This window comes from Lygodium microphyllum, chromosome 2 (genome assembly GCF_053477565.2).
Source record: "Lygodium microphyllum isolate KBCC chromosome 2, Lygodium_microphyllum_v1.1.10, whole genome shotgun sequence".
Taxonomy (NCBI): domain Eukaryota; kingdom Viridiplantae; phylum Streptophyta; class Polypodiopsida; order Schizaeales; family Lygodiaceae; genus Lygodium; species Lygodium microphyllum.
The window spans coordinates 77,775,371-77,919,549 of NC_141136.1; the positions used below are offsets into that span (position 1 = coordinate 77,775,371).

The window sequence follows — 144,179 nt, forward strand, 5'->3', positions numbered from 1 at the left end:
TGCTTTGCTGGTCGATCCAGTAGATCCCAAGTGTCATTCTTCATTATGCTGTCATACTCCGCCTGCATAGCAGCCTTCCATGATGGATTTGCAAGTGCTTCTTCTAAGTCAGTTGGCTCCTTTACTTCTCTCATAATCTCAACCATCAAGGCCATATTGACTATGTGAGCAGAAGCCCTCCTTTGCTCCTCTATTCTCTAAGACCTCCTTGGTCCATCTGCCTTCTCCTCAATAGATGCAGGCATAGGATTATTGTGGTCATAGAGCTGCTTCACCCAGCGCGGCAATGGCTTTTCCGATGGGGTGATGTCAGGTTGGTGAACTTTTTCCTCATCATCTGAAGATGATGCTTCCTCCTCCTTAAGGATAGGGATAGCTGTCGGGACAGGTTCATAGTGGACTACTTCTTCGCTTGATGATAAAGTGGATGAACTTGCCTTCTCCTCCTCCACTATATGCGGCTCCTCCTTGAACACCACATCACGGCTCGCGATGATCTTCTTTGCCTCTTAGTCATATAATTTGTAAGCCTTCTGCTCATCGCTATAACCCAAGAAGATACATTTTTTGCTTTTTGGTTTTAACTTGTTTCTCTTCTCATCTACAATATGTGCATAACATTCACATCCAAAAATTCTGAAATGTGAGACAGATGGTTTCTTACTAGTGTAAGCCTCATGAGGTGTTTTTCCCTTGAGAGCCTTTGTGTAGCTCCAATTTAGAATGTAGACTGCAGTATTAACAGCTTCAGCCCAAAAATGGTTAGGCAATCCCACGCCCTTTAGCATGCATCTTGCCATCTCCACAATGGTGGGATTCTTGCGTTTCACAACACCGTTCTGCTGAGGTGTGTGAGGTGTCGTCAATTGACTCTTGATCCCTTTGCTCTTGCAAAAGCTTTCAAACTCCTTTGAGTTGAACTCACCACCACCATCTACTCTAAATTTCTTCACACTTTTCCCTGTTTCATTCTCAACAAGTTTTAGCTATTCTTTAAACTTACCAAAAGCTTGAGCCTTATCACGAAGGAAGTACACCCACATCTTCCTACTGTAGTCGTCGACAATCATCATAAAATAAGAAGATTCCCCCAAGGCTTGTGTAGGCATCTTACCACACAAGTCAGCATGCACCAACTCTAGAGGAGCATGTGCTCTATTCTTGCTTTCTTATGGAAATGCCTTTCTCTGTTGCTTGCCCATCATACAAGCTTCACATGGTTCCTTCAATTCAGTTATTGTAGGTAGGTGAGCAACCATACCTTGCTTGTGCATCTCCTTCAACACTGCAAATCCGATGTGTCCAAACCTTTCATGCCAAAGCTTACTTGTGCCCACTCCAGCGGTGGCTGTAAGAGCACTTAGCTCATACAGGTTGTTCCTTATTTCTCCTTTGCCAACAATTGTGCCAGCACTATCAAGAATTTCTGCACTTGTCTTCTTGAACCTCACTTCATGACCAAGATCAGTTATGGCAGCAACTGATAAGAGATTTCTCCTGATTTCGGGAACATACAACACATTTGAAAGTTTTTTTACTTCACCATTTGCAGCAACAAAAGAAATAGTACATGTGCCCACAGTAGGGCATTTAGCATCATTTCCAACCGTCACAATGATGGATTCTTGTAGACGCTGCATAGAACTGTATAGACCTTTCTTGTTGGTCATGTGACAGGAGGCCCCACTATCCAACACCCATGAGTCAGTGGTAGATTCTTCTTGCGTCGAGGAGCACACTTCCTCAATGGTCGCCATGAATAATTCTAGCTCTGCTTCAGCTGTATTGGCTGTCTCTTTCCCTTTACTTTTAAGGGTACCATTCTTTTCATCTGCCTTCTTGACACGACAATCTGCAATTGCATGTCCTTTCTTCTTGCAGTAGAAGCACTCTCCTTGAAACTTCTTCTTTCCGCCCTTCTGCTTTTTGTCACCATCATTTTTGGTGGAGGAACCACCTTTGCCTTTTGCATTGGCAGAGAATGCAACATCTCCATTGTTGCTTCCTTCTCGGGCTTTCAGCCTCAACTCCTCCTCCATTAATAATGCACAAAACTCCTCAAAAGTCAAAGCTTGAGGTCTCACCTGAGTATTAAGGGCAGTTACTAGTCCATCAAACTTTTGTGGACAAATCCGAAGACACCTCCGAGCTAGCTCTTCGCTAGTCTTTTGTATCCCAGCGCCAGCCATCTGGTCGCGCAGATTCTTAATCCGAGTGATGAATGCTTCAACCGTCTCTCCTTCAGCAAACTTCTCCGTTGCTAGCTAATTCTCCAAGTTTTGAATCCTTGTTTGGTTTCGTGTTTCATACTGACTCCTTAGTACATTCCAAGCCTCTGACGCTTTGGTTGTATGCTGAATCAAAGTTAGAACACTATCAGAACAGCTTGTAACTAAGGCACACAATGCATTTGCATTCCTTCGTTTCCAAGCTCGTAGAAGATCTGCATTCGGAGGAATCATCACAATAGGATTTGATGGGTTGGGGGTAGGCTGTGGTTCTGCGTCAGTCCCCAGCACAGTCTCCAGAAGCTCATAAGAATCAAGGATAGTTGTAATTTTGAACTTCCACAAGGTGTAGTTTGTACCATCTAACTTGCCTTCGCTGAAGGTTGGTGGACGAATCCTTAGTGTTTGAATAGCCGGTACAGCAACACCACCTCCTGCACCGCTTCCCAATGCGCCAGAACCGCTTCCGAAAGTCGACATAGTTTCTCTTTGCTGTTGAAGCCTTTGCCTCTTGCACACTCTCCGATCTCTAGAGCCCCCTGGGCTCTAATACCATGTAAAATATTATACGGCGCAACGGACAGAATCTGAGAAAGAGATAGAGAGTACACAACAGATAAGAGGAGAATCAGTAAATTCTTTAACTCCAAACAACTGATACAAAGATGGCTCTGTCCACCCGTGTGCTTCCACTGTGTGAAGCTTAGATGGGGATCTAGACAGAAGATAGGTGAAGAGCTTAAGGCTAGCTGGAACAACAACTCTGACTGGGTGAAAGATGAGTAATGGATGGCTGTGAAGGGGGTTAGCTTTTATAGCCCACGAAGGCTGTTAGGTCGGCCTGACCGACCTACCATATGAGCCTCCACTAGTCGGCCAGGGAATATTCCAGGGAATATTTCCTTTACCATCGGGACTCGATGCAATGCGCCTCGAGTTGCTACCAGCTTAACCACTCCGTCTAACCCAAAGATTAGACCCACAACTGTCACCTTTTTGCCATCCGGTCACATAGACCTCATCTGATATACAAGTCAGGACTCAACCAATGTCCGGGCTGACATTTGGCTTCTCCTCGTAATGGGGGCCTTACAACTTTGAGCACCATGGATCATTGGTAGCACCTAATGAGGGTGGGGCATTGATCATATCTAACATTTTCCATGTTTCCTTGCTCGAGCCACACCATAGCTCACCACTGAGGGGGGAGAGATCTAATCTCCCACCACCTGTCCAGATGATCACACTTGGGAACCTGTTGGATATCTCCATAGAGCATCTCTCAAAGTTAAAGAATTTCACAAGAGGAATCCAATGAAACTTGGACCAAACCACCAAGCTTCTCCTCGTGGAACTCATCGCTAAAGGAGGGGTGATGTCATGGACATGCCATGATCAAGTGTACGGATTAATTATTGCTCATGCCATATGAATCCACACCCCATGCGAATGTACCCTTAGTAGGACATCCTCAAGCCAACCATGCAAACCCACGCTTACCATATCATAATAGAACCTTTGAGAAGATATGCCATGTCATCACTTGCATAATTGATGATGCCATCATGAAACATTCTAGAAGATCTTTAGCCACCCTCCAACACCTATAAAAGAAGGGGCTCGCCACTCAAGGAGTCGAGATCTCCAAGTAAGTAACTTCGAGTTTTAGTTCTAGTTCTTGTCTAGTCACGGTATCTAGTCTTGTCTTGTCTTCCATTATACTCTTGCTATCTTGTCACCTTGTAATCTCATAGTGCGAGATCTTGTTTGGTACTATCTTGTATCTTGTTCATCCCCGCTATCGAGGGAGATCTTATAATTCTAATATCTTGTATCCATACATACGTTCTTGGATTGTGGGATTTTTTGTATGTTGTTATCATTGTACCTTGTGCCCCTACATGGAATTATCTCGAAATCAGAATTCTTGTAACAAATCTTGCATCTGGTCTAGTCTCTTGAGCACAGTCTAATGCTCCCAATAGCATTGATAGTTAATGTGGGTGAATTTGATCATCACGGATAGATCGTGGATGTTGGTTGGCAATAAAGCCACATTGAACAGCTATTGGAAAGGATGCTAATGATTGTGTTGCTTTTGGTGGGATGGTTTTGTCAATGATCTAATAGGGACCCTGGTGGTGTCACAGTTCTAACAATATGCCATTTAGGCCTATATGGTGCTAGTGTTTACATTGTTTAACAACACAATCGTATTCAAAAAGTATTTGTGTTGTACCAACTATTCAATGATGAATTATTGGCAATCTAGGAAACTCAACATGTTCAGCATCTAGTCTCTCAACATTCACATTCATGACTGTTTGATGTGGAAGCAATGGCTCATCTACATCAATATGAGTAGGCCCCTTGAATAGTACCATGTTGATCTCAACTTTGCATATCCTTGAATAACATCGTGCTTGTTGCCTTTGCACTCATTGGTATAGCCAAATATGCTAATTGCAATATTATTAGATGCAATATGCACACAAGAAAGAAGCTACATATGTAGGTTGTTTGGTCATTCACATTACAAACTTAAGAGTTTTAGCCTATGCAAACCCTTATTAACATGTTCATTCAAGGCCTAATTAAAAGACCCCACATTTGTGATTTTTTCATGAAGAAAACATACCCTTTCTCTATCCAACTTGTAAACACTTATCCTTCTATAGTAAAATTTGTATTGAAAAGGGTTTTTAAGAATCCCATCTACTAAATCCACATTATACACTTAACATATTTGTGAGTGATCCCCCTCCCCAAGCAAGATTGCAAATAATATTGGAAGCTCATTACCTTTGAACCTCGATGTTTTACACCAAAGTTCACTCGCTTGCATAATAACATCCTCCAAACTGGACTTCATCTTAACAAGCACCATGGTCACATCCATAAGATAACAAGACAATGAGGGTAGATGCTCATTTCGTGTTGCTAGGTTTGATCTCTTTTGGAGAGAGAGAGAGAGAGAGAGAGAGAGAGAGAGAGAGAGAGAGAGAGGTCTCGAAAGGCTAAGAGCCAGGCCACATGTAGATAAATCCTACTTGCACAAGTCCATGGAGTAGAGGTTACAACATGTGTGGCTAGCACACTTTTAACTACCACAACCTGTGTGTTAGCACTTTGAGAGTCAATGATGTACCCTCTAAAAAATGAGCATACTCCATGGATTTGCTAGAGTATACAATAGTTGTCAATTGTAGATTGGTCCATGAGACCTTCTTTATCCTCGTTTATGTGTTCTCTCTCATCCTTTTTACATTATCTCTATGACTTGGACTTGCATGTCATTGTGCAGACTTGAAGTCCTCATAGCACACAAGTTGATAAACTTGGGCATGGCATGGCTCTAACGACCGTATTTGATCTTTATCAAAAAGTTGTAAATTGCTTTTTTAATGAATTTGAAGCTTGGGAATCACTCTCCATGGGCCATATAGGATCGGGGGTAGGTTTAGGAGATCCTCCAATCGTAACATAGTATAGGATATAGAATATAGATTTTATGAGTGTCCATCATACGAGAGATGTGAATGATAGTGGATGTCACAGGAGTATACATGCCCTTTCACCCTAAGTTCAAGAAAATTATGAATGGTAATTATACGCTTCTTTAATTGCGTATAGTGAGTCTGCATAAAGTCTTTGCATGTCTTTACTCGCAATTCTTCGCTGCAGCAAAGATGGAGGGGAGGAAATAAATGTCCATGTCCATTCCAGCTGCTGTCTTGTAAGTGCTCTACTGCCATGGACTCAGGATACCAAAAGAATATCTGATAATAAGCGTCATAGATATTACGGATACTGTGACGAGCAACTGTAAGGTATCTGAGATACCAAACATATCCGATAATAATTACCATAGAAAAGAAAGATACGCAGATTGCTTTTGTAAGGCAAAAACGTTGAAAGGGAGACGGACAATCCAGAGGACATTCCAGGGTTTTTGCTTCAATTGCAGCACTCCGCTTGTTCCTTCAGGGCCTTGATTGCAGTGCTCTCTGACAGCACTTAAGCTTCAGTGGACTAGGCTGACATGCTTTCTCAGGTTGTCCTCTTGGTAATACTCCGTACGAAAAGCGCTTAAGCTTCAGTTTGGGAGTAAACATTTCAGTGGTCGTAGACATTTTCCTATGTTTGTCAGAAATGTATAGCTAGGCTGACCTGAAATTATAGACATAGCACCTCATTTTCTTTTCCCTGATGAACAGTGACTAAAGCAACAGGTGGCAAATTGAAGCTTGAAATCATAAAAGGCCAGAAACATGGAACTTTTGCCTCCCCAGCCAGCTCAGGGATTCAAATCCCTTAAATTACTCCAGATCCACCCTCAAGACCTGCTTCCTGAAGATCCTGTGGGTGTTGACTACGGAGTCCTGAAGAATGGTATCCACTACTACGTTCGTTGCAACCCGAAGCCTCGCCATCGTGCTGCTCTAGCTCTTGGGGTCAGAGTTGGGTATGTGTGTTGATTTACCTTTTAGTATAATGAACCTTGTTTAATCAGTACTAGTTATTTCCAGTCCATTGGTATCGTATGCTCATTGTTTTGCTAAAAGCTTAAGTGTCTGCTAGTGAAGGGAAATCTGAACATATTCTTTTAAATGTAAGTATCAATAGTGGCCTTTGATAGTTTTTTAGTTGGTGGTGGCCTTAAAACCAATTGTTCCGGTCCCAGATTGTGTTTTAGGAATTTTGCAAATTGGTTTTGGTACTGAAAAGACTTGCTTTTCTTGAGAGTGCTGCACAAACCTTGCAAATAGGGGTTTGGTGTCAAAAAGTAAAAAGACTTTCTCCCCTCAGAAACTGCAGGAGGATCATAACTGAACTGAAACTCACACAAAGGTCATATCATCTTAAGTTCGGTGCTAATAAACTACACATTGATGAATGGATATGAAGACAAAGTTGGTGGGGTGAGTGGCTTCCCAAAGTTCTTGACTTTTAGAGCTAATGGCAAGGCTTAGTCTTAGAGTCTATGGAGTAGACACAAGAGGAAAAGGAGACCATAGAAGTTCCTCACCTTTGTGGCATTGTCAAGTATCCTTGTTTGAAGCTAGCTTGTCCAAATGCTTTGTGCCCATGGCTCATGGCCCATCTTCTCAGCTCATGCTCAGGAATAGAAGCAAAAATCTCGGGTAGTGTATGACCAATCACGATTGTCTTGTAGGTGTTGAGCTTGTGGGGTCCTAGGCCATGTCATCTCAATAGCCCCCCTCATCATGCTAGCGTGAGAAGAGCATGAATGAGTTAAGGATCTTGGGGGGTGAGGGGGTTTGGGGTGCTGATAAGGTACATGGTAGTGGAAATGGGCATATGTATAATAAACATTAAGTGATGGTAATGGAAATCACATGTTGGAGCTCTTGGAATCTCTCCCAACCCATCTTTTGTAAGAGTGCAATGAAAGAGATGAATACACATGCACCCACACACATACACACACCAAGAAAGAAAGAAATATTTACATCTCCAAAAAGCCAAAATGATCTATGAGTCAAAGAAACGAGTACATTTGACCATGTCATCTCGATTGGAGGACAACAATGAAATTGAAAATGACTAACTATGACTATTGCAAGTATAAACTATCGTCATGTACAAAATGCTCTCTCCATGATCCTTAATCTTACTTGTAGGATCTCACCTTGATCAATTAGACTCTCTAGGAACAATATATCTTCGAGGAAGAACTATTTGCCATGGGGTGGTCCAAGTCATCCAGTCCACTAAGGGAAAGTACTCGTCTCTGATGGCAAGGGATAATGGCTCAAATTTGTTGGAGTAAGGATGTCGGGCATGGCGATGGGTTGGTGGGCACTATGCTCTACAGAGTGTGGCTACTTGGTCTATTGTGACTTTTTGACACATGGATGGAGTGGTGATGTTGCTATAGTGTTAGCATTCGTAATAGTAGCATGTAGTGAGCTAGCTCTAGAGCTAGCATTCGTAATAGTAGCATGTAGTGAGCTAGCTAGAGAGAGAGAGAGAGAGAGAGAGAGAGAGAGAGAGAGAGAGAGAGAGAGAGAGAGAGAGAGAGAGAGAGAGAGAGAGAGAGAGAGAGAGTACTATAGTCTATACCTTGTGTAGCCTAGCTTACCTTGGTGGACAATCCTTCGGAACGAGATTCACTTGGACAAAGATATTGCTGAGTCACCTTGTAGGCAGTCATGGCCCTGTAGGCTGTTGCGACTTGGATATAGGCTTGGCATGTGGACGTATAGTCAACTGTCAAAACTCTCACATAGACATGTAGTCTAATAGCCTTTCTATCACTGTGCAGAATAAGCCTCGCAGTTACTTTGACAAGTAGGTATATAGTTTATACAGATACGCTTTTGTACAGATAGGTGTAGGTACCATAGATAGGTAGACGCGCAGTCAAGTGCCCAAACATTGGTAACAATGAAAAAGAAAGAGTAGGTTGCGGTGTCTCTATAGTTTGAAATGCAGATTTGGGCTCAACCAAGGTGAGATGCAGGTGTCTTGTGGTAGAGATGTGGATAACCCTGATCAGCAAATTCGAGATGGGGAAGAGAAAGAATAGGTGGATTCGGATCTCGAATTGTTGATCAAGGTTTACACTCCTCCAACGAGTGCTACTACTTTGTTTGGACCAATTGGTGAGAGTGACCACCTCTCTAATCTTGGAGGGACCACTATTCGGCGCATTTGGTGATCCATCTCGTTTATCTCAGCCAAGCCTTATGTTAGGTTTGTACAACCTTTTTGAGTTGTACGAGCTAAAGCCCTCTCCTGTTTCTTCTTTTGTTGTGTAAGATCCGGATGATTTTCAATATGCTAACTTTAATAGTGAGGCTCTCAAAGTAGATACCCCTCATTAGCTATACATTTACCATTTGTTTCATTTGAGCAAGTAAACCACACTTCTCAACTCCCTCCCATTCCACCACTATCTTCTTCACATTTCGATCTACCAATATCTTCCTTCCAAAATCTTGGATTACACTCTACTTTTGCTCAAAGCACACTAGGGATTGGATCTTCCATCTATACCCCTAGCACTTTCTCATTCTCTGTACCACCATCTACCTACCCTCCATTCACTCCACCTCTTGGTGCATCGTTAGGGGGAATGCCTACCTTTCACATACCCCCACTTTACCACATCCTTCCTCTTTGGGACAACTATGGTGTGTATCCCCCTCACTACCCCAAGCCACTCACATCCCCCCACACTACCTTTGTGACACAAGTATCCCTATCCCTCCACATTGGGCTCCTCATGCAGTTACCATGTCCATACCCACTCCACCCTTGCCTACATTTGGATCCACTGTGCACACTTCTCGTATGCAGGGACTAACCAAATCATTTCTTATTCTCATTAAGATGAACATTGGGGCTATGTATTGCTGGGGCTAACCAAACCTATGAGGCTGTATGGGTCTGTTTCTAATAATCATTTAGTTCTTGCCCTTTTCTCTTAACTCAAAAAAACAATTTAAATGTAATTGAAAAGCTAATAAAAGGACTAACTAAACCGTTTCTTATTCTCATTAAGATGAATATTGGGGCTAATGAAAGGACTAACCAAACATGTGAGGCTAGCTGACTGGATTAACCTGAAACTCTTAATCTTAACGTTGCTAATTCAACTTTTGGCTTTCCAAGGAACTTCATGCAACAAGTGCTTGAACCTCAAGGACTTTGGGACCTCATCGTTGGTAGCAAGCCTATGTCGGGACCCTTGATTAGCTCACCCTGATCATATTTGTTAATGGAGAGCCTGCAATGCCACAACCAATGTTGAGTTAATGCAAGGGTTGCTTCTTGAGTTTCACTCTCAATTATAGCATTTTCCCCTCGCATCTGAGTGTTGGAGTTGTCTCATTGACTGCTATTATCTTGATATTGCACTCAACGTATTAATCTCGATTTTGAGCTTCAAGAGTTTTCCATTAATAAAGGGGATAATTAGAAAGCCAAGTTGACTGAATATGGGCGGTTACTCACCGAGTTTGCCACTACTGGCTTTTGAAGTCAGACGATGGTCAAGTCACATTCTTCTTGAACGAGTTACCTGACAAATACTTCCATTTTATCCAACACATTATCTCACTACCTAGATTGCCGACCTATGAGTTTGAGTAACAATTCTTGCGTTACTCTAGGCTATAGATCAAGTCCACAAGTTCTCCACACCCATCCATTCAGAGGAGTGAGGGTTGGTTGCCTCTTCTTTGGAAGGAAAAATCAACAACGGTAAGAACTCACAAGAAGTGAAGGCCAACCAAAACAAGGGTGACACCACTTTCTCCTATAGAACCAAAGAATCATGACCCCTTTGGCAGCAAATTGCTAAGCAAAATAGGTTTTGCACACACTCTTAGAGATCGGGCCATGTGGACGAGGAGTGCTGTATCAAGGCCCAAGGTCTTCCTCCTGGAAAACTACAACAGATTGTTGCGATTACCTCCACTTTGGTTGGCCAGTCCAGTGGGCTGCATCTACCGATGCTGTCCCATCTGCTCCATCCACCCTATCGGCTACTGGATATGTGGCAGGTGGACAGCCTCAACATCCTATATCCTTTGCTACTCCTGAAGGATTAGCTGATTGATCTTCTAGTGACTCACCTATTGCACTTTACGCATCCATTCTTAGGGCATGCATTGCACCTTTTGGGACCCCTTCCCTGCCTTATTGTACGCGATGGTGGCCACACACTTATAAGGCCTTTCTCTTTTTAGACTTTTGCTGCATACTTACATACTCACTGCATTACAATTAGCTTTGCTTTCCTTTATTTTTAGTTTTGCTTTTTGGAGCATCTCATTACTGACCTTTGTGCTTGTAGATTTTGATCTCTTTTGTAGGGTTATCTATTTTAGTGCAGGGCTAGGCACCATGTATAAATCTTTGCAAAGGTATTGGCAAATTGTCTTCATGAGCAGCTACTTGGTTTGGTGCATCCACATCAATATGGCTTCATTAAGGGTAGGAACATTTTGAATAATATTCTCAATAACCAAAAGCCATTGATTATGTGCAATATACACAACAAGAGTGTCAGAAGTGGGTGTAGCAATGGAAGTGTATATGTATGCTGAAATAAAGTGCTAAACGCAAGATAGAAGAGAAGGGAAAGAGAGAACAAAAGAACATTGCAAAAGAAGAGAACTTAGAATGCTCCGGAAATGGAATCCATATATAAAGACGAGATAGTATAGAGCCAATGTGAATTATTGGCCGTGAAGGCATTGGCACAGGATCCTCTCTCTACAAGAACCTGTTAGATGATGTATGAATGATGAGGAGGAGAGATTGACAATAAATAGGTCAAATATTGGCCATAAATGTGGGCTAGATTGGCATAAAATGCCATTAAACACATAAAGAAAAGGCTAAATAAAATGCCTAAAGTATCAAGGTGCCTAGCCTCTTGAATCACATGCACAGACTCAGCCATGAACTAACATATTTGCTAACACTCTCTCTTTGATTATGGGTGATTTGATACAATGCAACGTGATAATTATGATAACCCATCAAAGTCCATACAACAAGAAACGTGAAAAGAACCATGGATAGCCAAGTAGTGGGTGGCCAACCCACCACCAAGATGCCTCAGAGAGAATCTAATGCCGATGTTAATCATACCAGCTCTTGAAAACAGAGAAGAATCATTGCAGCTCTCAATGCCTGTCAATAATGTCACGTAGTAGCATATAAGACCATCTTGTCAGCAATGACTTTGAACATATGTGACTATGAATTCCCCGCCTGTGACCAGATTGCCAAAGTGTCCCCTCATTTGAGCTCAAACTAAGAGCCAATCCCACTCTTTTGCAAAGTACTAGCTCATCATGAACCTGGATGTCAATCCCAGCTCCAAGATTTGAACTTGCTAGACTTCAGTCAATGCATCAGGGACGTCCCTCTTTGGAACTTGTGCACTTGTATACTTGAATAGATGAGGCTAGGCTGCCCCATATCACCACCCTCTCACACTCCCTCTCATGGCACTAGAGAGTTGTGAGGGATGTTTGCATCACATGTACTAGAAAGTAATAGAGGAAGGGGTTGTCAAGCCCTTCCTCTTTGCTTTGTCTTCTCCTTCTTCTTCTTCCGTGAGGTTGTGAAGTCCTTGCAATCCTTCCACAAGTATCCCTTCTTACCACAGTGATAACTTTGGGTCTTCGATGACTTTTTCCTATCACCCCTCTCTAAAGCTGTAAAAGCCTCACCTGATCCTCCATAATGAGACGGAAGCCTTCCTTGTAAAGGCAAATATTCCTCATGCCCAAGCAGCATTGAGGACATATGTGTGAAGCCCGCAGGTATAGATGATGTCTGTGCCCTAAAAGCATTGGCTACTCCATCAAACTTTGGGGGGAGCTTGTAGAGTACTATTCCCACGAGATGTGCCTTTGGAAGGGTAGACTGTATGTGTTGAAGTTGGTCTTGTACCTATGTAACACGGAGCAAAAATGACTGAATGTCATCCTTAGGCTCAAACTTCACCTGTGTTGAAGCTTCCATAATGAACCTTTGACCATACTTCGGGAGATGTCTTGCAGGAGGTAACCACTGGTAGAACCTCTTTAGAAATACATTGAATAGCAGAATAGGCACGAGCATCATCTGTATCCCATGTAATCATAGCTTTCTCATGGTTGCCCTCAGCAAAATTTTCGGGAAGTGGAAAAGGATGTTGAAGACGGATAACAACACTCCATGTTAGATAGTCAAGTCTATGTAACTTATCATCAATAGAAGTGCATGGAGGAGCCATTTGGAGAGGATAGGAAGAGAAGATAGAGAATAGAAAGTATGTAGAGAGAGAATACAGCCAAACCAATACCAAAGAATTCATAAAGTGAGAGTTCACATGCAGTGTAACCAAAAATCTGGTTAGAAAAGAAGGGTGACTATTGCAAAATGATGAAAACTCAGTCAAAAACTGCCAGAAACAGCAAAAAAGGGCATGTAGAAACAGTCATCTGACCACAGTTAAGTTCAGAAAACCAAAAACGCACGCTGTTTGAGCAATCATTGCAGCAACTAATGATTATAGGACTGACAGCTTTTTCAGTCTGAAAATGCAGGGTGCTGGGCACAAGATGCAGGCTGGAGTGGATGACAATTGGCTGGAATCAAGCAGCAGCAGATGGCTTGATCAAAAGAGAGAAATTGGACCTGTAATCAGTAGAAAAAGAAAACAGCAGTGGGAACCTATATCTTGCAATTTGATACCATGTCAGAAGTGGATGCAGCAATGGAAGAGTACACATATGCTGAAATAAACTGCTGAATGCAAGACAGAAGAGAAAGATAAGAGAGAAGAGAAGAACACTGCAAAAGAATAGAACTCAAAATGCTCGGGAAATGGAATCCATATACCAAGACATGAGATAGTACAGAACCAATGTGAGTCACTAGCTGTGAAGGCATTTGCACTGGCTCCTCTCTCCACAAGAACCTAGTAGATGATGAATGAATGAGGAGGAGAGACTGACAATAAATAGGCTGGTCGGCCATCATTAAATGTTCAGCTCTTTACATTTGCTTTGGTACTTCTCACTCACTTGGTATATTCTTGGAAAATGGTGCTTTGCAAGGTACAATGGCACCCGGCCGAGGATAGATTGGTTGCCAATTCTTTCCAAATGGGCAGTCTCTTTAGTGAACCTAACCTGATTTTGTACTCCTTGGTGTTCCTTTCACATGTTGCTTGTAAAAGAGAGTCGAGTTTATGCACGATGGCCTAGAGTCATCTTGCATCCTCCAATGATGTAATCGTGATTAATACAACTACCTATTACAAAAAAAAAGAGAGGGAATCTTGATAGAGTATGTACAAGGGGCCGGTGTCAGAGTATGTAATGAGCTAAGACCTCACTCTCATTAACAGATACAAACTACATAACTATGCAAGCTGTCACCTTTACATTTGCGCATGCCCTCTCTTTGACCGTTGACCCCTCTTTGACTGTTTAAACTTTGACTCTTCTCTCGTCTACAAAAGGTTCTTCTCTCCTCCATGCTTCCACACCTATTCAACAAGCACTTACCATTCTCATATTTCTCTCTTGGATCTTGATTCTTGAATGGACTTGTGATTTGTCATTCTCGAATCTCATCTCCCATTCCCTCTTTCCGGCACCCTATCGAAGCATTTGCCATTCTCAAATCTCATCTCCCATCCCCTCTGTTCCACATCCTATCAAAGCATTTGCCATTCTCATCTTCCATCCCCTCTCTCACTCTTACTCTTTCAACTTTACCCCAACCCTCAGGTCTCTTGAGTCTCCCTCCCTTTCAACTTTCAAGACTCAAGTTTCATGAGTTGAGACTCAAGCATCTCTCTTTCTCTTTCTCTCTCTCTCTCTTTTTCGGGCCTCTTTTTCCGTCATCGGCACCATGACTCGTGAGAAGCACGAGGCCGTCAATTTACATGCGATCCATGTGGAGAGGGACACTAAGCAGTCCAACTCCCACCATTGGACATGTAAGTATTTTTGCGAAGCGCTATACAAGTGGTGTAACTCAGCTTCTCTAACATCTTTCCAAGACGGGGAGGCAAGTTACTCCATCCAAGGAGATCCCTCAAAACATCGCAGAGGAGATTCTCGCCAAGATGAGAGGGGAATCCACAAGAGGAGGAAGTGGCTTATCGGCACCAACTCTTATGCCTACCAACAAGGAAGTATTAAATGTGGACGTATCTTCAACCGATGTGGGAGAGGCCTCTACCATTGGTAGTGGAGGCTCCACATCCGCATTTGGCTCCGGTAAAAGACAAAGAGTGGAGGCTCATGCGGTGCTAGAGAGACAATCCTCTCTCTCTCTCAAGCTCCTAATCATATGCCATGTGCGTGGATCGGTTGCCTTTCTTAGAGAAAGGCAACAACTTGTAGACATTGAAATTGCACGCACAGTGATTAAGTGCAATCTTGCATTTAATGTCCTAAAGCAAGAGCAATTGAAGATGGTAAAAGCCATTGCCAATGTGGGTCTATGTGAAGGATGGACCGGTGTCACATACGACATGAGGACGAAAAAGATTGATGAAGAGGAGAGGATTGATAGAGCCTTGATTCTATTTGGGCCACATGGATAAAAAATGGTTGCTCCATTCTCACCAATGGATGGAGTGATTGTAAGAAATGGGGCATCATCAATATACCCATCTCATGTCCACTCGGCACTTACTTTTTGCGGGTCGTAGATACCGGTAAGAGGGGAAGGAAAACGACGGGCGCATTCATCTACCGCCACATTCGACAAGCTATCATTGAGGTATACATTGCCTTTTAAATTTGTTTCACTTTCTTTCATTATGATAATTGATTTATACATAACTATATATCTCCCTATTCTAATTTCTCTCTAGTATTTATCTCGATTTTGTCTTTCCCCTTGGGCCGCAAGGCCCCCAACCCCCATCTCGCTTCATTCTTAAATCTTGAAAGTTAAAAGTTGAAAGGCTTAACTCTCTCTTTCTCTCTCTAATCTTCAAGTATTGCTAGTATACTTGTAATTTGTAAACTGTGGTTGTAGATGGGCCCCTCAAATATGGTGCAAGTTGTTACCGACAATGCATCGAATTGTTGGTACATGGGCCATTTGCTTGAGGCCGAGTTTCCTATGATTGTGTAGACTCCATGTGTAAGTCATTGTTTGGACTTACTCATGGAGGACATTAAGAAGCTTAAGTGGGTGAAGAGGGTGGTCTGCAAAGCTACATTAGTTGTCACATTCTTCACGGTAAAGGTAAACGTGCTTGCGATGTATCGTGAACATAGCATAGTGGAGTTGAAGAAGCCTTCTTCAACTCGCTTTGCTTACATGTGGTTATTGCTGAAGCGTCTTTATGAGGTGCGGTCCCCCTTGCAGTAGACAGTGGTGTCCACTCTATGGAATGAGATCTGATGAGCATGAGACAGAGGAGGCCAAAGCCATGCAATGCTTGTGCCTTAATGAGCAGTTTTGGCAAAAAGTCTGTGCTATTGTCATTGTCATGACTCCCTTTTATAGGGTGTTACGTATGAGTGATTGCGAGGGGTTTACCATGGGTCCTCTCGTTCACTTCTTTAGAGCAGCATTGGTGGAGGCACGTGCTTGTATAGTGATTACAGAGACATAGTGTGCACATGTTTTAGAGATAGCAGAGAGGAGATGGGCATGGATGCATAAGCCCATCCATGGTTTTGCCGCATTGGTACATCCGGCCTACAAGTCCCTGGCGGTTATGGATGATAGAGAGTTCTATTCAGACCAGCTTGCTTATTTGACTCGTGTGGTCCCTGTGGATGACCACAATGCAGTGCTGGAGGAGCTAGGATGCTATTTAGATCAGAGAGGGCATATGGCTTTTGTTGCTTCTACTTGTTGGAGTAGAGAGTCACTTGTGAAGCCTTTATTTTGGTGGCAAAACTTTGGATATGCATTGGAGACCCTTCATTCCTTAGCCATGAGGGTCCTTGCCTAGGATTGCTCTTCGGGTGCATGTGAGAGAAACTAGAGTATCTATTCTCTCATTCACACAAAGATTTGCGCTCGGCTTAGCATACAATAGTTAGAGTGGCTAGTCTATTTGGCCCACACTAACTTACGCATGATGAGGGCTATGATGAGTATGGGTAGTCCGAAGCAGATAAAGTTTAAACACTTAACCATAACATTAAAAATTTGTTGTTTTAAACTTTGAACATTGAAGTTTATACTTTACAATTTAGACTTTAGCATTTACAATGATCAATCTTATGTGCATCACTACATTGTATAGGTGAATGTTGATGCATTCAAGTTGACGGGCGACACTCTTTCGAGCATACATCAGGAGGTGAACGAGGAGGAGGGGATGATTTTTGTAGAGCTCTATAGAGAGCTTATAGCAGCAGATACTTATGACACTCGTAGTCAGCGTGCTCGTGGGCGAGGAGTTCGAGTAGGTGGTAGTAGGGGCATGGTCATTCGACGCCCTCCATCATTGAGGAGGGGTGGTTCGAGTTGCTTGCAAACATGTAAGGCGGGGCTCTAGTAGCTCACATCTTGTGCCTCATGATGACATCCTCCCCTTGCCTACACAGCCGCCACCTAGAGAGCCATCATTTGATGATGATAGTAATCTCATCAGTGAGGATGAGTATGAGTGTGTAACCCCTCTATTCATGCAAAGTGTTTGCACTTTCACGTTAGTTTTAGCCTCAAGCTTTGCAACAAGATGTTTAAAATGCTTGAATACATTAGATTTTGCCTTCAGCCCATACACCCATGTATATCGAGAGTAGTCATCAATAAATATGACAAAGTAAAGATGATCCCCAAGTGCACGTGTCCTCATGGGACCATAAACATCAAAGTGAATAAGTTGCATTTTTCGGACAACATGCATTGCACCATTCTTTTTGAAAGCAAACCTGTGTATTTTGTCCAAAATACATCCCTCGCATGCATAAGGAGATGGACTCTCCACTGTAGGCAATACATCTACCATGTGATAGATACCTTTGATCAAACTTCCAAAACTTATATGTCCATGACGGGCATGCCATAGCTCTCTATTTTGCATTGCGGGTGCGAGAGTATCATGAGACTGTTTATCTTAGGTATTCAACAAAAAAAGATCCTTATATAGGATGGCGGACAGCCTAAGTGCATAATCCATCTCTCTGTCTTTGACAATTCATTTGTCATTTTCAAAGATGACTTGAAAGCCATGCTTATTAAAAGCAAAGATAGACAACAAGTTCTTTGTAATACCAGGCATAAATAAGATATCTAGAAGCATGGCATGAGAACCATTTGCAGTAGTCATAATGATTTTACTAATGCCACATACATCATAACTATTGCTATTTGCACATGTAACACACTTCCTAGCAGTAGGGGCTGAATGCAAAGAGGTAAACTGACATTTCTTGAAAGTGATATGCTTTGAGTCCCCATGATCGAAATACCATGTGTGTTATGTTTTAGTAGCATTAAATGCTGAATCAGCCATCTAACAATCAAAACTGCATGTGAGAAATTCATAGTCCTCCACAAAGTTGGCTAAAGCATCACCATGAGTAGACTGGTTGGCTGATGTCTCTTGGATAGTGAAACTAGAGTCCTTACTCTTTTCTTTGGTCAATCTCTTCTTGCATTCATCAATATAGTGATTGGGTTTCTTGCAATAATGACATTTTCCCTTTTTCTTTGACTTTTTTGTGTCTTGGGCAGTCTTATTTGATGACCGTTCCCCATCCCCTTGGCTATCTCTCTATGGAGATAAGATATCCTTACCTCATTGTGTAGTGCAAACTTGCACTCAAGTACATCCAAGCAGATTTTGAGGTCCTACAAGATCGAACGTGTGGAATAATTGCCTTTTTCATTGACAAGGCAATCAAAGAAAGTGCTTGTGCATCCTTCGAGTCCCACTTCTTCTGATCCTTAGTAGGAGGAGGAGGGGTAGCAGCAGCAATAACTTGTCCTCCAGCGTTACTCTGAGGTGTCTACGGTGCAAGACCTCCTAGTTGTTGCAAATCACCTTTGACATATTCCACAAGTCCTTCATCACAAGAAGGTTGGGGACCATAAAACTACACAATGGTAGTTTGTGCCATCAAGTTTGTCCTCTTGAGCAAGGATACCAAGGATGCTGCTTTGATCATTATGCCTTTGACGTGCTATGCTGTCAATAATGGACAAAAAAATTTGAAGTATAGAGTGTACTCCTCAAAGTACCAAAAATCCCCATGGAATTAAGATACTAAGTACCAAATTGTCACAAAAATGCCAAACTGTGCCCAATGTTACACAAATCAGCACTCAGCCTGCAAATAACAGCAATGGGTTGTTGTACCACACGTGCCTCAAAATGCGTGTTCACAAAAGTACGATTTACAGCAACTTAATATTGAGTCTCACCAAAATTTACTAAATTTTCTACTCAATACAGCAATTAAATGCTGATGTACCACTTGTTTCTTGCCTTGGAATGCTTGTTGAGCAAAAAGGCCAAATTTCTTCACAAAATTTCAAAGAAATTGAAGAAATTTATATCTTATAACTTGAATTTTTGCAGAAACGCCACCTCAAGTTGTGTGCCAATAGCGAACAGCAGTTGGAATCCACCTCATGATGTGTCTCAGAGCCTTGAGAACAAAAAGCCCCAAATTTCTTACTCAAATCGAGATGAAATTGCACAATGTCAAGTTGCTGGGTGTCAATCTGCAGGTTGGAGGTCAAATAGATGAAAAGCCCTGATTTCAAACACCTTGAGAAACGTGTATAGGGTACGGGACTTGGTGGCGGCTCAGTTGGTGTGGGAGTGCAATAGTTAGGAGTTGATGGCGTAGTTGAGTGGTTGGTAGGTAGAGCATTAGTGGGAGGCCAAAGGCAGAAAAGCCCCAATTTCAAACACCTTGAGAAACGTGTATAGGGTACGGGACTTGGTGGCGGCTTAGTTGGTGTGGGAGTGCAATAGTTAGGAGTTGATGGCGTAGTTGAGTGGTTGGTAGACAGAGCATTAGTGGGAGGCCAAAGGCAGTAGGCATCAGCATCTTGTAGGAAACTGCTAGGGTTTGCAATGAGGACACACAGAGTGTACGACCACGATAGAAACACAAAGAGACAGACATAGACACAGAGGACAAAACTCAAACCCTAAACGCAAAACTCAAAACTCAAACACAAACAGAAGAAGGGAGAGAGAGAACACAACTTTGAAGTAAATGAATGCTGTAAATGAATGTAAGAGTGTACAATGTGCTCAAGGGCAGAGCAATGTCGGAGTGTGACGTCCACCGAAGACGGATCCCAAGTCAGTGACCACCGGTTGAAGTGTAGGAGTGCTGAATAGTGAATGGCATTAGGCTGGTTACCAAAATGCAGTAGTCTGGAGGCTGGAAACTGGTAAATGCAGCAGTGTACCACCGATCGGAGGCTGGAAACTGTGCACAGTCTGCTGTAAACAGCATGTTGAAACAGTGTCTGAGAGTGTCAGGGCCTGCAATGCTGAAAACGTAGGCTGGCTGACCTTGGAGATGATGGACAGCAGGCTGAACAGCAGTCTAGGACAATCTGGAGCAGTCGCCATTAGCTGAGAGCTGTCGCCTACAGCAATGGACAGGCTGAAGATAATGTGGCTGCAGTCGATGATGGTTGGACAGCAGATGGAGTGGGCGCTAACAACAACAGAGGGTGTATTAGGGTTTCCACTAAACTCTCTCGAACCGCTCCCTGTTTTAGGGTTTCCACTGAACTCTCTCGAACCGCTTCCCGTTTTAGGGTTTTACTCTAAAAGAGCATTTTTAGTGTGTTTTGGGGCTGTTTAAGAGGCTAATCAACAAGTCTTGCATATTTTAGCTCAACACAGCTGATGGTGTTGAAGGTGGACAATGGGCATGGTAGGTAATTGGTTGGGTGCGGATACTATGGTGCAAGTGATAGGGAAGCAGGTGGTGGTGTTGGTGAGGCAAGTGCATCGTTGGTGCTACAGCAGGTGGTGCAACGTTATAGGTGGAATCCCTGGGGGTGGAGCAATGCTTGGCTAGTAACATTTGATTAATTTAATAATCAAATGTGCAAGGTTGTAAAGGGCATGTGATGCACATGGCAGTTATTTCATGGTTGATGGCCAAGGACCTCAAGGAGTTGGTGGATGTCAAATGCTAAAGTTGTGACAAGTTATGCTAGCTGGGCTTTGGTTGTCAATTGGTGTCATGCCCATAATTAAATGTGCCCATCCATAATTAAATTGGCAAGGCCATTTGCAACCTTGAGTGGTTCCCGACCTTAATTGACCCTTAGACTTGCATTAATTAATTTAATTAATACTAGTTCCTAGTGTCACCACTCACACTTAATCGTCAAATAACTATCCTAGGGTTAAAACTGACACCAATCGACAACCAAAGGCCAGCTGACATAACTTCTCACAACTTTTGCATTTGACATCAATTGACTCCTCGAGGTCCTTGGCCATCAACCATGAAATAATTGCCATGTGCATCACATGTGCTTTATAACCTTGCACATTTGATTATTAAATTAATCAAATGTTACTAGCAAGATAAAAGCATTTCACAAATTTCACGTTCTTGTGACACTTGCAAATTACAAAAATGAGATTAAGGCTGGTAGGCAGCCTGTCTATTTATAGAAGACATATCCCCCCAAATCAGGGCTTGGCTAATGGGACACAAACATTCTCTAGGATAGCATTTATTTTTAATAAAAGTTTGGTAATTTTGAGTTTTAGGGATGTAATTAAGAGCTAATTAAGGTATAATGCATTTTTAGCTCAATAGTCTTATCTTCTAGCCTAGGAATAATTTGTACAGTAAGAGCTAGGTATGATCTGATAAATGTGGTTGTGACTATTATGGCATTTGCAAGTTCACAATTTAATCTCCAATTTACATTCAACTAGTGAAAGGAACATATGGACTTTTTCTTTCCATGTGTATGATAGTTTACATTCTAAATATTCAAAGTCACTTTCAAATAGCAAAAGGAATGAATGAACCGTTTTTCCTTCCACAGGTCAGTACTGGAGGAAGAAGAAGAACGCGGTGTTGCTCACATCGTTGAGCATCTTGCATTTAGTGCAACGAAAAAATATACCAACCATGATATTGTGAAATTTTTGGAAAGCGTTGGTGCAGAGTTTGGTGCATGCCAGAATGCTTCTACATCACCCGATGAAACCATTTATGAGCTCCTTGTGCCCATTGACAAGCCTCAACTTCTGTCTGAAGCCCTTTCTGTGCTTGCAGAGTTCAGCACCGAGGTCATTTTCCTTGGAACTGAGAGTGATTTGAGGCTTACGCCTATAGAAGACTCGCTTTTAAAATCTGAATATGATTGTCCTGAGTACAGATCCGTGCATCAGAGGAAGATTTGGAAAAAGAGAGAGGTGCTGTTCTTGAAGAGTACAGAGGTGGTCGAAATGCACTAGGAAGGATGCAAGAAGCACATTGGACTCTTATGATGAGTGGCTCAAGAGTATGTGCAGTCACATGAAAATCTTTAGAACACAGCTTCTGACAAGCTAGACTTTTTTTTAATGAACCTTCTGTTTTTGCAGTATGCTGATCGACAACCTATTGGGCTAGAAAAAGTAATAAGAACAGTTTCTGCCAAACGTGTGCAAGATTTCTATCATCGATGGTATAGACCAGAGCATATGGCAGTAATTGCTGTGGGTGATTTTGCTGAAACTCAGGTAACATTCTGTTTGATTATATTGTTTGATAGTTCCTGATTTTAGAAGAGGTGTGGTGACATGTGACTTTTATTTCAGAGTGTTGTTGACCTTATACGTAAACATTTTGAGGATAAATATACTGATCTAAATGGTGAAATCCCTGCGAGCATCCCGCGATTTCCTGTCCCAGCACATGAGGAACCTAGGTTCTCTTGTTTTGCAGAAGCTGAAGCAGGAGGGGTTGGTGATTCTTTATCCTCATCTTCTTACTGCCTAGGCATGCTGTTCTTTTAAAATTTGGAAATGGGTGTTGTAGAGCTTATTTTATTCTAGCTGACAACCTTGCTTCTGCAGTCAGCAGTTGTTGTAAGCTGTAAAATTCCATCTACTGAGTTCAAGACAATTGAAGACTACCGATTTTCGTTAGTTGAGGGAATGTTTCATAATGCTTTGAACCAAAGATTTTTTAAGATTTCAAGACAAAAAGATCCCCCTTTCTTCTCCTGCTCTTCAGCAGGAGATACTTTAGTGCATCCAGTCAAGGCATACATTATGTCAGCCAGCTGCAAAGAGAGAGGAACTCTTCAAGCTCTAGAATCTGTTCTTACTGAGGTATGTTTCAGGATTGTTCTGAATATACCTCATATTCGTTAGGTTTGTCAAAAGTGTAAAGCTTCCAACCTTTCTTTGCTTTTCCTAGCTGTTCTCTTTTTGTCTCTTAAAGTGGTCTCTGTCTTTGTTGGATTATGCATTTCAGGTTGCCAGAGTACGACTGCATGGTTTCTCAGATCGTGAAATTGCAGTTGTTCGTGCTTTTTTGATGGCAGATATTGAGTCTGCCTACTTAGAGAAGGATCAAATGCAGTCAACAAGCTTACGAGATGAATATTTACAAGTACCTTTGAGACAAATCTTTGTTTTGCATCTTTTTTGTTTTTCGAATTGTGTCTTAACACTGATATAGTCAGATGTGTTTTTTAATCTTATCAATAGTCAGTCAGATCTTGCTACATGTTGCCATTGCAATGTCCTGATCCTTTCTAATGGGTTAGGTGTCCTGGTGGTGTAGGGTACAATACTGGAGTAACAAGTTGTTTAGTTTGTATGCACATGAAGTATGCACCTTTTGCCTGAAAAATGGCATGTACTTGACTTGTTTATATTAGAAATATGTATCCTACTCTATAAAGTCCTATTAAGGTTGTGCTCATGAGGCGCTCATAGCAAATCCGGTCAGCTCTCGTCCATGTGACTCTCTCATCTTTCTTGTAGCCTATATAAAGGCAGCCGTATTTGGCAGTCCTCATCTCATGATGCTACACACATTGTTCACTCACTCTTCATTGGTGCCTCATTCTTGACTCCAACTTGTTGTGAGTGTTCTTAGTGGCTCGAGTGTTCTTGGTGGCTCACTTTGGGTGACTTGTGTACCACCATCATCATTGCAAATGTGTTTACAAGATGAAGGTCACTTTTGGTTCCTCGCCAAAGTACAAAGCACGGCTTGTTGCTAAAGGGTACAAGCAGGAATATGGGATTGACTTTGATGAGATCTTTTCTCTTGTAGTCAAAATGACTTCTTTGCAAACCATATTGAGCTTGTTGCATGTGAGAATATGAAACTTATATAGATGGATGTAAAGATTGCTTTTTTACATGGTGATCTGTATGAAGACATATACATATATATGCAATAGCTTAAAGGTTTTGTGGCTAAGGGGAAAGAAAAGATGATATGCAAACTCAATAGAAGTTTGTATGAGCTGAAACAGGCACCGCATGAATGGTATCATAAGTTTGATACATTCATGCAATCTCAAGGATTTAAGAGAAGTCAAGTGGATCAGTGCTTGTATACCAAGAAGGCGGTAGATGATAGACTTATTATATTGATTTTGTATATGGATGAGATGTTAATTGGTAGTAGGGATGTTCATGTGTTAGACACATTGAAGCAGAATCTGCATAGCAACTTTGATATAAAGGATCTTGGTAAAGCAAATAATATTCTTGGCATGCGTATACTTAGGGACAGATTGAACGGTCTTCTTTATTTGTCATAGTAGGAGTATGTATCTAAGATTTTGCAGCATTTCAATATGGAGGGGGATGGGGAAGTTGTGGGTAGCTTGATGTATGCTATGGTTGCTACATATCTTGACATAGCATTTGCAGTGGGAGTGGTTAGTAGGTACATGGCACATCGCGGTAGAAAGCATTGGGAAGTAGTGAAAGGTATCATGAGATATCTTAAGGGCACAAAGGATTTGTGCATCTGCTTTGAAAAGTAGAAGGTATTTGTCCTTGGCTTGACCAGTGCAGACTATATTGGTCATACTGATTGCAGGAAGTCTACTTCAAGGTATGTATTCATCTTCACAGGGGGAGCAATTTCTTGGATTTCCAAGCTATAGAAGTGTGTTACATTGACTACTATAGTGGAAAAGTGTATGGCTGGCATTGAGGCATGTCTACTATAGAGGCAAAGTGTATGGTTGGCATTGAGGCATGCAAGGAGGCTTTCTGGCTTTCATGTTTGGTGGAGAGAGCTTGGCATTACTGAGACTCCTGTCCTCCATTGTGATAGTTAGAGTGCTATCATGTTAGCATGGAATCCCATCTTTAATGCAAAGACGAAGCACATACAAGTGAAATATCACTTTATTAAGGATGTACTTGATAGCAAAAGCATTGAGCTTGTCAAGGTACATATAGATGATAATCTTGTAGATTATCTTATGAAGGGTCTATCAATATAGCGGTTTGCTCATTGCCGATAGATGATAGGAGTTGGATAGTATATGTATTTCAGCTTTGTGCATAATTAGACTTAGCCAATTCTTTTCTCAACCTTAAGGCATGTTGCCTTTAGGTGGGAGGTTGTTGGGAATAAAGGGCCATTGCGCCTTTTATATGTGCTTAGGTGTGAACATACTCTTAACACTTGTACTTGAGTGCTTTACATATAACTATCACAAAAACCTAAGAGTGTTACAACTTCTTTGTATCCATACATCGTGCATCTCACTCACTCTTACTCTCTACTGTTGCTCACTCTTTCTTTCTCTCTCTCTCTCTCTCTCTCTCTCTCTCGCTCTTTTTGTCTCTCTCCTTGGCATTGCCATTGCTGAACATCGAATCTTCACTATGCGTAGGCCACCACATCGGTAAGGATATTGATAATTGCCTTGATGTGCTTGATGATGTGTATGCTAGTTTAGAGTATTGGAGGTGGCAACGCCTAGTGGTTAGTGCACAACATGAGGATGATACTTCATGGCCAAGCACACGTCCTACAGTTCCACCTCCTCTCGTAGGTGGTAGTGCCCCAGAGAGGGGTAGATGTTGATCTAAAATATACTTTACAACTGATTAGCATTTTTAAACAGTCCCAAAACATGCTTCCTTAATGAAAAACACAAATTTGGTGCCTAGTTCTAGAGATTTTTAGTGGTTTCTCAAAGCCCTAATTTTTTGGAGGCACCCTTTAACATCTATAAATAGACAAGTTGCCCACCATTCAGCCTCATACTTTTTTGCAGGTTTCTCACTCTATCGTGCAGATTTCAGCCATCGATCATCTATCATTTGCTATTCAACCATCACTGACTATAGCCCATCACTATCTAGCCCTAGGCGATTGGTTTTCAGCCATCGTCTTGGTGTTTGGAGGTCTCCATTTTTTGCGTCATCATAGCACTTGATTAGCCTACGTTTTCAGCATCTAGTGCCACACAACAAGTTGTTGCCATCTCTCGCACGAGGCGATTGTTGCAGTACTTACGTTTTTGCTGTTTAGCAAGTCATCTACATCATCAGACACCTCTACTATTGTCGCCTCAGTTCTCGATTGGAGGCTCTGAGAAGGCATTATGGTCTCGAGGAGGAGATAGATACACACACCTTCACCTTTACCATCTTCTTCTTCTCGTTTTGGTCATCTTACAAATGAAGAGTTTGAGGAGTATTTGCACATCATGTATAGTCCAGTTTACACTTCTCCAATGAGTGGTACTACTCGGTTTGGACCAATTGGTGAGATTGGCCATCTCTTTGATCTTGGAGAGACCACAACATTTGGTGCGTCTTGCGATCCATCTCCTTTATCTCAGCCAGGCCTTATATGAGGTTCGTATAAGCTTTTTGTGTCGTGTGAGCCAAAATCCCTCTCTTGGTTCTCCTTTTGGTATGTAGAAGCGAGATGGTTTTCGGATTGTTAACTTTAATAGAGGAGGCTCTCGAAGTAGATATCCTTCATTTTGGTATGTCTTTACCATTTGTTTCATTTGAGCAAGTAAACCACACTTCTCAACTCTCTCACATTCCACCACTATCTTCTCCACATTTTGATCTACTCACATCTTCATTCCAAAATCTTGGATTACATTCCACTTCCGCTCAAAACACACTAGGAGTTGGATCTTTCATCTCCACTCCTAACACCTCATTCTTCATCCCATCATCTACCTACTCTCCATTCACTCCGCCTTGTGGTGCATCGATTGGGAAATGCTACCCTTTAACAATGTACCTTCCACCTTCCACCTACTTTACCCCATCCTTCCACTCTGGGATGGTCGTGATGGGCATCCCTCTTACTACCCTCGGACACTTACAACCCACCACACGACCTTTCAAACACATGGATATCCATCCTCTGCTTATGGACTATTGTCACACATCCCTTGGGTCACCCCTACGTAGGGATTTCTATCCATTGCTCCCTGTATCTCTATCTCTTCGCCATGGGCTCCACAAGTGGTTACCATACCCATACCCAATCTACATTTGCCCACATTTGGATTCACTGCCATGGGCTCCACAAGTGGTTACCATACCCATACCCAATCTACATTTGCCTACATTTGGATTCACTATGCACGCTTCTTGTATGCATGGCAGGCACGTTGGGATTCCTTTCCAAGTGTACTTTGCTCCCCCACCCTATCTCCCTTGTCCACCCTATCCCCATTACACACCTTCATCTCCTAGCACCACCACTCTTGTTGCAACGGCTAAGAATGCCTTCACGAATAAGACTCGTTTTAATGGGTCAAATTTCACTACTTGATTGAACTTTATGTAACAAGTGCTCGAATCTCAGGGACTTTGGGACCTCGTCATTGGTACTAAGTCTATTGTGGACCCTCAATTAGCTCACCCTCATCACATCCGTCAATGGAGAGTTAATGGACGGTTTGCTTCTTGAGTTTCACTCTCAATTACAACTTTTTCCCCTTGCATCTGAGCGTTGGAGTCATCTCATTGACCACTATGCGGCATGATATTGCACTTGATGTATCAATCTCGATTTTGAGCTTCATAAGAGTTTTCCGTTAAGGAAGGGGATGATCTGAAAGTCAAGTTGGCGGAGTATCGGGGTTCACTCTTGGAGTTTGCTGCTACTAGCTCTCCGAAGTTAGATGACAATCAGGTTACGTTTTTCTTAAACAAGTTTCCCGACAAATACTTCCATTTTATTCAACAAATTATCTCACTATCTAGATTACCAACCTTCCATGAGTTTAAGTTGTTGGGAATAAAGGGTCATCGTGCCTTTTATGGTTTTAGGGTGTGCACGGACCCTTACACATGTACTATATATATATGTGTGTGTGTGTGTGTGTGTGTGTGAGATAAAAAAATCTAAAGTGGTACTTGCAGATTAGACCCACATTGAGTCTTGTGCTCTCTCTCTCTCTCTCTCTCACGCTCTACTCTGCACCCACTCTCTCTCATTGTGCGAACCACAACATCGCGTCTCAATCCTCATGTACTTTGTTGACAAACTGGTATCAGAATTGCAACATAGGTATGCGTGCTTTTTGAGGTAGGCAATAGGTCAGTTGTGATCAAGCAAGGTAGGCGATAGGTCGTTTTTGACCAGGTTGACCAGTCGAGGCAATTGATAGGTCATTTTTTGACCAGACATATCAGGCGTGAGTAAGGCATCAGCATGCGACGACTTGAACAGGTCAGACAGGATATGCGATTGATTGCAGGTGTCAATAGGCGACCACCAGGATAGGTCAGGTGTGAGCGATGGGCTGGACAGGTCATGCATGAGCAGGCGATGGTTGGGCGGAGCTCACACCTCGTCAACGGTGTCCCGATTCGACAGTCCTTTTTTCATCTTTTTTTCAAATAATTTTAGCAATTTGTTTCCCTTCCCACTGACAGGTGTTCGCATGCGTAAGCACAATGTGAAAATCTCAGCCGAAAAATTGGGGTTTTTCTTGGATTTGGGGATTTTGATGCAAAACATGACAATTTGATTTAAAAATTGCAAATTTGGTTCTCATTTGCCCATGAAATTCGGGGCTTTTCACATTTTAGTGAAATTTTGTCAATTTCATTGAAGTTTGTGCATGCCAGACCTGAGAAAATTGGGGCTTTTGCAGAATTTCATCAAATTGTGCAAGAATTGCTTGGTATACACACTTGGGTACATGTATTGACGCAATTTGGGTGGATTTGCCTTTGAAAATTTGGGGCTTTTGCAGCAGAATTTTGGGGATTTCACATGCAATCGGTGCATTGGCCTATAAATCTGGTTGTAATTGATTGTGGAGTGCAGTAGCAGACATTCTCTAATTCTGGAAATCAATTTGCTGATCTGAAATTTCTTGATTTTCACTACTGTTTGGTACTTACAGCATACCTGGTCATTTGTGTGACATTTGGGCTTGCATTTACTGATGTTTGAGTTAATTTAGTGCTGCAAATCATGACTGGAAATAGTGACAGCAGCAACCTTTTGCACATCAAGAAGCTTGAGGGTGCATGCAACTTTGCAATATGGCAAAAATAGTGCTACAATGTCTTGGTGTAGAAGAAACATGTGAAGCCCATCAAAAGTGACGTCCACAAGTGACGTCTGCAGGGAGTAGCGACCAGGCGTTAGCATGTCGGGCAGCAGTCACGATGACCCTTGTGGCGGGTAGGTGCATGCGACGACGGGTTCGTGGCGGCGGGTAGGTGCAAGTGACGTCTAGTCGGCGACCTACATGGGGCCAACAGACCCCGTCACATTTAAAAAAATAACAGTTGTTTTTAGAATAAAAATCAACTTCTACCTCCCTTTCTTGACGGAGTTTCGCGTGCCAAGCACAAAAGGTTAGAATTGTGTAATTGTGGTCCATAAAATTTGGGGCTTTTCCCAGATTTGGGGAATGTTATGCAAGACAAACAAATTTGTCTCAGAAATTGCAGGAATTTGTGACATTTTGTCCCCGACATTTGGGGCTTTTCATGTACATGCACAAATTGGGCTGAAATTTACCCAAATTTTCGACATTGTTGTATGTTGGACCCCATGAAATTTGGGGCTTTTGCAGTTTAGGCAAAATTTGTGCAGCATTTGGTCATTTTATGTGCATGCAGGTTGAATTCCACACAATTTGGACATCAACACTTGGTAAAATTTGGGGGTTTTGCTGAAATTGCTTTATTTTGGCAAAATTGACCTGTTCTATGCATGACAGAGAAAATGCAGATGTGTGATTGATGCTTCAAGCACAAAAATTTTGGGGCTTTTGACCATGTGTCTCAAATTTTATGCCCCTGGGTACATGTACAACAGAAATTGCAACTAAAATTTGGGATTTCTCATGTAATGTGATGCATATGCCCTTGAACTAGTTGTAATCAGTTGTGGAATGCTGTAGCACATGGTTCGGTGCTTCTGAAAATTTAATTACAGATCTGAAATATGTGCCTCTATGTGGTCATTTATTGCTGGTCGGTACTTGTTTGTACCTTGGTCACTTGGATGACAGTTTTAGGCCTGCATTTGCTGTTTTTTTGGTCACATTTGGGCCGAAAATCATGGCTGGCAGTAGTGACAGCAATAATCTCATGGACATAAAGAAGCTTGAAGGAGCACATAACTTTGCAGTTTGGCAAAAGCAGTGCTACGATATCCTGTTGTAAAAGAAGCAGGCAAAGCCGATCAAAACCAAAGGGGCAAAGCCTGCGGACATGGAACAGGAAGATTGGGATGAATTAAATGAGCTTGCACGCTCAACCATTGAGCTATCAATTTCTAATGCCTTGCTGTTTAACATTGAAGGTTTGGATTTTGCATATGCTATATGGACTCGACTGGAAGAACTGTATGCACAGAAGAGTGTTGCAAGCAAAGTATATGGGCTGAAAAAGCTTATGGATTTGCGTATGAAAGAGGGTACAACAATGTCTACTCGAGTGAGTGTAACTCTATTTTCAGCCAGTTGATTGCCTTGAAGTTCATGATTGATGAGGAATTTAAGGCTACTTTCTTGCTTTGCACTCTACCAGAGAGTTGGGATATATTCAGGAGTGCTATGAGCAATTCTAATGTGATCCTTTTGTATGCTAATGTAGAGAGTGCTCTACTTATGGAAGAAATGAATCGGCAGAACAATGCATCTAGTAAGTCTTCCAGTGCTTTGCTTACTAGGGGCAGATCATAGCAGAAAGGCAAATATGATAGCAAAGGACGTAGTAAATCACGTGGCAAAGATGTTGAATGCCATCATTGTGGCAAGAAGGGCCACTTTAAACGCGATTGCTACAAATGGAAGAAAGAGAAAGGAAAGGGCAAGAAGATAGATGATAGCAAGGAAGAGAAGAAAGACAGTTAGCCTAAGAAGAGCAGTGTCAAAATTGAAGAGGTGAATGTAGTCACTCATGAGAGTGATAGTGGGAGTGACGTACTCTTTGTCTCTTCACACTTTGGTGCATATGCTTTACTTGCAGATACAGATGATGACATGCATACCTGGATTCTCGATTCAAGTGCACCGTACTTCCTTTCATGTCACCCCTCATCGAGAGTGGTTCTCTGACTATACAGGGGGTCGACATGGTGTTGTCCATCTTGGGGACAACTATGTATATGAGATTGCAGGTATTGGCAGCGTGCAGTTACGGTTTCAACATGGCTTTGTCTTCACACTTCAGCATGTACGGTATGTACCTCAGCTCAAGAAGAGCTTGATTAGCAAAGGGCAGCTAGATGATGATGGTTTTTATACCACCTTTGGTGATGGAAAATGGAAGATTTGTAAGGGATCTAGGGTTATTGCCAGAGGTTGCAAGAGTGATACTTTGTATCCACTTGATGTATCTAGTGTGCATGACCATGTTGTTGTTGTGATCAAGCAACCAAGTGTTTCTTTGTGGCACGGCCGGTTGGGACACATGAGCCAAATAGGAATGAAAGTGCTTTCTCATTTGGGTTACTTGCATTGTCTTCATTATGCTGATTTTGAGCATTGCGATCATTGTATTTATGGCATTATGCACAGACATCTCATAAAAAGTCTCTTTCGTTGAAATCTTCTCCTCTAGAGTTAGTACATTCAGATATATGTTAGATGCCAGGATTATCTTTAGGGGAAAAGAAATATTTTGTCACCTTTGTTGATGATGCTACACGGAAGGTATGGGTTTATCCTATTCGTAGCAAGGATGAAGTGCTAGACATATTTAAAAAATTCTTGGCATTGATTGAAAATCAGACTAGTAAGACACTTAAGTGTCTTCGGTTTGTATTCTTTAGTATGGCTCAAATTATATCAACTATATCGTGTAATTTTAACATTGATAGTAATAAGTAACCATTCAATCTCTTGCTCCAAGTCATAATGACATGACTATTGACATTTTGGTCTTTGAGGTAATGTCTCAAAGTCTGGTAATGTGCCGAATTGAATTGCATTCCAATTTTTTTGGCTAGCAACTTAATGTGGATATTGCTTAATGTGAGTCTTACATTCCATTTTTTTGTGTGAGATGCTTAATGTGGATATTGCTCCTTTTTGAGATTAACATGAAGCACCATATGGAGACATTTAAGGAGTTGGAGGGAAAATAAAGAGGGAGCTCACTGCCCCTTATAATCCACCCCAAAATGGAGTTGCAGAGTGTATGAATTGGACCATACAGGATAAGGTCTGTATGATGCTGTCTCATGTTGCATTACCCCATGGTTTTTGGGCAGAGGTTGTTATGACAGCCGTTCACTTAATTAATCGGTTACCAAATAAGTCTTTGGGGGGGGGGGGGGGGGAGGGAGTTCCCCAAGAAGCGTGATCGGGCAAGCCACTTTCATATGCTCATCTGAAAGTGTTTGGCTGCGAGACTTTTGTAGACATTCGTAAAGAAAAACGTAGCAAACTTGAGTCAAAGTCCTGTAAATGCATTTTCCTAGGATATGGTGACGAGGGTGAAATGGGGTATAGATTGTGGGGTCCCGAGAAAAGGAAAGTAGTACGCAGCAATGATGCTATCTTCCGGGAAGATCACATGCATAAACAACCCAAAAGACTGAGGAGGTCTGTAGGGTTGTATTCCGAGAAGAAATACCTTTTGGACATCAAAATGTGCCCGCTGTACAGTAGCAAATACTTGCTATAAATGAACTTGTAAATGTAAAAAATGATGTTGGAAATGATCAGCCAGCTATTGCCCATGATAATGAGCCACTACATGTGCAGGAACAACCAGGATAACAAGCTGTTAATGCTGATTTGCAGGCTGAAATGCCAAGACAGCAAGCTGAAAATGCTCAACAACCAGCAAACAATGATCATTGGGTTAGGAGATTGTTTAGGGCTACTAGACAACGTGACAGATTTATTCGTGGTATAAACAATGTGTCTGATTATGTCATGTTGAGAGACTGTGGTGAACCATCTTGCTTCAAGGAAGCAATGGACAGACAGGACAACAAGAAATGGCATAAAGCCATGTTGTCAGAAATGGAATCTCTTGAGAAAAATGACACTTGGGACTTAGTGCAGTTGCCTCAAGGGCAGAAAACACTTCCATGCAAATGGGTTTACAAGATGGTCACTTTTGGTTTCTCACCAAAGTATAAAGCAAGATTGGTTGCAAAGGGGTACAAGCAAGAGCATGGCATTGACTTTGATGAGATTTTCTCTGCTGTAGTCAAGATGACTACATTGAGAACCATTTTGGGCTTGGTTGCAGCTGAAGATATGGAACTCATATAGATGGATGTAAAGATTGTATTTTTACATGGTGATGTGCATGAGGACATATATATGCAGCAGCCTGAAGGGTTTGTTGAACAAGGGAAAGAAAAGATGGTATGTAAACTCAAAAGGAGTTTGTATGGACTGAAACAAGCACCAAGAGAATGATATCATAAGTTTGATACATTCATGCAGTCTCAAGGTTTTCATAGAAGTCAAGTGGATCACTGCTTGTACACCAAGAAGGCTGCAGATGGCAGCTTGATTATCTTGGTTCTGTATGTTGATGACATGCTAATTGTTGGCAGGGATACTCATGCCTTGAACTCACTGAAGCAAAGTCTTTATGGCAGCTTTGACATGAAGAATCTTGGTGATGCAAATCACATTCTTGATATGCGAATACTTAGAAATAGATCAAAAGGCTTACTCTATCTATCTCAGCAAGAGTATATCTCCAAGGTTTTGCAACATTTCAACATGGACGGGGGGAAAACAACTGGGGTTCCACTGCCTCGATATGTGAAACTCAATGCACATGACATCCCTACATTTGATGATGAGAAGGCTGAAATGGCCAAGATACCATATGCTTCAGCTGTTGGCAGTTTGATGTATGCTATGGTTGCTACATGTCCTGACATTGCCTTTGCAGTGGGAGTAGTTAGCAGATACATGGCAACCTGTGGCAAGAAGCATTGGGATGAAATGAAAGGTATTATAAGATACCTCAAAGGCACAAAGGAGTTGTGCATCTGCTTTGGAAAGCAAGAGGCATTTGTTGTTGGCTTTATGGATGCAGACTATGCTGGTCATGCGGATTGCAGAAAGTCCACTTTTGGGTATGTGTTTACTTTCATAGGAGGAGCAGTCTCTTGGATCTTTAGGCTACAAAAGTGTGTTGTACTGTCTACTACAAAGGTAGAGTATGTGGCTGCCACTGAGGCATGCAAGGAGGCTTTATGGCTTTCACGTTTGGTGGGAGAGCTTGGCATCACAGAGTTACCTGTTCTCCATTGTGATAGTTAGAGTGCTATCATGCTAGCACAGAATCCTGTCTTTCATGCAAAGACAAAGCACATACAGGTGAAGTACCACTTCATTAGAGATGTACTTGACAACAAGAGCATTGAGCTTGTGAGAGTGCATACAGATGATAATCCTGCAGACCTTCTCACGAAGGGTTTTCCAACGTAGCGATTTGCTCATTGCCGACAAATGATTGGGAGTTGGGATAGATATATGTATTTCAGCTTTGTACATACCTACACTTAGTTGATTCTTTTCTCCTCTTAAGGCACATTGCCTTTAGGTAAGAGGTTGTTGGGAATAAAGGCCCTTGTGCCTTTAAATGTGCTCGGGTGTGAACACACCCTTAGCACTTGTACTTACACATATATATCTATCTAAAGACCTAAAGGTACTCACTTGTCATAGTACTTACAAACGTGCACACTCTTTGCTCTGCTCTCTCTCACTCTCTTTGTCTCTCACTGCGCGTAACGACTGACTGTCTTGATCTTTGTGCATAACGTGTCACTATAGATAGGCATCAACCAAGTCTGTAGCTGAATAATTTTTATCCTCATGATCGTGTTGAGATCCTCTTGACCGAGCTCTAAGAAAGGGGAGTTCAAGTTGTATTTAAAGGTGGAAGGTGAACCATATGCAGCCCATGTAGCTGCAACCATGTGTCTATCTGAGCATATTGACGATTAGTGTCACCTTGGAGTGCTAGCTGTCTATAGGACTCTATGATAGGGTCGATATATAGGCTGAAGTATCCACCTACACCTTTGGCCCTTATTTAATGCTAAGTGGTGTAAAAGATGTTCACACCTAGGCACACTTTTGCACACGCTAGTGTGTGTTCACACATGGTTATAACTAATAGTACCTTCATATTTCAGCAGTGGAATTCAGGTTTTTACTGTTTTCTCAAACTCTTTGTGTGTCTAAATAACGGTACATCACTTTATTACATTATTACATGTGATTTTCAATGAATTATTGTTCCTATCAGCAATGTGATAGTTTGGAAGGGGGCTTTAACATCAACTGCCTTATGACTGTTGTTACCTGCATTACAATATCTTCAAGTGAAATTTCTCAACTGAAAGACCTAGAACAAACATCATTCTAACATGTTCACATTTTCAGCACTTCTTGCGTGCTGAACCTGTGGTGGGCATTGAATATGAAGCGCAACTGCAAAAAACACTGCTACCTCGTAAGTGTTTTAAATCTCACTTGATGTGTGTTGGTTGCTTTCATTACTTGATTGTTGATATTGCAGAGATGTCATAGACTTGTCATGTCAAAATTTCCTGTTTTCTTCGACATTGATCAATTTTGCATTTTACTCTTCATCATTTGAGACCTGACAATTGGTGTCCTCTTCACAGAAATAACAGCAGAAGAAGTTTCCAAGATTGCTTTTTGTTATCGGACTACTTGCAGCTGTGTAATAAAGACAGTGGAGCCTCGAGCTCGTGCAACTTTGGAAGATCTCAAAGCAGTTGTCAACAAGATACAAGACCTTGAAGAGTCCAGCCAAATTTCCCCTTGGGATGAAGAGCTAATACCAGAAGAAATAGTAGAGGCCAAACCCTCACCAGGGTAGGGGTTTCTTGTTCGCAGTATGATGACATTTACAGATTATTCATAATCTCTATGTTTGATGTAATACAAACATGTGTTAAATACTTGTGGCCATGTCTTAGATGTTAAAGTTATATGATCGTTTCATCTCAAAGTGTCAGAATTTTGTTTATTGTCATGTTGTTTATATCTGCAATAGGTAAGTGAATTTAAGGGAATGGCTGTGGCTTTTCAAGATGCACACATTGCAGTATGGAGTTGATTCCTAGGGATGTTAAAAGCTCTAAGTGCTATTCCATGGGCTGAGAATGGATAGAACTACTATCTCTTACATTGAAAAAGGAGGGCATTACAACGCTCAAACATAGGGCACTCTTTTTGGTTACAAGTTAAGTCATTGAGACCAGAGGAACTATTCAAGTAGGGTACTGCTTGCAGACGAAGAGTGTTGATAAATGAATGCTGGGCCTTTCACCCATAAAGTAGTTATAAGGGGAAGAAGAACTGCTAATACTGCTGTCCTAGGGTTGGAGTTAGCCAGAAAGGATGGTCCATCTACTAAAGTTTGAGAAGGAAGACGATTCCCACTGCTTGAAAAAATTGATGAAGCCTTAAGAGCTGTCAAGTTTTTTATTGTTCAGAAGACATTATGTGCTTCAACATGGTAATGTAAACAAGAAGTTCTACTTATATATGTGCAATGGAGTTCCTTGAGAAGTAGTGATTCAACCTTGTTGTTGTCCTGGCTTTTGCATACGTTGACTCTTAATACTGAAAATAGGTGAGACATGATGTGTCTGATAAGATCTTGTGTAATGACCATACTAGCCAAATCTCAAGGTGTATCTTGACTCTGCTCTCTAGAGGATTTCACTTCTAGAAATGAGTAGAGATTTATATGCAAGACACCTTATACCTCAGGCCTAGTGTTTAACTTTTAGCTGTCTTTAAGTTGACATGACAACATACATCTCAGTATTACCCACTCAACTCACACACTAATAAGTAATCATAGGGAGAGTTCAGATTTTACACAGCTGGTGCCAGGGACCTCCTTTGCTTTTTCTTTCTTGGTTTTCTAGTGGAAGACTGTAAATTTTGTCAGTGATTTAGCTTTGATAGGTTGCTAACAAAATTGTTCCAAATGCAGGCATATTGTATCACAACAAGACTTCCCAGAGTTTGGGGCTTCAGAGTTAACTCTTAGTAATGGAATACGTATCTGCTATAAATGTACAGATTTTCTTGATGATCAGGTGAGATGATTTTTTTGGTTGTCAAGGAGTTATAGGCTAAGTTTTATGAATTCAAAATAGGTATTTAATAGACTATATGAATGTGCATTGCATCTTCAGATGCACAGCTTGCCAGCATGCAAAAAGCCATCCTGCTGATCTATTGAATTAAATCAAACCCTGGCATGATGCTATTGAATGTAAAGGAAAGGGATACCTAGGTGTTGTGTTTTTGAAACAATCTGTGACTCTGGCAATTCATACACAAACACTTTGGGAGGAATACAATGTATACCGCGAACAATTATCCGTGTATAATGATGGAATCGTGCATGGTGGTAGTTCATGGAGTGAGTTTGTTATATCTCATCTGCTTGGAAGGATATGAATCAATAACTACTAGTGTTTATTTTCATAGCAATTCACAAAACACAGTGAATTCTCAGTGATGCATAATATTGTGAATAATCAGTCATGCTTGCATCTACTGCATGCTTGGTATGTTTTTTATATTTAATCTAGGTATTTGGTAATGCTTGAGCAAAGCCTGACATAGGGCTGTAATATAATTTGGGTTCAAGTGGTAGATACTTCTTGAGTTCAAAGGACCTTCTGCAGGGGGAATATGTGCTTTGATCCAGGAAATCAGTGACAATATGCTTTTGTATTAATTGAGGGTGGAACAAGCAAATAAGTCTGTTGTTACTGTTTCCTATGATGGATGACCTTGTTTATAGACTTTGTGGAGAGAAGTATTGAGGGATTATTATCAGTTGGAGTACCAAGGGATTCAAATATCAAATGGGAGGATGTGCATCAGACATGGGGTGACCAATGTTCTTGTTACCTTCCAGTGAACAGGAAATGATCTGTTTTGTTCTTGTTGTGGTGGGTACATGGATCATTCTCTGATCTATGTCAAGCTGTTGCATTATCATTCAATATGCTAGGGATTTCTGTATTGTTCGACCTGAAAGTCAAACATAAAACACAGCCTTGGATTTTCACAAGGTGCATTAAAAAATGCCACACTTGTAGGTCTTTGGAAAGTATTACAATGTTCTATAGTATCCTTGGTGTTTGGAAGTCAGTTAACAAAAGATGACCTTGTTTAAGGGCAAGAAACCCATTTTGACTCGTATTCTTCTTATGAGGTAGTCTGCTCTTGTAAAAGTAGAAATTCTACAGCCATAGTTGAGCTCATGCAAGGTCTAATGCGTGAATTCCATTCAAAGCTTAAGTACTTTGACCTTGCATCTGAGAGATGGGCACATTTAACTGACTATTATGTGGTGGGTGATTGTACCCATCGCATCAATCTTGAGCATGAGCTTTAGGAGTTCAAAATCATTGAGAGGATGACTTGACAATTGAGCTTACTTGCAGAATTTTCCACCTTTGGTCCTCGAAAGTCTGATGACAACTAAGTTACTCTGTTTTTAAACAAGCTGCCCCCTAAATATTTCAAATTTAAGAAGCAAACCATTTGCCAGCTTGAGTCACCCACCTTCTAGGAATTGAGTGCTAATTGTTGGAGTTTGAAGGTCGTTTGACAAAGTTTACAAGAAGTTTCTTTTGCCATCTTCAGAGGGGGCCTTAGTTTCCACCCTTCAAAATGGGAAGCAAGGGAGTGACTCCTCTTCCAGCTGATTTCGACGAGGACAACCACAAGGAAGCTGTGCTTACATGGGATTCCCATGATACCCATGCCTATCCTGTTTTTCCTTGTATCTCTAAAGTTCTTCTGGTGCTCACCTCCTACAAGACATCTTCAACAATATGGGTGAAGCTTCAGATGTTGTACGAGATTCCCTTGACCATGCATGAGTTATGCTCTATGAAGAGCTCCAGTAGATGAAGTTTGAGCCAAAGGATACTATCTAGTCATTCTTGTTTCATTTTACACACATACAGGATAAGCTTAGTCACATGCAGTTTACCCTTCTAGAGGCTTATCTTTTACAAGCTCCCTCCAGAGTATGATGAAGTAGTGAATGCTTTGCGGTCCCAAAGTCATCGACGCCAGTAAGCTTTATCCATATGTTCTCCATGTTGCTTGAGCTTATGGTTATAGGGGAGGCTTCCATCCTAGTATGGTGGCTCCAATGAGGCATTTGCAGGTTCAAAGAGGGGTGATAGGAAGAAGTCATTGAAGGCCCAATGTTATCACTGTGGTAAGAAGGGACATTTGCACAAGGATTACAAAGAGTTAGTGGCTTCAAGATAGAAAAAGAAGAAGAAGAAGAAGAAGAAGAAGAGGAGGAGGAAGCATATAGACTCCTCTACGGAGTTATCTACCTCCTTCGACTCTAGCTCAGATCCTCTAGCCAAGGCCACAACCAAAGTGCAAAAGGGGTCCTCTTTCTTAGATCAAGGGAAGGGCTTGGCAAACCCTCCTACTGCTTTCTAGTGTAGGTGATGCGGTCATCCCTTATGACTCTCCCGTTCTAGAGAGGGAGTGAGAGAGGTAGTGAGATGGGGCCGGTGAACCTCATCTATATAGGTATGTAGGTGCATAGGTTTTAGAGAGGAACTTCCTTAATGCATTGACCAAAGCCAGGTAAGTTTGGAAATCCTAGAGCTGTCTTAACTTCTAGGTTGATGATGGACTACTACTTGATAGAGAGTGGGATTGGCGCCTAGTTCGAGCTCACATGAGGCGACACTTTGGCGGTCTTGGCTAAAGACGAAGAATCCGTGTTCATACATGCTTAGAGGCATTTTTTGACTTGATCATGTATGCTATTGCGAGCATTGTTGACAGACATAGAAAGTTGTTATGGCTCTTCTTTATTTTCAAGAGTTGGTATGATCGTTATCAATATCACGTCTCTAAGGCACCTTGATGGTGGCTTGATCACCCATTGCTTGGATATCCATGGTCCTATTTTGGTGGTTTTTGCTATATGGCCTATGACGAGCCATTATCATCATACCATCGTATTGTATCAAATCACCCATGATCTGAGAGAGAGAGAGAGAGAGAGAGAGAGAGAGAGAGAGAGAGAGAGAGATATTGTAGATTGCATATCACAAATTAGTTAGATGATTTGGCGAACATAACCCGTGTACTTTGTTTCTATAGCAATCATGTTTGAATTGAACAACACTTTTATCGATCAAGTGGTGGAGGCTTTGGGGCTTGATTTGGATGTTGAAGAGGGGGAGGAAATGGTTTCATGTATTGAGATGGTGGTCCCTTGTTTTGAAGTTCAACCCGGTCCTTATGTGCAACCACTCCTCAAATGCAGAAAACATGCTTTTGATGCTTTTATGAAAGAGCTCGAGGAAGCTTCGCTAGATGATCACCAGCTGCACTCTTATGCACAAGTCACATCTACTATTGAGAAATCACAAGATTTAGATTGGGAACACTTGTTGGAGTTTGCTAATATGCTATTGGGAGATTATGTCATGTTAAATCATGAGACCTTCCATGCCTAGGATCAAGATGATGTTTTTGAAGCTACTGTGGATACAAAGATAGCGTTGCATTCGTTTTCGGCATTTTGTGAAAGGGGGGTTATCCTTTTCTTTACAGGTTGAATCCTAGTGCTTTCTTGGTTTTGCCATTGGTTGAACTTTTGTTGGGTCACTGTTTGAAAGAGATCTTTGTGGGATCACAGGGCTTTTCTGAAGTACTGTTAAAGTTGGCCACGCTCCGTGATAATCTCCTAGCCAAAGTGCCTTTGTTTTTTGATCACTAGCTTGTTCATGCTATGCCTTGGCGACTGTTGATTGATTTCCAATGCTTGATTCAATAGAAGTTCCCGGTGTGGGTAGAAGTGGAAGCTTGCCTTGCTGTGTACTGGCTTTTCTAAAGGAGGCTATGGTAGCTATTGGCACAATCTTGGTGCCTCCCAGCTTAAGGGCCACAAATCATAACCGCATGCATATGTTATGAGATACCTCTTGCAAGAGGCCTAACTAGCTGTGGTTAAATTGCCTTGGTATACCATCATTTCATTTTTGTTTGAAATGGGGCACTTTTGTTGGCCATTGTTTTTCTTGTGGGCAGTTGGGGCATTTTATGGCTGAATGCCTAGAATTTTGGTATAAATCCTGGGAAAAATGCTACCAAGAAGCACTCTAATGGGCCTAAAACGAAGGAAATGATATTGTTTGGAAGGAAAGAAGATAATGGAAAACATTAGGAGCTCTACAACTAAGGAGAAATTGTGGAGATTCTTGGGAAAACTTACCTTTCTATAAGAGTTTCATTCCCCAATGGAGGAAACACAATGCCATCTTGATGCAAGCCTTGTATGATCAACTATTTCCACTGACAATAGAAGGTAGAGAAAGTTGCACATTTATAATCGACTATTCAAGAAGAAATTTAAAAAACAAAAGCAAGGAGAATGTTTGGCAAGCTCCGGAGGTTTGGAGTGGCCTCGTTGTTAATGGGGATCTTATGGTTGACAGCCTTTCAGATGATAAGGCCCTTGCTATGATCAATGCAGGCAAGGGGAAAAAGCCTATGTAGTCTTTGGATCACTGGGATCAAGGTTCGGTGGATGTACGCCCTAAAAGAAGCAATAAGAGTACTGTTGACTTTTCAACTACTATGCTTGCCCTTGCCTAGGACTCTCTACATACCTATGTTTGATGAAAAGATAAGTCCCTGATGGCATGTCCAAATAATGACATAATCTTTTCTACTCGGACATCTTCTGTAATAAAACGTTTTGCTGACCATTTTAAAGATCCGCAAGCAAGAATTGCCTTTGACACACGGGGTAAGGTGATTATGCCATGGGATTGCCGTTATCCAAGGTCTGCCCCAATAAACGTAGAGGATCCCTCTACCTCAAAATCGACAAATCAGAGGATGAATTCATTCGTAGTGCTGGCTGATTTTCTTAATGAGGAAACTCTTGAATTGCTAGCACAAAAAGTGAATTTGAGGCAATATCAGCCTTGGGTTGATCTTCTTTTTTTGAATAAATATGAAAGTTGCCACTTGGAACACACATGGGATTTGCTCACGCAGTAAGCAGCATGACATGTAGCGCATTTTGCATGATAATGGGTGGGATGTTTTATGTGTTGTTGAGCATAAGAGTCACAATGATGCAGGCAAGATTGTGGACTGCCACGGGTTTCGCTTGTTTTATGCTGGGGGCTTTGCACAACATTACTTTAGTGTGCACATGGTCGTTCGTGAGAGAATTCAGCCAATCTTGATTAAGAATGATGTGTAGTCATTTTCTAGTGGTTGAAATCATGTTCCAATGGGAGATTCTATGGCTGATGGGCCTACATGCCTTGAATGATCCCTTGTCTAGACATGGTTTGTGGGACAGACTGGCAATTTGTTTGGCGCTTGGTAGACTAGGTTTGTTGATAGGAGATTTCAATATGTGTACTAATGCATCGTAGTTTGCCTGTAAGCATTCAATGATGGATGCTCGCGAGAGTTGTGTTTGGCAGGAGCTTTGCTTTGAATGTCCTTAAACAAGATCTTTGGTTGTGGCATTGCTCATTGGATCTGGGATTCACTTCTCACTCAGTGCAACATACCACTACATGGTCTAGACTGGATCATATCTATGTCATGCATGATGATGCCTTTGTGCTAGAGATCTTGGACATGCAAGTCTTGCAAAGCTATGCTTTGTCACACCATTTCCTGTGCAGTTTAAGATGCTTGCACAATTGGTGGTTCCTTTTGCACAGTTTTTGGGCAAGCTTCCATTGCACTTTAATTTGCCTTATTTGAAGCACCCTATTTTCAATGGCTATATGGGGCAATTGCTTGACTGATTCATGTTTGATTTTCCACCAGGTAGAGCTCACTCCTTTGAGTAATTGGTTGGTAATATACAAAGGGTCACCCGATAGTATGGTATCCATCATGCATCCCTTTGCAAACGGTGTCGAAATGAGGCAAAGGAACTATTAGCCTAGGTGCGTTCATTGCTTCTTTAGTCCCTAGATGATACATTCTTGTCCTCACAGGCTATGCGATTGGTTGATCTTATCTAGCAGTTTCAATTGAGATCTTATCAGCAGGCTAAACTGAAATCTTTTACCGACAATTTGCAAGATGCCTCTTGCTAGTCTCATAAGTTCTCTCGGGGTTTGCTTCCTTCCCTTATGCGTGAGAATATGGTTAGATTACAGCATGCAGATGGGCACATGGTTATAGATCTGCAATCCATTGTTCGCACGTGTCACGACTATTTTTTGGAGCTTCTTGGAATAGCCCAACACCCCTGTGAGCATATTTCTACAGCCTCTTCATCTTTTTATGATTTGGTTCAGGACCATGTTTCATTTTACATACAGGTTGCACTGGAAATTCATGAGGATGAGGTCATGGATGTCTTATTGCACTTACCCATAGATAAAAGCCCTTGTTGGGATGGCCTCACAAATGAATTTTTTGAGACCTATGCCACTCACCTAGAGAAACCTTTGGCTGTGATGTGTCAACAAGTTTGAGAGACGGGAGCTATGCTAGCATCATGGAAGGAGAGAGTTATTAAATTGATCCCGAAAGTGCCATCACCATCAATGTTGAAACTTTGGAGACCCATCTCCTTAATGGGATCAATGTATAAAATTTTCTCTAAAGCGCTAGCTAATTACCTCCATAGGCATCTCCCTACCATTGTGCACCCCTATTGGTATGGCTCCATTAAGGGTAGAAACATTTTGCATAATAGGTTGAATGTGTAGATGGGAATTGACTATGCAAAGCACTCTAACCACAAGGTGGTATTAGTGCAGTTGGATTTGGAGAAAGCTTTTGATTATTTGGATTGGTCCTTACTGGCAGAACTGATGCATACTATGGGTTTTGAGCCACGTATGTCCCAATTGATCTATACCATCAATGCTTCTAAGATATGTTAAATGGTGGTGTTAGTGACCCCTTCCCGCTTGCATGCTCTGTCTGACAAGGCTGTCCATTGAGCGCTTTGTTTTTTACCTTGGCAACGCAATCAGTGCTCATCATGTTATCACCATATGAGCACTCGACAGTTGGCAACTTGACAGGGTTATCTCTTCCTTTTGGACAACATTTTGTTGCACAGTCGCTAGCAAACAACACCTTCATGATCTTGGATGTAGAGAAGGACAATCTTTGCAAGGCATTGGATGTTTCGACACTATTTGGGTGTGCTTTTGGTCTCCATGTTAATGCTGCAAAATGATCCCTCATCAGCTGCACTGAATCGGACATTTGGTCCTTGGGATAGCAAGGGGTGGTGATGCCCCGTGGCAATGTTGTTAGACACTTGGGATATCCTTTGGGTATTGATGTTCAATCAAAATACTTGCTAGAATGGATCTCTCAAAAGATGGAGGCAAAATTTATCTATTCAAAAGCACAAGCATGGCCCTTTCATGTAGCCCAAGCCATCATGCTACCCATGCTTGCCTACTTCTTACCACTTTTGCCTTGGAACACTGCTTCTTTGAAGGCACTCACCAAACATATCCGTTTTATGTTATGGAAAAGGACGATTTGCATGCATTTATCTCTTGGATTTCTTCTAGCCATGTTTGCACCTCAAAAAGCATGGGCATTGGGGTGATTTTGGATGTACAAACCCATATTGTGGCCCTTCGTTGGTCACCCTTTTGAGCAATGTGTACTGGTTGTCATCCCTAGGTCTTTATAGTCCGCTTTTTTTTAGAAGACTGAGGTATTGTGCATGATAACACTAACATATAGTCATCATGATGATACATTTTTAATTCAGATACTCACTTTTCCACACCCTCCTCCATTTTAGTAAATCATTTGGTTTCTTCTTGGAGGTTCGTTCTTCAAAAGGCCCGCTGGTGTCTTATAGAGGATCGTCTAGAGGCAAATTCCTTTCAATTGGGATTGTTGGCGGTGTTATGGTTGCTCCCTTTGGACAAGAAAAAGGAGGACAAGCCCAAGTTCAATTGTGTGGCATGTTTGGGTTTGTCTTTTGTCGCAGATGCCACTTTGATGAGGCATGGGGGGCTGATGTGTTTCCATACAGCAAGGAGACTTTTCTGGATTTCTTATGGATACCGCAACTTATGGGGCTAGATTGAAGGGTTAATGCAGTCTATGTTGCCTTTTTCTACACTTGACTCGGATTGCCCTCGGCGAGATTGGGATCTTGCTAATCATCTTTGTCTTCAAAAGGCTTGAGCTAACCAAGTGTACATCTTTTGATTAAGGACAAGCATTGGCTGGTTACTAAAGCCAATGCGATTTGGGGCATGCATAAATCCAGGGCTTGGTGGAAAATGACATTGATGGAGGGATGGTTGAACAAGCCCCCATTCAAATGCGATGTCTTTCTTTGGAGAGTGATCATTGGTGGGCCCCTTGCTTAGGCCTTTCTAAGCACTGAATCTCAAATGGCAAGTACTTTTTTTGTACAACCAGTGTGGGATCTTCACATCCTAGATTTATGTCCTTACCTTTGATTAGGAAAAATTGAGCTCTTCTCACAGATATTTGACAAGCTATCACTACACCGTTTGATTGAGTTTTTGCCAGGGCCAAATATCCCACCCCAATGCAGCCACATATGAAGGTCTTGTTCAATTTTTTCAAAATTTGGGATTGTTGGTATAATTGGGTCACCCAAAATGCCTTTGTCTTTGACTTTGCCACAGGCGTCCAAGGACACACAACCAAACTCCAAGGGTTTTCTACATTGGCAGTTCGATCTTGTGCAGCATGTTGATCTTCTCCCTAGGGAGGATTTAGCTCCTCGGCATACGGCAATCTTTGTTGCTATTTTGTTGTGACTTTTATACTCTTTTAGTTATTTGATATTCTATAAAGAAAGTTTATGCATGATGGCCTAGAGCCATCTTGCATCTTGTAATAATGTAATCTTGTACTTTTTTCATAATTAATACAATTACCTGTTAGAAAGAGAGAGAGAGAGAGAAAGAAAGAAAGAAAGAAATATTAACGTCTACATAGGGCCAATGTGGCCTATGAGAAAATCTAGAGTACATCCATGTCTAGTGTCATCTCATCAGTAAGGTAAAGATAACATTAAAAATAAGTGGGTGGCCTATGAAACAATACTGAAAATAACTATATGATGGGACTATACTAGGGTTGAACCATGTGTAGTGTTATTCCATCAATAGAGAAGAAAAGGAAAGGAAAGGAGAACCAGATCTGATAGAACCATGTACAAAATTGTGGTGGGGACTATGGGTGTAGGTGATCTCAAGATCTGCGATCTCAGCTATGATGCGGTCCCTAGCTGCTTCACTGATATGCTTGGTGGTGAGTCTATGGTGTCTCGTGATAATGGCTCTAATCCGACTGTGGTGTGGCCTCCTCGGACGTGGTCCTGGTAGATGGGGTGTCGTGCTCGACGAAGGGAAGTGGCTCTATCCAATGTGACACCACGGTGTGGCCTGTAAGGTGTCTGGCGGGGTGGCTCTGTCTGTGCTAGGTTGGTAGTGCCAGTAGGGTCGGCTCTGTAGAAGAAGTCTGTCACTACTCTGTGTGTGTGTCCCTCTGGGTGAGCTGGCCTCCTGTCTCGTAGTAGTGCAGTTCGGCGCCTCTCGAGCTCCAGGTTGAAAAGACGTAGGCATCTCTGGTCCTCATACTCCATGACGCGACGAAGGGGTCCAAATCCATCACGGAAGAGGTAGTGGTATCGTCCTCGTATGTCATAGTATACTGTGTATCTGCATATGTAGTGCCCCTCCGTCTCAAGCTCTCGACCACAGAGCTGGCAAGTCCTATCCTCTGCTAGGGTATTTGTCCATCTGCCTGTCTCCATCTGAAGTCTATGTGAGGAGGTGCGAATCTATCCGATAGTAACCCGTACGCTATGGGAGAGATGAGTGTCCATATATGCTGGCCGAATAGTGAAGCCATCATTAGAGATTTTCCATGGGCTGGCTTCTTCTATCTGCTTCTGTGTTGTCTTTGCCACTTCTGCCCATGAGTGAACCTCCCTTTCACATGCCTTCAAAGCCTCTTTCTCTTTTTGTAATTCTTCTTGCACGTTCATTTCTTTTTTCGTAAATGTATTCAGTTCTTCCCTTCGTTCTAAGATTTCAGATTTGTAGGCATCTACAACATTCAGCATTTCAGTTTTCAGCGTGTGCGTCTCGGACAGCATTTATGCCTGTAAGTCATTCTTAATCTTTATGTGCATGCCTTGCATTTTTGCCCTCTGATTTACCATCAGTTCGGCTTTGATCTGCTCTCGTATTTCTTTCTCCAATTCTTGTCTCATAGTTCGTAGTTCAAAGCGAATCATGAGGTGAATTTCTTCGTATTTCTTTTCATTCATAGTGCGTGAGGTCTTTCTATGCCTGTCAGATGCTGGGGAGACGGTCCAATCACGTACCCTACAGCCATACGTCTTGTACCGTGTGTTCTTAGAAGGGGTGTTGAACATTGCTTCCATGGACAGTTGTGTTAGTTCTTGATCAGATTCGTCTCCTAGATATTCATTTTCCACGGTTTGATGCTTGCATTTGTCTACATTATCCATCTCTCACACAATGTGTACAAAGCCACTCAACTTGTATTTTGTACTGTCAAATCAGAGCAATTTCTGCGATTCCTGCCAATTTCCAGGGTTTCCCGAACCCCTCACTAAATTTTTGTAAGTTTAGTAATCTTTTACGAGCCCAAATGCTTTCACACTGTTTACAGTCACTGCAGAAATATAGATTGTACTCACATGCATTGAATGGTTGAAAGGCAGGGTTCAATCTCTTTAGGAAGAGGAATATGCAAAATACAAAATGTTGGCCAGAGCCGAAGTTTTACATGATAATAAATGTCAAACTCATCAATTTTTTGCTCGTTTGCATCAGAAATATGCGTGGGAAAATATTGTGCGCTTAAAAGATGAGCAAGGTGTTATGGTCATTGATCCTACCTCCATCATTCAGACGAGTGTCGACTTTTATAGGTCCTTGTTGGGTCCACATGAGATTCTTTCCGATGTTGTTCTCTTTGCCCGAAGATATATTAGTGACCTGGTTAGTAATCAGGTCAAACCAAAATGGGTGAATTTAATGGAGGCCGATATTTCAAAAGATGAAGTGGAAGAAGTGCTGTCCCACTTGCCCCATAGGAAAAGTCCTGGTTGGGATGGGCTGCCTAATGAGCTGTTTTCAGCCTATGTGAAAATGCTTAAGGACCCATTAACTCGACTGTGTCAGCAAGTATGGAAATCATGCCTTTGGATTGGAAGATTGGTATTATTAGGTTGTTACCCAAGGTTCCCTCTCTGACCTCCTTGAAACAATGGAGACTCATTTTTGTTATGGGGTTGTTACATAAAATCTTTTCCAAAATTATTGCCAACAGATTGCAGAAAGTATTTCCACACCTCATTCATCCATGTCAATACGGTTTCATTAAAGGTCGGGATATAATGCACAACATTTTGAATGTTCAACTGGGAATTGACTATGCCAAAGCTTCTAGCCAGCAGGTTGTTATGCTTCAGTTGGATATTGAGAAGGCATTTGATCATGTTAGTTGGTCGTTTTTTCGGCAATTAATGTCTACAATGGGTTTTGGGCCTTGTATGATTTCTCTAGTTGATACAATTAGTCACGGTGCTGTGGCTTGTATTTCTCTTAATGGAGGGATTACAAAGGAAATTGCTTTATCTCGGTCTCTTTAGCAAGGCTGTCCCCTCAGCCCTTTGTTGTTTGCTTTAGTAACTCACTGGATGCTCTCATTATTGGATAAGTTGGCAGCTCAAGGTGAGATAGTTGGCTTATCTCTTCCCGATAGTGACCAGCTTGTGGGTCAATCTTTGGCAAATGATTCTTTTATGTTCCTAAAGGCTGATCGCACTAATGTTATTCGGGCAATGGTGGCGTAGAATCTATTTGCTTTGGCTTCGGGTCTTCACATTAATACTCAGAAATCTACCCTTCTTTCCTGTACGGAGAATGATCTGCAGGCCTTGGGTTGGAATGGAATGGTGATCCCAAGGGGCAATATAACGAGACACTTGGGATATCCTATTGGTGTGGAGGTTGCTCCTGGTGCCTTGCTGGATTGGATGGCCTCCTGAATTCATGACAGGTTCACGTACTGGAAATCTCAGAGCTGGCCTTTACATGTCAGACTAAAAGTGGCTAAATGCATTATGATCAGTATGATTTTGTTCTTTCTACCATTGCTTCCTTGGACTAAGAAGTCACTGTTAGATTTGGTCTAGCCTATCAGATTCATGTTGTGGAAAAAGAAAGGTAATCATTTGGGTCAGGTATGGATCTTGTGGCAGCATGTGACTACTCCAGAAAGGATGGGGGGTGCAACTTTGTTGGATGTTAATCTGCATATGGCCGCTTTGAGGTTATCCCTTTTGCAGAGTCTATGTATTCAGTGTCATCCTTGGTCAGATATTGCTAAATGCTTCATAGAAAAGACTGGCATTTCTCATGGTAGCACGGTTATTCATGCTTCTTGGTGGCATGTGCTTAATTCTATGAGGCCTATTAAGGTCTCCCAATTTTTTCTCCTTTCTCATTTGATTGCATCCTGGCAGGAGATGCTTTGTTTTGCAATTTGGCGTCCTCCAGATATTTGTAAGGAGGAAAATTCGATGCAAGGAGAAATACTGGCTTCCTCAAGGTGGTTGGATTGGCCACAAAAAGTTTTGCAGCGAGACAAGTTTAATCGGATGGCTAGGTTGGGGTTGAAAATAGTCCTTGATGGTGCTATTCTTGGGCATCCCCATCTTTATTCTTTCAGGTGTATTCGTTAGTACTTTAGGATGCCTTGTGCATATAGTGACATTTGGTCGTCCATACAGACCAGTCTTCAGAGGTTCTCTCCTTTGCCTGCGTTACAACCATTGTATCCATGGCGTGACTGGATGTTTGTGCTTCCTGATGATTTTGAGAAAAGGTCAGCTAATCAGATATATCATCAAATGGTGGAGGCTAAGAGATGGGTCACGGGAAAAGTTAATAAGTTATAGCATCTTCAGGATAGCAAAAAGAAGTAGTGGGACAGATTTATCCAGCTTTGGAAGTCTAAGGTTCCGTATCAGGGTAAAGTGTTCATGTGGAGGCTGCTCATTGGGGGTCTTCCAACGGGAGATGTGCTCTGTGCCCGAAAGATCTTTGCAGGTCGTCGTGTTTTCTGCACTACATGTGATGAGACATTGCTTCACCTCTTTGTCTCTTGCCTTGTTGTGCGACAGATTTGGAATTTTATCTTCCGCATTCTAGCTCAATCGTGGATTATGGGAAATATGTCCTCTATGCCTCTTTGCATTCAGATTTTTCTTGCCTATTCCATTTCCTCTATGCCTTTATTTTTGATTCAGCATCAGGCATCCATGGGCATGTGGCCTGTGTGCGTGGATTAGTGTTACGGAAAATCTCTTCTATGATGTCAGCTGACCTGGTTCTTCCAGATATTGCTGCTCCTTGGCTGGTGATTGTTCGCTCTACTCGAGCTGTTCTTTCTATGTGATTTATTAGTACTATTCATGTAATAGGTTTCTGGTGGTTTTGATAGCCTGTAGGCCTCATGTAAATATTTCCAATGCTGTTCTTTTGTGATTTATTAGTACTATTCATGTAATAGGTTTCTGGTGGTTCTGATAGCCTGAAGGCCTCATGTAAATATTTCCAGTGAGAGAGTTAATGTATGTTACTTCTTTGCTGACTTGATGTTCTGATGTAAATATTTACTACTTAATTCAATTATCTGCACGAAAAGAAAAAGAGAGAGAGAATATGTTATGAAGCTTGGACCATCACGACTGATTCATGAAAGAGAAATGAACTAATCAAGGCTATTCACAATTGATCAAGCTATGCGAGATGGAGATCTTCAAATTTGATCTTGATTCTTGCCATGTGGAGTTGTGTTATGCCATAGAGCCCATGAAGTCCCATTGAAACTTTAAAGTTAAAGTCACTAAACTACTTAAAATGAACCGTTAGTCACTAAACTATTTAGAATGAAACATTAAGAACGTTCAGAAGACACATAAATGAGGAAACTATGAAAGGAAACATTTAGATGAAACAATGAAGTGAAACATTAAAAAAAAAATCTTAGACGACACATTAAAATGAAACATTAAAAACTAATGTGTTTAAAGCAACTCATAAATACAAAACGAAAAAAGAGAAAAACAAGCTGTTGACCTGATGTTTGGACGATTAATGGACAATGTTTCGGCTATGTGGGGAAATGGGTCAGCCAGAAACGTCTCTCCACACCGAAATGCCCTGTGGCAGCTGTTTATCCAAAGGGGAAATGTTTCGGCTGGGGAAACACGTTTTAGGTCTGCCCCTTCACGTTTTTGTGTTTCAGGTTCTCCTAAGGGGCGTTTCCCTCTTCTATGTGCTGAATGGATTTTTGATCATATTAGCAGCTCCAACAGGCAAGCAACTAGCAAGGTGGCCTGTCCTGGCAGTGAATGCAGTTGTAGCTGCTCTGAGGTGACCTCGGGCAGTAAAAATACAAACTTGGAGTGTAGGCAGCAGCTGAGGGAAACTTTCGAGGGATGGGTGGTGTGTGGAAGTAGTAAAAGCAGATGCTGAAGGTGCTGGAGGCATTAGGCAGATCACAAATCCGCTGGGCAGCAGTTGAATAGAGGTGTAGAAGCTGAGGAGCATCTGAAACCAGCAGGGCAGTAGGCTGAAGACTGAAAATCTGGCAATGGCAGCACTCATACAAGATCCATGAATTAGCGATGTCCTCCAAAAGGGGTGTGGGGAATAGTGGGCGATGAGGGCTGAAGGTGTGGTTAGCTAGAGTGAAGGGAATGAGGATGCACACAAGACCCCTATTTACAGAGGATTGGGGGTGCATTTGTCCTACAATGAAAATAAGCTGTTTATTTTTGGTAATTGTGCAATAATTGATTTTTTGGAATGTTTTAAGGAGACTAATTTAGTCGTTAATGCACCATAATTATGTTTGAGTGCAAACCCTAATATTAGTGGCTCAACATTGCTAGCCACTCTGGAGCTGCTGCCTACTGTAGGAGGAGCTGTCGTCAGCTGTCCAAGCCTGCTGCATAAGCAGGTAAGGCGAATCCAAACAGCAAACGGGAGTTTAGGTGAGTGAGCCGAGTGAAAGGACTGCCACATCATCATCATGCCTGCATTTTCACCTTGCTTACTGCATTTTTGCTGCCCTAGTGAAGGATTGGTGACGCCATCATCACACCATCTGCTGCTGTGTTTGTGGACTGCATTTTCTGCCTCTAGCCATTGCATTTGCTGTCTGGAGTCCCCACAGGCATCCTGCTGCTCAGAGGATTGTGTTTTGCTCCCTCTGCTGCTGCTGATATCTTCAACCTGTACAATGGAATGCTGCTGCTGCATTTTGGAATCTGTCCTGGTCCCCGAATCTTGTAGTTTCGAGGCCCCTGGTATCTTTTTCATCTCTATGATTCTCATCTTCGTTGAGCATTCATTGGATTGTGGTTATTGTGTTGTTTTTACATCGAGTTTCTCTGTTTTTGCCTTTGCCTGTATGATGTCTTCACATGTGCATGCAAATAGTAGTTTGAGAGTGTGGAACAATGAGGGTTGATGTCCAAATCTGCTGTACAGAATCTGGTTGTCAGAGATAGAACTGAAGTCTGGAGGTTGAAGGCTAGGGACATATTCGGAGGAATATGAAATTGCCTTGGCTAGTATAAGTGATACTTGTGGGGCAAATCAGTCTGAAACATGGAAATCAGTGCGTTAGGTTTGTTTCTATCACTTTCCCTGCTTAAGCTGCTCCTATTTCACATGCATATCATGCAGATATAAATGTGAGAAGCAGCAGAATTCTCAATCTAGCCACTCGAGAACAATACATTGAGAATGGCATTTGTTAAAATCTTATCCATATTCAACATGAGGTCTGATCATGTTGGATACTATTCAAGTCGTTAGTTATGTGAATTCATGACTTATCATGATTTTCTCTTGATCATTGAACTCTGTACTTCACATTGGTTTGTAATGTGTTTGTTATTCTGTAAAATCTCCTATTATAATTGGTATTGGTTTGCTGTGTCCATGTAACCCGAACATAAGTTTTCTACAAAGTCAATGTGACTTCTCAGTGCAAAACTTTATGATCAATCGTAAGGTTTTCAAAAATCATGGCTTGATTCTCTCTCTTGCGAAATAAGTACGACCTTGCAGATTTACCTATGACTGTAGCTTTGCTTAAGCAATGATAAATTATGCTGGTTAAGTATTTTGCTTGCAGAACCTGAAAGGTCTGTGTTTTCTGTAGGTCCTGTTCAGTGGGTATTCTTATGGTGGTTTATCAGAAGTTTCGGAGAGTGAGTTCCTTTCTTGTTCAATGGGCTCAACTATTGCGGGTGAAATAGGTGTTTTTGGGCATAGACCATCTGTGCTTTTGGATATGCTTGCTGGAAAAAGGGCAGAAGTTGGGATGAAAGTTGGAGCCTATATGCGAACATTCTCTGGAGACTGTTCCCCTTCAGATCTGGAAACCGCTCTTCAGGTTTGCCACTTATTCCATGACAGAGTTAACAGCATGCTTTATGCAATATGTTGAGATTGTGATAGGTAAATCAGTTTCACTAGATATGAAAGCTAATATAAACACTTCTCAAAATGCAGTTAGTGTACCAGCTGTTTGTCACAAGTGTCATTCCAGGAGATGAAGAAGTTAAGCTAGTGATGCAAATGACTAGGGAGGCGATACTAGCACAAGAAAGGGATCCATTTACAGCTTTTGCAAATCGCGTGCGCGAGTTAAACTATGGAAACTCCTATTATTTTAAGGTATTTCTATCTGTCTAAAAGTAGGAGTTGATTCATTGTACTGTTGGAAATTTTCTGAGCTTTGATGGGATTCTTTTGCTTCTGCTTGCAGCCTGTGACGGTAAAAGAATTGAAAAAGATTGACCCTATGAAGGCTTGCCAGTATTTTGATAGTTGTTTTAAGGATCCATCTACTTTTACTGTAGCAGTTGTGGGAAAGATTGACCCTCAGACAGCTATACCTTTGATGCTTCAATATCTGGTATGGAACATTGTCTCTTTGTCCAGGATCTTTCTCTAATGAAAAGCTTTTTTTAATGTATACTTGATATGGGTGGAAAAATAGGGAGGTATACCGAGGCCAGAGGAGCCAGTGATGTATTTCCAAAGGGATCAGCTGAGAGGTCTTCCCTTTTCTTTTCCGGATGGTGTTATACGGTAAGCTTGATAGTTGATGATATAAAAATTTTGAATAGAAATTTTTTTTCCTCTTTTGGTGGGGTGTGGGCTCCTTTGCGATTGGGGTTCTATCAACTTATAATTTGAGGTTTCATCACTGTCAGAGAGGAGGTGCGTAGGCATATGATCGAAGCACAGTCATCTGTTCAGATTACATTTCCAGTGAATCTGAAGGGTCCAAATGTGGTATGAATTTGGGTTGTGCTATTTTGTGTTGTGTTAGTTTCTCAAATTGTTGATTGTATTCACAATCTTCTTTACTGGTAATATTCATAAAGCCGTTTATTTGGCCAGTAAAAAAGATTTCTTTTACTCACTTCCGATGTAATATCATTTACAATTTGCTGCTTTCTATCTATTGTCAACTGTTAGATGGAAGAGGTTCACTTCACTGGGTTCATCTGTAAGCTGCTAGAAACCAAGTTAATGCAAGTCCTTCGTTTCAAGCATGGACAGGTTGACTGTTTTTTCATGGCTTATGTTGCAATGTGTCGCTTGGAAACTGGAATGCAAGTTTACATAATAGTGACAAAATCATTGATGAGTGGTGCAGGTTTACTCTGCTGCTGTTACAGTTTTCCTGGGAGGAAACAAACCTTCAAGGTCTGGGAATGTCCGTGGTGACATTGCCATTAGTTTTTCATGTGATCCTGAAAGCTCCTGGAAACTGGTAATATCTTCAATTCTGTATTTTATTACCACTGCAATCATTCTAAGGTTCACATTCCTGAAAACAACTCTTTGGCAGGTTGATCTCGCTCTTGATGAGGTTACTGCTCTCCAGGAGGGTGGGCTTTTGAATGAAGACATTACCACGATTTTGGAACTAGAACAGAGGACGTTTGAAAATGGTCAGCAGGTACTTTAGTCTAATCTATAGATGTCAATTTTATTTAAAAGGCCAACCAAAATACAAGTGGAGACAGTCTCTTGCAGAACTTCTGACCAAGCTACCATTGTGCTCATGTGTTTCTTTTTTTTTTTTTTCCCAACAGGAAAATAGCTACTGGTTGGATCGTCTTCTTCGTGCATATCAGTCTCGTGTTTACACGGGTGACTTGAAGGCTTCATTTCAGGTACAGCTGTACATAATGTCGTTAAGGTTCTCATTGTGTCATTTTATTGAAATCCATGGCAGGTTTCTGGAGTGATAAGTGGGAGCAGAACAATAAGACTGTTACTGCTTGATCTTTATTGGACAAAGGAGAAACGCATGTCATCTGTTTTTGTTATGTCTATTTCTATGTGGATTGGTGTACATCACAGTTTTTGATCCTGCAGTTAATAGCATGGAATCACATGGTTTAAATAGTATTTAACGGAATATTTGCAGCTAACTTTGTCTGTCTTGATGTGATTGACTAGGTGCAAGATGAATGGCGTAACTCTGTGCGAGCGAACTTGTCAGCATTAACCATGCAAGATGCACTTAAAAGAGTTTTACCTCTACCTTGCAAGAGCCAACATACATCGGTCATTTTAATGCCTCAGAATCCAAAACTACAGCGGATTCTGGAATTTGTTCTTGCCATAGAACAAAGGTTTTCTGTGGAGGGCAAGGTGTGTTTCTCCATCTTGTTGCTATTTGCTTTTGACCAGTTTGTACAAACATGTAAGGCAAGGTGATTTCTAATATTCTGTGGTGGTTTGTATTTAGTGAATTTATGAAAATAACATATTGAAGGATATCAGGGGTCTTAGAAGGCAGGAATATGTTTTCGGAGCAGATAGTTGGGTGTATCATAATTCTGTTCTTTCAAGCTGTGTCTAGGACAACACTGGATGTTTCAGATGGTTCTGTTCTTTGAGCTGTATCTGTGCAAAACTGGATGTGTCTGGTCAGCGTAAGGGAAGGAACATTATAAAACTGTTTGGAGCAGTCTCCTTCTGAGTGTAAGGGAAGGAACCTTATAGAACTGTTTGGAACTAGTGCAGAGCGTGCTTCTGCAGCATCTTCATTGGGCAAAGGATAGTTCAAGTAGAAGAAAGGGAAGAAGGAGACAAAGAAATCGGAGTCATCTTCCAAATCTGATATAGGCATAGAGGGGAACTGCAAAGGATATTCCGAGTGTCCACACTGTGATAAGACCTTTCATCCTAAGGAGAAGTGTTGGAAGAAGTATCCTCACCTTCACCCTGGTGTGAGGGAAGGAGTGATGAAGCCTACTTCCACATCTACCTCTACTCTGTCCATTATGACTGAGTCAACATTCCTTCACCTCCATCAAATGGATTCATCTCCTTCAGCTATCTCGTCTTCTTAGAGGCCTTGGCTCATCGATAGTGGTGCTACAAGTCACATGTCTCATTGATTGGCTCCAAGATATCTATTGTCATCACAATACAAACCACAATCATTATAGGTGCTGTTTCATTGGTTCCTATTTGTCATGTTGGCACTTTGCCATTGTTTTCCGACCATCCATCTCCATGCTTCATATTAGATGTCTTTCATTTTCTGCAATTGGGCTTCCATCTCCTCTTTGTTCTTGGCCTTATGAGACTTGGTGCCATGGTCATCTTCACCAAGCATGCTGTATTTGTTGAGGATTGTACTTCAAGAGCCATTCTTGTGATAGGTTAGCAGAAGAGAGGGCTATATCAGCTCCATTCCCCCCTAGTGTGAAGGGTCCTCCTCGGCATCTTTTCATTGCCGCACATGCTCCCATCACGGCCCACCCCTTCCCCCTTGGCAACTCCCACGTCCCTTTCAGAGGGGGATGGTCGCGGAGGTGCAATTGTAAGTTCCTTGTCCCTTGTTTTGGACGGGGGTTCTCAAGATGGCAAGGAGCTTGTTTAGGGGTTATAGTCTCCTTTGGGCCTTTTCTTCATGTAGTGGCCTCTTTTCTTCATCATTGAACCACTACCCCTATTGTTTGCATGTCCATGAGTGGTCCTTAGTGTTGGGATAAAGGCCCGGTTTAACCCCTGTGTATACTACACACACATTGTGCCTTAAGTATAAGCCGGCAACAACGGGCAGTGGCGCGTGGGGGGGACCAAGCAGCAATCGATGTGGCATCGGGCTGTGACGGCCAGGTTGTTGGCAGACAAGCCACGCGACCCGCCTGATAGGTCAATGGACCCCACGTTGGGTCTTTTTTTAAAAAATAAAAAAATTTCCCCTAAATCCTTTCAATCAACACTTACTCTTGGCGGGAGTTTACACGTTGGAGGCACAGGTCACAGATCTATGCAAATCTAGCCCAAAAAATTGGGGCTTCTCCCAGATTTGACATTGCTTATACTCGTCAGTGATTTTGAAGTCAGAAATTGCAGACATTGCATGTGTTGACCTCAATTAATTTGGGGATTTTACCAAATTAGTCAGAATTTTGCTCTTTTGAGCAAAATTTCTCGACACTGGATCCCAGAAATTTGGGGCTTTTCATGTATTGGCAATATTTTGCTCAACTGCTCAAATGGATGTAAAAACAACTTTCTTGCATCATGACATTGATGAGGAAATCTACATGAAACAGCCCGAGGGCTTTGTAGTTCCTAGAAAAGAGCAGATGGTGTGTAAGCTAAAACGCAGCTTGTATGGGCTGAAGCAAGCACCACGGCAATGGTACAAAAAGTTTGACACTTTTATGCTTCTCATGAGTTTACATGCAGCCATGTAGATCATTGCTTGTACATGAAAAAGGATACAAAGGGCAGCCCCATCACTTAGTCCTTGATGTTCTTTTTGATTAGGTTTTGGTGCCTTTGATAGCTCCTCACTATCGTTTCTAAGTTGAGTTAGCAAGTTTGCTCGTGTTGGCCTTTTGTTGGCTTTGTTAGTAGATGTGTGTCTTGTATCATCATCTCTTATCTGTGAGCCTTAGTTTTAGTTAGATGAGGACACTAGGAGCTTTGATGATGTATCATTTTATGTGCTTTAGGCACTTCAGATGGAGGGCACAATTGTGCATTTCTTTTTGGGCACTGTAGGCTATCCAAGGTGCTTGCATTATGGGCCTGGCCACTTTATTATCAGTTGTGGCCTTAGTTTGCCTATTCATAGGTGGCATGCCCCCTCTCTCTCTCACATTATCTTGCATTGATCCTTTGTGATCAGCTAGCCCTCCTCATTCTCTGGGCCCCTTGCTACCATCTAGGGCCCACACTGATGCATAGAGCTGCATGTTTGGGGCTGACTGTTACAGCCTTGTATCCTTTAGCCATTGTAGTCAGATTGTTCCTTCTTCCATCTGCCTTCTCTTTCTATCTCCTCCTCTCTGTCCGCTTTCCTTTTCGCTCACTCTCACATGGTATCAGAACTACCCATGGGAGCAGGAGTTTCTCAAAGAGCAGTCTGTCCATCATTGCAGCCAGCAGACATCATCTACAGGTGGAGTTTTCTTGCGTTTATTGCTCAGTTGGCTAGGGCGACCTGTCTTCTACGATTGTGTATTGTGTCCAGTGCCAGCTAACCTCTCTGCAGGCTGCATTTTATATAGACCTGTCCTCTGTCTGCTGTGTTTTGGTCTGCAGGACTTCATCCACCCTGGATGCACTTGCTCTGCAGGGACAGCCTCTGTCCCACCTGCCTTTTAGGCAGGTCACTCTCCAAGTGATCTGTTTCATAACAGGGATCCTCCAGCTGACTTGGGTGGCAGGTATAGAGACATGGGCAGCATTATACAGACCTGGATGGCATCCTTCTGATCTGGGTGGCACCATACAAGCTGGATGATCTAAACTACAGGCAGACAGACCTCTATTTTGCTGTGTTTCAAGATGGCAGGCTTCTAAAGCCCTGAGCGACATCAAATCTAGCTGGGTGGCCTGTTTTTCAGGATAATAGCGAGCAGATCTGTGTTTACAGCAGGCATTGCACTTCTTGGCACTTTGGGTGGCCTGTTTTTCAGGATAATAGCAGAGCAGATCTGTGTTTCCAGCAGGCATTGCACTTATTGGCACTCTTGGTCCTGTACTAGTCCTTGGTTGACTGCATTTACAGGCTGAAGTCCTGTTTTCATCTGTGTTTACTTCTTATCCTCCTTACCTGACATTGTGTCTCTACTGTGACCTCAGATACTCCCTGTCTATAGTGCTGCCTCTCAGTCCTTTGTTGACTAGCAGATGATGGACCCTAAATAGGTGGATCACATGCCAGTTGCAGTATCTTTTCTTGTTTTCTTGCATTTTTTCTTTTTTGCAAGACATCTATGGAGGATGCGTATGCTTAGTGGGGAATCGTGTTGATCAGGATCATGAAGACTGACCACCATCTTTTCATTCTCTCCCCTCACATTCTTTTGGGGCATCGACTCCCCAGTTGGTAGTGATGGTATCCCTTGTGTAGGTGCGTGTTCTACCTTTTGTACCCACATTGGAGAAGTTGGATGGGACAGTGCTTGTTCTACATTTTCTACCCAATTTGAGAAGTTGGATGGGACGAACTACCTGTGCTATGGTCCTACAAAGTCGAATGCGTCCTTGACACTTCAACATTTGGTATCTTGTTGCAGTCCCTAGAGCCCGACCTATTGTGGATCCCTGTGTTGGTGCGACCTTGGACTCCACAACTTTATGGGATGGACTGAATGCCAAAGCCCACTCTCTTCTCTTTTTGAGTTGTGTAGATTCTATGCTTGTGCATCTAAGACATACCCACATGGTTGCAGAGGTTTGGAGGAGATTGGTGACACTCTACCAAATCAAGACATTTGGGCATCGTCTATCTTGAGTTGAAGCTATGATAGCTCTCTGTTGTAAGTTCATCTACGACGAGGGATCACATCCACAGGATGGAGGAGATTTGGGATGAGCTTATATCCCTTGCAGAGTTGTCCACATCCGAGGGATGGGTCAACTTTGTCCGACCCGTTCAGTCCCGTCCGCCACGTCCGGTTTGATCCTTGCCCATATGTGCCTTGTCCTCCCATATGCAAGTATTGCCCAAAGCTCCAAATCTCATCCATCACTTGCCTTCTCATCCACCTTTGCAAATTAGGAGGGGAGGCCACATCATTCCCCAGTATTCCTGGCGATGCCTATGAAGATTGGCGTTAGAAATACTTGCCATTGAAGCAATGCAAAGGCCTTTCAAGGGCAAGTGAGGAAGTAATCTCTCTCGATCATGAGGTCTTGGACGCGGAAGAAGATTCCTCTCCAATTGTCTCCGTTTCCTCTGTTGGAGGGGCATCTTCTATCCCATCTAAAAAAAGCCATTCAAGTGGTGTACCTATGTCCAAGAGACAAGCTACTCTTGTCCAAGCAACGGGGCAAGTTTCTGGTCCTCTCTCCTTTCTCAAAGAGAGGCAAAGGCAAGCGGAAATAGAGATTGCATGTACCATAATTGAGTGCAATCTCTCTTTCCATATGATCAAAGTTGATCGATGAAAGCGGGTGGTGAAAGCCATTGCTACCGTTGGTCCATGCGAGGGATGGTATGGTGTCACATACAATGATATGTATACCAAGAAACTCGATGAAGAGAGAGAGAGGATTAACAAGGCCCTTGAGTTCGTGTATGCTGGTTGGGCGAAGTATGGATGCTCTATTCTATCCAATGGATGGAGTGGCTGTCAAAAAAGGGGATCATCAACATCCTCGTCTCTTGCCCACGTTTCACATACTTTCTACGAGCGGTGGATGCGGGTATAAGGGGAAGGAGAACCACAGGCTTGTTCATGTATTGGCACATACGACAAGCCATTATTAAGATAATGCTTCTAAATCCATTATTTTGCAGTTTCTCTTTTCTTTTTACCTCCCAAATTTATTCTAACTTCATCGTGTATAATCTTGTAGGTTGGGCCGTAAAATGCGGTGCAAGTTGTCACGGACGTCTCGAATTGTGCATCTATGGGGCGGAAACTTGAGGTCGAGTTTCCGTCCATAGTATGGATACCATGCACTATACATTGTCTAGATCTTCTTATGGAAGATATAAAAATTGGTGTGGGTGGTGAGGATTGTCAACGATGCTCGTACAATTGTTGGCTTTGTCAACTCCAAGGTCCAAGTACTTGCGATTTATTGCTCATACTCGAACTTGGAGTTGAAGAAGCCCTCGAAGACTCGATTTGCGGTCATGTGGCTTCTTCTCGAGCGTCTCTATAATGTTCGCAATAAGCTACAAAAAACTGTTGTGTTGGATGAGTTCAAGGAGGGACTTGAAGGGGAGTCCACATCAAGGCAAATGGAAGCAAAGGCCTTTCAAAGGCTTTGTTTAAAGGAGGAATGTTGGATAGATAAGAGAGACATTGTCATTGCCGTTACTTCCATCTACAAGATGCTTCATATGACGGATATGGAGGGGACTACTATTGGCCTCCTCTATCATCTTATGGCGGATGCGATGGAGGAGATACAATCATTGACTATCTTGGATGGAGAGGTCTCTTTTTCATGGCATTTTTTTATTTACTTAAAAAAAGTGATCATGCTTCTTTTTAGTTTTAGAATTTATATTTCATATTGATATCTTGGATATCACCCCTAAAAGAGATGATATTCTCTTTTTGATAAAGAAGAGATGAGAGTGGATGAAGTGACCCATACATGGGTTTGCGGCACTCTTGCATTGCGCCTTTAAAAAACTCTCTCTTTTCATGGATGACAATGTCCTTGCCGATTGTGATGCCTTTCTTCCAAAGGATTTGGTGGAAGAGCACCTTGGTGCTTTTCTTCAAGAACTTATCAATTATAGCGATCAAAGAGACACGCGTTCTCATCTACTATTTGTTAGAAGCGGGAATCATTGGTGAAGTTCTTTTTTTGGTAGGAGTCATTTGGCTACCAATTACCTCACCTCCAAAGAGTAGCCTTACATATTTTTACACAAGTTAAAAAATCTCTTCTCTTTTTTCATTTAATTCTAGTTACAACTTGTAAGCTTAAAGTTTAAACTTACTTTCTCTTCACATGGTTTAGGATTATTCCTTGGGTGCACGTGAGAGGAATTGATCTGCCTATTCTCTCATGCACACTAAAATTTGTAATAGGCTTAGCACATAACAATTGGAGCGACCGATTTATTGTGGCTCCAATTTATACATGTTGCGCAACATGCATGAGATGTCTATGGCAAGATAAGTATCGTATATTCAATTTTTATACTTTTTAGTTCATAACTTTATTCGTAGATTTTGAAATATATTTAGAAAACTTTTATTTGTTTAATCTAAGCTTTTCATCCTTTAAATGTATAGATAAATGTGGATTCGCTCAAGCTCTTCACTAGTACACTTAAAAGTGTGACCCGCAAGAGAGACTTGGAGGAGGAGTAAATATTTAGGGAGCTTTACTTGGAGCTTGAGGAGATAGACCGGTGGGTCTCTTGTACTCGTGCATGCCGTGTCCGTATTGTTATTCGCCCTCGCGTCGATAGCGATGGAGCTTTTACTTTAGCATCCACATCGATTGCCCGTGATGCTTGTGAGGCCCTTAGATGCTACACGAGGTGTGGGAGTGGCTCGAGAAATACTCCTAGTTCGGCCCAAGAGGATATATCTATCATTTCCTCTCATATAGAGCTCAGAGAGCTTGAGTATTAGTGAGGGTGATTTTGTTAAGGAGGGTGATGGCTCCTCAAGCGGCGACGAGGATGCTTTCATCTTCAATGCCGAGAGTGATATAAGCACCTAGAGTAATCTTGTATCTTGATTTAGATTGAGCCATGGATGATGGCTTTTACCTCAATTCATTTTTGTATACTTTTTGTGTGAGATTGCATATCTGTATCATAATAAAGTTGTTGGTTTCATTATTCATGCTATACTCTTGAGTCTTGACTCGTGAGTCTTGTTTTAACTCTCCTTTGCACTTACTTTTGACTTGAATCTCTAAGTTTATGTTTTAACTTTTAAGTCCAAATATTAAGTATAGACTTAAAATAATATGTATTTTTCCTTTCATCAGACGTAACATTGGACGTACGTCCAAGATTTAGTAGTCCAATTAGTACTGTTCTAGCATTTGACTGCACTAATCGGACTCTATCAAACGTGACAACCTTGATCCCTTGATAAGGACATTTCTCTAGAGGATCTAGTTGTGACACTTCTCTCACATCTTCCGTCACTAACACATGATGTGTTTTATACAAGTCTTCTCACCGCATGTATATGAGGGAGTATCTCTTGGGAGGAGCTAGTTTCTTGGTACTTGACTAGGATGCACATCAGAGGGGGAAATTTTCTATTGGAGCGAGTATGCATAGCTATGCTTTTGCAATATCATCTACATGTATGGAATACACCAAGCAAAAGGAAGGGAAAAGAAAGAAGTTGCAATCAACTTTAGTCTCTTATACAGATTTTGTGGAAAAGCACAAAGGATATTTCATGTGTCGTCATTGTGGAAAAGTCTTGCATTCCAAGGAGAAGTTTTGGAAGAATTGTCTTTGCCTTCGTCTAGGAGTGAAGGTCAGATCTACATCGGAGTCTCCGTTACACCTCTATTTTGTCACCAGCTATTACTACTACTGAGTCAATGTTTCTTCACATCCATTAGGTGGAGGAGCGTTCTTGGGCTGCCTTGTATTTTGAGCAGCCTTGGCTCATCGATAGTGGTGCATTGAGCCATATGACTCCTTAAGAAGATTTGCTGCAAGATCTCCGTCCATCACAAGGTATCACTGTTGGTGACATTTCTTTGATACTTATTCATGGTGTTGGCACCTTGCCTATATTGTTTGACTATCCATTGAGCTTCATTTCAGAGGCCCTATATGTTTCGTACTTGGGCTTCCAGCTTCTCTCAGTTTATGATCTTACTTTGTTTTCACCAAGGAGGTCATCTTTGTCGGGGATTCTTTTTCACGAGCCACTCGTCATAGGTTGGCTAGAGAGGGAGCTATACATGCTCCAATTCCCTTGCCATTGTGTAGGGCTCTTCAAGGTAGATTTCCATTGCTGCACAGATTTCTCGTCGTGCACCATCTATCCCATAGGTTCCATCCCATCCCCCACCGTCTCTTTTGGTGATTCTCTCGTACCTCCCATCCCTTTCCCAGGCGGATAATATTCATGATGCGGTTGTGGATTTCTTGGCCCTTTGTGTTTTGGAGTGAAATTCCTAGGATCTTGAGAAGCTTCTTCAGGGATTACAATCTACTTCTTTCCTTTGTCATTAGCCACCTTGTTACCTCTTTGTAGGTTATAGCACCTTCGTTAGTTCCTCGTTATTGTCTCACAGTTGGACTAGAGGCTTGGCTTGCCCATCCCTGGCTAGAGTTTTCAAGAGTGATCTGTTTTAGGCCTCTTTGTTTCTGATAGCAAGCTAGAATAAGCTGGGAGAAGGGAAGACTCAATGCACACCTTGTGAGGAAGAAATAATGGCTGCCATGAAAACCTTGAGATGAAGCTTTAAATTTGGGTTGAAGCAAAGGATGAAGAATCTCCTTGAATGCCCGCTTTGATACCACTTGAAGGTAGAGTCCAAGTGGAAGCATACAAGAAGAAGGAAGAGCAATGCGAAAGCTATGGCACACAGAGAGAGAGAGAGAGAGAGAGAGAGAGAGAGAGAGAGAGAGAGAGAGAGAGAGAGAGAATGGCATATCTAGCGTACTCGGAATGCCTTTATTTTTGATTCGGTCTCGGGCATCCTTGGTCATGTGGCCCGCATTCGAGGTTTGGTGTTATGGTAGATTTCTTCTATGATATCAGTTGACCTCGTTCTTCCTGACATTGCTGCCCCTTGGCTGGCTATTACTAGCTCTACACAACAGTGTGATTTTCTTTTTGTGTTGAAGTCCTGATAGTCTTTCGTCACTTTCTTGGAGGACCTGATGGTCTGATGTAATAGAATGTAAGAGATTTAGTGAGAATCTTGACCAGATGGTCTGATGTATATATTTTCCGAAGAGAAAGTTCTAAGCCGACTTGATGGTTTGATGTAAAATATTTACTTAATTCAATTACCTTTATGAGAGAGAGCGTATGTGGGAACTCCAATAGTCACAACATATGACCGGCCTTCCCTTATTCAATAGTCATTGAAAGAATAAAAAATAAAGTGACATTGACCGTATGAGACATTGGATTTTATGTGACATTTTCTTGCGTGTGTTTGGTATCGTACTAAGTGTATGGATCGGACAAATTGGATGAATTGTATCTTACTACCTAGTGTCTCATCCATTACATCAACCTTAGCTTGATTGCACAATACAACTTGAGCAATCAGGAACTGTGTGACCGTCTTGTTGAGTTTTCTTCTTTAGTCCATCAGCTCATTGGCCTTCAAAGTGCACCTAATGATGAAGACAAGAAGACAGTGTGGACAAAGAGTGTACAACGTGCTGATTGCTTCAAATGAATAATTGAAATATTGTTTCTAGCTTCAACCACGGTTGAAAATATGGCAGCCTTACTTCTTGAGAAGGATTGGCACCATGGAGAAATAAGCCTCTAGAAGCAACATGCATGATGATATATTGTTCATTACAACATTAGATTCGAACTTGGATGGTTGGTAAGAAGCTCAAGTGTCGTTATTGTGGTCGCATTGGACACAAGGTGAAACTAGCCTTCCTTCTTGGAAAGGGTGGCAATTCCCTAATTAAGCACTAAATTACAGCAATCAGCAAATGAATATAACTTGAAATGTATAAATTACCATAATAATCTTGGACATTGGAGACCTTGTTGGGCCCAAAATTAGTGCCTCTTTCGGTATTTCTTTAACTTGATTGCTAGTGGAATAAGTACAAGCTGAGATTCACAATCTCATTGCTATTCCAAAAAGCCTCTTTGCTGTAGTAACAATCAGCAATCATTTGGGCCAATTGCCCCTTAATTTTTCACCTAGGACTTGCACAAATGGAACCACCAACTGGCCAAATGCTGCCCCAAATTGCAATGAACATGCTGGCATTTGAATTTCTTGACAATCACACAAATTTCAGGTGTTGAATTTAGTGTATGATGCCTTCACCAATCGGCACAGTTCCCGAGGTGGTTGTCAAACCCTAATTTCTGCAAAAAATTGGGATTTACACCAGAGATCTCTCTGCTGTCCACCAAATTTGGTTGAGATTTGCTCAAAATGATTGAGAAATGCTGAGATCTCTTGAGAATGGGTTGGAGAAGGTGAGAGAAAGCCAAGATGAGAGAGAAATTTGATTTTCTTTGAGAGAAAACCCTAAAATTTCCATGTTGCATGCTCCAGTTTGCATTTAATGCAATCATCTACTGCCACGCACATCCAAAATGCTGTCACCTGATTAGCAATGTTGTTGCCAGTCCGTGGAAGGTGACTCTTTGCTGTCCCCTGCCTATTAAGGCCCCTAGATGGCTATCTTCTTCTGCAGCAAATTGCTGTTCTTTGATTAGGAAATGGACTATCAGCGCTCTTTCTCTCTCTCTCTCTCTCTCTCTCTCTCTCTCTCTCTCTCTCTCTCTCAAGCTGTAAACTAACTGAATGGCTGAGACCTAGCCCCCAAAAACGTTTCCATAGTTTGCATGGGCATTTTTGCCAACAAACAGGTAAATCTGCCATATTTTGTGGTGCCAAAATTTATTCATTTAATTAGTGACTTTTATGTTTGATGGGATTGATGTTCTCCATATTGCTAATATCTTGGAGGTCATCTAAGGAATCCTTCTCTCAAATCATAGCTCTCTTACAAGAATGCTCCATGCCCTTGATAAACTATAGTCTTCATCATCTGCATGTAATCTTTGAGAGTTTAACTTTGGTCCACACAATGGACATGCACAGTAATCTAAGGTGACTAGGCCTGCCAACATCTATATTTATTTAGCATGAACATAAACATGCGGTGTTAGGGAAAGTAATGAGAATAAAGACTCATTTACTTGAGCACTTTCTGAGACCCGAAAAACTATACATGGTCCATATAAGAATGGCATGTTTTTCTCTCTCTTATTCTCTAGCCATTCACCACAATTCCTTAGCAAATCTCAGCCACTAAACCATTGGAGATGCTGAGTTCAGGAGTTTCCTATTGTAAACCATAATTTACAGTAGAAATAAGGGTTTTGCAGTCACCTTAGGTCTTGAGCCAAGAAAGTGACAGCCTAGTACTTGAAGTCAACAATTGGAATTCGTGGAATTGGCCAGAGATATCAAGAGACCAGCCATATTAAAGACTTGTACTTGGAACAGTTGCTGGAAATTATGTAATTTCAGCATTTCCCAAAGTTCTTGGAAATTGTGTAATTTCAGCATTTCCAGGAGGTCAACGCATCCCAATTAGATTTGGGGCTAGACTTGACTAGCAAAGAGTCAATTGAAGGCCAATCCTTGGGTGAATCAAGGGGCAAACTGGTTACAAGGCATGTTGTGTCAGAAGTGGTGATGCAATGGAAGCGTAAACATAAATTGTAATAAATTGCTGAAACACAAGACAAAAGAGAAAGGGAAAAAAAGAACACAATACAGATGAGAATTGAGATGCATGCTCGGGAAATGGAATCCATATATCAGACATGAGACTGTTGCATACAATAGTGAGTCACTGGCTATGGGGGCACTGGCACCTGCTCCTTTCTCCATGGGAACTCAAGATGGTGAACTGACCAACTAAGGAGAAGGAGCCCATAATAAATAGTCACAAATAATGCCGTAAAATATGTTAGGTCGGCCAGCTATAAATGCTGAATATGACCATAAAGTGACACAATAAAAAATGCCTAAATAACCTAAATAATGTGCCCAAGTCTCTGCAACTCAGACTCACACATGAGCTGACATATTTGCTAACACCCTCTCTCAGATCACCCACTCTCAGATCATGGATGATTTGATACAATACAATGGTACAATGAGAATGAATCATAAATCATACAACATAGAACCACCAAGTAGAACCATGGATACCCAAGTAGCGGGTGTGCAAGCCACCACCAAGGTGCCTTGGAGAGAACCGGATGTCGATGTCGATTGTACTAGCTCCTGAAGATAGAGAAGATCATAGCAGCTGTCAATGTCTGTCAACAATGCCTCTGATGTAGCATACGTGACCAGCCTGTCACCAATGCCAAAACGCATAAATGACCATGGATTTCCCTTCTTGGGCCAGACCGCCAAAGTGTCCCCTCATGTGAGCTCCAGGCGAAAGCCACCCACTCTATGTCACGTAACCAGCCCATCATGAACTTGGATGTCAATCCCAATTTCAGGATTTGTACCTGCCAGACTTCGGTCAATGCGTTAGGGATGTCTCTCTCTAGATCCTGTGCATTTGTCACAAGACAATATCACAAGACTGTGACAACTATTACCTTTTTGTTGATTTCTTTGTTACATATTTTATTTGGTTTTTCTTTTTGGAAGGATCCCTCTTGAAATCTAAACGCCTGAGTTGCGTGGCCAGTACGTGAAACGGACAGGAATGTTCAGTGAGTCAAGACTGGACAGTTAAGGTCCAGTACAAGTCTGGAAGAGATTGATGGCACTGTAGATTGACAAGCCTGGAAGAGACTTGTTAAAGTGTATATGGACAAGTGTGTTGAAGAACTAGCCTGGAAGAGGCTAGTTCAAAGTGAAGATGGACAAATCTGCAAGAGATTAGTCCGTGTGGGGTCATCACTGGAAATTCACTTTCAGTTGAGCTACATTGTAAATTTGGATGTAGCCATAGTCAGCAAAGATGGTCAGAAGACTAGTGGGGATGCAATGGAGGCAACTTCTAAAATTTAGGGAGTTACTATTTTTGGACCCCAGAATCTGTTCGCGTCATTATCTTCGTTTTTGTACGAGGATTAATCCTCTGGTCTGTGCCAAGGTCAAATTTTGAACCGAGGATGGAGAATTTTAGACCGAAATGTTTAAACAGAAAAATTGTTACATGGATGCCATGTGTCACAATTTGGGCATAAATTCCCAAAACAGAGAGAGAGAGGGCAGCACAAAAACGAGTTTCAATGCATGGGGGGCTCATTTTTGTGAAAGGGAGATGGATTGCTGCAGAAGGAGGGCTCTTGAGAGCTGGTCTACCTTGTCTATGATGCACAGAGTCTTGAGCTTGCCGCCTATTCTCTCTCTTTCTCTCCTCGACAGTATGGTTATGCTGCAGAATCAAGGGCCTTTCTTCTGATTCAGGTACAGCTGTGTGGAATATGCTGATTTTGCATGAGGCAAGAGCCTCCTTTCTCCAGGAACAGGAGCAGTTGTATGCTGTCCCAGCAGCGACAGGTGAGGGTGGTAACCTCATCAAGTAAATGTCTGAAACAGCACTGAATCAGTACTGTTTTTGGACTGTTCAGAGGTTATTTCAGAGCCCAATTGATGTCAGAATGGAGGGGCACTTGGCCCAGATGATGCAGGATAGTGCAGGGAGCAGAATAAACTGAAAACAGGTTTCAGAACAGGTCTGAACCAGTAATTACAGCAGAATTGCAGGTCTGAACCAGTAATTTCAGCAGGCTGAAATGGTCAATTCTGCACTCCGACCAGAAGTTTCAGACTTGGGCAGAGTTTCCCCTCTTGGTCAACTTGATTTGGGTCAGTAATTGTATTGTTATGTTGTCAAATTTCACCCAGAATAGGTGAAAGACAGCCCATTGTACTTTCTCTTTTTAAAAATAAAGAAATACCGCAAGGGGCGCCTAACTTCGGGTTCAACAGGGTGTATGTGTTGCAACAGGAGCATTCTAGCTTCCTGTATGTCTTTTTGATTATGTGTCTTTAAGTTCAGGTAAAGTGGACAATTGTAAATTGGGTGAAAGCATTTATATATTTTGGTTGTACACTATCGCCCTTTCCAGTGAACAGGCCGGTTTCATGGGTGAAAGCATTTATATATTTTGGTTGTACACCACCGCCCTTTCCAGTGAACAGGCCGGTTACATGGTTCCATTGCCGGGATCGAATCACTTTTTCCCTAAAGAGTGAGCCAGGGTTTGTTTGGGTGTAGACACAGAATTGTGCATCATGGCTGATAGAAAGGAAGACACCAGAGAGGAAGCGTCTGCATCACAAGAGATCCCTGTTGTTCATGAGGTGGGAGAGTCTTCTAGACCTCCACAGTTTGTTACTCCTCCTGTTATGGTTGAGTCACAAGTTCTTACGGCTTCTTCTATGGATGAAGACACTTTCAAGACTCAGTTAGTTGCTGTTGTGAGTATGTTTACTCAAGTGATGCAGAATCCAAGGCTTTTGGCATTTTTGCAGCCATCTGCAAAGATTTCGGATCCAGTAGAGGTCCAGGATAAGGGTAAGCATGCTGCAGATTCAGTGGAAACACCAAAGCAGCTTGCGGAGTCAATGGAGACTCCAAGATTGGTTCCGACTGTCCAGGAACAGGTGGCAGAAATGCTAGTTACACAGGCATTCCCAGTTCAGCTGGCCACTTTACAGTAGCCAAATGTTAGTTTAAATGGACAGGGAAACACCAAACTTTACCTTGAAGCATTTCGCTTGCAACCTATCTTCACCCCTTGTATCTCTAAGCTGAAATAGATTGTCGAAGTGACAATTGCTTAAGAAAGAAATTATGTACAGAAACAGATTTTGTACAGGTTAACACTTATTGTGTCCATATGGTTTTCTCAGTGCTAAAGAAGTAAGTATTGCTTGCAAGAATACAATTTTTACTTCTATTGAATTGAATACATGTTGTAACAATGGTTACTCGATCGGGCATGTATTTTGTGAATTGACTCAGTGGGGATATCATTTTGATGTACCGACCACTAGATCTCTAGTCAGGGTGATATGGAGTTATCAAATGAGAATTTGCCACTATGGGGATATCATTGTGGTGTACCGGCCACTATATTTGGAAACAGTGATGTGGACTCACATGATGATAGTCAACCATGTTTCACAGTTAGAACATACATGTGTTAACAGTGTGTTCAGTTCACAATGTTGACTGATAGCATGTATGTGTTGTACATGTGCTGCCAAGTGTAAGTTCACTGGGTTAGCTAGAAGCATGTATGACATTCATGCAAACGAGGATGTTTGCGATTTGGAGAGGGAGGTATGTCACAAGACTGTGACAACTATTACCTTTTTGTTGATTTCTTTATTACATATTTTATTTGGTTTTTCTTTTTGGAAGGATCTCTCTTGAAATCTAAACGCTTGAGTTGCGTGGCCAGTACGTGAAACGGACAGGAATGTTCAGTGAGTCAAGACTGGACAGTTAAGGTCCAGTACAAGTCTGGAAGAGATTGATGGCACTGTAGATTGACAAGCCTGGAAGAGACTTGTTAAAGTTTATATGGACAAGTGTGTTGAAGAACTAGCCTGGAAGAGACTAGTTCAAAGTGAAGATGGACAAATCTGTAAGAGATTAGTCCATGTGGGGTCATCAGTGGAAATTCACTTTCAGTTGAGCTACATTGTAAACTTGGCTGTAGCCATAGTCAGCAAAGATGGTTAGAAGACTAGTGGGGATGCAATGGAAGAATAGTTAGTGTTAAATTAGGTCACTATCACCCTTGCTGAGAACGAAGGCTGGTTTTAGTAGTTGTGGAAACCGTGATGGTTGTTTCAAACTAGGGTCTCAAGAGGAATTTTTTCAATTGCTTTTCACCAATGGCTGGAATATGCTGATAATTGTTAAGAGAATGTTAGAGGATGAGAGAGAAAATCAGCTCAAAGAAATATCTTTTGAATGGTAGCTCTAATGGCAATTTTGATGGTGTCTATAGCTTCAAAAGGGAAGTAAAACCTTAGTGTGAGTGGTGATCCCTCCCTTTCTATCGCCACCTCTCACCAAGGCAGAGAAGGAAACTTGTTGCCCCTATCTTGTTGCAGTGTACAATCAGCTATCACCTCTCTTAGAGCTTATCAAGTGGGCTCCTTTCTCCCTCAGCGTCTAAATGAACCCTCAACCAGCCCCCAAACAACCTTCTCTCAACTTGCATGGGTAATCTTGACAAGCGGCAGCCTTCTAATTGTAATTCTAGCTTTAATTAATTAGTTATTAGAATTTAACATTCTATAAAGTAATTATCCATCCATTTGACCCTACGCAAGAACTAGCTAGTGCTCTTTCACAATTAATGTGCTAATCCACATGGCACATTTAATGACCCAAACATTAATTGGCCTTGTACTAGCATTGATTTATTAATTAATGTTTAGTTCCACAATGTCAACTTGGGACATTTAATGGCCAAATTAACGGGCTAGACCTCAAAGTGACACCAAGGACCCACAAGCACCTATTTGGCATAACTTTATAGAACTTTTACCAATGTTGCCCATTGTTTAGTGCGGCTACTTAGGCCATTACCGTGACTTAATTGACTTGTATTCAAATGTGCACCTCACATGTGTACAACTTAATAATGCTGAAGCTAAGCATTAAAGTTACATCTCCTCGTGATAAACCTCCCCTTTGAAATCCTTGCAATTGTCCATGATTGCACTGCAATATTTGAAAAGCAAATAAACATTGAACTGAAAAAAGCATAGGTATCATAGTTTGGTTAGGATACCTAGCTTTCACCTAGGCAACTTGGGGTCAAATCTTGGTAATGGAACGTTGGAACCATGAAAGTAGTCTTCCCTCTCGGCAAGGGTGGTGATAGCCTGATTTGACTATAATTACAGCAAGCATTAAATAAACAAATCTGAAAATACACACTTTACCACTTAATCCTGGACAGCCGACATAGCATTAGCCCCATCAAGTGGCATCTCCTCGCGGTATTTCTTTATCTTGTATTACTATAGGGTTGAAGTACACTAAGATATGGGTTGATCTCCTTCGATTTTCAATACAATGGCTGCCATAAATGACCAGCACCTTTTACAATTTGTCCCTTGATTGTATATTAGTCTTGATTTAGTTTAGGTCTTCAATCTCTTGTATGCGGGCCGCAATAATTTGAGAATGGGCTATCCCATGGATCAACTTCAATTGCTCTTCACCAATGGCTTCAATATGTTGAGAATTGTTGAGGAAATGCTAGAGGATGAGAGAGAAAATCAATTGAAAGAAATATCTTTTGAACGGTAGTTCTAATGGCAATTCTGATGATACCAACAACTTCGAAAGGGGTTTAAAACTTGGTTGTGATTGGCAAGCCTCCCTCTTCTATAACTTGTTCTCATTGATGCAAAGAAGGAAACTTGCTGCCTTGTCCTAGTTGCTTTGTGCGATGAGCTGATGCCTCTCAAAGCTTATCTGGTGGTTACTCCTTCCTCTTGCCTTTTGAATGTTGGAATGACCCTCAGCCAGCCCCCAAACAGCCTTTCGTGAGCTTGCACGGGTAATTCCAACAAGTGGAAGCTTCATTATTGTAATTTTTAGCTTAAATTAATGAATTTTGTGAATTTGAATTCTAAAAATGAAGTAAGTATCCATTTGACTCTCCCTAAGAATTGGCTAGCATGCATTCACAATTAATGTGCAAACCGCCATGGAATATTTAATGGTCTCAACATTAATTGGTCTTCGACTAACATTAATTTATTAATTAATGCCTAGTCCCACATGTTGAGCTAAGAAATACATTACTTGCTGATTAGTCTCTTAAAGAGTCCCAAAATATGTTTATTTAATGAAAAATGCAAAAATGATACGTGGTTCAAGAGTTTTTGTGAAAGCCTAATTAGCGATCAACCACCTACCATTTGTTGTCCAGCCATCCCCAATTGTAGCCCATGACTATCTAGCCCTAGGCGGCCTATTTTTGGCCATCACCCTGCTATTTGGAGGTCTCCATTTGTTGCCTTATCATAACACTTGATTAGCTTGCGTTTTCAGCATCTAGTGCCAAGCAATGGACTGTTGCCATCTCTCCCATGAGGTGATTGGTGCAGTACTTGTGTTTTTGCTGTCCAACAAGCTGTCTACATTAGCAAACACCTCTCTTGTTGTCTCTGAATAGTTCTTTGTCTCAAGTGATCAGTTTTCAGCCTTTTCTAGTGGTACACTATTGGGTTTACCAAATTCCAACCTCCAACTATTGTGTTTTGGTGACTAGCCTGCTGCCACTCATTATTTACCACTCTCTCGTCTTTGACTAGTGGCTACAATACTTGGGATTTGTCTCTGGTGGATGTCGCTCTCTAACATTATGCTCTACCCTTTGGCACTTTTTGCACTCTTCATTTATTTATAGTTTTCATTCACTTCAGAGTTGCCTTTTTTCTTTCTTCTTTTGCTTGTGTTTGTTTTTTGTATTTAAGTTTTGAGTTTTTTCTTTAGGGCTTGAGTTTTGCAAGTCTGTGTGTGTATCATTGTGTTTCCATTGTGGTTGTACACTTTGTGTCTCCATAGTGCAAACAATAGTAGCTCCTCAGTTTTCTCCACATGGTATTAGAGTCGGTGGTCTTGTAAAGAATTTCGTGTGGAGAGTGCTAGGTTTTGTGTGAGGTACACAAACTACTCATAACCGGATCACAATGTCTTAATCATCTTCTTCTCAAGACCCCATGATGTTTGATCAAGCTTCTCCATCGCTAGAGGCCGTGAGGAGGCATCATGGACTCGGTGAGGAAGACTACACCACACTTCACCTTTACCTTCTTTGGTTTCTCCTATTCCGGATTTCAATCTCATGTTAGACGAGTTTCAAGAGGACTACTTATGCATCATGTATAGTCGAACTTACACCCCTTTTACTAGCTTTACTACCCCATCCGGATTGTTTGGTGAGGTTGGCCATCTCTCCAATCATGGAGGACATACAACATTTGGGACGACTAGTGACCCATTTGCTTCATCTCAGCTAGGCCCAATCTTAACGTACAACCCCTTTGAGTCGTATGAATCAAAACCCTGTCATGTTTCTCCTTTTGTTTTGCAAGATCTAGATGATTTTTTTGTATGTAAACTTCAATAGAGGGGGCTCTTGAAGCAGATATTCTTCATCAGGGATATCTACATCTTTTGTTTCATTTGAGTAGGTAAGCCACTCTTCTCGAATCCCTCCCATCCCATCCTCTTCTAGTGCACATCTCGATTTTCTCTCTTCTTTATTCTAAAACCTTGGAGTACACTCCACATCTGCACCTCCCATCGTAGGAGTGGGATCCTTCATCTCCGCTCCTAGCACTTCCTCATTCTCTATTCCATACTCACACATTTCTATCACTTTACATCATGATGCATTCTTATGGAAAATGCTGCCCTTTAACATTGTACCTTCCACTTATCCTTAAGCCACTTTGCACCATGGGGCTTTGGTATAGGGAATCCCACACTTTAACACAATTCCCTTCACCTTTCCACAAGTGAGCATTTCTTTTCACCTTGGGACGGATGTGATGGGCATCCCCCTCAGTATCCCTAGTCACACACATCCTTTGACCTCTTAGATGTAGGGATTTCCATCCTCTACTTATAGTGCATCATTCCACTTTCCATGGGTCACTTCTATGCATGGATTTCCATCCTTTGCTCTTCATGTCCCTATCCCTCCTCCATGGGCTCCTTATGCAATAGCTATGCCCATGCCTTGCCAGTCCATGCCCACATTCGGATCCATTGTGCATACTTGCCACATGCATGGTGGGCACTTGGGGATTATTTTCCAAGTGTACTCCACTCCCCCCTCCCTATCCACCCTACACTCATTACACACCTTATCCATCTCCTAGCACTACCACTCCTGTTGCAACGACGAAGAATGCCTTTACAGATTAGACTCATTTTAATGGGTCAAACTTCACCCCTTGGTTGAACTTCATGCAACAAGTGCTTGAATCTTAGAGCCTTTGGGACCTTGTTGTTGGTCTCAAGTCTATGCGAGACCCCCCACTTAGCTCATCTTGATCACGTTAGTCAATGGAGAGCCTGCAATGCCATAGCCAATGTTGAGTTAATGCAAGGGTTGCTTCCTGAGTTTCACTCTTAATTACAACATTTTCCCCTTGCGTTTGAGTATTGGAGTTATCTCATTGATCGATATGTGGCAAGGAATTGACGTATTAGTCTCAATCTTGAACTTTAGGAGTTTTTCATTAAGGAAGGGGATGATCTAAAAGTCAAGTTGGGCAAATATCGGCGCTTGCACAATCTGCAACTATTGGCTTCCCAAAGTTAGATGATGATTACACGTTCTTTTTCAATAAGCTGCTTGAGAAATACTTCCATTTTATCCAACACATTATCTCACTACCTAGATTGTTGGCTTTTTATGAGTTTGAGTGCTGGTTCTTGCGTTGTCGAAGGTTGCACGATCAAGTCTACAAGAAAGTCTCCATACAACCTTACTTAGAGCAAAGGGGGTTGGTTGCCTCTTCTTCAAGAGGGAAAACCAACAATGGCAAGAATTCATAAGATAAGATGCGAAGGCAAGCCAAACCAAGGTTGACTCCCCTTCTTCAGACAGAACCAAAGAAACAAAACCCATCCGGTAACAACTCCCTAAGAAAAATAGATTTTGCATGCATTGCTAGAGATCAGGCCATGTGGATGAGGAGTGTTATACCAAGGTCCAAGGTCTTTCACCTAGAGAACCTTAGTAGACCACTGCGACAGCCTCCACTCCGGTTGGCTTGTTGAGTGGGCTATGCCTCTCACTGTTGCTCCATTTAGTTCTTTAGCCCTGTACTATTGGACATGTGGCATGTGGACAGCCTTGGTAGAGACTCTCTTTCTCTACTTCTAAGAGAGTGGCTGATTGGTTTGCGAGTTCTGATCCTATTGCACTTTATGCATCCACTTTACATTCTCCTCTATCTAGGGCTATCTCACCACCTCGTCAAGCATTTCGTTGGTAGAGCCTTGCTAGTGGGTGTACGTGATAGTGGCCACATCCTTAGATTAGCTCCATCTTTGCACTCTTAGGTCAATAAGCTATTGAGTTGGGTCCATAGGATTTTGTACTTAGATTTTCATTCTTAAGTTTTCTGTTGTATTTACTTGCACATCCATACACAGTTGCCACAGTTCTTAGCACTGCACGAAGACCAACATGCGGCTTCTCTTTCTCCTTCGGCATCAACATCCACAATTGAGAGGGGGTTGCTATCCTTCTTGGTATTCTATAGGTTTTGGCGCTTGTCTTCGACATCTCCTTCCTCTTGTTGTATTTCCTTCTTTTGCATTGCATGATTTCATCATCTTTGTAAAAGGCTCTTGGGCAAGCAAACAATTTTCCCATGAGTGATACTGTTCGAGTGACACATGTTGCATGAGCATTTCATAGCATGTAGCATCCTCATTGTGCATAGTCCTACTAGACGAATCCTAAGCTATCTCCACCAGCGGTTTGTACACCCCACTACCATTAATTCATAATCCTTCCCTTGTCATCGACACGGTCGAGTGGATGGGTAGCTTGTCTGTTTTATGATGGGTTGAACCTAACCATCCCTTCTCATTCTCCCAATTGATACAATTGCTTAATTAACCGCAAACCATCTCCCAACACACCTTTAACCCTTGCCTCCAAAAAACATAGTTCATTGTGATTCCATCAGTCTTTGCAAGACTTGTCAGGCCACTAGGTAGCTGATACATGCTCTTTTTTCATTGCCCTATCCTCTTAAGGGTGACTACTTGGACTCTCTTTGTAAGATTATCATCACCTCTATAGTCTTGGTAGGCTATTGGGTAGCCACTGTGAATCCTTTGTTCGATACTTTGGTTGCTTTGTTGCGGGATGCCTTGGGCAAACGTAGGTTGGCCTTACTTTCTAGCCCTGTTTTGGGCATAGCAGCTAAGAAACGTGTTTCTATGAATTTTGAAACTTATGAAACGTTTTTGAGAGTAAAAAACGTGGTTTTTTTTTTTTTTTTTTTGGTGAGTTGGAACCCAAAACATGGTTTTTTTGGCAAAAACTGTTTGACAATGTTAAACTTGGTGATGATGATGTGTAATGACTGGTGAGGGCTCAAGATTTTGGACGAGAGTTTGATTTTTTGGTTTTTCTAGTTATTGGACTTTGTCAATCTAGTATTTATTCTTGTCTTGAGAGTTGAATATTATAGAACTTTAGTCTCATTTATGAGTTATTTATGATATATTATGATTCATTCTTGATTTTGACATTTTGTCAGTTGGTTTTGAAATGGGAATCATGATGTGCAACTTGACTCGGTCCATATTATAGATAGGCTATTTACATGTTAATTTCAATTTTCTTTGTATGATATATATGAATTATAATGTTTGAGTTCTAAATTATAGTATAGCTTGTCCAAAGACTAACTTTTGACATAAGTGAAAAACAAGTCAATAATGGATCATGGATATGTAACGTATTATTCTCAATTGACTCTATTATCACTCAAGCTCAATTGACCATTCTTTGTTTAAGAGAAGTTCCCTGAAGGTTTAGAAGCTCTTTTCCTAGTCAAAAATATTAAAAATCCCTATTTACAAAAACCCGCGTTTCTTATTTTACCTCCTCTTGAAAGAAACTTATGAAACACGTTTCTGACGTTTCGTTTCTAAACGTTTCTGACGTTTCTGACTGCTATGGTTTTGGGCATGAGGGGGGATGTTGAGCTAAGAAATGCATTACGTGCTGATTAGCGTCTTAAATAGTTTTTTTGATAATACATTGTTGCGTTTACTAGATTCTAGTCTCCAACTGTTGTGTTTTGATGACTAGCATGTGCCCCTTCATTATTCAGCACACTCTTATCTCCAATTGGTGGTTACAGTACTTGGGATCTGTCTTTGGTAGATGTCACTATACGACACTACTGCTTTGCCCTTGGACACTTTGTACACTCTTCATTTATTTAGATATTTGGTCACCTTACTTTTCCCCAGATTGGCGGTAGAGTATCGCCAATTAGTGGAGGACTTTGAACGGCTCTTTGACAGAGTTCTTCTTGCCTCCTTCGCGGATGTAGTGACAGCTGTAGGAGTCCTAAAGGTACGGGTGGCTATGAAAGATACAAAGAATATACCAAAGTTTCTGGAGATGGAGGCATGCAGACACTCCTTCAGCCAGCAAGTTATTGTGATTGGGCAGTCAAGGCAGTGCCTGCGATGCCATGACTTTAGGCATCATGAAGCAGATTGCACGTGCTTCGGAGCCAAGGTGGCTTCGCCGACAAGCCTGCAGGTGGACACTAATGGTGTTACACGGGCCCAGAGACCACAGAGAGGGAGACGACAGGGGGGACGTAGTCAGCCCCTCAGACACAGCCACGGCAGCAGGGAGCAGGAGGGCGAATGATGGACGCCCAGCAGAGTACCCCCCTTCCCCCCCTTGCGGCTCGTCCCACTTGGTAGGATCACAGACCTCCATATCCACCACCCATGGAGGCGTCACATGCTACCTCACCTGAGATCCCCCACCCCCCTCCCCATGTTTTTCTCACCACAAAAAACGGGCCCCCACACCCCCCTCCCCCCCCCCCACCCCCCTTCATTCCCACAGGAGGTGATGAGCCCCATATGCCTACATCCTCCCCTCACCAGCAGCCTAGCCACCCCCCTCCCCACACAGCTACCAGCTCATCTGTCCCTACTGCCCATCACACTTTTTCGAGATAGGTGCAGTTGCTACCACAGGAGTTCTTTCGCAATGGTCCCTGGTCCTACTTGAGAGTTTCGGAGTGGGAGAGTTTCCTCTACCTTTTGAGGTGGCGATCTTTGTGGTTCATTTACTAGGACCACCGGATGGACCAAACTATGCTTTCTTTCTTTAGACCTCTCACTCAGGAGACTAGAGGATGACATAGATAGAGGAGCCTGGAGGTGAAGAGTCAGGTGGCAAACCACATCTCCCAGTGGATGGGAGAAGGAGGACTAGCACTCTTTTCCCAGCAGTGGCTAGGTTGCATGATGGACATTAACTGATGGGCTGGTGCCGAGGTCCCACATCTGACCATTATCTTTCGAGCCCCTCCACAGTGGAGAGTACTGATGGATGTGATCGAGTGACCCTTGGCACAGGCTGCCCTTTTGTACTAGTGTACAGAGTTACGCCTCTCAGCTTGGCTAATAGATGCCCTGGTGGTACCACTTGGAGCATCCATCACCCCTATGGTCTGTCTAAGGACCACCATGGGGGAATGTAGTTCACCGTCCAGGCTCGCGGCAAAGCGTATTCGTATGCCCTCTAGCTCTTATTCTCCATCAAGAACTTCCACACCGAACAGATGCCTGTTCGGTTAGTCACAGGTTTCCCTATAAGTCTACACCTTGCATCCTGGAATATGAATAGCCTCCACTATAGTGGGGCACGTGGTTCCAAGAAGTTGATTGTTCGGCATGAGTTGCAGCTTGTCCTTGTTGGACGGGATCAACATCTTACATTTGCAGGAGCACAAGCTTACCCTCACCGAGGCCCATCGAGTAGGGAAGGTACTCCCAGGTAGTTCACACACCTATTGGGAGTACGCCATCGGTGCCCACGGCAAGAGTGGAGACATATACACCTCTATTGACACGAGCCTCATTGCCTGTGTACGTGACCATGGGATGATTGTGGCAGGGAGGGTTCTATGGATCAAATTGGATATTGGGGACTCGTGCCTTGGAGTCCTCAATGTTTATGCCCCTACTGAGGTTAGGGCACACAACATGTTCTGGGTAGAGATCGCAGTAGGACTCCCAGACGTGGACTCTTGGATTGTTGGAGAAGACTTCAACAACATGGAGGCCTTAAAGGACCAGCAAGGCAGAGGCAAAAATTACCAGGGTATGGCAGGGGAGGAGCAGGAGACATGGGAGGTCTTCCTCCTTGCAGTAGGAGCACGTGATGCTTGGAAGGACCTAGCTTTCCATAGGAGGAAGAGGTTGTTGGACTTCTCTTGGGGATCCCACTTACCTTCGGCCTGCCTACTGCTCCCGCTCGATCGTCAATCCTGGACTTGCTCGTTCCGCCCTGCCTCTCTCTCTTGTCTGTACGATGCACATTGCGCCCACCTCTTTTCCCTTTTGCTATAGCGGCTAGTGACCAGTCCGCCCGTTCTGTCAGTGGCTAGTCCCCCCGTTAGTGGCCAACCACTAGTCCCCCAGTCTCTTCCCGCCTCCAACATCTCTTCTTCCTTCTTCCTTCTCTTTCTTCTCTCTTCTCTTCTTCATTCTTTCTTCTCTTCACTTCTCCCTTCTCTTCTTTGTTCTTTCTTCTTCCTTCTATTTCTTCTTCTCCTCTTCTCTGGAGTCTTGCTTTTTCTCCAAGTTTCAAGTTTTCCATTCTTCTCCTCTTCTCTTCTTGTCTTCTTTCTTTTCCCTTTTCTTCTTTTCCCATCTCTTTTGACTGTTGACTCTTGAGCCTTCTCCCTTCTCTCGAGACTCGAGTTCTCACTTCGATTGAGTCATTTTTATTTCAATTTTCAGTCTGAAATGGCTTCATCTTCCCGCCCCGCTCGTCGGGCTGGTGGTTGAGGAAGAAGGTTCGATGATTGGTTATGGTGGGAAGAAGTAAATGCTGACCGCGCATTGAGTGGTGAAGGATCTCGACCATGGGTTTGTAAGCTTTGCCCATACAAGCAAACTAGTGGAGCAAACAAGGTAATCCATTGAGTTGAGCATTTGTATTTCGAATTTTTATTGATTTTAATTTTTTAAAGTTACTTAAATTTAGAATATTTAATAAGAATTGCCACTTGTTTCGTTTTATGCACAATCGGGTCCGAGCTTATCTCCTACATGAGCCAAATTTGGAGGTACAGTTTTGTCCGAATGTGACCTTGGAGAAGCCAAGGGAGCTTCGTGATCGTGTAGCAGGTCAACAAGTTTATCTTGCATCTAGACCACGGTGTGTTGTAGTTAACCCTGGAACTTTTGTGACACCATCCCTGTCAGATGTGTCTAGAGAAGGGTCAGTATCAAGAAGTGCTACCTCCACACCTATTGCAGGCATTGGATTGGCCATGGCATCAACAACACCACATCTTGCACGTAGGCAGAGCACACTTGATGGTAGTTAGGATCCCAGGAAGAAAGAAGAGGTGGATACATCAGTGGCATGTTTTTTTAATCATGACCACATTCAATTTTGTGCAATCAGGTATGAGTATTTTAAATTAATGTGCAAGAAGATTGGTGAGTGTGGCCCTTCGTATGTACCTCCATCAGCAAAGACCTTATGCACCACTTTGCTCGATAAGAAAAAGCACCTCGTTGAGCAAGCAACAGTGACTAGAAAGAGATTGTGGGCTTAAAATGGAGTTTCCTTGATTGCTGATGGTTGGAGTGATACAGACAAGCGATCCATTCATGGTATCGTATCTTATTCTTGTGGGGAAATGTATTTCATATCTTCATATGATTCATTGGGAATAGGAAAGTCAGTAGATGTACTTGCAGCAGAGTGGGTTACATGTATTGAGCTTGTTGGCCCAGAGCATGTTATGGGATTTGTTGTAGATGGAGAGCCCGCAAATAGGGCAGCGGGTGCTATTATCTAGGGATATTATCGGCATATCACAATTTCATATTGTATGGCTCATTGCTTGAACAACCTACTAAAGATTATTGGTAACTTGTCATGGATTGCACCTGTCATAGAGCAAGGAGCTCTAATGGTTAGCTTTGTTTTGAATCATCAGTTTCTCCGCTATTACTTCTCTTTGCGGTCGAAGAAGACACTTTTAAAATACTGTGATACCAGATTTGCTTTTAACTTCTTGATGCTAGGCAGATTAAGAGAATGCAGTGGTGCCTTGAGGTAGTTATTTCTTAGTGATGAGTTCACCTTATCAACATTGGCAGACACCTACATGTATCTTATGCTTGGAGAAAGCAAATAACTCTACTTTTTGGGATGATGTAAAGTAGATAGATGCTATGGTATCACCTATTATGCATTTATTGAGAGTTATGGATGCTATGCAACCTTGCATTAATGAGGTATATGAGGATATGGATAGGTTGAATGAAAAGCTCAGAGTTGGCACCAAATGATGAGGCGTATAAGGAGATATACCATTTAGTTGTGATGAGGTGGAACTCCTATAGCTCACCCATGCATGCAGCTGCATTTGTTGTGGATCCCAAGTTCCAAGGCAAGGGTTAGGAGAATGACATAGAGGTTATGGATACATGGAGACTTATATTGTCTCGTCGTCTAGTGCCTGATCATGGCACTAGACGAAAGATTAGAGATCAACTTTCATGTTATAAGACCTTTCGGGGTTCTTTTGGTTGTGGGGATGCACAAGATGATTGTTGTAAGATTGGGGCAGCTTTGTGGTGGGAGGACTATGGTTTGGATGGTTCTGAAGTGCAGCAACTAGCTCCGTATTTTGAGTTAGTCAGCTAGCTCCTCTTGTTTGGAGCTATTGTGGTGTACATATGCTCACATTGCTTCAAAGGAGAGGAACAGTCTTGGTGTGGAGAGGGCAAACAATCTAGTATTCGTTAGTGCTAATTTGAGGATGTTATGTATAGTATGACAACAAAGCCTGATCCATGCACAAAGTGGGAGATGCAGCAAGAAGAGGAGACACTTGCTGATATTGAGGGAGATGCAGCAATTCATGGTACACATGATGATGAGGCTGGCACTTCAGGAGTACCTAGAGAAACCTCAAATCATGATGATGATCTTTGATTTAGTTTACTTATCATGAGTGTCATGATACATGACACATGTACATTGTATATGATATTATGATCATTGATGATAGTGTGACATTCGGGCTGTTATGCCATGCCGACATTATATTTGTACTTGCAATCTTGCAGTTGCCCTTTGGGCTATTTTGGCATGCTGCATTTTGCTTTAGTCTAGAGATTAGACTTTATATTTGTAGTTTTTTTTTGGGCAATGAGCATGTTCTTTCAAAGATTAGACTTCATATTTGCAATCTTTTAGGTTTTTTGGCAATGGGACCATGGGCATGTTCTTTCAGCTTAGACTTTAAAGTTTAGTTCATTGTTAATTGTTTTATCATTTATGGCATATACATTATGCATTTTATAATTGAATAGCTTATTTCTTGAGCCTTGTAAGTTGCAATTCAATTTCTAATGAGTAGTTTTAGAATGATGCATGATATCTTAAAGTTAAAACGTAAAATGATTTGTCCTTGTGGATTATATACCTTGGTTTTAACACTCCAAAGTCCACATGAATTCCGAGTGAAATATTATTATTTTTTTCATGAATTTTAATTTTTAAAACGTTGTTTTCGTTCCCACGTCCCTGTTCCCTAGGTTTGCATCCCCGTCACCGTCCTTGTTCTCGTTTTCCGTTTCCTATTTTCCGTTTCATGTTTTTATGCCTATAAGGATTGGCCAAGATGATCGGTAGCCAACTCTGCCCTGTGCTTCCAGACATCATTCATGACACATAGACAGGTTTTGTCCAAGATAGGAGCATTCTAGACAATGTCTTCACCTTTTTCAAGGTGACTGAGTGGGCCTAGCACAGTGGTCAGGGGATTGGTTGTACTTCTCTTGGACTTTGAGAAAGCCTATGACAGGGTTGACTAGGACTTCTTAGAGGGCACCATGGTGAGGTTGGGCTTTCCCTAGGCATGGATCCGTGGGGTCTCTGCACTTTACAAATCGGCTACTAGTAGGGTTCTCATAGGTGGCAAGAGGGGAGAGGAGTTTCGGCTAGAGAGATCGGTTCGGCAAGGTTGTCATTTGGCCTTGTATCTATTCCTACTCTTTGCAGAGGTGATGCTTTACTTCCTCCGATCATGTGTGAGCGGACTACCTGGCCTTCGACTTCCGGTGAGGGAGGAGATAGAGCTGTTAGATTCAGAGTATGCAGATGATGCCACACTTTATATACATGATGATGAGCTGATGCTAGAGAGAGTGAGATTAACTTTGGAGGTGTTTTGAACTGTAGCGGGAGCGAAAATCAACTGGTGAAATTTGATTGGTTTTTCTATAAACTTGGACTCTAGCACAGAGTGGGGCGTCCATTTGGGATTCGGATGGGTGTGTAGAGGGCAGACTGTTCGATACCTAGGGTTCCAGGTGGGACTCGACGTGAGTCATGTCGAGTAGTTTCTTCTAGTTCTCAACTCTATCAGGCGGACCTATTGGAGTATTGTTTGTCTCCTTAGCGGGCCAAATCCTGGCCGTCAACTAGGTCCTCCTAGCAACGCCTTGATACATCACCTCGTGTTTGTGCTTTTCCTCGTCTTTTGTAGTTCAGCTTCGCCGCCTAGTGCGGAATTTCCTCTGGGTTGGCTCAGACGGTTCCAGGGATTCTCGGGCCAAGGTGGTGTGGATGGCCATCATCCGGCATCGGTTTGAGGGATGGCTTGGGATCATAGACCCAGAGTTCTAGAGCCTGGCCCTTTTGGGCAAGCTAGAAGTCTGTGGGCTCACACTAAGAGAGCAGACCTAGAAGGTCCTACTATATGAGGGTTTCCAGGAGTGCAGACTGAGGCTTGGTGGTGATTGGAGGCCATCCTTGAGATGGATCTTCATGATAGCCCAGATCATGCTCCCTAGATCTTACTTCCCCCGCAGCCTACTTCGTGTGTGGCAAGGCCTCCGTAAGATCCTAATTTAGAGCCTCCCAGGATGCCAGGAGGAGATAGACCACTAGCCAGTGGTCTAGAACCCCCAGGTTAGAGATGGGGACGGGATACAGATTGGCGAGTCCCCCCCACATCCAGTGGGCTGGTTGGGAGGCCGGCTCTACTCGTACTATCAGGACGTAGCAGGAGGTGTACAGGATGGTGGACTAGGAGGTGTTGTAGCAAGCATCGAGTTGTTAGAGAGGAGCTGAGCTGAGGAGAAGGGAGATTGACGTAGCGATACCTCTGGAGTGGCTTGACCCCTCGATCCGAGAGTTGATAGAGCTTGGCGAGGTATGGGCCGCTAGATTTTCACCGGTAGGTATCCCTCTACAGGTGATAGGTAGAGTAGGCGGCACCCCCTATGGGATTTTCTTCACTGTGTAGGAGGGGGGGCATTTGGTTCTTGTGATAGAGGGCAGTAGGATGAGGAGACATTTGTCCTTCCTTGGAGGAGGATTCGTGTGGTTGGTCTTCAGGGAAAGACCTGTCGTTTGGACCCTTATGTGTTTTCGAAGGAGTTTCCGGAATGGCGCCTGTGGATATGGGAGAGCAGGCCGCTTGATAAGCTGGAGTGGGACCTTGGAGAGTGGCTATGGCTAGCCATTGCGGTCGCCAAGAAGCCACTGAGGTTCTTGGAGTATAGAGCCAGGATTGGCAGACATGTACTAATGCAGGACATGGACTCGGCGCCTTCGCGTAGCAGATATTGGGCGGAGCACAGCATCACGGATGCCTTCCATCGGACTTTCTGGCACCGCCTATGGGATAGCTGGAGGCCGAGGAGGGTATCGTATTTCCTATGGCTTTTGACACATGGAGGTCTGGTGGTGGGGAGTTGGCTAGCCTAGATGTAGCAGGATGGAGGGTGTAAACATTGCCCACAACAGCTTTTCAAAACTCCAAAGCATTGCCTTTGGTCATGCGAGGCAGCACAACTCGTGTGGAGAGGAGCATGCTGCATTCTCCGTCATCTGGTACCCAGCCTTGAATGTATCTCATGGGGAGCTTTTTGCTGGCAGGCAATCAGCCAAGGCCGTTACCTTTTGTATGAGGCCGGGATGCAGGACACAATTTTCATCATTGAGGCTGGGTCTTGCGGAGTGGTCGGCTTGGAGGCTTTATCTAGTCGCTAGGTATTGGAGCCCACAATAGGCTGCTCTGAGGTATGGGAGATTGTAAGGAGTTTTATTGGATGGCACATCTAGAAGGCACGATGTTTTGGCAGGGAGAGCCTTTCAGTACAGGCGACTTTTGCAGAGCTTTGGACTTCCATCATCCGCTCCCTCCGCAGCCAGTGGGACTAGGTGCAAGTTGAGTCTTGAGCTCGTCAGGAGCTCTGTTTTCATTTCTTGCGCACCTCGGGTGGCTAGGACCTATTCTTCATGATGCAAGCAATGAAACCGGCCTGTTCACTGGAAAGGGTGGTAGTGTACAACTAAAATATATAAATGCTTTCACCCAATTTACAGTCGTCCACTTTACCTGAACTTAAAGACACAGAATCAAGAAGAAATGCAGGAAGCTAGAATGCTCCTGTTGCCACACAGACACCCTGTTGGCCCCTAAGTTAGGTGCCCCTTGCGGTATTTCTTTATTTTTAAAAAGAGAGAAAGTACAATGGGCTGTCTTTCACCTATTCTGGGTGAAATTTGACAGCATAACAGTACAATTACTGACCCAAATCAAGTTGACCAAGAGGGGAAACTCTGCCCAAGTCTGAATCTTCTGGTTGGAGTGCAGAATTGACCATTTCAACCTGCTGTATTTACTGGTTCAGACCTGTTCTGAAACCTGTTTACAACTCATATTGTTCCCTGTACTGTTCAGCCCACTGTAATTACTGGTTCAGACCTGTTCTGAAACTTGTTTTCAGTTCATACTGTTCCCTGCATTGTTCTGCAACATCTGTGCCAAGTGCCCCTTGACTCTGGCATCAATTGGGCTCTGAAATAACCTCTGAACAGTCCAAAAATAGTACTGATTCAGTGCTGTTTCAGACACTTACTTGGTGAGATTACCACCCTCACCTGTCCCTGCTGGGACAGTATACAACTGCTCCTGTTCCTGGAGAAAGGAGGCTCTTGCCTCATGCAAAAACAACATATTCCACACAGCTGTACCTGAATCAGAAGAAAAGCCCTTGATTCTGCAGCATAACCGTACTGTCAGGGAGAGAAAGAGAGAGAGTAGGAAGCAAGCTCAAGCCTCTGTGCATCATAGACAAGGTAGACCAGCTCTCAAGAGCTCTCCATCTGCAGCAATCCATCTCCCTTTCACAAAATGAGCCTCCCATGCATTGAAACTCGTTTTTGTGCTGCCCTCTCTCTCTCTCTCTTTTGGGAATTTATGCCCAAATTGTGACACATGGCATACATGTAACAATTTTCTTGTTTAAACCTTTTGGTCTAAAATTCTCCATCCTCGGTTCAAAATTTGACCTCGGCACAGACCAAAGGATTAATCCTCCTACAAAAACGAAGATAATGACGTGAACAAATTTTGGGGTCCAAAATAAGTAACTCCCTAAATTTTAGGAGTTGCTTCCATTGCATCCCACTAGTCTTTTGACCATCTTTGCAGACTATGGCTACATCCAAATTTACAATGTAGCTCAACTGAAAGTGAATTTCCACCGATGACCCCACATGGACTAATCTCTTGCAGATTTGTCCATCTTCACTTTGAACTAGTCTCTTCCAGGCTAGTTCTTCAACACACTTGTCCATATACACTTTCAGAAGTCTCTTCCAAGCTTGTCAATCTACAGTGCCATCAGTCTCTTCCAGAGTTGTACTGGACCTTAACTGTCTAGTCTTGACTCACTAGACATTCCTGTCCGTTTCACATACTGGCCATGCAACTCAGGCGTTTAGATTTCAAGAGGGATCCTTCCAAAAAGAAAAATCAAATAAAATATGTAATAAAGAAATCAACAAAAAGGTAATAGTTGTTACAGTCTTGTGACAGGCAAGCTGTCCTAGATGGTGATACACCCCCCCTCCATGGCTTCTTGCCCCCATCCCCCCCAGACCGTGCCTTGAGAGGCTTGTATACATGATGTATTTGTGACTTTCCATCAGCTCCAGCTAGTCTGTTGAGCATGAGTACTCCGTTGTAATCAGTTTTTGAGTAATATAACTAGCCACACTTTACTTGCAAAAGAAAAAAAGAGTTATTTTCTTTCTCTCTTCGTCTGCTTGTGTTTGTTTCTGTGTTTGAGTTTTGAGTTTTGCACATGTGTGTTTGTATCGTTGTGTTTTTTGTCGTGGTTGTACACTCCATGTTTGCTTAGTGCAAACCCTAGCAGCTACTCCACAATTTTCTTTAGACCACAATGTCACCATTGGACATTTACTGGTCCGGTTAGTGGCGTAGACCCCAAACTCACACCAAGTATCCACAAGTGCTTGTGGGGTAGAAGTTTGTGCAACTTTGGTGAATGTCACACACTGTTTGGAAATACACATCTTTGTGATAGATCTCGCCCTTGAAATCCTTGCAATTCTCCTTGATTGCAGTGCAATGCAACAGAAGAAAATAATCATTGAATGGGAAAAAGCATAGGTATTATAGTCTTAGCTTTCACTTAGGCAACACAAGTTCAAAGCCCAACACTGGAAGCATAAAATTAGCCTTCCTTCTCGGTAAGGGTGGTGATAACCTACTTTAACTTAAAAGTGCAACAATGATTAATCATAGAAAACTCGAAATTACACTTTACGAGTTAATCTTGGACAGCTGATACCACATTGACCCCAACAACTGGCACCCCTTGTGGTATTTCTTTATCTTGTGTTGCTGTAAGGTTGAAGTACATTGAGATTTGGGCTAATCTCCTTCAATTTTCAATACAAGTGCTATCATAAAATAACTAGTACTTCTTGGGCTCTATTTGCCCCTTGATGGTATGACAATCCAGGCTCAGTTTGCATCATCAATCTCTTGCATATGGGCCACAATAATTTGAGAAGCTACCCCTTGGAGCAACTGCAAATTAGTTCATTTAGGTGCTATATTGAGTGCTTCTTCAATTGGTCTTCTCCAATGGCTAAAATATGTTAAGAATTGCTAAGAGAATCTCATAGAATGAGAGGGAAAATCAATTGAAAGGAATATCTTTTGAATGGTGGCTCTAATGGCAATTTTGATGGTGCCAACATTTTTGGAAGGGGTATAAAAGCACATTGAGATTGCTGAGCCCCCCTCTTCTATTGCCACCTCTCATTGAGGTAGAGAAGAAAACCTGCTACTCTTATCCTCTCGTGCTGCGCAATCAGTTGTTGCCTCTATTAGAGGTTATTTGGTGGCGGTTGGTTTCTTCCTTAGCCTTTGAATGCTTGAGAGTTTCATAACTAGGAAGGTGACCCTTCTCATATAATAGATGACTAATTGAAGCTTCGGCGAGTGCACATGGGTAGCACAAAAGCTTCGGTGAGTGCACATGGATAGCACAAAATCCTCTATCCACAACCATAGTAACATAAAATGCAGGAAATAAGGCCTTCGAATGGGGGATCACCGTCTTGAAACGACAAAGATGGGGAATGCATTTCTATTTTCAAGAACATTCTACTTGCTATTCCCAATAGTTGTTCCCAATTAGGAATGTTTCCTAATCCATTCCCCTTCTTGGGAATAACAAAATAGTAGTATGTTGACAGTAAGAGCTGGGCAAAGAGATGAGATTTTACACAACACCCACACCCTAGGAAAAGTGAGAGCTTCAAATGCATGCTGTAGATTAGGACGCATTGGCTTATACATGCCATTTGTGTTTGTTAATCATGTAGATGTTGTTCTTTTGTCAATTGGATGCATCAAGATTAGCCTTAATCACATGACTGTATCCTTACATGGCCACACCATCTTTGAGATGGGTGCACATTCACCTCTACTGGACGTTGTATACCAAGGCTTGAGGCATCATGGGGTGTGAGGAGGGAGACCGAAGTGAAGGGGTTACGTGCAACAGGAGTACTGTATGTGCACTAATGGAGAGTGCACAGAGAGAAAAAACGTGAGTAGTGTGTGTACTAGTGTGGTACACACAAAGAATAAAAGAAGTATTTATACTTCGTGTACGTTACATTACCTTTAAGGGTGCGTACACATGTATAAGTAAATATATATATGGAAAGCATAATGAAGGGCCTTTACACCCAACCACCTCCCATTTAAAGATTAGGAGTGGACCTTTAACCAACTCCTACTAGTCGAATGCAATGCTCATGTTGAGCCTTTGCAAGACTTTTAGTGAGAACATTTGTAGGGTTTTCTTGTGTTTTAATCTTAGTTAGTGTAACTAGACCATCATCTAGAACCTGTTTGATAAAGTGGTACCGCATATCAATATGTTTGGTATGTGCATGAAACATGGCATTCTTAGCTAGACATATAGCACTGTGGCTATCACATCCAAGTACAAAGTGTTTTGGTGGGCAACTTAAAATCTTTGATCAAAGGGCCAAGCCAAATAGCTTCCTTTGAAGCATCAATGGTTGAAATGTATTTAGCCTCAGTGATAGAGAGTGCTATTATCTTTTGCAACCTAGAGCACTATGAGACTACCCCACCAGTCAAGGTGAAAATGCACCCACTGGTAGACTGCGAGTATCCAAGTCACCTGCCATGTTTGCATCACAATATCCTTCAAGATCTAATGTATCCTTTCCATAGCACATACATCTTCTTTGTGTACCCTTAGGGTACTGGAAGATGCATTTCATTGCCTCCCAATGCACTTTGCTAGGGTTTGACATAAACATGCTCACAACTCCTATTGCACGAGCAATATTAGGTCTAGTGGCAACCATAGCATACATGAGTGACCCAAAAGCTAAAGCATAGAAAACACCCTTCATAGTATTGACTAGCTTGTCATCTTTTGGGCAATCTGCTTTGCTAAGCTTAGTGTACAGTGGTAACGGTACACCAAGAGGTTTAGCATAAGCCATAGAAAACCTATAAGTACTTTATTGATGTACTTTTCTTGTGAGAGAAATAAGAGTTGCTGCTCTCTTTTTCTCGACGTATGCCCAAAATGTGTTTAGTTGCACCCAAATCCTTCATGGAGAAGGCTGAATTCAACTGTCTTTTCCATGCATTAACCCAGCTCTTATTCTTACCAATAGTAAGCATATCATCTACATAAAGCACAAGAATAATAAGGCTTCCATCATCAGCCTGTTTTGTATATAAGCAATGATCTGCATTACTTCTCTTGAACCCATATGAAAACATGAATGTATCAAATTTCTTATACCACTGTCTAGTAGCTTGCTTTAGACCATACAAGCTTCTCTTAAGCCTATACACCAAATGCTTCTTTCCTAGCATAACAAAGCCTTTGGATTGCTTCATGTATAGCTCTTCTTCTAAATTGCCATGCAAGAATGTAGTTCTAACATCCATCATATCAAGCTCCAGATCCATAGATGCTACAATGGCAAATAATACACAGAGTGGTCATCTTGACAATAGGTGAAAACACTTTGTGAAAGTCAATCCCTTCTTTATGTGTATAAGCCTTAGCCACAAGCCTGGCTTTGTATTTGGGTTTTGTCATCTACACACTTGATTTTATAGACCCATTTGTTAAGAATGGCTTTTCTATCTTTGGGCAATGGGACCAAATCCCATTTATCATTTAGATACAAGGATTTCATTTCTTTTTGCATAGCTAGCTCCCACTTTTTCTTTAACTCACAAGATTGTGCCTCCTTGTATGTAAGAGGCTTACCTTCATTTGTGAGTAAAATGCTGTCCAAAGAGGGATTGAACCTTTGTGTAAGTCTTCTGACACATGTAGACCTTCTCACCCAATGATCTGTATTCTCGGGCAATGGGTCTACATTCAAATGAATGTCAATAGCCTCATTATTTGGCTGTGCTGAACTATATTTTCAGGCTGCTGTAATTCATTTACAGCATGCTGATTATGCTGCCCAAGCTGATTTTCAGCATCCCTTTGATGTCCATTTTCATGTGGCTCAATAATAAGACATTAGCCATCAAAACCGGCATCAAACGGGGACTGAATTTTTAGTGGTTGATGGCTGTTCAAGTGGTTGATCGTGCTGAAATTTCACTTTCTTCTTGTCTAAGTTACTAGATTCATTAAATACCGCATCTTGGCTGCGTATTACCTTTTTCATGCTTGGAATCCATACTCTATAACCCATTTCACCTTCATCTCCATAACCCATGAAGATGCCTGTAATGGATTTCATGTCAAGTTTGGTTTTGCTATCAATAGGTTTCTTTTGTACTGCCTCTAGTGACAAGCATGGATCCTTTTTACTCTTTCCACATTCCACCACCAAAAGTAGTGAAGTAACCTTTGTTTTCTAACTGCCCAATTGAAAACAAACTCCTCTTGATGCTAGGTATAGACCTAACATCATGAAGAATCAATTCTTGGCTGTTTTCAAGAGCTAGGTGTGTAGTGCCAACTTTCTCTGTCACATGCACAGTTATTTCCTAGGTAAACTTTCCCAAGGTGATATGTTGCATAAGAAGAGAAACACTTCAAAGACAAAGTTACATGAAATGAAGCACCACTCTCAACAATCCGCGATTGTGACAAACCATCATGGGCAGACAACAAGGCATCTATTACATCCTTTTTAGTGATATACACGTCTTCTATTGTCATACCATGTAGATCTGAGGATGCAACCAACAAATCTGCAGTATCTTCATTTTCTTATATCTCTCCAGTGACAACCCTAGATACCATATTTGCCTTCTGTGTTTTTTTAGGGGGTAGAGTTGCTATCTTTCTCATTCTTTTTGCCTTTTTGCATTTATCTGTTTTTTGCATTCTTGTTTCTTCTTAAAAGGCTCGCAATGGAGCTTTTTATGCCCTTTGTGTTCACATTGGTAGCAAGTGACATCTTGCTGGTTTTCCTTACTTTTGCTGCGATTTTTGTGTTTATTTGCAACATTGATTTCTTTTCATTCCTTCCTCTTACATTATAGGCCGATCCATTGTTGTCCCGACTTGCCTTGCATCTAATCTCCTCATTGAGAATAGAACCACACACACCATCAAAAGTCAGGTTGGGGTTGTTGCTCAATGAGACGACCAATGCTTTCCATGAGTCTGGTAAAGTCATGAGGAAGAAGATAGTCTTTAAGTTGGAATCAAAAGGTGGCAAGTTTGCATTGTGTAAGCGACTCAAAATCCCAATAAATGCATTGAAATGCTTTGAGGTAGGCTTGGACTCACAGAGAGAGAGAGAGAGAGAGAGAGAGAGAGATTAGTGCGTGCACATTAGGCAATAGGGATGGATGAACATGTGGTAGGAGTGTGACACAAGTAAGAAGAAAAAAATAGAAAAAACGTCAATTTTTGGTCAGCAGGCCTAAAACGGCTGCTCCAAACAAGGAACGGCAAGGGGAATGGCAGAGAACGGGCTTGGGAACAGCAAGGAACGTTTCTTGGCTGTTTCACCTCCTCGAAGGGTTTGGAACGGGTTAGTATCTCCCGCAAAAGAAGTTGCAAAGGAAAATGTTGTATCTAGTGTGGTCATTGAAGAGCTCTCTGACATTGAAGAGATACTTGTTGTAGCCTCATGTAATGATGTACATATTATGGCAGTAATAGGTGATGTGTACATCACTAAAAAGGAGATAATTGATGTCTTACTTTCAGCTCATAATGGGCTATCTTAATCACGGATAGTAGATAGCGGTGCCTCTTTTCATGTTACTCTCTCTTTGGAGTCATTTTCTGAATACACTGCAGGTTGTCTAGTCAAGGTTTACTTGGGCAATAATTATGCATGTGAAATAGAGGATGTAGGTACCATTCACCTAGCCCTTGAGAATAGCCAAGAGCTGATTTTGCAAGATGTCAAATATCTACCTAGCATAAAGAAAAGTCTACTATCAGTTGGCCAGCTTGATGCAAGAGGGCATCTTACTACCTTTGGTGGTGGAACTTGGAAGGTCCACAAGGGCTCTATGCTGATTGTCAAAGGCAGCAAAAGGGGGACTTTGTGTTATTTGCATTGTAAAGCATTACTTGGCAAGTTTTTGGTTATGGCTAAAGTTCATTTACAGATGGAAATTTGGCACAAACAACTTGGCCTTACGAGCCAGAAAGGTCTTCAGGTTCTCTCTCCTTTAGGAAGATTTGATGTAAAAGGATCTAGTCTCGACTTTTGTGATGATTGCATATATGGAAAACATGTGAAGTCTCCTTATTACTCTGGTGTTGTTAAAAAATCCAATGCTCTTGACTTAATACACTTTGATGTGTGCACTATGCCTATTAATTCACATGGGGATGCACGGTATTTTGTCACTTTTATTGACGATTTCAGTAAAAAGTCATGGGTATATGTATTAAAGAGCAAAAAGGAAGTGTTGGACGCTTTTAAAAGGTTTCATGCTTTTGTTACCACATAGAAAGGGCTTAAGTTAAAAGCTATAAGAATGAATAATGGAGGCGAGTATGTTTCAAATGAATTGAAAAAATTTTGTGAGATGCATGGCATTAAGAGAAAGTTGATAACCCCTAACAATCTTGCATCAAATGGCGTAGCTAAAAGATATAATCGCACACTTTGTGAGAGAGTTGGATGCATGTTGTCCACAGCTAATCTCTTACAACAGTTCTTGGGAGAGGCTCTTAAAATTGTAGTTGATGTGTGCAATCACTCTCCCAATTGTGCATTGAAAAATGACATTCTTGAAGAGGTTTGGTCAGGCAAACCTGCTTTACATGACCATTTGCGTGTCTTTGGTTGTGATGTCTTTGTGCATATTCTTGTAAATCAGAGGACTAAACTAGACATGAAATCCATCAAAGGCATCTTTATGGGATATGGAGATGAGGGAGAGATGGGATATGGAGTTTGGTTTCCTCAAGATAGGAAGATAATACGCATCTGAGACTTAATGAGGCAAAGTTGTTGAAAAGTGCTACACATGGTGTCCTTGACAAAAAGAAGGTCAAATTTCAGCATGAATAGCTAGCCATTCAACAACCGTTAGTTGAAGATTCTATCCCTTTAGATGTTAAAAATGAGCAGCAACCTATTGTGCTACAGCCAGAAGATAATGGACAGCAAATAGATGCACATGATGAAATAGGACAGCAACAAGAACATGCTAAAAACATATTACAACAGCAAGAAAATGTCGAAAACCAGCCACTAGGTGATGGTGTGCACATACCTGAGGATGCAAGCCCATTGCCTATCAATACAGATCATTGGGTAAGAAGGTCTATACATATTAAAAGGCAGCCATAGAGGTTTCAGCCATCTTTGGATTGTGTTTTATTAACTGATGAAGGTGAGCCTCTAACATTTAGAGAAAGTGGGAGCTTGCTATGCAAGAAGAGATGAAGTCTCTATATTCGAATAACACATGGGAGCTTGTACCTTTGCCCAAGGATAGGAAAGCTACTCCTAATAAATGGGTTTATAAGGTGAAATGTATTGATGGGAAGCTTAAATACAAGGCACGTTTGGTTGCTAAGGGCTATACACAAAAAGAAAGCATAGACTTTCAGGAGGTTTTTTCACTAGTGGTGATGATGACTACGCTCCGTGTTTTATTTGCTCTCACTGCATCCTTGGATTTAGAGTTGGATCAAATGGATGTGAAGATTACTTTTCTTCATGTGACTTGGATGAAGAGCTATATACGAAACAACCCAAAGGTATTGCTATTCCAGGGAAATAGCATTTAGTTTGTAAGCTGAAATGCAACTTATATGGGCTGAAGCAAGCCCCCAAACAGTGGTATAAAAAGTTTGATACTTTTATGCTCAGCCATGGATTCAAATGCAGTCATGCAGATCATTGCTTATATACTAAAAAGGTTGATGATGGAAGCCATATTGTGTTGGTTTTATATGTGGATGACATGCTAATTCCAAGAAAGCGTAAGAGTGCTCTATATGCTCTTAAAAGGCAGCTGAGTGCAGCCTTTTCAATGAAAGATTTGGGAGTAGTTGAACACATTTTGGGCATGCACATTAAAAGAGAGAGAGGGCAGCACTTGTTGTTTCTCTCACAAGACAAGTACATCAGCAAAGTACTTTACAGATTTAATATGGTTGATGCTAAGCCTCTTGGTGTGCCTTTATTGCCATAGACAAAGCTTAGTAAAGCTGATTGCCCAGAAGATGATGTAGTTGCTATTGCTATGAAGGGCATACCTTATGCATGAACTTGTGATTCTTTGATGTATGCCACGGTTGCAGCTCGTCTTGACATTGCTCATGCAGTGGGAGTGTTAGTAGATTCATGTCTAACCCTAGTAAACCACATTGAGAAGTAGTGAAATGTATCTTTAGGTACTTAAAAGGTACACAAGACAAGTGTATATGCTATGGAAAGGGTACACTAGAGTTGCATGGATTCTTTATTCGGACATGGCAAGAGATCTTGACACTCGAAAATCTACTAGTGGGTATGCCTTTACTTTGGCTGGTGGGGCTATTTCTTGGTGTTCAAGGTTGTAGAAAATTGTAGCACTAAGTACTACAAAAGCTAAATATATTTCAGCCACAGAAGCCTTTAAGGAAGCTATTTGGCTTGGCCGTTTGGTCAAGGATTTTGGTCTTTCTTTACATCCGCCAGTACTTGATTGTGATAGCTAGAGTGCAATATGTCTGGCTAAGAATGCCATGTTTCATATACCTACCAAACACATAGATGTTTGGTATTACTTCATTTGACTGGTATTACTTCATTCAACAAGTATTGGATGATGGTCTTGTCACACTGACTAAGGTCAAAACCCAAGGTAACCCTGCAGATGTTCTCACTAAAAGCCTTGCAAAGGCTCAGCATGAGCATTGCATTCGACTAGTGGAAGTTGTATAGCTTAAAGGTACCACTTTTGGCCTTTAAGTGAGAGGTTGTTGGGTGTAAAGTCCCTTTGGGTATAAACTCCCATTAAACCTTGTGTGTATAAACTTGCAAGTGTGAACATACCCTTTATTTGTACCCTAACATATAAATACATTTTCATTATTTGTATACCCTAACATAGTGGTACACTCATCCTTGATTCCCTCACTCTCACTCTTAGCTCTGTCCTTTCTCATTCTTGTCTCGCACTCCATTGCACTGTGCCCCAACAATCCCTCAGTTGGCTCATCACTGATAAAGACTTGTCACCTCTCTCACTACACCACTGCACTTCTTCACACAACTCAACATCAAGAAATCGAAAGCAAATGGATAGTTTCATACAAAAGCTAACATCTCATTAGCTTTGTTGATTATGGGCTTTGCTCATGAAAGCTTGCCAATATCCTTAAAAAGATTGTTCGGACAATGAGCTATAAAAAAGGAATTTGTGATGTTTGAAGAGCAACCCTCAAGTATAGCTCCAATACCTGTATTTGCTATATCAACATTTGCCACAAAAGTAGCTATCTGTGCTCCAACCATCTCAATGGCGTTTATCGAGTCATGTGCAAATACATCCATGCTCTTCCCCATGCCTAAAGCATCATGAGAAAAATTAATGCACATCTCACCTCTACACCATGTGACAAGCCCATGGATAGATCTCTTGCATGTACTCGAACCATCTTCAATGAGAGTGACTCCATTGTGTTCCCAGAGCTGGTTTGCATTCTTAGAGGTAGATGATGATGGCTATTATGTGGGCCATATTCTCAAATTGTCTATGCCCTGCCCTTCAAATACTCGGACATAAAGATACATATAATAATTTTAGCTTTTGTTTCAGGAGATCATAGAGACGAAGTGATAGAATTCTTTCAAAATGCAAAGTTTATAATACTTATCGAGATTAAATTTTACCTTACAACATACAAAGCTATGTGTTCATGGTTGAAGATTAGAGCAACCCCAATTTCGAGTTGGGTATAAAGGACCTTCGTTACGCTTCGCGAGTATATATTTACTTGTACATTTGAACACACCCTTATGAGTGCAAGTGTACCGTATTCTAAATATAAATACATTCTTTTATTCTTTGTGTGTACCGCACTCGTACACACCCTACTTACGTTTTTGCTCTCTCTGCACTCTCTACTGTTGCACACACTGCACTCCTGCTACACACCCCCCCTTCAAACTTGTATCAAGGCTTCGATCAAGGCGTGTGCGCTTCCCGAAGTCCGTGCGAGTCAAATCCAACTCATTTGGCGCGAGAAAATCATTGGGTTGTCACTTTTTGGGTCACATCTGTGTTAGACTATCAATCCACATGCCAAAGACCCTAAATCTGATACATGTGCAGGTCCTTTTGCTCAGGCAAGCAAGCACAGGTTGTTTTTTGTTCAGGCAAGCAAGCTCAGGTCATTTTTGCTTAGACAGACAGGTTGAAACCCTAAAATCAAACAGATGACCACTTGCAGTACCTTTTGGAACAATGTGACAACTCTTCGGCCCTCCTGTGGTCAGGTGGCATTGTTGCTGTCAGTTCTGGACTGACATTCATTAAATTTGGAGCAATCTTTGGACACTATAACAGTCAGCCCTTTTGGGATTTTCTCTGATTTTACACAGTGAATGCTTGTGCAATGACCCAAAACTTGCAGACATTGTACACATTGGCTTTGGAACATTTTTGCTCAGCTAAGTTGAATTCACTGGCATTGGTGCATGTCTCAACCTGAGAAATTTGGGGCTTTTGCAAAATTTGTTAGATTTCTGCAACATTTGCCCTTGTTTGGCACTCGAGAACCTGTATTAATACAATTAGGGCAGATTTGTCAGAGAAATTTAGGGATTGTTCACATTGGCGATGTATTTTGCGCTAATTCATGCTTTGGCAATGAAATAGCAGCAAATTCATTGTTGAGTAGGAGAAATTCTTACTTTGGGATATATATCAAATGTTGTCAAAAGGCAGCTTCCTTTAGTACATGTATTCCTGAATGCTTATTGTGCAATGAAACAATGCTATATACAGCACTCGGGCTGTTGCATATGGGCATTATGGTGATGTATTGGAGTGGGAGTTGTCTTGTATGCATACTTATCACCTCGTGCATGTATATGCTGTAATCAGCCTATTTGGGCTGAAGTTGCAGCAAATTATCTACTCCTTGAGCACCTTTGGAAGTGCATTTTTTCACTTCCATAAGCCAGGCCATCAGCTCCTTTGTTCGTAGCAAATGTGGAACCCATACAGCCATATTGCCTCCGAGAAGAGGAGCAGCCTTGGTGTACAAAATGCCAGTGATCCTGCCCTTGTGAGTGCCAATTTTTCCATGCTCTGCAAGAATGTAATTGCAAAGGCAGATCCCTTTACTCAGTAAGAGTAGGAGCAGGCTTGAAGATGTGTTCCAGAGCCCTTGGAGGGGAGTAGAAGAGGCTGTAAAGGAGACTACAAATGAGATGGAAGATTGGAGTTCATAGATGGGGCTTGAGCCCAGCTCTAGTTGAGGATGGATAGATGCAATTTGCTGTCTGGCGCATGTTTTGATTTAGCATTCATGTCAGGTGTCTATGTTTTTGGTCCACTTGAGAGATTTGTATTGGCTTGTGCTTATGCCCTTTAGGTACTTTCTATTTGTACTGCAGGATTTGCCTATATTTATAGCTTTCTTTCATAGCTTTAGCCTTTTTTCCATGTACCCAGTCTCATTTGTAGCATCAAGAAGTCTTATGACTTAAAAAGATATTATTTGGTGTACTGTTCATTTTCGTTTTTTAGTGCGATATGGTCTTAAATGTGATGCTTTTGAAGTGTCTTGTAAGCATAGTAACATGGGATGGCCATTTTCTAGCTTCCTTTCCCAGTCCCAACCTGTGCCTGTACTGTTCCAGTCCTGTCCATATGCTAGGACCTCCTGTCATGGTGACAGGATTGGATGGCAGTGACATGGAACAAACTACAGGCTTAGCTTCAGGGATTAGAGGCAATGGAGTCTCACAGAAACACTTGACATTTCACGACTCTGCTGGCTGCTCCAAATTAGAAAAGCTGACAAGATACAGTCGGAGATGGAAGATTATCAAAGTCATTAAGGAATATGAGATCAGATGCAAAAGGTAACTGAGAAGCAGCAATAATTCTTTAGTTCAGTTTTTGACATCCTCTACTTCCTGACAGGTCATTGGGTTCTTGGAAGCTCTAGGGTAAGTTAGAAATACGAGAAAGTGCGGGAGAGTGCAAGTCGCTTTCACAAGAGGGATTCAGTTGCTAATCTGAATTCCGTCTCAGTTTCTGTGCAAGGTAGGTACTCACCAGAGCAGCAACCTGGGAGCATTGAGTATTCTCTCTTTTACCCTTCTAGGAGGTCCTCTCTTGTACACCTGTAGGCTTCGCCTGTGGCACTTTCATGTGAATTCAGCACATGTTGATGGTAAAGTGCCAATTATTGTACACCTAGGGAAAAATATGGAAAGATTTTACGTGCTGAAATTGTTTGAGATTTGATGACATGAATAAATAGGTGATATGAAGAGGATGTGAATTAGTGTCTGTTTTGAAAACATACATTTATGGGGTTTTGTAAAGGCAAATATTACAGCTTTTGACCTAGCATGTGGGACTTTTAAACAAATCACTGGTTGGATCATTAGTTGAAATTTGACACTCCCAGCATGTTCATTTCACAATACAAGTCCCCCAAGATGTGATTTTGGCACCTGGCCTCTCTAGCCTATAGGTTATTGTTTTACATTCTTAGCATTCAGACTCTTTTTCTTTCCTGTCACCCTAGACCAGAGGGAGAAAATTTTGATGCTTAGATGAAACCTGCTATTTGTTCCTAACATTAGGCTAAAAGAAATCCAGGGTGTCTGAACTTTATGAATGCATTACACAACTTTTGACCCCTAAATGTGGTACTGCAGGTCACATTACTAGCTGCTGGAATGGTGGTTTTGGGTGCTGTTGTATGGCGGTATTCTAGGAAAAGCTGATGGAATTCTCAAGCTCTTTCATTTGATGAGCCAGAGTGCATCCTTACATCCAGACAATTGCCCTAATCTATTGATTCAAACTCTCATTGGACTTCAAATGTTTCATCTCAGGGAATTGTCATGCTCTGGAAGGTGTGGTGCTAGCCTTTTCTATGGACTGGCAGCTCAATGCTCTCACTTCTCAAGTAAAGTGTTTTATCCAAAACCAGTGTAGAGGGCTGGATAAATTGCCTTACAACTCTGCAGCAGTCATGTTTTCACTGAATCATGCAACCTTTGGGCAATAAAGAGGCCCATCCACAAATCCTCTGATTGATTAGGGTGGTCCACATTATAGTGAGTATACAGCTGCAAGATAACAGGCTAACAGCATTATACCCAAGGCTGCACTTCGACTCTACAGAAGTGTCATTTTTGTGGTTGTCTCATAGACAAGATTTGTCTTTGGGTAAAGTCAGATCAACAAAATTGTTTGGACAGTTAATATATTTTGTTTAGCCCAAGAAAAGAAACACTCCGGTATTATGTCCAAATTCTTATGTATCACCCATTATTGACTCTTACACCTAATACCCAAATTCTTATGTATAACCATTTTTTACTTTTACATTCTACATCTATGGGCCTGATAAAAGGTCCCCTGCTCGGCAACTATGCAGTGCTCACTTTGCATGGCATCATATTGATGGAAGTGTCTACTCTTTTTAGAGACAGAGTGTTTAACTTTGTCACCTCATACTTCTCTTTAAATTTAATGATTGTGGATCTCTATCATATGTGCAGTGTTTGTATATTGCAACTTGTAAGGGGTGTGTGCAGCTCTCTTGGTGTGGTGTAGACATGACCCAAAAACTTGCATACTAAAATTTCTATCTTGTCCAACTGTGCGAAAAATAGAAGAGATGCTGCCATTCAGTTCCACTAGAGAGCACTACTTTGATGTCAGTGTGGTGTTGATCAAATCAATTTCCTCTTTATTCAATTGTCTTTTCGTGAAGTCTTCTCACCTTTTTCATATCAGGTGATGGATATCAAAAGAGAGGGCCATAGGTCTCAAATCAAATGCCTTGCTTTATTTTTTATTTCCATCCTCAATCATTTGTAGTGCCTTTTGACAATAGCCAGATCTTTAAATTGGCTACTCACACTAAACTAAACGTTAGATATTCCATCCTAAACCTGGGCTTAAACAATGCAATAATCTGCATGAGCAAGCAAACGGGGTTTGTAGGGGATCAGATGAGTATCTTGGGATTGAAGACTAGTTGTCCCATGAATTGACCAATGCTATTTTTAAAGGAATATTTGCTAAATAATCACATTTTATCCTCTAGTTTGATTAGAGAAAATTGAGAATGAATTGTTGACAGACACCCTCCCCTCTTGGTTCCTTTTTCTTGATTGGAAAAGCAATTCAACTAAATCTCTTTGATTGTCAATAAGAATGTATGATACAAATATAGACAATTTGGACACTTTGCAAGATAATGGTTTAAAAAGGGAACAAGAATGTAGTGGTGTTTGGGTAGCAGCTTTCGTCTTTATTATCGTGCTTGAAGAAATGGAGGTGAGTTGATAGAAAGGGGGATGGTGAATGATGTTACGTGTGATTCCCCTTTTTGACCCTTGCTAATACAAGACAATCAACACCAAGAATATGTGGAATAGTCTATTGATTGTCAATATCAAAATGATCAATCAAATCATAGATGTGTTGAAGGCTTTCAAGCCCTTGTACTCTAGGTTAGTCCAAAACAAAAGACAACCACATTTGCAAGTGGTTCTCTCTTTGTTACGAGAAACCTTGTCCTCACGAGGCCAATGCATTACAACAATTGCAAGATGTGCTAGCTATGGATTAGGGTGAATATAAGCAATTGTATGAATTGGTTGCTTCTATAGTTAAAATGCTTCATAGGCTATATGTGCACTCCACCTATAGTTGGTAAGTGCACAAGTCTGACAAATTGTCTTCACTTGGGTCCCCTTGGGTAGCTTGCTCTTGCCTATAGTCAAAAGTGTCCACAAAACCTTGGTTTGTTCCAATTGTGTTACCTCACAATGAATCTCTTTGTGTGTCTCGTGCGAAAGAACAAAGCTTTCCTAGCTTAATTGGGGGGACTTGTACTAGTTCTTTTTGAGCTAGCACTGGAAACATATATTCTTGCAAAATTTCTTGCATACATGTTAAATAATGCCATGTGTGGAGGCTTCCTAGAGAGCTTGAGCATTCACACTATCTTGCATCTACTCTTGAGTCAAGTGACTCAAACTTAATTGGTAGCTTTTAAACTATCATGGTTGGCCACACAATGGCTAAGTTATATGCCTCCATTCTTGAGTAGAGTTGAGTTGATGCGCATAGAAAGCATGACCTAAAGCTAGGGATATGCTAGATTTAGGGCGTGACTTTTGATACTATAGTTCTTCATACTCAAAGATGTTATTGAGTAGGATAGAGCCCTTGGGTAGTGGATCTACTATTGCTTTGTGAATTTCCACATAGCTTTTGTTACAATTTCGAGAGCGAGATTCATGCACAACTTATCTTACATGAGAGCACTTAGAGAGCTCATTTAGGGAGTTCTATTGCAATATGAGAGGGTGGTTGGTAGAGTATGGATACCTTAGGGTGCTTCAACTCGTGTTCAGTTGACCATTAGAGCTAAAAGGGATGCCCTTTTTTATTGATACCTTTTGGAATGCATTGATGAGATTTTTGAGTATGCTTCCAAGGGAGCTAGATAGAAGAGTTGAGCTAGCATACATATATGGGGTCTTATTCACATGGCCCAATTTCTTTATGAGGGACATAGTAGATACTAGCTTGAGAGAAGGATATACAACATTAGGTAGTTGGATAGGATATGCTCATACATATAGTTCTAAGGGCCCCATACTAAGCTATGGCTATTTGATATGGGGAAATATCCTTCATCACTCTAGTAGATCAGGCCATACATATGATGGATGGAGATTGATGGAGAGACACTTGGTATCTATGCTTTCTAGAATGATCAGATATAAGGCTTCCGTTCCACACAAGACCTTCAAAGCTGAGTTGGGGGCCTCCCTCGATTTTGGTGAAAGTTGTGATTAAATCTATATAATTTATACATAGCTTGTGGAAGTTGTTAAAACAAAAATATATGTAACTTGCCCTTGAGACCTCACAATAGCATTCTACTAAGGGAGATATTTAATATTGATGTGGCTAGATATCATCCTAGTTTTAGTTACATGGCTTTTAGCATGGATAGACTACCACCTTTTAGTACTCCCTTGATGCACCATCTCTCACATTCATCAACTCAAAAATTGGAGTGATCATTAGACGTGATTATATTCAGTTGGAGACTAGGAGGACATGGCTAATGCTAGAATATGAGTTGGAAATGAAGACAACTTTTAATCAACAAAATCTTGCCCACACTACTAATGATGGGTTTATTGTTCACTTGTGATATATGGATGATCACCTATGTTGTGGGATTACATGTGCAAGTGGTCAATTATGCACACCTTGAGAAGTGCATATGCAAGGTTTGCATGCTAGAGCTAGAGATAGTGGAGCATTGCAACTACAATTGCTCGATCTATGATGAGAGTCGGGGGTATTACATTGTCTATTCAAGGATAGTTTTGAGATGCTATCTCGAGTCATTTCCTATAGTGATCAAAGTTCCATTAGTTTCTTTCTTTTGGATATACAAGGATGTAGATAGAGATTCCTCAATGCTAGAGCACCAATACATTAGGGGCTTATCCAGAGGTAGCTCACAGATTTCTTTACCATGGTACCTTGGGAGCCTTTGAGAAATTTCAGTATGCCTGAGAGAAGTACTAAGGATTCCTTCATAGAGCTTGAGCTTACATCTACTCCAGAAATATAGATTGATTAGATGGTTCAACTTGATTGATCTAGACATCCTAATTCTCAATTGATGTGTCAACTACACATGCATAGCACAACCCACGAGATTTTTTCTCTAGTTAGAGCAAGGGTCCAAGTTTTTTTTCCACATGGAACAAGAAATTGAGGCTATGGGACATGGACTCGAGGCTATGCAACATGGACTAATGAGGGATTTCTTAGGAGGATATGTATCCTCATGGCCTCCCTAGGCCACGTCATCTACCTTCGATTTTGGTTTAGTCTTTCGATAGCTAGGTACTCCTATCACCTATAATAGTGCCATTTAGGATTTCCTACCAACATTTAGATTTTAACTACCATTTCTTTCCCAAATAGTTGTATTATCTTATAGGTGGCTGTAACTTATGGTCTCATAGGTCTTTTTGGACTTTTGTAGACATCAATACAACATTTGGTTGTGTGTGTGTGTGTGTGTGTACACATGGAAAATTTTCATCTTAGCTCGAATCAACAATTGTCTCACCAACAAAGGATATAGTTCACCCATCACTATTTGCATCTTATATGTCTCACAATCCATCTTTATCTCTCATAAGAACATTTTTGTTCATAGCTTCCTTTCCCTCTCATCCATATACTCCATAGCTTTGCTAGCAATATTGCTCGTAGTTAGCTTGAGCCTCATAATTGAGGTGTCTTTTTTGCATTTTTCGTGTTTCCTTTATTTTCCTCCTTTTTCTCTTGCCTTTCCTCCCATTTTTCGATCAATGATATGTTTACTTATAGAGGCTTGAATGTTTTCTAAACCTTGCTAACCACCTCTCCCTATGGAGCAAGAACAACACCTAGGAATGACGGTTAGACCTTAGTTCTTGATCTGACAATGAGATATACCCAAAGACTTTCTCAATATCCTTAGCATTACCTCCCAAACCTAATCAAGATCCAAGGACATGGAAGGCATACTTGTCTTAATGAATTTGCAACTTGAAAATAGAGAAGGTGGTTTGGAAAGACTCATTAATCAAAGTGCTTATTCACGTGATAGAGCTAGAGGAAAAGCTAGCATGAAATGTGGATATAGCTAATACCAAGATTGAGATGAACCCAAGAAAAAATGTAAGAAGAAAAATATAGGGAAATCAAAATAGTGAAGGAGGTAGATAAGCATGGTCTGATAGACACAATTTTTCAAAAACATGAGAAAAAAACTAGATGATGAAGACCATCCTTGCATATACGGTAGAGACTGGCTATAAGAAAAAGAGGTCAATGGGATGGCACCATGGAAAATCATCAAGTAAGGAAAGAATTGAGAAATTTTGAATTTTGGAAGTATGCTAGATAGATAAATTTGAAATATTAAAGGTGTTGAAATGTTTCAAGGGAACCAAAGTATGAATCGTAGATGAATTAACATCAACATAACTAAAAGCATAAACATGTGAAATCTACAAGATGAAATCGGGTAGAAAGGAGGAAATATGGGTAGTTTATCAAGGTGGAAAAGGTATCATAGAGGAGTTTAGAAAGCCTAAGCACTAAGTTACTTTTGTGTTGTGATGCATTTAATAACTTCTACGCTTTAGTAGTTGGTTTTCTTTTGTGCAATTGTAGCCGAAGGTGGGTCTCCTCTTTGTGCCAATGACATCGAGAAGTGGATTGTAACTAAAACATTGATGTGCACTTATACATACATACATACATACATACATACATACATACATACATATATATATATATATATATATATATGTATGTATGTATGTATGTATGTATGTATGTATGTATGTATGTATGTATGTATGTATGTATGTATGTATGTATATCCCCCTTGCCCCAGCCCCTTCCAAACTAGGCCTTTGACTAGCTCCCCTTTTATGACTCCCTCCCTCTCCCACCAACCCCTCCCACCCTTAAATAACCCTTGTCCCTCCCACTAGCATCATTGGTCCCTCCCCTCCGTGGCTTTCTCCCTACCCCTCTAAACAATCCCTTTGTAATCCCTTCCAGTGTTTAGGGAGAAGATATACTTGGATGAAGACTTCACTCCTACCTAAATCGCACATGGAAAGAGCACATGTCCCAAGTTCTTTAATTTAAAAGAGGGACGGATTGGTAATTATCACTAACCATTGGCGGTTCAAATGATGGTGCATGGCCTATGAGAGGTTGAGATTTAGAATATGGAACTATAATGGGGCTTTCTAAATTATTGTTGGTTAGTTTAATAATATTTTTTAAGAATGAAAATATTGAATGCACTAGAACATTGATTGGCATTTAGTAGAGGTATGAGGAAATAGATGCAAGCCAATTTTTGGCCCTCAATAATGCAAATTGGGGAGAACAAGAGAATCTAGAGGAGTGGAAATGTTTTTCATGGAGAAGCTCCATGATCAAGTACATGTAGTAGAGACCTCGAGCATGGCACTTATGGATCTAAGGATGTAGAGATGGACTAAAACAATTGTATAGAGAAGTTTGCTATTTTCCACTAGGCAATTCTAGGTATGCAATGTTAAGATATGCAAGAAAGGAGTCTCCTTGCATGCCACTATATGATGATATTTTACAATTCTCCATTATTGAGAAAATGATGTATGACACATGTGATGCCATGTATTAAGAGATTTTCTTAGAGGATAGGAGTATACAAAGATCATCGTGTGACATTGGGGAAATGATAGAGTATGGCAAACATTTCATCCCATTGGGGAGTGCACATAGGATGGTCATTATTAGCGAGATGTCATGATGACCATGTTCAAAAGGACTTACATGTTGGAATCCTAAGGGGTGATCAAGTACAATATACTATTTGATGGGATCACCATCTTTCTTGCTAGAGATATTTGACTTTACCCTCTTAGATATACCTATTGTTTTAGTGAGGGATCATGCATATTTGAGTTTTATTAATGATAGGTGGTTGCCTTGAGAACTCACTTGCCACTCAAGTTTCTAGACACCCTAGATAACAACATAAGAGACAACTCATGTATATATGATTGGAAGATATGATGGATTCTTATGGGCAAAGAGACACAAGGATAAAACATGCTAGACATGCTTTGGGAGAGGGTTCATAATGCTCAATCATCTATCGATTGTAGAGCTATTATAAAGGAGGCTAGGGCACATGGAAGATGATTTATTATTTCGGTGTTGATTTCCACAATGTATTTTGACACGACACCTCATGCCAAGATCATGCAGAGACTTTTGGATATTGGCACTCTAGAGGATCTATAATGGGTGATTCATGCCTTCTATTAGTCAGTGATGACAGGGAGAGTGGGTACTCCAAGAGGGCTTTCCAATATGATGGATGATACCATTTGGGAGAATCAACAATGCCCACTTTCACTACTCTGTTTGGCATTCATGTTAATGAGCTCTCAAATTATGTGGCTAGATTAGGAGGACCAAATGCGAGATTGACTAACATATTGATAGCAATTTTGTTTGCATGCGGATGATGTAGAATTGATCATGTACTCTCTTGAGGCCTGTAGAGACACATGGATGCATTGCAAGAGTTTTGTATGGATAGAGGATTTACAATGAGCCGGAAAGAACAAGGTAATGATGTTTGATTCCATACAAGCTTGGGTCAACCAAATAGGGCATCCATTTTCTCTTGGAAGGCATATGATTGAGTATGCTAGATCTTATGTGTTTCTATGGGTTACATTTATAAGGCCTACATTTTCATTGCAAGATGAAACAATTGCTTGCCAAGTTGGATAGAAGTGATGTAGTGTTTGTAGAACTTGAGGAAAAATGTGCGTATTTTCAATTCTAGCAACCAAGGACTAAATTTTGGTTGTTTGATACATTGATTACCTTGGCCTTGTTACATCAATCCCCAAAATGGGGCCTAGAACTTTCTGAAAAGACTGAAAAGAGTAGTGAGAGGCCACTAGTTGTGATGCTTACTCACATGATTTTAGTCAGTGACTTATAGATTATGTAAAAAATACTTCAGAGCTCGATTCGGAGTCGGGATGGGGAAATGGCCAAGGAAATGTCAAGATGCGAAGAGGTGGACATTAGAGTGGTCAAATGGGTAAGTGACCCTTGGGGCCCAAATTTCATGCCACATGAAATGTGGGCAAGAAAAAAAAGTGTGATGAGGAAGAAGAAGGCGTGGCCAGACAGGCGCCGATTTTTGCGCTCCATCCTTGGGGGATGGAGATGGCAGCCTACAAGCAACCTACCCAATTGACATTACCCCCGGTCTATCCTCTGTATGCTGACTCTATCGCCATCCTTCGCTCCTCAAATGATGGCCTCAATGGAGATATTTGATTTTAGTGTTTCTCTCTCCTCCCTCTCTCTCCCTTAAGGGGCTGTTCTTGTGTGGAAAAAGACAATGAAGAATGATGGAGGAAAGCTTGTCCGGATGAGACCGGATTGCTTCCGGGTGGATGAAGACATGAAGAGTGTTGTTCTTGAAGATGCTGGACATTGAATGAGGCACGCAGTCCCATAGCAAAACCGAGATCCCGAGACACAAAGCCTAAATGGTAATTCAATTTTTATGAAGGAAAAATGAGTTTTTATGCTATTTGGTTGATGAAATATTGTTCCCATGGGCTGATTATGCATTATGTTGTTGTTTGCTATGAGTTTGATCAGTTTATTCTAAGAAAATCAGAAAATCATAAGTGTTATGATTGAAATCAATGGTATAAAACCCATAAAACACACGTTTAAGAGGAAAAATGGAGGTTTTTTGCAAAATAAAGGGGAAACATGAGATATAACATCAATAAAACCTGAAATTTTACTATCAAGAAACCTAAGGGCCACAACCCATAATGAATCTTAATTTCTAGTAATTTTTATTGAAGAAAATAGAGGAAAAATGCCAAAAAATGGTGGAAAATGGGTTTTAAATGGGAGAAAATTAGGAAACGATAAAAGGAAAATTCCAAAAAATTACATAAGTGTTTGTGCAATGTATAATGGAGTTAGAGCACGAGGTTAGCCTCGGTTTACCCTCATTTCTATGTTTTGTCTGTATTTATCGCTTTCTCTACAAAAAAATACACATAAAATGACTCTTACACCTATCAACGATTGCAAAACATTAAACGGTAGGGTGAGAGGAGAGTTTGAGTGTCAAAGTACAAGCTTAAATAAATAAAGGAAAAGGCAGCATGAGCGTAAGGCTCAGTGTCTCTCCTCGTTTCAATACATAAACGTTAGCATGGAAATCATGAAAAGATTGGTTGCGCACGATGCACAATGCTGATTTTCTATTGTTTGTGCACTAAACCATTCACATTATGCACTATGCATGGTTCATGGTATCGAAGGAAAATCTCCTGGACTGCATAGCAATTGTTTTCTTAGGACTTTAACTCACGATTGAGAGTGTGAGGTTATTCCTTGCCGTAGGGTAGAGGGTCGGTTTCTTAAGGAACTGTGAAGTGAGGAAGCATGGTATATCTCCTGGAAATACGAGAAATATAAAAGAGAGGAGTTTGTGCTCGTTTGTGTTATATGTTTAGCAGCGCATCAAAGGCCCAATCCCTGCGATGTAGGAGAGCTATAGTGGGGCTCCGACTATTAGTCGGTGGAGTGCCTCCTATATGTGTGTGATGAGGTGTTATGCCTAAGTACTTTGGGATCTCCCTCTGAGGAGTTTAAGGGAAATATTGGACTATAAACTATAAACGCATGAATTAAGCTTTAGGGTAGTTTGTCCTTTAGCATTAGATTGACGCTCCTGGTCCGCGAGGCTGTGAGGGTGTTTGTGTGTCATGAGCATGAGGTCCGGCTAGTGCTATAGCCAGTGCCGGCCCATTTCAGGTCCCATCAGTGGTGCGTCTGCCGGGAGCCACTTATAAGTGGTGGTTTTCAGATCTAGGGTTTCTAGGGACCAAAAGGAAGTTGGTTTATGTCCCCTGACAAGGACCGTCAAGCCGAAATCCAGAAAGCAGAACGTGCTGAGAGGGCTAGACGGCGGTTAGAGATTGTAAGCCATTATTCTCCTCAAAGGAGTAGCCCAGTACGTATACAAAGCAGTGGTCTTAGTCACTTAACTACTCCATCTATTCCATTAGGTGCAGGAGGAAGTGTAAGATCTTCCTCTCCTCCACCAAGTCTACCCACTTCAAGTGGGGGTGTGAATCCGTCACTTCAAGCTCCTACTGCTAATCCGATTGCCACCATGGCATAGCCTATTGCGATTCCTGCAGGGACGCCGAATTTACCAGCCTTAGGAGTTCCCTTGCCCATTTTTAATGGGTTAGCGGAAGAGGATGCAGAATTTCACATTTGTGAATTTCAGAGATTGATGTTCAATTATCGCATCCAAGATGAGGGACATCTCATGATGTTCTTCAATACGACGTTAAAAGAAAGGGCTGCGGTATTGTATCACAACATAGAGTCTGGAACCATAACCACCATTGATCAATTCTATGCAGCTTTCCGAGCGGAATATGCCCCTGAAAGAGGTGGCCAATATTGGTTGCGGGTCTTGAATGTAGCACATCAAGATCCTCATGAGAATGTGAAAGCATATGCCAAGAAGTTGAAGCAAGTATTTCGTAAATTGCAAACTAACATTCCCATTCCGCCAGCTGCCCAATGGCAATACTTTTTGCATGGGTTGGATTTTAATATCCAAGTACAATTGAGCAGTGTGGCCTTGGCAGACATAGATACCGCTATTACGCGAGCAGAGGGAGTAGAAGCACGATTACAAATGGCCTAATCCTCTCGAATGAATGTTAATGGGGGTTTAGTACCTGGCGGCAATCCATCATTGACGAATGGAAGTCAAGGGACGCCTATGACTAACCCTATTGGGAGAGGGAGTATGGTTTCGAGTGTACCTTTACTACGGGCTCCTCCCAGTGTGACTATGCCTATGGCAAGTCAGTTGGCTTCACCAAATGTTGGAGGCCAAGTTTCAAATTCGAATCTTGTTCCTGTGGGTCAACAGCCAATGCCAAATCAGATTGTTAGGCCAATAGAACGACAGGTCGACGATCGAGGCTACGAGTCGAGTGCATCTAATGTCCTTGGTGAAGTCAAGGATATGATGAAGCATTATACCGATATGATTTCCGAACAATATCAACAAATAGCCCGTCGATGTTAATTTCTTGAAGAAGCAACAAAATCTGATAGGGAGTCGACGTCCTGAAGAGGGTGGACCCTCTAGATTTAGTTGTAAATGGTGTGGTGGACAACACTTCCCCAGAAACTGTCCAAATGTGAAATGTGACATTTGTGGAAAGTCGGGCCATTTAGCTGCTACCTGTTGGAGTAAGATTAGTTCTCTCCAACAAGGGGGTAAACAGTCGGGCCCAGTGAATCATAGAGCGCAAGGAAATAACTTGCAGCAGAATGATGCACCAAGACAAATATTATAGAGGGGAAAAACAACTATAGAAGAGTTGCCACAAGGCAACAAAGTCAGCCTTATTGAGGCTGTGCGAGTCAATGATACTGAAACCTCTAACTTAAGAGCCGTGACAAGAGGCCAAAAGGCTAAAGAGATTGATAAAGATAATGTAAAACCGGTTGAGGCAAACCCTACACAAGGGGATAAGGGGACACAAGTCCAGAGTCCTAGCATGGAAAGGGGACCTCCAAGGCCGGTTGACAAGAAAGCTGACCCTAAGAAGGATGAGGAAGTGCCAAGAAAGAAGGCCAGAGCCAAGAAAGAAGCACCAAAACCGGTCCAAAGACCAAAAGAGAGGATGGTTTGGCGAGAAAAGAGAGCTTTGGCTACTTATCATGACTTTGATTTAGCGAGTTCTCTTTGCGAAGTTAAACCAGATGTGAACCTCTTGCAATTGATCAAATTATCTCCAGGAGTACGCAAGGAATTTAAGAAGATCTTGCGTATTGGGTATATTGTGGAACCTCTGGGCATAGCACGAGTAGGGGAAGATTGGTTTGACCATGCTGAAAAGAACTGCCCTAGGGTTCCAACTTATGTGGATGGAATATTAGTGGAACATGCCATTGTAGACACTGGATCCTCCGTCAACATCATGAGTTCAGAATTGATGGGGAGGTTGGGTCTAGGCATCCAGAAAGACAATTCCACCCTTCTTAGAATGGCTAATGATAGTCTAAGACAACCAGAAGGTTGCATTACTAAGGTCCATGTTACAATAGTGAGTGTAGAATGTTTCTTGGACTTTAGGGTGATCAGATTTGCAGGACGTCCTAGCTATCGAGTTTTGCTGGGTAGGCCTTGGATCTTACGAACAGATTGTCAAGTCGATATACCCGCTGGTCGAGTGGTTCTAGGTAGAGGTGCTAATCGAGTAATAGTTGATGCTTATCCTGAGTCTCCTCAAAGTGAGAGAGCTCCTTTATCTTCTACTGAATTAGAGACAGCAGACGATCCATCTGGTAGTGAGACATCATCCAGTGATGAATCTAAAGAGGGGTCCACTACAGAGGATATCTATCAAATAACTCTAAATGAGCCGATAGAGCTGCAAGATAGGATAAGAGATGCGAATGTAATTGAGTTGGACCTTGGCACGCCGAATGATTCGTGGCCAATTAAATTAGGTTCCATGCTCAGTTCAGCAGAAAGGGAAGACTATGTGTCCTTGATTCAAGAATTCCGCGATATCTTTGCTTGGAGTTATGATGAGCTGAGAGGTATTCCTCCCAGCCTAGCTGTTCATACTATTCCTGTAAAACATGGCACTCGTCCTATGCGTCAGAAGGTAAGGCGTATGCCTTTTGAATTGAGGGACGGTCTGTTTGAGGAGTTACAGAAGTTAAGGAAAGCTGGGTTAATCTTCCCTGTACAACATACAGAATGGTGTTCACCCGTTGTTATCAGGAAGAAGAAAAATAACCAAATCCGTTTATGTGTAGATTTTAGAGAGCTGAATAAGCAGACAGTTAAGGATTACTACCCGTTGTCATTTATGGACCAGATTTTGAATCAATTAGCGGGTAGGAAAATATATTCATTCATGGATTGCTTTGCAGGATATAACCAGATTGCAATTGCAGAGGAAGACAAGTTGAAAACAACTTTTATTACTATCTTTGGTACTTTTGCGTACCATGTGATGGCCTTTGGTTTGTGCAATGCACCTGGATCGTGGCAACGAACAGCAGACAAGACCTTTGGTGACATCTCCCCAGATGAGTTGAAAGTGTTTATTGATGACCTGGGAACAGCCACTGTAAGGGAAAGGATGTTGATTATTTTGAGAAAGTGCTTTGAGCATTGTAGACAATTTTGTATCGCTCTTAACCCACAGAAGTGTGTCTTTGGAGTACCTTATGGGCTATTGCTAGGCCATGTGGTCAGTTCAGTAGGGATAGCAACTGATCCTGAAAAGATCAAGGTTATAGTTGCTATGAGTCCACCACACACTCCAAAAGAGGTACATAGCTTTCTGTCTGTCGATAGGGTACTATCGGAGGTTTATAAATGCCTTGGCAGAAAGAGCGTTGCCATTAACAAATTTATTATCCTATAGCTGTTCATTTGAATGGAGCGACCCTTGTAAGGTAGCTTTTGAGGATGTGAAGCAGGAGCTAGTAAAAGCACCTGTTTTAAAAGCACCTAAAAGGAGTGAGGTGTTCTATATATTTTCAGTAGCCACCATGCATAGTATAATCTACTGTTTAGCCCAAATCTGGGAGGAAAAGTGGTATCATCCGATAGCTTTCGCTAGTCGAAAATTGGGCATTTCAGAGATTAATTATACCTACATGGAGAAGTTGTATCTTGCGATGGTCTTTGGGACTAAGAAATTCAGGCACTACATCCTCTATGAAAAGGTAGTATTCTATACAAAGGCGGAAGGGCTTAGATTTCTTATGAACAAGCTATAGCCGCCTGACCGTTTGGCAAAGTGGTTAATCACTTTGCAGGAGTTCCATTATGAGATTAAGAGTAAGCCACCGAGGTTGCAGGGTATTGTGGAATGCCTTGTGGATTTCGAGGAGCCGAAAGAGACTTTGGCTGAAGGAAGTGATATTGAGGAAATGTTTAAAATTGATACAGCTTCTATCCCATCTTGGTATGCTGCTATTACGCATTATCTATCAAGATGAGAGATGGGAGCTGGTTTATCAAAGTCTGAAAAGAGGAAAATCAAACAACAAGCTTTGAAGTTTTCCTTGATCGCAGGGACACTATATCGGCAGGGTGTTGATGATATCTACTGCCGATGTGTGATGCCTAACGAGGTTCCTTTTATCTTGGAGGAGTGTCATGTATGTTTCTCTCCCCTTCTAACAATGGGCCATGCCCCCTCTCTCTTCTTCTTCTTCTTCTTCTTCTCTCTCTCTCTCTCTCTCTCTCTCTCTCTAAATGTGGATCACACAAACTCATACCAACACAACTCAAAACATGACTAGGTGAGATTACCACAATGGTAGCTTGAAAAGAAGGAAAATGGGTTGGTGGCAAAGCCACCACAGAAGACTTCAAAAAATGCAAGCATTATTGTGTGTAGGGTCATTAACTTATATAGTAATTCCTGGATTATTAGTAGTTTCTTTTCATTTGTGCCTATGCTCCCCAAAGTGAATTGTATATGAGATCTCATGTTATGTTGTTTTCTCCTATGCATCTTCAAGACATCTTAGGGAACATGAACATACATAAATACATACACACACAATGTTGTCTAGATATTGTTTGCATTATAACATGGCTAATTATGACTTAAATCTTAACCAAAAGTGCATCCTAGAGATAAGGAAACTTTCCACAGGCTCCAACAAGCCTCATCAAGTTGTAAACCCTTCCATTTGATCAAGTATTTAATGATAGACTTGGAGCAAATCTTTTTTTCTCATTATTCTATGAGCTTCTCATGGATATAATATATAACGCCTTCAACTATAGGTGGCAACTCTTCCACATAATCAACCTACATTCCATGAAAGACTTAAGCTAGCTAGCATGGAGGGCATTATGAATCTTCATGGAGGAAGGGAGTTCCAAATGGTATCCAAGTCTCCTATGTGCTTAAGGATCTTGTATGGTTATAGACCTATGTGCAAGCTTTTTGCTATCTCAAGACTTAGGCAATTTCAGCAATATTAACTCTCCTTCTTGAAACTCCATGGGATACCTCTTCTCATTAGCATACAACTTAATCTGGCCTTAGGATTTCTTGAGATTCAACTTGCACTACTAAATAAGCGCTTGGATACATGAGGATTAATCTTTTTATTGAATAGAACTATAGGAATGGGTACTTTATAGCCATACAAGGTCTTAAAGGGAGAAACACCAATGCTAGAATGGGTAAAGTTATTATAGGAAAACTGGATCAAGTGTAACCATGAGTCCCATGCATGTTGCATATCATTGACAGAAATTCTTAAGATACATTTTTAGTCTCTTAGTGACTCTTTCTATCTAGCCCCATCAGTTCGAGGATGGTGAGCTAATTTAGTGCCAATTGAGCTAAAAACCATCTATAAAAAACTACTCAAAAATTTAGAGTCCTTGTCATGAACAATGACCTACAATAAACCATGAAATTTAAATATATGCTTTATGAATTGATTGGAAACTTTTGATGTAGCAAACTTAGTCTTGGTGGGACTAAAATGAGCTACCTTGGTGATTCTATCCACCACCACATAGGTACTATGCCATCCCTTCTTAGTTGTAGGCAAGCCAATAATGAAATCCATGGTTATGTGTATCCACTTTCCTTGAGGGATAGATAAAGGCTGCAACAAACCACCTAGCTCATGAGTGTTGTTCTTATTCTACAGACATGGAATGCCTAGAAACATAGTCCTTTGTATCTTTTCATTAACCCTTCTAGCAAAAACTCTTAGAAATCTTATCATAGGTCTTAACAACACCTAAGTGTCCACCAACTGTTGGGAAAGAAAGCATTTGTTCCATGATCTTGTGCTTGAAATAAAAAGTGTAAGGGATGACAATCTTGTTGTTGAACCAAATGAGGCCATTTCTAAACTAAAAATAAGAGTTTTCCTCCATGATTCCATGTAGCAATTTCTAAAATACATGGTTGAGTTCTTCATCCAAAGATAGGCTTCTTGCAACTCTTCAATCCATCAATGTGAAGCTCTGTAAATGAATGAAACTTTGCATGCCCACATTCAAGAGAGACAATCGGCCACTATATTGTCCTTGCCACTCATAGGGATAATATCAAAGTCATAGTTCTGGAGTGTAGCCACCCACCTACATTTCTTCAGAGTAATATTTCATTGGAAAAGAAAATAATTAAGGATCCTATGATCACTCTTAACTCTAAATTGGTTGCTATACAAATAAAGGTCCCATTTATTTATTGTATGGAGGATAACCAACATTTCTTAGTCATAAATATTCATTAGCATTTCCTTCTATATAATCTTGGGACTCTCAAACGCAATCATTCCATGATCCTATAACAAGGTTGCACCTATGCCTCTTCCATTGGTATCACAATGGATGGTAAATTCTTTAGAGAATTCTAGGCAAACCAAAATAGGAGCAGAAGTTAGTAAATCTTTCCACTGATTGAAGCTTCTATTATCAATGGTATCCCAAAAGAAAGTTTCCTTCTTGAGTCTATCATCAAAGGACCTGCAATAGTCTCATAATGCTTACTAATATGTGATAGAAAGGTGATAAACCAAGAAATCCATGTAGGGAAGTAGTGTTTGTAGGATTTGGCCAATCTCTAATGCACTACACCTTTTTATAATCAACCTTGATTCCCTCCTCACCAATAATGTGTCCTAAGTATTCCACCTCCATTTGCATGAAGGAAATTTTGGTTTCCTTAACAAAGAGCTTGTAGTGTCTAAAGACATTCAATACCTTCCTCATGTGTGATAGATGATTCTCCATTGTGCTATTGTAAATAAAAATATTATTGAAGAATACTAAGACAAATTTTAAGAGGAATGGATATAGTATCTTATTCACAAGGCTATGGAAGTTAGTTGGAGCATTAGCCAACCCAAATGGCATAGCCAAAAGATGGTAGAGCCCTCTATCCGTCCTAAATGTTGTTTAAATCTCATTAGCCTCTCTCATACAAATCAAGTGGTAGTATGACCTCAAGTTTATCATCATAAAATACTTTGTTCCCTTAAGCTAATCTAGGCAATTATCTACTCTAGGGATGGGGTACTTATTTTTTACTATGATCTTGTTGAGTTCCATGTGATCGATGCACATCATAAAGGAACCATCTTTCTTCTTGACCAACAAGACCTGTGAGGCATAGGGTGAAGAACTATGTTCTATGAATCCACCTCTAATAGCTCCTCGATTTGCTTGGCAACTTCATCATGCTAATATTTAGATAACTTGTAGAATGGATTGTTTATATTTTGAGTGAGGCTCCAAATCTTTAGGGAGATTAGCTACTTTCTTAGCAAGTAAATCTATAGGCACCTGAAATAAGTCTTTGTACTACTCAAGAAGAGCCTTCAATGCTAAATTATTTGTTGATTCTTTAAATAAATCGATTTGATATCTCTTTATTTAGGTGTAATACAAATATTGGAGTGCACTTTGTAAAATCATTCTTGAGTTGTTTTGTAGTGATAAGGTGAAAATCAAATTTATGATGAATTCCCTACAAATTGGTGAGTTGTCCCTTATTGACAAAATCCATATAAAGCTATGAAAAATCCATAGTAATCTTGCCCAATCTTATCAACCAATCACACCTAATACCACATCTATGGGGCCCATTTCCACAATAATTATCTCCATCTATGTCTCATAATTTTCAACCAAATGGAAGGGAACTTGTGAGACCATATGGGTGCTAGTTTACTATTCTTCATTAGCTACATGTACCCTAATAGGCTATTGTAAATCAATGGAAAGTACTACTCTAGTTTTTACCAAAATGAAGACATTTTTTCCATGGATGCTACCTTGAATCAAAGTGTATTTAGGCTTCTAGAGCCTACCCATGCATTCTTAGAGATAGAACAAAGTGTAGTGGCAATAGCATGTGACTTAATCCCACCTAGATCAAAAGGTACATGCCCACATAGGTCAAAAGGAAAGCCATCCCAAGGGTCACTAAACTACTCTTGATCAAAATCCTCCTCATAATCTTCATTTTTATCATCCACATCCTCAAGAACAATCATATTATAATTCTTAGACTTTGTATTCCTGTAGTTACACTTTGAAGCATGGTCATTTAAATACTTTTCCTTGCATTTAAAGCATACGCTTTCTTTTCCTCTCTTTGATGAGGTCCATGGAAATGAATTTTTGTATGTCATTGGTTGAATTATTATGTTTCCTATTACCTCCTTAATTGCTCTTAAATTTAAGGTTGATTGTGATGCCTTGAAGCTGCCTTGCTACCTTGTTGCATTGAAAGGCAAATGTGTAGGGACTTTAGGGTTGCCAAATGACATGCCTAGAACCTCCAAAGTTTTCCCCAAAGTGAATTTTTTGAGTTGTGGCTTTGGGTTGTCCAAATGATGGTTGAATATTAACATCCTTTCTATAATTTCATACATACCACTCAATCAGTTCTATTGCCTAGAAGAGTGTGGTTGGTTTTTGGGTCATAACATCTACTCTAAGAGGCTAGGCTCCAAACCATAGATATATTTATTCAACTTAGTATCATCATTCACACTCTCCACATACATTGTGAGGTTCAAAAATTGATTAGTATACTATCTTATTATCATGCTTCTTTGGTCCAATTGGCACTACCTTCTAGCTAACTCTTCGTTTTCAACTAGAGCCACAAACATATGGGCCATCTGAGTCTTAAAGTCTTCTCAACCATGAACTTGTTGGTTTTCTCTCATCATATACACCATATGTCCCATACTCTTGAGACTCCTCATTATACTCCTCTTATGGGTGCTTAGTCACCATAGAATTTTAGAAACTCTAATTTATTACGTTGAACATCATCATTAGCCTTATTCTTGCCCCTATTTCCTACCATTTCTAAGTGCTACCTAAATAGAGATGTTGTCACAAAGATGGCAATATATTTTGATCCTAATATGCAAACAGCCTATTTGATTCAAATTGAAGCAGGATATGGACTTTGAGATTAGTTATCAAATGTATAATTAGAATTAGATCAAAATATTCTAGGAATATTTTTTAATGGCTTTTCAAAGCAATCTAGCAATGTGTAATAGCCCTATTTCAATTATAGAACCACATGTAGACCTTGTAGTATAAGGTATCTAAGCCTTGTACAAATCATTGTAGGACCTAACATATATTGAAAACAATAATGTATGATGTGCAACTAACTCATATGTACCCAAATATGCCCTACAATACCTTGCAATGCTTGGGAAACACCTAGAAAAGGCTTGAAATGCCTTGTTTACCTTGCAACCACTTGTACTTTGTTATCCCGAGCTTGTGGTACACTACAAACTCTCTGAAGTAATCAACAATTTTCCTATTTTTAAATTCTAGCTTATGTCTTCAATGCTCCTCTTATTGTACCTATATGAGGGATAAAATGGCAGGTAAGGGCTCCATACACATGCTCTAAATCACCTGGATGTGTGCAAAGTTCCCCCTAAGGCACGTTGTCACACCTTTTTGGATTCTTCAATAGTGAAGAAGGGTCACCTCTCTTTTATTCCATTATCTCCCCTAGTATCCACCTTTTTCCTTGGTGGGAATTCTCAACATGGCAAGAACATTCTAAAGTAAGAAACTTTGGATGATATGCATTGCTCAAATAAAACCTCTTTGCTTTGATTATATACAAGAATTGAATTGAACTGATGGATTGGGATAGGAGCTTACCCTTGCAATTCGGTGACTCACTCATTGCTTTAGTTTATCTTTACAATTTCTTTTAGAAAAAACAAAGAAGAATAAGATCAAGATTATGCAATCCATGAAACATACTTGAAGTGGAAGCTTGATTGAGAAGAGGATGAGAATTATTCTATGAGATTCTAAACGTTATTAAATAGATACTTCTCTGAATAAGCATTGAAGTCAAGCATATGGATAGAGTAATATCTCACCATCAAGTGGATGTTGGCTATAACAAGTGGAATTTGAGAGATTTTGAGCGATAGATGCAATAGATTGCCTCTTCAGTTGAATCTTGAAGCTTGATGATTCAAAAGAATCAATCTTGAGTCATATACATCCAAGATAGCTCCCCTAATGATCTCATAGCTCCAATGTCAAACAATAAGCATATCATAATGCTTGAAGACAAATAGAACTTCAAGATTGAAGAGCCTTGAGCAATATGAATATTGATGAAGAATTAAACCCTTGAGATCAAGAATCCCTAAATATCAATTCATATTGGCTTGTTGATTTTATCAATGGGCTTCAATGGTTGCAATCTTGAAGATATTTCTCCCGAACGTCCTCTTGAGTTGTGTCCTTGGCTATTAGACTTCATTTAAGCAGTAGAATTCAAATAGAGTGGCCATTCATAGTGTGGAAGCTCTAGTAGAGAGGTAGAAGAGAACTATCCACTATGAAAAATTGAACAAAACTTGAGGGAAAGAGTGGGAAGACTATTGCAAAAAGTAATTATGACTTTAGACCACCACTACCTATAACTTCTCTTTTGACAAAAATACCTTAAATGACATGAAATTTGATGAGGACCGACTATTTTAACCAATTTTCCTCCAACTCGGCCACCATCTCCTATGGAAACCTTTAATGAGGCATGTCTTTATCATTTGAAGGACCACTGGTCACAACACAATTCCTTGGAAGATTTGTATATGTTATACTTGAGTAGCCATGGATTATTTGGCTGAAAAATAGGAAAAATATGGTTGAAATGTGACTAGAATGGGACCAAAGACCTAAGACACTCTAATACTAATTGTCAAGGAAGGACTTAAGAGGAAAGAGAAAAGTGTAGAAAAGATGAGAGAGAAAGAGTAAAGAGGAGAGATAAAGACTCAAAATGGAGAGAAAAAGAGTGAGAAGCCATCAAAGCTGTAAGAGAATGTGACTTTCTTAATTATTGATGGTGAATGACGAAAAAATAAACAAGTCTCTTACACCTTATACCTAGTTAGTGTGACTTGTATCAGGACCTAAAATGAGCTCGACACTGGCTCTCTAGCACTAGCCGGACCTCTAAGACACACAAGACACCCCACACAGCCTCGCAGCTAGGAGCATCTAAAACTCACTCTACACTGAACTCTAATAACAATTTTCCGTTTATAATAGGAGACAATCCAACATTTACCTTCCCTTCTCCTCAAAGGGAGATCCCATAACATATAGTTATAATACCTCATATCACAAACATAGGGAAGCACCTCTCGACTGACTGTCACGGCTCCACTGCAGCTCTCCTACATCTCCGGGATTGGCCCCAAGATGTGTTGCCTGACATATAAAACATAACACACAAACTCCACTCTTTTCTTGTTTTATACGATCCAAGAGTATATAGATCCTCACCAAACAGTCCCAAGGAAACCGTACAACACTAACCTACAACTTAGGCTCCTTTTCACTCCATGTATAAGTCATGTCCTAGGAAGACAATTGCTATGCATTCCAGGACTGATACCATGTCATGCATCATGCATAGTTCATATGATCCTAGTGCACAAACAATATTTATCAAATTAGCATTTTGTGATGTGCAAAAACAACCCTTTCATGATCTTCACTAAACGTATGTTGCTTCGATGTATGGAGACTAGCACCGATTTCTCATGCTACTAGCCCCTTAAACTGAAATATCACAATTCTAAATGAAATGCACAGTCAAATATTTCAATTATTCACACCCTCTTAGCCCTCTTAATCTCTTAACCTCACCCTTTCCCTCTAACGTTTAGGTTGTGCTGCATTGCATAGGGGTAGGGTTTTATTTCGTATGTATTTTTCTCATAAAATGGAAAAATCCATGAATTATGACACATAAAAAAAGTCAAAATTCATGCCTCAACTTTTTTATACAGTCACAACTATGAATCATAATTTTCTAGATTTTTATAATGTGAAAATATTTTTTTCCTATTTTTAGCTATTTTTTCTATTTATTTATACATTAAAATATGTTATTTTTTCATCTATGATCAGTGACTGATTATGATAGCTGGAAGATGTTTTTAATCAGAATTCTATCCCATGTGCATCTCTTTTTCCCACCCGAAACCAACAAAATCTTCAATTTTACTCTAAAAATACACTTTTTGGGTTCTAATTTAATTATTGCGACTACTTATTATTACAGTTCTACATTTCTTTTATGCACAACCGTCAATCATAATGCAAAAAAGATCCAAACAAATTTTTGTTCCATATGAATTTCATTTAGACCATCAAACATAAAAAAGAAGTAAATTTCCTTTGTAAAAATGAGGCATACTGCTTATACGCGTGTTGTGGGTTTTGTAAAATCTGATTTGGGATAGAAAAACAGTCCAACATTGATGCTCAGCCTATCTCCGATCATCCATCTTTAGCCCCACTCGATTTGGAAGCAATCCGGTATACTGTCGGATGAGCATTCACCAATCGGGCTTCTTCCACATGAATCGCCTCTTACATGAGAGAGAGGGAGGAGAGAGAAATACTAAATCTAGTTCTTCCAATTCGGGCAGCCATTGAAGGAGTGAAGGGTGGCGATGAGAGTGAAGAAATTCTTCATCAGGTGGTTGTGATTGATCCATGGGGTTGCATTCAGGTGAGAGATGGCCTATATATAGCACCCCCCCCCTCTTCCTAAAAAACTCGTCGTCATGCAGCAACGCCCTCCATTTTTTCCATGCCATCAAACAAACACACCCCTCCCCTTCGTAGAAATTTTCGAGGGGTGGCCGCAAAGGTCACACCCCCTCTTACCCCCTTTACACTTGATTTCCTTGGTCTTGACCTTTGGGCACCCCCATTCGATTATCTAGCATTGGAATCGCGATCTGAAAAATATAGCACATCTGTCTCAAAGTTCCCATTGCCGGGCATTTCTTGAAGTCTCATCCAACATCCCGAGAAATTATGGAAATTACCCAACCATTGCTTGGTGGGTCTTTAAAGCACTTTTGGAACTCGTCAGCTGCTTGTTGCTTAAAATCGACTTGATTGCCTATGCCGCCTTAGATGAAGTTTATCTTTCCCTTAAAACTAAAGAATTTTTGGCAAATTTTAAGCACCTTCCAGTGGAAAAATCACTGCTCTTGGCGACCATGGGATAGGCGACTCAACCCGTCGAATCCCACGAACAAATCTACATATGCACACGACCACAAAGAGCATCAATCTGATACAAAAAATACTCAACAAAACACCACAGCTCTCATCCTACCCCCTGTCAAAACCAAGGTATGAAATCCACAAGGAGTAGGCCTAGCATAACCTGGTAGAAAGCCTAAAGCTAGTCACTAACTGACTGCTCCAACACAGCCAAGCTAAAAAGAAGTATCAGAGAGGTCATCCTAAGTGGTGGTCTGAACTACCTTCCTAACTGAGGACAACTCAACCAGGAGCTCCTACGAGGTGAGGACTCCTATAGCCTGATCGAGAAATATTTTCTTTTAGCACATTCTCATCTTTTAGGCATGTATTGTCCATACTTAGGCGTGTAAAAAGGAGGGAGCTGAGCGTAGTGACCCAAGGAGAACAGGGCATCGGCCTCAGGTCCTGTCTCGGTACCCAAGAACCTACCAAGCCCTTGCAAGGCGACACTTAATCCTTTTCTAATGCTCACTTTTATTTTCACTCCAACCTTCCTTATTTTTATTTTTTCAGTTAGATGCCACCCCTAGGAAGACAAGGCATTGGCCCGGGGTTTGTCTTGTCTTCCCAAGAACCTACTAGGCCTCTGCAAGGCAATGAACAACTGCTCAAGGATTTTTCTTTCTTTCCTTTTCTATTTTAGAGGGGTTAGAACCCCTTTTTACACCTCCATATATTTATTGTTAGTTAGATTCATAACTTGTTCTTCTCTTAATGTTTAAGTACAGTCTTCTCTAATTGCCTCACACTAGCAAGAACCTCTAGAATGGCTGCCTAGCAGGTCAACAGAATAGGGTCACTAGAACTGTCTTCTAAAATAGATCTTTTGGTGCCTGACAATGCCTTGGCAAGAGGCAATGACTACTCAGACCTCCCACAGACATACATAACTTAAACCTAGGACTTCATGCCTTGATCATCAATCCCCAACAAACAAAAAGAAAGTACCCCTTACATATACATACATCACTATTTACTTAAGGGAAAAGATTCGGGAAGGGGGACGAAACCACCTGGAATGGCCACAAGAAGCACTTCCACAGCAAAGGCTCCCTCCAATGACTTCCTCAACTTGTATAACGCAATCACTAAAATAAAAAACCATTAAACGTACCTGCACCAAACAGACATACGGCCCTCTTGACCTAAAGAAATAGCACATTTTACTACAAACTAATTGGCCCTCTCGGCCTAATGAAATCGAACATTAAAACCTCACAAAACTGGCCCTCTTGGCCTAATGAAATCAAGAAAACCAGCTCATATACATTCCCCTTGGAAAATCTTAGTAATAGGCAACCAGATGCTCTAGTCCAAGGAGGAAAAAGGGCTCCTACCCTAAACTAAATGCATCAAGTTGTGACCCATTCCTCCTGCATACATAGCAAGAGGTGTACGCATAACATGTCGTCTGATCAACCTATGGGTCCAAGATAATAGTGGTAGATGGGTCTCGACTACTCTTCGCATTACCCATATCAACCATTGCCAGCCATATAACGCGTGGTTTGATAAAATTCCCCACAAGCGACCAGGTCCTATCTCACTATCAGTAGCAACATTCGAACTAGAACCATAGTTAAAGAAAAGGTCCTCTTCATAAGAAAAATTGGCTGATGAATCCACAAACTGATTCCAAGAATGTGGGATCAGCTAAAGAGAGACGCTCTCAAATTCATCAAGTAGGGTCATAGTAGTTCGATGATCCGTGCAAAGGATAGGATTCCGGACTGTGTATGTCTCATTTAGTTGATTTAATATCAGCTAGGAATTCCCTTTTACTAACAACCACCGAATACCACCTTTCTTGGCAACGTTCAGTCCCATAATCAAGGCTTTATACTCTACCATGCTGTTAGTGAATCCTACCTTGAGATAAACGACTAATTTCATTGTAACTCTACATCGAGGATCTCAGATAACTACTCCAATGCTCCCTTTTTTATTAGGGTCCCTGGATGCTCCATCAAAGTATAATGTGTACGTCCACAATGGGTTTACACAACCAGCCATCAAGAACTCCCCTATCTAACGGCTCCATCCCACCTTCTTCATTAAACTCAACAGGGATGCTTGTGAAAATTTGAAAGCAGTGATGGCAGAAAACTTTAATCTCCCACACAAAGGTTCCGTCTTCTTGCTCAATCACTTTGTATCCTTTGTTCCACCAGATAAGCTTCCCCTGATGATATCTTTGCTCTAGATATGGGTGCTCAAGATAAGGAATTAATCGCCCCATCAATAAGTTTAAGCTCTCCTGCAAGGATCACCTGCAATGCATTTATCACGTCAGCATATTAAAACATAATAAGGTTTAATCTTATTAAGATTAGCCTTATTTTTAAATTCCACTCCTTGTAGATCAACTACTAAAGCCGAGGACTAATTTTTACCTATCCCAGCTACCTTGTAAGGGCCATCCCATCTAGGTTCCAACTTCCCTGGAAATAGCTTCCTACACACATCGTAATACAGAACTAACTATCCTTTTTTAAAGGTATATTTCTTCACTTTTAGATCATCCAGCCGCTTCATCCGACGTTTAGCTACCTCCTGGTGTAACAAATTCTGCAATTTGAGCTCATCCAAGTGGGCTATGGTCGTAAAACACTCGAATAAGGCATCTTCGTTACCCAAAGAATGATTAATTGCGAATCTTATGGTTGACAACTCAATCTCTAAGGGCAAGACACACTCCTCCCTATAAAACAATTTGAATGGGGTGTGGACAGTGGCTCGTTTAAATGTTGTGTTGTATGCCCACACCGCCATATTTGTATCCCAGTCACGTTTCTTTTCAGACACAATTTTTGATAGAATACCCACAAGCTGCTAGTTAGTACTTTCAACTTGTCCATTTGTCTATGGGTTATAAGGAGTCATCTTGTTATGCTTAATTTTCCATGCTTCCGTCAAGCTTTTAATCATCTTGTTTAGGAAGTGAGTTCCACGGTCCGATACTATTTCCTTTGGCGGGCCAAAACGGCAGATGATCTGCTCAAGTAGGAAACTGGCTGTCTCTTTTAAATTGTCCTGCCTCATTGCTCGTGCTTCTGACCAATTTGTAAAGTAATTCATTGCTACTATAATATATCTCTTGTGAGTAGTAGACGATGGGGTAATATGACCCACAAAGTCGATGCCCCACTTCTCAAATGGGAAGGATAGCCATAATTGGAGTGAGTGGTTGCTTCCTATTCTCTCTACTGTCATGTCTTTGACATGTATCGCATCTCTTAACATACTCAAATGAATCCTGAAAGATGGATGGCCACCAATATCCAACTCTTAAAGCCTTCTATGCCATCAACCGCCTAGCAAAGTGTCCTTCCCCCCCACAAGCAAAGTCATGGTACTCCTCCAAGATAAATGGAACCTCGTTAGGCATCACACATTAGAGATAGATATCATCAACACCTTGTCAATATAGTGTTCCTGTGATCAAGGAAAATTTCAATGCCTACTGTTTAATTTTCCTCTTCTCAAATTTTGATAGAGTAGCTCAAGTCTCTCCTGTAGGTAGATAGTGCATTATAGCAGTATACCAGGAGGGAATAGACACCATATCAATCTTAAACAATGTTTCCATGTGTCACTTCCTTCAACCAAGACCTATTTTGGCTCTCCAAAATCCACAAGACATTCTACAATGCCCTGAAGCTTCGGTGGCTTGCGCTTAATCTCGTAACCAAACTCTTGCAATAAGTGATTAACCACTTTGCTAACCGATCAAGCGGCTGTAACCTATTCAACAACAAGTGAAGCCCTTCCGCCTTCGTATAAAAAACCATCTTCTCATAAAGAATGTAGTGCATGAACTTTTTGGTTGCAAATACCATCGCAAGGCACACCTTCTCCATATAAGTGTAGTTAATTTTTTATATGCCCAACTTTTGACTAGCAAAGGCTATCGGATGGTACCGTTTTTTTCTCCCAAATTTGGGATAAACAACTATTGATACTATACATTTTTGCTGCTAAAAATATATAAAATATTTTGCCCCTTTTAGGTTCTTTTAAAACAGGTGCTTTTGCAAGCTCCTACTTCACATCATCAAAAGATACTTTACAAGTATCACTCCATGCAAACAAATAGTTAAAGGACAATAGATTCGTCAATGGCAACATTCTTTCTGCCAGAGCATTTATAAACCTTCGATAATACCCTACTGATGACAGAAAGCTATGTACTTCCTTTGGAGCACGTGGCGGACTCATGGCAACTATGATTCTTTTCAGGGTCAATTGCGATCCCTACTGAACTAACCACATGGCCTAACAATAGCCCATAAGGCACCACAAAGACACAATTCCGTGGGTTAAGAGATATGCAAAATTGTTTGCAATGCTCAAAACACTTTCGCAAAATAATCAACTACCTTTCTCTTATGGTGGCTGCCCCCAGATCATCAATAAATACTTTCAACTCCTCTAGGGAGATGTCACCAAAGGTCTTATCGGTTGTTCTTTGCCACAAACCAGATGCATTACATAAACCAAATGCCATCACATGGTACGCAAAGGTATCGATGAAGATAGTAATAAATGTTGTTTTTAGCTTGTCTTGCTCAACAATCACCATTTGGTTATACCCCGCAAAGCAATCCATGAACGAATATATTTCCCTACCCGCTAGTTGATCCAAAATTTGGTCAATAAACAGCAACGGGTAGTAGTCTTTAACAGTCTACTTATTCAACTCTCTAAAGTCTACGCAAAACCGGATTTGATTATTCTTATTTTTTATCACAACTGGTGAACACCATTCAGTATGCTAAATAGGGAAGATCAAACCCATTTTCCACAACTTCTGTGGCTCCTCAAATAGCCTGTCCCTTAGTTCAAAAGGCATATGCCTTATTTTCTAACATATGGGTCAACTTCCTTCCTTTAGAGGAATGGTATATGCACATCCAAGATAGGAGGAAGGCCTCTAAGTTCATCATAGCTCCAAGCAAAGATGTCGTGGAACTCTTGAATTAAGGACACATAGTTTTCTTCCGAACTAAGCATGGAACCTAATTTGGTTGGCCGCGAATCGTTTGGCATACCAAGGTCCAACTCAATAATGTCCATATCTCTTATCCTATCTTGAGGCTCTATTGACTCATTTAATGTTATATGATAAATGTCCTCTGTAGTGGGCCCTTCTTTAGATCCATCACTCGATGAAATCTCACTACCAGATGGTTCATCTATTGTTTCTAGTTCAGTAGAGGATAAAGGAGCTCTCACTCTAAGGAGACTCGATGTAAGCATCCACTATTACACGATTGGCACCTCTACCTAGAATCACTCGACCAGCAGGTATATCGACTTGACAGTCTATTTGTAAATTCCATGGCCTGCCTAGCAAAACTCGATAGCTAGGATGTCCTACAAACCTTATCACCCTAAATTTCAGATAGCATTCCACGCTTGCAACGGTAATGTGGAGTTTAGTGATGCAACCTTCTGGTTGCCTTACATTGTCATCAACCATCCTAAGAAGTGTGGAGCCGTCTTTTTGGATTTCTAGACCTAGCCTGTCCATCAAGTGTGAACTCATGATATTGTCGAAGGATGCAGTGTCCACAATAGCATGCTCCACTAATATTCCATCCACGTATGTTGGAACCCTGGGACAATGCTTTTTAGCATGATCAAACCAATCTTCTCCCACTCATGATATGCCCAAAGGTTCTACAATATACCCAATACGCAATATTTTCTTGAATTCCTTGCGTACTCCTGGAGACAGTTTAATCAATTGCAGAAGATTCATGTCTAGTTTAATTTCGCAAAGAGAACTTGCTAGATCAAAGTTGTGATAGTTAGCCAAAGTTCTCTTCTCTTGCCAAACCAGTCTCTCCTTTGGTCTTTGGACCGGCTTTGGTGCCCCTTTTTTAACTTTTACCTTCTTTCTTGGCAATTCTTGATTCTTCTCGAGATCAACTTTACTATCAATAGGTCTTAGAGGTCCACCTTCCATATCAGGATTCAGGACTTGCTTTCCCCTAGCATCTTGCTTAAGGTTTCCCTCGATAGGTTTTACATTTCCTTTTTCACCCTCTCTAGTCTTTTGAGCTCTTGTTATGGCTTGTAGATTAGAATTTTCAGCGTCATTGACACGCATAGCCTCAAATAAGACTGACCCCACTACCATGAGGCAAATCCTCTACAATAACCTTTCCTCTTTGCAGTATTTGTCTTGGTCCATCATCTTACTGGAGATTATTCCCTTGTGCATGATGATTAACCGGACTTGCTTGTTTACTTCCTTATTGGAGAGAACTGATCTTACTTCAATAGGTAGTAGCTCAGTGGCTAGACTTTCCGCAAATGTCGCATTTGACATTCGAAAAATTCCTAGGGAAATTTTGGCCACCACACCACTTACAGCTGAATCTTGAGGGGGCACCCTCTTCAGGATGTCGACTCCTTATCAAATTTTGCTGCTCCTTAAAGAAATTGATGTCCACAGCTATTTGTCTATATTGTTCGCTAATCATGTCAGTGTAGTGCTTCATCATATCCTTGACTTTACCAAGGACATTTGAGGCACTTGACTCATAGCCGCGATCGTCTGTCAATCATCCCATCGGCCTAACCACTTGATTAGGAATTGGCCGCTAACCTACTAGGACAACATTAGGATTTCTTGTTTGGCCTCCACCATTTAGTGGGCCCATCTGACTAGCCATATGCATAGTCATAATAGGAGGAGCTTGTAACATAGGCAAATTTGCCATGATACTCCCTCTTCCATTTGCATTTGACATGGGGTCCCATTGGTCAGTGCCAAATTATTGCCATTTCAATTTATCCTTGCTGCATAAGCTGCTTGCAAGTGTGACTCTACTCCTTCTGCTTGGGTAATAGCAGTGTCAATGTCGGCCAAAGCGACACTACTCAGCTGCATTTGGATGTTGAAATCTAATCCATGTAGGAAATATTGCAACTATGTAGCCGGTGGAATGGGGATATAAGTATTAAGTTTGCAAAGAACTTTCTTTAGTTTCTTGGCATAGGCATGGACATTCTCATTTGGCTCTTGGCATGCTACATTCAAGACACGCAACCAATATTGTTCACCCCTCTCAGGGGCAAACTCTCTATGGAAGGCCATGAAGAATCGGTCAATGCTAGTTATGGTTTCGGCCTCTAGACCGTGATACCATACTGATGCCCTTCCTTTTAATGTCATGTTGAAGAACATCATTAAGTGTCCTTTGTCTTGGATTCGATAGTTGAACATGAGTGTTTGAAACTCATTAATACGGAGTTCTCCATCTTCTTCTGCTAACCCATGGAAGATGGGCAAAGGTGCTCCTAATGCTAGTAAATCCGATGTCCCTAGTGGAATTGCTTTGGGTTGTGCCATGGCTACAACCGGATTCACAATAGGAGTTTGTGTACGTGAAACTACACCCCCACTTGAAGTGGATTGATTGACTAGAAGAGGGAAAGTATTAGGACTTCCCCTTGCACTCAAAGGGCTACTTATGACAATCAGCTTATTAGAACCACTACCCGTTATTCGTATTGGGCTTCTCCTTTGAGGAGAATAATGCCTTAGAATCTCAGCCTGCTATCTAGCCCTCTTAGCACGTTCCTCTTTTTGTATTTCGGCTTGATGGTTCTTGTCAGAGGAAATAAATTGACTACTTGGTCCTTAGAGACCCTAGATTCAGAACCACCACTTATGGGCAACTCTTGGCAAACGCACCACTTATCGGGACCTAAAAAGGACCCGACACTGGCTTTCTAGCACTAGCCGTCGAACCTCTAAGACACACAAGTCACCCCACACAGCCTCGCAGCTAGGAGCATCTAAAACTCACTCTACACTACTGAACTCTAATAACAATTTTGCATTTGTAATAGGACACAGTCCAATGTTTACCTTCCCTTCTCCTTAGAGGGAGATCCCATAACATATAGGTATAATACCTTGTATCACAAACATATAGAAGCACCTCTCGGTTGACTGTTGCGGCTCCACTGTAGCTCTCCTACATCTCGGGGATTGGCCCCAAGATGTGTTGCCTCACATATAAAACATAACGCACAAACTCCACTCTTTTCTTGTTTTGTATGATCCAAGAGTATATAGATCCTCACCAAACAGTACCACGGAAACCATACAACACTAATCTACAGCTTGGGCTCCTTTTCACTTCACGTATAAGTCATGTCCTAGGAAAACAATTGTATGCATTCCAAGACTGATACCATGTCATGCATCATGCATGGTGCATATGATCCTAGTGCACAAACAATATTTATCAAATCAGCATTTTGTGATGTGCAAAAACAACCCTTTCATGATCTTCACTAAACATATGCTTCGATGTATGGAGACTAGCACCGATTTCTCGTACTACTAGCCCCTTAAACCAAAATATCGGATTTCTAAATGAAATGCACAGTCAAATATTTCAAATATTCACACCCTCTCAGCCTTCTTAATCTCTTAACCTCACCCTTTCCCTCTAACGTTTAGGTTGTGCTGCATTGCATAGATGTAGGGTTTTATTTCGTATGTATTTTCCTCATAAAATAGAAAACCCATGAACTATGACACATAAACAAAGCCGAATTGAAGCCAAACTTCATGCCTCAACTTTGTTATACAACCACAACCATGAATCATAATTTTCTAGATTTTTATAATGCAAAAATCTTTTTTTTATGTTTAGCTATTTTTCTATTTATTTATATATTAAAATAGGTTTTTTAAATCTATGATTAGTGACTGATTATGATAGCTAAAATATTTTTTAATCAGAATTTTATCCCATGTGCATCTCTTTTTTCCACCCAAAACCAACAAAATCTTCAATTTTACTCTAAAAATGTGCTTTTTTGGGTTGAAATTTAATTATTGTGACTATTTATTATTATGGTTCTACATTTATTTTATGCACAGCCGTCAATCATAATGCAAACAATATCCAAATAAATTTTTGTTCTATGTGAATTTCATTTAGACCATCAAACATAAAAAAGAAGCAAATTTTCTTTGTAAAAATGAGGCATACCGCTTATACGCATGTTGCAGGTTTTTTAAAATCTGATTCGGGACAGCAAAACAGTCCAACATTGATGCTCAGCCCATCTCCGATCATCCGCCTTTAGCCTCACTCTATTTGGAAACAATCCGATACACTGTCGGACGAACATTCACCAATCGGGCTTCTTCCACATCAATTGCCTCTTACAGAGAGAGAGGGAGGAGAGAGAAAGACTAAATCTGGTTCTTCTGATTCGGGCAGCCATTAGAGGAGCAAAGGGTAGCGATGGAGAGCAAAGAAATTTCTCATCAGGCTATTGTGATTGATCCATGGGGTTGCATTGAGGTGAGAGATGGCCTATAGCGCCCCCCCCCTTCCTAAAAAACTTGTCGTCATGCAGTAGCGCCCTCCATTTTTTCCATGCCATCAAATAAAATGCCCCCCTCCCCCCCCCTTCGTAGGAATTTTTTGGGGGGTGGCCCCAAAGGTCACACCCCCTCTTACCCCCTTTACACTTGATTTCCTTGGTCTTAACTTTTGGGCACTCCCATTCGATTGTCTGGCATTGGAATTGAGATCTGAAAAATCTAGCACGTCTGTCTCAAAGTCCCCCACTCTCAGGCATCTCTTGAAGTCTCATTCGATATCTCAAGAAATTATGAAAATTACCCAACCGTTTCTTAGTGGGTCTTTAAAGCACTTTTAGAACCTGTCGGCTGCTTGTTGCTTAAAATCGACTTGATTGCCTATGCTGCCTTCGACAGAGTTTATTCTTCCCTTGAAATTTGGATTTTTTGGAAAATTTTAAAAATCACCGCTCAACTTGGTATTTTATTTTTTCTAGATATTAAATATTTCCATTCCTTGAAATTGTTGCCTTCTCAAAGCCTTGTTTTTAAACACTTGGTATGGTTTTCTTTAGCACTTGATACATCATAACATGCTCTTTTAGTGACATGACATAATTCGATCATGTTTGCAGCATTCAGTTCATCAACACTCTCATTTGCTTTCTTACTTTCTTATGTGAGAGTTGAGCTTCATCTACTACTATGATCATGTACTACCAGAATAGCAATTGGATCATTGGAATGCTACCATTTACTCCTCTATTATGATTGGTTTTTCTTTAGTATGCATCACACTCCATTCAACGTGAATTTTCCATCCATTATATGGAGTAAACTCCAATGATTCCTTCTCTAGAAAGTATGGCTCATGCATCTCGAGGATATGCTACAAAGACGTATATCTTAGATGAATAAAAATTTTCAGAATACCTTATACAATCCATATACTCCTAAGAACTCGAGTTTGGATCACAAATTGCATGGTGGGCAGACTTGCTTAAGCTGCTATACCAAACATACATCTTACACACAAGAGAAATCTCACTCAAGAACACAAGAAGAGAGATGGAGGCCTTCTAAGTCAAATAGTATATAATGAACTATGTTAATCGACTGGCACTATAACTATGACGATTATAGGTAGGTGTAATAAACTAAATATAATAAGCTAGTGGCAATGTAAGAGTCATAATGACCATCGATGTGCTAAGCGTAGATGTGTGGACCCATCTAACCAAGTGATCCATCATCAATGTCCACACATATTGAGCTTGTTAGCTCAACACTCCCCCCCCCCCCCCTTCCCCCCTCCCCAAGCTCAACTCCATCTTTATAACTCCAAGTAACCTTCAAAATTTTCAAAGCTTCACTACACCCAATGCCTTTGTGAAAATGTCACCTATCTAATCTTGCATGCTCAAATATACAAAGTCAATCTCTCATGCAAGTACCTTTCTCTCACAAAATGGTAATGCACCTCAATGTGTTTTGTCTTAGTATGGAATAATGGGTTCCTAGCTAATTGTATACTGTTCATCTTGTCATAGTGAATGACAATTGGACCATCTCCCTCCACATCTAAATCTCTCAATAACTTTTTTAGCCATACCACCTCACATGCTACCATAGCAACACCCCTATACTTGGTCTTTGTACTCGATAAAGCAATTGTAGGTTGCTTTTTTTAACTCTATGTGGCTGCTACAGTACCAAGGAAAAACATGAATCCACTAGCAGACCTTCTATCAGACATGCTACAAGCCTATTTTGCATTTGTGTATCCAAATACTTATATATCCTCACCTACCTCATAAAAATTTTCATAATGCAAAGTGGACTTGACATATCTCAATATGTTTCTAACTACATCCAAATGAGGCTTTCTAGGTATCTGCATAAAATGATTAACAAGGTCAAGAATATAGCTCAAGTAGGCTGGCCTTGTGATAGTCATGTAAATTAAACTCCCTACTATCCTCTTGAACATAGTAGGGTCTCCTATCTCATCCCCAATATCAACACTTAACTTCACATTTTACTCCAATAGCATTGAAAGTGTATCATACCATACTTGGATAACATATCCAAGCCATAGTACCCTTGGGATAGCCATATACCATCATCACAGCTAATCACTTCCATACCGAGAAAGTACATATCCAAGCCATAGTACCCTTGGGATAGCCATATACCATCATCACAGCTAATCACCTCCATACCGAGAAAGTACATTAGCTCACCCAAATCCCTTATTTCAAACTTCTTCTTCAAAAGGTCCTTGACTTAAACAAACCCATTGTCAATATCACATGTAATAATCAAGTCATCCACATGGATGACTATGATGACCAAACCTGTATCTCCCTTTCTCGTAATAAATGAGTGATCAACATAAAAAATATAAAAGTCAATGTTAACAAGATGCTCTTTGATCTTGTTAAACCATGCTTTGGGTGCTTTTTTTAGCCTATAGAGCACCTTCTTTAACTTGCATACATATGAGGGATGCTCTAAATCCTCATAACCTATAGGCTACTCCATATATATCTCTTTTTGCAAATTATCATGCAAGATGTTTGAGCATAGCCTTTTGCAACTAGCCTAGCTTTATATCTACTAAACAGAACCATTTGCATTATGCTTTTGTAGGCCCGCTTACAACCAACATTTATCTTTCCCTTAGGCAATGGGACTAGATTTCAAGTCTTGTTGGCCTTTAATGTAGCCATCTCCTCATTCATTGCTGCATATTAATGAGCATGACCAATAGTAGTCCTAAAGAAATTATACTCAACATCCTCAACCACCTTTACCATATAAGCATAATGGTGAGTTATATAGCCTTCAAAACTGAAGCTTTTAACAGGGTATCTGACCCTACTAGACCTACATACCACTGGATCACTCAACCTTTACATTAGCATGTGCTCTCTATACACTTGGTGTCCTTATTGAAGAAATACCATGCTCATCATCCAAACTCTCTGAATGAGTGGAATCTCTATGAAATCCCAAACGACTAGTAGAAACATCATTACCATCTGATACTTTCTTCTTTCCCTTGTCTTTACTTGCAACACTAGTAGATGCACCTATAGATATGGGACTACTTCTTAGTCTTCCAAACCAAGGGCTAACTATAGATCTAGTATTAGATTATGTTTCTATTCCACTAAGACTCCGTGATTCTTGATTTTCTTTTTGCACATGACTATTATCATCATCATCATCATCATCCAATGCATCACCATTAGACATACCAACTTCCCATCTCATAAAAAATACTATTCCTACTCACTCCGAACTCACTCGTTGACAGGGTTGTAACAACGATACCATTTCAACTCTAAAGAATATCCAATGAAAATATATTTTTCAACCTTTGGATCAAGCTTCTTTCATAGCCCATCTAGTATATGAACATATGAAATACAGCCAAATATTTTCAAGTGTGACACATTGGGCTTCTTGCTTGTAAAGCATTCTTCGAGGGTCATTCCATGAGCTTCAACTATGCGAGTTCTGTTCATAATATAGACAAAAGTATGAATAGCTTCATACCAAAAATGTATTGGCAAATTCTTTCCATCCATCAATACTCGTGCAACTTTTGCAATATGCTTATTTTTCATTTCTGCAACCTCATTTTGGTGTGGGATATACTTGCAAGTAGACTATCTCTTTATCCCATGCGACCTCAAGAAGTCACTGAACTTATTAGGGAGGTACTCTCCCTCTCCAAATAATCTCAAGAGCTTAACTTTCTAGCATGGTTCTGTTTCAATAGCAACCTTGAAAGTTTTAAATTGCTCAAACACATCCCTCTTTTTCTTCATGAGATACACACAAAGTTTTCTAGAACAAGTGTTAATGAATGTAACAAAATACTTATTGCTATTAAGAGATATATTTTGGGTAAAGTCACCAAATATCTATATGCATAACATCAAGTATATTCATGCTCACATCTCTATCATGCAAAAAAGGTTGTCTTGCCTACTTGCCAAATTGAGAGGCCTCATACACTTTACGTAATTTTGCATCTCTAAAAGCAAGTAACCTTGTAACCAACCCTTTGGATTGCATTGATTTCAGCCCTTGCACATTTGCATGTCCAATATATTTATGCTATATTTCAATGTCTGCAATTACTCCTTTATCTTTTGCATACATAGCAACATTCATAGTAAGAGTAATTGCATCTAAAGTAAACATGCAACCGACTCTACTTCCTTTTGCGACCAACTTACACTTATCATTAAAATCTTCTAGAAAATAGTATTTTGCATTAAATTAAATTTGCAACCCTTGCTCTATCATCTAACCAATAGACACTAAATTATTTGTGATGGATGGTGCATATAATACATCTAACTAGACTTTTTGTCTAACCATCATGCAAGAATAAGGAAACTTTTCCAACGTGTGAAATTGGGTGGCATGAATCATCACTGATTTGCACATAATCCAGATTTTACAAATCTTATATCTTTCCAACCCATTCAGTATAGTTGGTCATGTGATTAGATGCACTTGAATCAACATGCCATACATAATCATGTGTCCCCTCTCTTGTAACAGCATTTATCATATGTTGCATAACAAACAAACACTCATTTTTATCATTATTTTGTCATAAAGATGATACATAGTTTCATTGTTGTAATTTACTACTGCAGATATCATCCCTCTTAGCATAACGATGTGCTACAAGATGGCGTATATATCATCATTATATATTGCATCAATAGCTACTAAGGCATTTGCAATGCTTCTCACCTACAAAATATACTGATTTTCAGACATCTTTCCTATCTTTAGAGTATTCAACTCCTGCTTGAGCTAAATCTTCCATGCCTTTGTATTTATTGAAAACACATTTTCAAATATTATCCAAGCTACATGTGAAGTTTGTGCATTTTTTATATGTCTTAACATAATATTATCAATGAATATAGATAGCCAATATATCACCTCTTTTTCTTTTGTATTCCATTCTTTCTACGCCTTTAATTCTTTTGCAATTTTAGAATTACCTTGCTCTAGTTCCTTTTCTTTACTTAAAATGAACTCGTAGAGGCCTTTTTCAATAAGAGAGTTTATCACACGAAAATTCCATAATGGGTAATTATTCTTGTCCAACTTCTCAGTAATGGGTTTCCACTGTTCTCTGCCATTATCACAAAATTGATACAAAGTAGCAAGCAAGTCTTCAACAACCTTTCACAATAAGTACACAACAACATTCCAAGCAACCTTTTTCACTGACTGCTTAATAGTACAATAATTTGCAACCTGTTTGTAGACAAGCCTTGTGTTTCCTTCTTGACAAACACCTCAAAACTTACTAATTAAAAATTTGCAACTTGTGCACCCACTTTCGGTCGACATATTCAAAATTGTAGTATATCCTCAAACTATTGTCTGTAACCTTGTGGGTTTGAATCACGGCCTCAAATGGCTAAAAAATCAGTGATAATGTCCTAAAGAGCTTATTTGTGAAATATATAATACTCTGTTTGCACACCAAATCTCACAACAATTTGTGATTTTTGCTATGCCTTACTTCTGGTGCCTTCATAAGCATTATCCAAGAGAAAGAGTGGAAGAATGGGAGAGCTTATTACTCATTACTTACTTGCTCAAATCTGTGCTTCTTCTCCTTCACTTTAGCCTTCAAAACTACCCTCTCTCAATGATGACCCTCTAATACTATGTCATGAATCATGTGGTGGAGGTACTTGCTTGAGTTGTTGCAGCAAACACACACCATACACAAAAGAGGAAAGTCACTCAAGAACACAAGAAGAGAGATGGATACCTTCTAAGTCAAACAATGAATGATGGACTATACTAATCGAGTGTGGTGTTATAGCTATGCTAGCTATAGGTAGGTGTAACAAACCAAATATAATAAGTCAATGACCATGTAAGAGTCATAATGACCATCTATATGCTAACTGTAAACATGCGGACCCATCAAACTAGGCAGTTCATCATCAATGTTTGCACATGTTGAGCTTGGTGTATCAATAATTTATACATGCCATATAATGTGTGATAGAACTTTTACCCCATGCTTGCATCATCTTTTATAGAAGTTGTGTATAGCATTAGCAAACTCTTGTTTATCTCCATCATCAAACACCATCTATTAAAATAAGAGAATTGATTTATTGAGACTAATCCAAACCTTAGATTCTTTCAACCTTATTTCTCATTTATTACTTCAATCAAAAAACACAATTTGCAATTCATTCCACCCATCGTAGTCTTGCGGCATGCAAATTGCGACCATTGTCTTTCTTTTAGGTAAGTTTTTGCTTTTCAAGCTTAAAAAATGGGTCCTGGGACAAGTTGTGCAAAATGTAGGTCATTTTTAAACTCCCAATATCATAATGATAAACTAAGATTGAAAATTCCAACACAAAATTTGAGTTTTGATCACCTTAAATGGCTATTTCTATAGAGAAAAATTATGGGTATGTATAAAGACAAATACAAAAGTATATAGCAACATGCAATAAGGCACCTTTCAACTTGAGGAATTGTCCCTAAATCATGATAAATCTCTTCAGAGAGGTATTTGAAAAAAAAAATCAATGGCTATGACATTCCCTTCCTTATTGATAGGTACTAAAAGAAACTTCCTAGCCTTGGCTCCTTCAAAGTAAGTATTTTTTGGCAAGTCACCAGTTTTTTCTAATCTCTTCTTGTCTTTTTCAATATGCTCCTACCAAGAAATATAGGCATGGATGTTTTGCATTCTCACCATTGGAGATTCCACACATGCATTTCAAAGTTTTCAAGTCTTATACAAGGTGTTATTTAACTAAGTATTCACCATATCCTTGGAGTGAGAGCATTTCGCCATGTTCTTGGTGATCAATAATGTTTGGAATGCTTGTGCATGTGAAAAAAAGATGTAGCACCTCAAATGTTTCCTTAGGAACTTCATATGCAACAAGCCATCGTACATGGCACTCTAATTGACACTAAAGTTACTTGGGTTGATCTCGTCAAACCATAAGGTTTTGTTCATCAATGGGGCACTCTCTTTTGAGCTTTACTTCCTTGAAGATCTCACTTTCGTCTAACTTAATGATGAACTACAATTTATCACTACATTCTTCGACAACATATTATACTATATTACCATTGCTAAGTGCACTGCATAGATCTAGGTAGTAATTGTTGAGCTCTGTAAACTTAACCACGTATGCGTTTTTTGTCCCTACCTTCAAATGTTTTCACACTAATAACATGCACCGGATCTCCTATCAGCTCCAAGTCCTTTGTGTTGAGTAGGCTTCGAGCCTTTATTAACTTTGAAGTAGGGATTTTGACTTTCAGTGTCAAAGAATTTCTACTGACTAGGGCCCTAAAGAAAAATAATTTTGTTATGCAACAATATAGTTAAAGGCAACGAAATTGATGTTTTTTTAAATAAATTTATAGTAAAAACGTGCTAATCCAAAAACAACAAACTTTATATACACTCTTAGGATTAAGCTAATATTTTATAGTTTGAATTTTCTTAGGATCGACAGTGATACCTTCAGTAGAAACCCAAGTATTCAATTTGAATTTGAAAGATGTTGGCATGCCATTATACTTGATTAGGGATTAGTTTTCATTGTTGGATGAGCAGACATGTTTGCTTTTGTCGGCTAGTGTCAAAACTGACTCTTGATGGTTCGTATTGGACTAATGTACATATTGATTGGTTTACTATGGTGTATCTAAGCTTTGTGCAATTTGTTGAGGAGACCATTATTACTCTTTTTAAGGGGTAAATTGGGATGTGTGAAAAGGGTCATTAGTACTACCTTCTCATTTGAAGTGTTAGTACCCTTCCTAAAAGTTGTGATGATCTTCATGTTGGGTAACTCCATGTGGATGCAAAGTGCAATTCGAGGTCAACTATATAATTAGAAGTTAGAGGGTAGAATTTCAATCTTGATATTAACATGATTTGACATTTTTGCAATATTGCATAATGAGATCCTCCGTATGGATTCACTTTTGTAGTCCTTGAAGTGAGTGGTAGTTGCTCAATGCCCATCTAGTCATTATATGTCATAATGTTACAATCAACACGTTCGTCAATTAGAGCAATGACTTTGCAAGATTTCCTTGCAATCAATGTGATACTCAAGTAAGCTGCATGTATGGGATTTTCATCTTCAAGATTGAGCTCAATGATATTAACTGCCCCTATGGCAATAAGTAGTAGTGCATTTGGGAGTTTGTGTAGTGGATGAGCAAGTGGATGATATTTTTTTATTTGGCTTCCATTGAAGAAGCCTATGCCTTCACCACTTAGTGTTTCAAGCTCAATATTATTGGTTCTACTAATTGCATACACTCGAAAGGGGTCTCGACCTCGAAATTTCATTTTTCTCTTATGACCTCTAATGGAGTGGAAAAACACAAGGTCACCCTTTTCAAAATCCCATTGCTTGTTTGATGTGTTTGTCAAATAGGCCTTTGTCATGGTTTTTGGCAAATAAGAGCATATGTTGCTCATAATCAAGTTTCTGGCAATCGTTCTAACTCTGTAAAATGGTTGATCAAAGCTTCCCATCCTTCCCAGTGCTCTTACACATCCACTCTCAAGCTAGGGACAAATAAATCAACTAGCATAATTGCATCGGTACCATAAGGTAATTTAAAGGGGGTTTGGCCAGTCATGGTCTTATAGGCTATGGGGAAAGTCCACATTGTTGCCATCATCTTGTTGTCCCAATTGCTCTGAGAGATAGAGAAAATTTTGGTCTGGATGTTAATCAAGATTTTATTTGTAGCTTCAACTTGACCATTTTCTTGTAGATAGTATGGGGAGTTCAGTGTATAATCACGAATGTGGACAATAGGTGTAAAATTACCTCATTAATGAAGTGTGCGCCACTCACTCTGAGTGGAGGTAATTTGAGGATTGTATGCAATAATTAAGGAACTCACTCAGATAAAAGAATTTGAAGGAACCCACCAATAGGAGAAGATCCCAAGACATAAACGGGCAATTGGAGCCCAGCATAGGACCAAGTGAACAATGAAAGAGACGTGGATCTACCCGACCTGCTTAACCTTATCGACGGCTTGGTGGAGCATGAGAATGCAACTGTGTCAGAAGAAAGCTCAAACCGCAGGCAGAATGAGGAACTCGACTTGGGAGAAGCAATCCAATAGTTGGTGAACAACTATGATTCTCACACTCGGTATGAGCACCGTAGTAGAACGACAAAAGCCATCATAGCTGACCTAGAGAAGGAAAGGAAGCTAGCCCACAAAACACTGGAAGGCATAGTGGAATACAACCAAGACTAGCAGACTAGGAGCCTGAGACAGAATGCAGAGATGCGAGAGATACAACGAGTGCTAAACCTAGCAGGCAGGAATTAAACTAACCATGAGAGAGCGCTAGAAGGAGACTTGACACTGAGTGAGCTTCTCATGAAGCGATTGCTATACAAAATAGTAGCAAAGCATAGCATTGCAGTATTAGAGATGTCACTATTAAATAGGCTCACGATCGCGCTGTTGAAGTAAATCCCATTGCTTGATAGCCTTCTCATGAAATTACGGTGGTAGGAAATTTTGCATGAACTTCTTCTTGAAATCTTCCCATGTAGCAGGACATTCTATGCTCTTGCGGACTACTGTCCACCAAAGTGATGCTCTGTCTATCAGATGATTAGTAACACACTTGATTTTATCTTTCTCGGGATAAGTTTCCTCATGGAAATAGTCATCAAACTGGCTAATGAATGATAAAACAGTCTTTCCTTCTCTTATGCCATTGAAAGTGCGAAACTTGAAACTTCGTTTACTTATCTTGGATTCCTTGTGAATGGTTTGTGCTTCAAGAGTGGCGTCGATGGTACGGCGAATCAAATCTTCAGCTTGCGGTTCTTCTTTATCAGTTGACGCTCCTTGTAGCTTTGTCAATTGCGCTTGCAAGGCTTGCCTAGCTCTTCGCTCTTCTTCCAATTGCAACATGATAAGATCCAGCTTTTGTTCCATGGTAGGCTCGGGTAGATCGTCTTCAGCCATAGGATCATCCATATGTGGGGTAGTCATCTTGTAAAACTCAACAAACCTTTCTCACTCAAAATCAGTTAGCGGGATGAGCGTAGCTCAAATTTGGGGTTACAAGGCTATGTATTTTTGGGTATTTTCTTCTTCAATTTTCAGAAATTTTACAATATTTCTGTCTC

At 41.0% G+C, this 144,179-nt stretch overlaps 1 protein-coding gene across 5 annotated transcripts; it reads left to right on the forward strand.

Annotated features, from left to right (window-relative positions):
- Window positions 1-5,765: 5,765 nt before the first annotated feature.
- Window positions 5,766-102,321, forward strand: LOC148039917 (Insulinase (Peptidase family M16) protein). Of its 5 annotated transcripts, none has more exons than XM_087695220.1 (23): window positions 5,766-5,831; window positions 5,913-5,964; window positions 6,446-6,693; window positions 21,738-21,984; window positions 22,074-22,199; window positions 22,282-22,419; window positions 22,498-22,641; window positions 22,756-23,013; window positions 23,159-23,296; window positions 35,544-35,613; window positions 35,789-36,002; window positions 37,135-37,240; window positions 53,433-53,666; window positions 53,786-53,950; window positions 54,042-54,191; window positions 54,276-54,367; window positions 54,493-54,574; window positions 54,761-54,844; window positions 54,942-55,058; window positions 55,137-55,247; window positions 55,384-55,464; window positions 55,754-55,948; window positions 101,470-102,321. In XM_087695220.1, the coding sequence occupies exons 3-23, from the start codon at window positions 6,500-6,502 to the stop codon at window positions 101,536-101,538; spliced, it is 3,015 nt and encodes a 1,004-aa protein (XP_087551346.1). In that variant the 5' UTR covers window positions 5,766-5,831; window positions 5,913-5,964; window positions 6,446-6,499; the 3' UTR covers window positions 101,539-102,321. The 5 variants fall into 5 exon arrangements, with proteins under 5 accessions (XP_087551346.1, XP_087551327.1, XP_087551336.1 ...); XM_087695201.1 differs by having other exon boundaries at window positions 5,784-5,831; window positions 5,913-6,294; XM_087695210.1 differs by lacking the exon at window positions 5,766-5,831 and having other exon boundaries at window positions 5,833-5,964.
- The last annotated feature ends 41,858 nt before the right edge of the window (window positions 102,322-144,179 follow it).

Bases quoted from the DNA above. Each gene is read 5' to 3' on its own strand.
- LOC148039917 (XM_087695220.1), top strand. From the start codon at position 6,500: ATGGAACTTTTGCCTCCCCAGCCAGCTCAGGGATTCAAATCCCTTAAA. The intron at 22,642-22,755 runs GTTGGTGATTCT...TTGCTTCTGCAG, and splicing joins CAGAAGCTGAAGCAGGAGGG to TCAGCAGTTGTTGTAAGCTG. The intron at 55,248-55,383 runs GTACTTTAGTCT...TTTTCCCAACAG, and splicing joins CGTTTGAAAATGGTCAGCAG to GAAAATAGCTACTGGTTGGA.